Source organism: Melitaea cinxia, chromosome 4, assembly GCF_905220565.1.
Source record: "Melitaea cinxia chromosome 4, ilMelCinx1.1, whole genome shotgun sequence".
NCBI lineage: Eukaryota > Metazoa > Arthropoda > Insecta > Lepidoptera > Nymphalidae > Melitaea > Melitaea cinxia.
Window position 1 is genome coordinate 5,546,314 of NC_059397.1, and position 141,653 is coordinate 5,687,966.

The 141,653-nt window shown below is 33.0% G+C and overlaps 4 protein-coding genes across 4 annotated transcripts; 2 read left to right on the top strand and 2 right to left on the bottom strand.

Annotated features, from left to right (window-relative positions):
- The first annotated feature begins 3,591 nt into the window (after nt 1–3,591).
- LOC123670041 (transcriptional enhancer factor TEF-1) lies at nt 3,592–82,931 on the top strand. Its single transcript, XM_045603549.1, has 11 exons — nt 3,592–3,938; nt 49,273–49,403; nt 56,198–56,327; nt 71,744–71,874; nt 72,230–72,328; nt 72,977–73,017; nt 76,625–76,799; nt 77,633–77,713; nt 78,614–78,780; nt 79,882–80,116; nt 80,799–82,931. The coding sequence occupies exons 1-11, from the start codon at nt 3,905–3,907 to the stop codon at nt 80,910–80,912; spliced, it is 1,338 nt and encodes a 445-aa protein (XP_045459505.1). The 5' UTR covers nt 3,592–3,904; the 3' UTR covers nt 80,913–82,931.
- Nucleotides 82,932–86,790: 3,859 nt separating this feature from the next.
- Nucleotides 86,791–89,593, bottom strand: LOC123670517 (mitochondrial inner membrane protease subunit 1). The gene is made up of 2 exons (XM_045604007.1): nt 89,232–89,593; nt 86,791–87,269 (listed from the first exon to the last, which is right to left on the bottom strand). Exons 1-2 carry the CDS (start codon nt 89,337–89,339, stop codon nt 86,916–86,918), a joined length of 462 nt encoding a protein of 153 aa, XP_045459963.1. The 5' UTR covers nt 89,340–89,593; the 3' UTR covers nt 86,791–86,915.
- Nucleotides 89,594–90,548: 955 nt separating this feature from the next.
- Nucleotides 90,549–127,919, top strand: LOC123670042 (zinc transporter 1). Its single transcript, XM_045603550.1, has 10 exons — nt 90,549–91,026; nt 92,504–92,688; nt 97,228–97,450; nt 101,140–101,391; nt 106,233–106,408; nt 108,629–108,741; nt 114,390–114,513; nt 116,079–116,174; nt 126,287–126,432; nt 126,966–127,919. Exons 2-10 carry the CDS (start codon nt 92,512–92,514, stop codon nt 127,009–127,011), a joined length of 1,353 nt encoding a protein of 450 aa, XP_045459506.1. The 5' UTR covers nt 90,549–91,026; nt 92,504–92,511; the 3' UTR covers nt 127,012–127,919.
- A 3,737-nt stretch (nt 127,920–131,656) lies between these two features.
- LOC123670043 (glutamate receptor ionotropic, delta-2) lies at nt 131,657–141,008 on the bottom strand. The gene is made up of 9 exons (XM_045603551.1): nt 140,838–141,008; nt 140,622–140,719; nt 139,095–139,280; nt 138,763–138,926; nt 138,478–138,647; nt 134,621–134,814; nt 133,383–133,675; nt 132,640–132,823; nt 131,657–132,445 (listed from the first exon to the last, which is right to left on the bottom strand). The coding sequence occupies exons 1-9, from the start codon at nt 140,914–140,916 to the stop codon at nt 132,158–132,160; spliced, it is 1,656 nt and encodes a 551-aa protein (XP_045459507.1). The 5' UTR covers nt 140,917–141,008; the 3' UTR covers nt 131,657–132,157.
- Between the last annotated feature and the right edge of the window lie 645 nt (nt 141,009–141,653).

Sequence of the window (141,653 nt, forward strand, 5' to 3'; positions counted from 1 at the left end):
TTGGCTTATTACAGAGATAAGTTACACGTTTACGAATTTCTATATACCTATGTAAAACCTTATTTCCTAACCCATCTACGTCAATATAGTCTAATCCTTATATGTATAAACATAACTTTACCTTAGGAAAAAGTAAGGGAAAACTTGATTTTGGTATAGTTTCCCTGTGGTATTTGAACAAAGTGAAAAAAGTTAACGTTCATTTAGTTACGTGCCGCTACACTACCATGCAGGTATAATAAATTATAGCTTAGAAAAGTTTGTTATTAAAATAATACTATAATTGAGTATCTTCTATTTTTTAAGAATGTTTTCTCTTGTTTTAGCAATTTAGCAATCGTAGATTATATGAGCCATATTTTTATTGTTATTTCCATCTGATTTAGGACATTATTCTGTCTACAAAAATTGTACACAAAAATGTTATAAGCCTTTCTTCAAATACTGAAAAATCAGCACAATGTGGACCTATATTTTTATTTTATGCGAAAGTTATACTTTGATTTGTTTACACACTCTCTCACAGACACACACTTTAGCCTATCGCTGGACATAGGCCTCCACATGTTCGCGCCAAAAATGGCGTGAACCGTAGCGCTGGCTTTGTCACACCGAAGACGTTGCTGCCCGTCTGCGGCCTGTGTATTTCAAAGCCAGCAGTTGGATGGTTATCTGGCCATTAGTCGACTTTTTAAGTTCCAAGGTAGTGGAACTATGGTATCCCTCAGTCGCCTCTTACGAAACCCACGGGAAGAGAGGGGTGGCAATATTCTGTACTGCCGTAATCACACAGCCTAATTGCCTTAGCCCTTATGGTAGCCTTGATTTGTTTAAGTAGACGCAAAAAGACGCGAACTTTTGGTAGTTATTTTTTAAAACCACAAGATCCCAATTATAAAAACCCAACCTTCTCTTAATTTTTCTCCGTTATAGTTTAATACGATTGGACCTAATACTTAAACGTTTAAGAAGTTATTCTTAACTCAAACATATCCTGCAAGTTTAAATAGTTTTTATTATTATTATTATTATTACTATCTATCGGTTGTCACACGAATTATTAAACGTTAATGGGTGTACTATTGAAGTTTGTTGAAGAAATAAATTGCTGTACATTTTAAATTGCTCTATTTTATTTATCTGCGATTAAAACTCCATGTGTATGTATTTTGTTCCTTAAAAACCATAGATCTATGTTAAAAACCGTTAAGGTTTTTAAAATTAATAAATCTGAAATAAAATTCTAAGCTGAAATCTCTAATCTAATAATTAATCATTAGTGTTATTCCTTCAAAAACCACTAAAACTATTGAGTACCTTATTACCTATATCTGTAACTAATAATTTGCAGTGTTAAAATAAATTAAAAAATTATAATAATAACTTTTATTTGTTTACTCCTTTTAACATAACATTTACAATATTTCAAGTATTTATAATTCAAACAGAAACAAATACAGGTTAACGTCGACCGCCATCCCTAATCCCTATTAATAATATTATAAATGGGAATGTTAGTTTGTTTGTTACGATTCCACGCGAAAGCATCATGAAACTTTGTACACATATTCTTGGAGGTATTAGAAGTAACATAAGATACTTTTTATAAAAAATAATAATGCGAGCGAAACCGCGGCTAAAAGCTTTTTGCGTTTTCCACTCTCAGATATAAAAGATAGCTTACATTAATAACAATATATACAAAACAGATGCAAAACTGAGATAATAATATATTAACTACATAAATGATTTTGTCTTCCTTTTTATTGACGAAATAAATGGAATAAAATAATTATTATGTACATGTGCCGGTGTGTTCGTATTCGTTCATGTTTGTGTGTTTGTGTCTGGGTCTGTACGCCAGTCGCCACTACATGTAATGTGTTTAGTGGAAAGACATTATTATGTAGTGGCGAATAGTTTTGTTTATTATGAATTACATTTTCAGTCTCGGGAAAATCAAGTGTGAGAAGCCAGCCGCGAATTACTTTTTTACGTTGTATTATTTTAAGGGGATGAATAGTATTCGCTTTATTTGCAGTTATAGTTTTTTTTTTTTTTTTATGTTAGTACGGCTCACCTGATTGTAAGCGATTACCGTAGCTTATAGACGTCTGCAACGCCAGAAGCATCGCAAGCGGTTGCCGACCCTATCCCCAACTCCCCCCGGGAGCTCTGGTCACCTTACTCACCAACAGGAACACAACACTGGTTGAAAACAGTATTAATTAGCTTTGGTCTTCTGTAAGGTCACGGTACTACCCCAGTCAGGCTACTCCATATTTTGAGCAAGAAATTTCCTGCTGTGCCCTACCTCAGTAGTGGTGGGCACTTCCTACTATCATACTAATATTATAAGCGCGAAAGTTTGTATGTATGGATGTATGGATGTTTGTTCCTCTTTTACGCAAAAACTACCGAATGAATTTTAATGAAAGTTTACAATAATATAGCTTATACATTAGAATAACACACGCAATAATTTTTAAAGATAGTGTGTGAATTGTCCAAAATATAACGATAACAGCCATGTAAGACAGAAAAAAATGTGCCCTCTGCGAACTATTCTGACGTACGCTGCAAAAACTGTAGAGTTTACACGTAGGTATATGTAAAAGAGAAATTTTTATCTTAATTAGTCCTTCAAAAAGTCCATGACAGCATATGAGTAAGCCATTATCGCAAAAACAGCGAACCATAAATATATATAAAATTGCTGTTTTGCAAAAGATGTATGTATTATATTTTGGAATTGCTCATACTCTACTTCTATTTGCACTTTTGAGAGGGATTATATCATATCAAACCTTTGTTCTTAAGAAGTAGTGAGTGCGTGATAAAATTCTGCCTTACAATCTTACAGTGAGAACTGAAATCTGAATATTCGCGATATAGGAGTGCTGTGGAATCTTTGTGATCTTAATATAACAATAGTAAGTCTATAAAACTGATTGGTGTAATAAACTTTTTGTTTAGGTTATGCATGACATCTAGTGGCGGATTCTAGCTTCATAAAATGTTGACTAGATGGCGTTAAGTACTTCATCAGCTTAAAATAGAGAACGTTCGTTTTTCGTCGTAAATACTCGTAATAAAGATGGCGGCGAACGGGAGCTACGACGCAGGTATACTTTTTGTCTGTGTGCGTGTATACGTACACAAAATTTCACGTTTGACCACTCTAGTCGAGCACACTACAAAGAAAACCGGGTGTGCGCGGGGCAAGGGGAGTAACATCCATGAAGTTGTGTCAGCATATGCGCAAACGAGGTGCGCATTCGTCGCGTGCGTTGTCGGGATTCTTTGTGCCATTCTTCGCATACCAATAAGAGTATATTCTTTAAATTCACTCTTAAATTGACATTTAATCAAAATTCGTCCCTACACTACATCTTCGAAGTTTGAAATAGGTGAGTAAAAATTGTTTTATAGTGTCTTTCATACAACTAATTGAAGATTTTGGTGATTTTTATTCGGGAATGTCAACAATGCGATCGCAATCCTGCAATACTTTACATAGTTGTCGCGTTTGCTTCGCTTCGACTTCCGGTTGTTCGGGTGTTGGCATTTTGTGATGTAAACATTATCTAGTTTTAAGTTTCGGACGTTTATGAAAGCTAGTAGGCATGAAGTGTGCTCAAGGTGTTTTTGTGTTGTTAAATTTTGCTCGAGTGTGCTTACTGAGATGGCGCAATTTTCGAAAGACGCGGTATGGTATCGTGCGCCCGTGATACACTTCAGTCGCGTTGGTGGCTGTATGCGATTTGACGTATTCCGCGCGCGGGGATGACACTTGTCAGCTTAATTTATGAAATGTCAAACGTTTTACGTGTAATGCGCGAGTGAACGGTAAACAAATTAAAGAGTGAAATTGATATTGATGCAGTGATTTTTAACGAGTGAAATGGACTGTTATTACTCGAAATTTTATCCAAGGCGTGAGTATTTATCACTATTTAGCGATGATAAACAAACAAATTCCTTAAATATTTTTGTGAATTCCTAAGTCATGCCGCGTATTCTAGTTAAACTTGGTGAATTAAAATAAAATAGTGCTGTTAAAACACTTGAGGAGTCAATCAAATTAAAAAGTAAAATGAATTAAAAACGACATGTACAGTCTTTTTTTATAATTATTATAATTTAAAGAAATTACTTAATAACTTTATATTGTTCACAATTTATTTAAAAATTATATCAGTTTATTTAAACTAAATTTTTTTACACAATCGTTTGGTACAGTTTCAAAAGTACAATAATATTTATTTTACGTTTAATATTTAAAAATTAAAACAAAAGCTTACAGAAAAGTATTCGTATTTACATTAATTCTAAATAATAAATGATTTTTTTTTTGTTATGAAGAAAAAATAAATCAATAAAAATAGACTAATAAAGTGAAATTATAAAAAAATATATCTTTCCTACATTTTCGAGTCTTATATTTGATAAATTTTATTTAGCGTCCAATCAAATTTATAAATTGATTACCGGTTTTTACTTAAAAATTATTTACATCTAATTGCATTTTAACATAATACTTCAGTGGCTGATCTATCTTCTATATATTATATACGTGAATCAAAAACTTTGTACCCCCCTTTTTACGAAAATTGCGTGGAAAGAGGAGTACGTAATTTCGCACACTCATGGGTAGGTAGTTTCTATAGAGAAGGAGCAGAATGCTAATATTTTTATTTTAAATAATGCATAAAAAAATACACTAAATCAATAAATAAAAAAATTACACACTACCATGTATTTGACACATCCACCCCAATCAAATTGAGAATAGATTAGATATAGAATATTGTCTTTACTGAATGACAAACTTAATGGCTAATAACTAATATTGTATAAAATAATTATGAAAATCATTCGTGAACGACTTTTGTGAATTTTCAATACCTAATATTTTAAAAACTATTATTATCACTAAAACTATTTGCATCATAACATACTTTATATTGTACATTACAAACACACAAAAATGTTACTAATAGCAACTGGCTGGCTATTGATCTTATGTTAATTTTTTAGTTAACAAAAAGGGCGCGAAACCTATGTAACGTAAAGTTTATATACGCAATTTTAGTGTGTTCGTATTGTGTGTTGTAGTTTTGACGTTAGTAATTAGAGTTATTGCTGATGTAGTTTAAAGGATAATAGTCTCCACGGCTATGGTCTATAAAAAGACTACAAAAAAAGTAAGCGTAAAGACCACTAGCTTGTGGTTCTTCACTAGCCGTCGGTCTCTCGAACGGTTGCCGAGTCGGTGCCAAGAGTTATTTCGGTGAGCCCGCTTGTTGTTTTTATTGCGCGTCGCGACGGAGCGACAAGCAATAAGACGTGTAAACTGCTGACTCTCCGGGCCCTCACGCGGCGTCGCACCTAATGGCCGATCTAGCACGATTTATCACATCATCGAAGCGGGTATATTGAATTTAGCACGAATTTATTATTATGATATTTCACCCTTAATACAATTTAAAAATAATCGTATTATAAATATGGGAAGATATGAAAAAATGTTTATATATGCGTAAGCAAAAAAAAAGTTGTTAAATTGTATAAATTAATCGTAATAAATTACAGACACAACGGTGCTTCATTAAGTGCTATTTCTACTAATCAAGGAATTGGAAAGGCAAATAAGTAGGCTGAATGTAAACGGTTTAATTATTTCTCCTATAAAAACAATTATTTTATTACACTACTTACAGATACTATAAAAAGTACAGTATTTTCTATCCCAAGTCGTTTTTATTTTGTTTACAAAACAGTCTTAAAACATTATTAAAAGGTTTATATTGTACTCGTTAAATATAGGAAAGTGTCCTTATGTAGTAACTAAGCGACCACTGTATGAGGTTACGCTACCTGCTCTTATTGACCTGAGACTCACCCTAATCCCCGAACAAACTCCCCGACAACGAATCAAAGCTATTACATGTCACGCATTACGATGTGCCTAATAATAGCTTATTGAGTATACTCCAGCTCGTAACTTTTCAACGAGCTTTGTGAGCATGAACTTGAAAATACTGTATAGTGCATTGAAGATACGGTAGATATGCGTAAAAGATATTTTACTGTATAATTGTTAACTTAGTAGTTAATTATTATTATAATTATATTATATGCATAAATAAATTAATAAACAATAAAAATGTAAGTAAACATAAACAAATCGTTGATCACGAGAGTACGTGCTGAAAACTTTTGCTTTGCTAACTGGAGATATGATTGCGACGAGTATCCAGTAGCCTCGCTCTATTCTCGGACTCCTATTTGTAGATTACTATCGCAAACCCTCATCACTGTCGCTGTAAAATAACCCGTAATATAATGGAGGTAGCGTGTAAATTTTATAAACGCCCAATCGCTGTTTCCGACCAATTCAACCGCAAGAGGGATTTGAGCCAAAGGATCCACTCCTTACCTCTTATTTATCTTAATTTTGTTCTCTAAAGAAATAACAAATGAGGATTACGATGTCACGAAATCGGTGTCATACAAAATTATTTGCGACATGTACGAGGCGTGCTTGCGTTTGTATTATAAATGTTTTACGTGCCTACTTAAGTAAAATAAACTGCTGTTGGACGAAAAAAATATCTGGTTATTATGTTAGAGCTAAAATTACACCAGTGTATGGACTCGATTCATCATCATATAGTCATCGCAGTCCACTGCTGGATGTAGGCCTCCCAAGTTCGCGCGAAACATCCCGGTTCTCCGCGATCCCCATCTAGCCTCCTCCGGCAATCTCAAGTAAATCGTATATTGTACTACGTATATCGTATCGATTTAAGAGTATTTATTGTACATATAGTTTTTCCAATAAGGCACGACAAATTAACTTTTCAATAGCGCTCAAACTAAAATTACACGAAAATAAACGAAAAATACAGTCGAATTGAGAACCTCCTCCTTTTTTGGAAGTCGGTTAGTAAAAAGGTTAAAGTAGATTAAATCAGCTTTAGCGTGAACGCATTTCACTTCAATAAATGTATCGTATAAAGGTAAAATTGGAAGAGTTTTGTAATAATTTTCACGATTGAAGTGCAGGTAGCATTCGGTATGAAGCTTACTCTGAGTTCACTTGTTAAACTATCGTTGTAGTTGGAATTGTTCCCGCAGCGCTCCCTCTGTACCGTTCTTGGCGATTTAATTAAACTTGTTATTTGTGCGTTTTATTTCACAATTGGGTCCGAGTTCGCTTTGATTGTCCGACGGCTCGTGAGAGAACCTAACCTTTTGTCTTCGACGTTGCTAGTTTTAAACTAAGTCTTTATAAACAAAGGTTGTCCCGTTTTATTAACTGGGCATTTTTATTATGTAAAATTGTTTATTCCACTTCAGTTGTTTTATTACTTTTGATAATATAAATTAACTATATTTTATTACTGCGTTGTTTTAGAAGTAATTACATGGTTATGTGGAATTTCTTCCGCTAGCCTTTAAAATATTAATATGAACATAAAGTATGTCATAACAATGCAGTTTTATAAATGTTATTGCTAACATAAAAATAATACTTCAATTATTGGTATAGAAAAAAAACGAGCCATTTTAATTGCACTCTTATTTATTTAAACCTGGTAAGATTTGTATAAAATTAATAAAAAGGCTATTCAGTAAAATTCACCATAAGTGATAATTTGAGCCCAGTTTTTTATTTATTTGTTTTTTTTTTCTTTTTTTGATAAAAATCCAGTGGTCTACCCAGTCAAAAGTACTAAGGTAACACATTAAAAAAAAACAGTCGAATTGATAACCTCCTTTTTGGAAGTGTTGATTACCACAAACTAAAATAATCTTCTCGAATCGTTATCAACACTATAAAAATAAATGCAGAAGTTATTATTACTGTCTTATTTGATTGTAATGTTCCTGGTTTAAACTTATTACCACTAACCTACTTGTTTATAAATTTTGGGTTTGGTCAGTTCCATTTCGAAAGTATTTGCGCTGCAATAAGAAAACAATAAAACCTGTCTAAACGTTTAATAGGTCAACAAATGGGTCGTATTTAGTTTTATTAATCACCGATCGTTAAGACAACACTTGCCCATTAACATCTTTGATTTGTGTCATTACATTGTTTTAATAAATTTCTACAACTGATACTTTGATATCAGTATATTATTATTATAATAGATTGCCTGTTAAATATTTTCAATACTAATGAAATGTAGATAGAGAAATATTATTTTATTATTAGTTTGATTCATACCTTCGCGTCTGTAAGCATTAGACATTGTATAATAACGTAGACAAAAATTTATCGCAAAAAAAAAAACACATAGAGATGGCTCAATTTTTATAGTACCCTAATGCTTGCGATATAGAAACTATGTCGTATTTGATTATTGAAAATCACGTTCAGGTTCGATTACTGATACTTCATTTAAAACTTTGGCAATTGATTATAGTAAAAGCTGCTGAACTAGCTCAGGGCGAACTTTTACTCTCGTTTGACTTTGTTGCAATAAATTCATCTTTATTACCTTTGATTTTTTTTTAATAAAAAATCTTTAGTAGTAAAATATGTATGTAGAATAATTTTTAAAACTAGTTTCTTTCTAGAATTAGAAATAGTTTTTTCCTAGAATTTCACCTACAAAAACTTTAAAAGTAAACTTGTTTGTAATTTTTTTTTTTATTTATTTACCTTTAATTTAATTATTAATTGGAAACTATGTTTGAAAATTACATTATATAAAATTTTAAAATTATTTTTGGTGGTTAAAATGGTTTAAAAAAAATATTAAAATTTTGAAATGACCACTATTCAAAATTAGCTCCTGTTCTATTATTCTTATTATATTGAGTCGTTTAATATAACTTTGAAAGTATGTTACTTAGAAACATTGCACATGTCCATGAGTTTGCAATAGCGCTATTAATTATGTTTACTGTCAATACCATAGGAGGCGAATACCGAGCTTTATAGGTATTTAATTATAATGACTACATTGGTGTCTCTATCTTGATGCTAAATTTCAGTATCCTGCGGTGAATAACAAAGGACAGCCTGCTATTATATTGATTTCCATCTTCTGTTAATTTTAACCCCTGAACCGAAACTTGTTTTAAAGGATTTATTAAAGAATAATCCTCATAACCATATTTCTTACTCGTAATAATTTTTGTGAACCCTTTAATAATTTCTGAGCAATGCAATATACAAGTGAACACAAGAGATAGGCTTTAAATAAAACCACGTTCATTATATGTCATTTCCAAGCTACAAAAAATTAATCAAATTGAAGTAGTTTAGATGGACACTGGATTTGTAAACTTTTATGCGGATGTAGTATGACTGTAATATTAGGTGGGTATGTACCCCTGCGGTGGTCTGCCATTTTAATTAATTGAACACAATAATAATAAATATTATTTTGATAATTATATTAAATTTAACGAATAAATGACACGCACAAAATATGACACGTGTTATTTTTCAATGAATATAATGTGTGTTTGCTCTTCAGCAGTAAACCGATGGCAAATGATTAAACGCAAGTATTTTTCTCAAAAGAGTAATTATTATAATATTTTTAATACTATTTAAAATTTAAAAATTATTAAATTTATAAAAGGATGAAAGATTATGATGGATTCTATTATACTTCCGTATAAAAATTACCATAAATTTGTAACGCGATGAGTAAGTGTACGTTTTAATTCGTTTATTTTGTCTCATTTTGTTACAACCAAGTTCATAATTGTATTTAATAATGGCTTCTCTATCGCATTTCCTCTACAAACTCAAAGATCAATATTTTTATACACCTTTTTAGGATTCCTTAACTAAATGTACATTTTTAACTATTTATCAATATTTTCGTCTCCAATCAAAAATATTTAATAAATTAAATATCCATTAATTTATGTGTCGCCCGCCGAGTACTGCCCGTTGTAGTTTATTTTTATTCAATCACCTTGATATATTATTTTAATTACTTTAGTTTTCAAATTATACTCATAACATTATAATATAGGTCCTTTGGATGTTCAACCAAAGCTTTTACGAATTTTAGACGGTTCTTAGTCTTTAAAGATTAATAGTGCAACGCTATTGGTCGGCACTTCGAGACGGCGCGGCTGTCATACGATAAATTAAACGCAACTCAATGGGAGAGTTACCTATATTAAAATCTATTATCCCGCTCTAATGGTAGATGTAATCCTTAGAAAGACAAGGATACAGCTAATAGCGTCATCACTGGACCGCTTTTTTGTTCTAGCACGACGAAAATAACGGTTTGCCGTAACTAACTCACTTTGAGATGACTATTTTATTACCTTAAATCGTGAATCCTGCCTAGTCTATAGCGCAATGTATAACATAACTAAACACTATTTTTACAATTATATATCTTAAATGATTACTTTAAATGGATATAACGACGTAGAATCGTTTAACTAACATTTAAAGAAGAATTTCTTGGTTATTTAGGTTAAGTATAATATGTAGCAATAAGTATGCGAGTGAAGCGATCTGACGAGATTACTCGGCCGGCCCTGGCGTACCTATCTGCAATCGGTAAATGGTTACTTTAAGTCTCGATATGCGAAGTATTCCCCATGGAATGTCACCGTCAATGCACCGTACTTATATGTGCTCGGGCGGACTGAATTTTTTCTTATCGCCGATGCATTTTCTGCAAGTTTTCAACGTGATCGACAGGGACGCGCGGCTTTACAGCGATCTCTAGTCACCTCGCCCGCCCGTTTTAAGTTTATACGAAACACACAGTTATTTCTTACTTATAATATCCCACAATCTGTCTTGTATACTAAATATAAAAGTAGTACGAGTATTTACATTCCTTTCAAAACACGATTGTGTGTAAAATACATCCAAGTCTAATTTTGAACTGATTTGAATATACTATAATTTGAATATGTATAATCACACAAGATTAACCGCCTTTTTTCATCATCCTCTAATTTTCTTCGGGTGTGGATATTAAGCCGGCAGTAATAACCCGCCCGACTCCCGCCATCCATCACGGGCGGTGCAATCATTCCGCTGTCAGTTCTATTCCGGGACGCTACATTTTCGCTAATGATTCCCTGATGCCGTCGGTTCATACGACATTTACAAAAGCCGATTGTGCCGTCGCCTCGCACGTGCAACATCGATAGGTCCTGTCAGTCGTCTAAAAACTATCTAAAGTTTCAGAAGACGTTTAAAGTGTATTCGAGCGTCGCTAGATTAACTTATAGCGGAGCAAGTTGAACGTATGCGACTGCGGCGCATCCTCGCTGTTTATGAGCTCTATATACAAACAAAAAGTATAAAAGTGTACATGCCGGATCGCGTTCCACGTGGGACAGTTTATAATGTATTTGCTCGCAGTTTTCTGGCGACGATTTTCCCACAAGGGCGGTGTCTCAAACGAGCCGCGCCCGCCCTTTATGTGGTTTTTTGTAGCGACACAAAATACCCCAGTGGAAAACATTCAGTGATAACTGGTAACAATCGCTGCCGCCCGGATGCCCCTGCCATTCCAAGCATAACTCGCATTGTACCTCGGCTGTTGCTTTTTCATCTAGCACCGCATCACTTTCTGAAAAACCGGACTCGTGACTGGGCAGCTAATGAACTTTGATTAATATTTTATACGTTAGGAAAAAATTCAAGTTATTTTTTAGAGATTCAAATCGACGTGAGATGATAATCGTTAACAAAAATTTAAACTAAGTATTGACTAGTTAAGTCTATGTAGTTTATATCAACATACCTATATAAACATAGTAAATGTTACTAATTTTGTAAAATTTATAACAAGTTGAAAGCTCTAGGCTTGCGATAGTTAACGCGGACAAGAAATTGAGCAACCGAATACTTTAATAAACTTGTTTTCGTACACGTAATTTTGATCCTGTAATGGTTGAACTTAGATATCAAAATTCAGAATGTCTGCCGTGGCACTATTATGTAGATTTATAGAGGCAGAAAAAATTAAAAGTATATTGTTATTTCAGTTCCTTACCTATTAGAAATACCTGGTGGTTTCAACGTAACAAATCACTTGGTGAAACATGCCAATAAATTTTATAATTTTATGGTAATAATGTCGTTTATATATTGAGTGTGATTTCTTAGCAACAAAAAGTTTTATTACTTTACCTCCACTTAAGTAACGAATTTCATAGAAACGGAACATTTTCATGCCCCGCTCCAGTACAAGTAGCGTTTTTATTAATGTCCCATTGTTTCATAATCGCCGCTCTAGATTTGATACAGCGATAAGTTACCGCTAAAAGCATAATGTTAAGCAAAGCGAGAATTGCTGCTGTTTTCGGCTGAAAACCAAAAAGGTGCTCCACTAGATCTAAACTCGGATTACGTATATCTCTCACTCCGATCGGTATTTAAGTGATATTATTTCCAGTATTCAAAGAGGACAAATGTCGATTTTTTTAACTCGTAAATATGGTTGAACGACGTTTAGTAAATATTTTACTGCTCACTAAAACCTTAATTAAAATTTCTCATACATACCTCCAAAAAATCAAGAGTATCGCGATCGGTATGGAATTTTCTAAGTTAAATATTTTCTATAAAATATGTGCTAAGTAGGTCCCAATAATTTAGGCTTTATTACAGGTATTAAATGGAAGCGTGCTAAATAATATATCGACTTTACGTGCAAGTGAGAGGTCGTTATTACATGGTTATTACGCCATCGTAAACTGAAATTAATATCCTTGATCTGGTGTAGGTCGTTGAATCACATAACGCTGTTTATGTGATGATATAGATTAAGTTCACGTTAGACAGTAATGCAATCCCTGTATGTCGTACCTATTACATACCAGTTATACTGTATTAACATTCGATAACTGTACAAAATGAATTAACTCAGCATTAATTATCTATAATGTTAGGATGTTCTTAGACGATAGGTTTTCTGCCACTACCGTCAGCTTCGTTGCGTAAAATCTACTTAAAAACAATATGATTTGTGTGCTATACAAATATGAAAATTCATCGTGCTTTTGTTTAAATTTAAAGAACAAATACACCTAAATGGTGACAATTGTTTTTAACTTTAAATATTTTCGGCCATTCATAACATTACGACGTCTGACGTACAAATCTCATGAGATGTATTACCGTTCTAGTTAACTGACAATAAATCGTATGTTCAACGTCTCGGTGACTTGAGTTGTGTATATAATTAACAATAATAGAATTATACACGATTTCCAAACTAAGCGGCGCGACGCAGATCGTTTGTCACGAAGTAAATTGCTATTTATTAGGATTATCGCTAGAACAAACTATTTTACCTCGTTAAAATATATTGAGAATACTCGCATTAACTTACGCAATCATTGTGAACGTCTATGTTTAGAGCGGTATTAACTTTGCATTTAAAGAATAAATGAGATAGCGGAAAATTCCCTCGCCGGAGAGACCTCTCACCCGTGCATTGTTCTGAACGCAAACAGTGCAGCTCATAAATAAGCCATAGCTATTTAGCTAACAATTGGGCATCGATGGGCATTTGGTCAGATTCCGAGCAGGCAGCCGTGGAAGCCACGTGTGCTCGCCTCCGCATGCCTCGGCTTGAATATGCAACCCTTGCTTGAATTTGCCCCTATGCCGAATATTCCCAGTACATCGAACATTGTGAGCGAATAATTCAATGCCGAAATGAAATGTTTCGCTCGTCATTGTTTTGTCGTCGACGACACTTCAATAGATATTTTGATGACTTTTTTTTTTAACTTTTTTTTTAATCAATAATTCATAGGTATTTTGTTACGGTTGATTTCATATAATTTCAGGAAAAACTATTTAGGACAGATAAAATAAAGTTGTATCTAGGAAAGACATAATTAATATCGTATTAAAGAATCAGATAATTTCGCAATATTAAAAGTAAGGAATAAGTATGTATATCAAGGTTGCACGTTTTCATTTTAATTTCGTGTTTATTTATTTTAGTATGGCTTTTTTATTTTATGTTTTGTTCGTTATAGGTAAGTGACAAATGGAAAGTTTACTCCGGTGATTGTTGCACTCATGATGCATCCAGCTGGGTACTACGCGAATCTCGGTAAGCTAATATAATGCTAATCAAATGAAAGTAATAAAACAAGTTCTGAAATAGATTTAAAGAAAAAGTGTTTAGGTAAAAAGAAATCACTTAAGTTTATCCTGATGGTCTGTATTGTGTGATTGTTATCGCGATTAGTCGCTTATCGCTTCGATTCGATTGTGGTTATCTAGCGCGGATTATGGTACAAGAACGAACCATCATATATGAATAGATTTATCGAGTGTGTTTCGTTATATTTTAAATTAAAGTGGTTAGGTTATTATAACTTAAGTGGTAGATTATTATAATTTAATTTATTATGATTATACGTTGACGCGTTGCAAAACATTCTATAATTTTTGTAAACTGCGCATTATTTTAAACGATAAGGCAAAATAACAATATTATTTTTCTAGTTTCAACAATAACAGAATTGCTATATCAAGTCTTCCAATTTGATTTGATATTTCATATTTAACTACATTTTATAATCTTAGTAAATAAATAAAAAAACATAACTTATTTTGTATGTTTATTGCATTTTGAATATAATACTCTGCTATAGAACCAACGAACGTGGTTTCCATGTAATTTTTGGCGCAATATTCATATATTTATATATATTAGTCAATGATGGTATTTTTTATAGATGCATAACTATGAACCATAATAATGTCCTAACAATGATCCACAAATGTTAGTGAAGTTATGAATATTTAGAAGTGAAAGAAAAAAATATTTGACTTGAAACATATTTAATTAAACTACAGTAACTCAGTTGCCACCGCATTTGTCAATTAGGAGTTCCGAAAAACGGTAATTAGTGGCTCAATGCTGTTACTCATCTATTACGGCCGTTATCTGTCTTAATTATAATTCCTGTCCAAATCTTATCGCTGCGTATCTTTTCTGCGAAATTGGCGATAACAAATACTTACGTCACGGCCTTTTTCTAACAAAATTAAAGATTTTGGATTTAGTTTCCATTACATTGATAAAAAATAAATAAAAAATAAGTCATATGTGGGCTGTTACTGTACAGAATCTTTATTAGTACAAAATTAATATTTAATAAGGCTTTATGTTGTTATGATATTTATTGTTTTAATGAAATAGACTAACAACTTTCTGAAATCCTTAAAATAATATCCAATATTAATCGTTTAAATGATCGACGAGACGACGAATAGCAACAATTAATTAAAATGGCTGTCAACTAAGTGTAGACTGATACTTTCTCTTCCACTATTCATGGCACGAGGGTCGCAAAACCTCGCTTCTCTTGATTATGAACAATCAGGTATATAAAATTCAAGGTCACACAGATGGAAACATTTATGGTCGGCATATCTAATGCGATTCAATAAATGAAGAGACCGATTGGTCTCTTTCGTGTCTTCTTCATTCGTGGCATTGGCTAATCCATGATATTTTTTATTAATTAATAAATACAAATGAACTCATCAGAGGGAGAACGGAAAAGAACACGACTACTTACCAGATAGGGTAAGGAAGTTTAACGCGTTGCGAATCTAAAAAGTGGCTTTAAGTGGAATTTTCTTTGATGATTATTATGTAAGCTTTACTAGTTTAATTTATCGCCTTGCTTTTATAAATTAACAAACCAAATGTTAGTGTATGAATATTAAATTAATATCAAACAATTTAAAAACAAGCAAAACAAACTACTTTTAAGTTTATTTATATTGATTATAATTTTTAACATCGTGTGCTGATAAAGAAATGGGACTCAAGTTCAAGATTATAATCTGATAAGACAAACGTCCACGTTACGTAAAAAACATTAAGATAATAAAGTTACGAATTTATACAAACATCGACGTATACTTAATCATAACGTATTAACTATAAATAAACTCTAAAATATTTTTTAAACATAACACGCTACTTGCTTGTACAGATGAAAATAGTATGTATCTTTTTTTTAAATAGACCTGTATGGATATATTTTACCTGTACACTTTTTTACTTCAAAAAATAAGAAAGTATCGTATATGTATCAGAGTTCTGAGTATCAATAAATGTTCTTAAATTAGAGGACCAAGCTTGTTAATCGTAATAATCTCTCGTCACCTATCACGCTAACTATTTAAGTATGATAAAATGAAATTATTTTTCTGACAATATAAAGTTTGTACTTCCAAGAAATGAATAAAAATAAACTCACACATAATATGTTAAGTCATGTACACGTAGCTGTCTGTAATTCTGTATACATAAATAATTATATTGTATTATTAGATTACAACAGTAAGTCTTAAATAACATATTAGTTAAGTTGTACTTAATGCGATGTTTTATTATTCTAGAAAAACAACAATAAAATTTTGACGCTTCGGTATCATAGTTCGTTAATTATTTTTTAAGACTAATTATACATGACAATAAAATACCTAATGTAAATTAGCTGATTAGTTTTAATTAGTGTATATTAGGGTGGTTTTTTGCTTCTTACATTCATAGAACTTGAAATATTAGACAAGACATGTAAAAATCTTAATAATTAATTATACAATTATATACGAAGCCCGGTAGTAAAATAAATTCTTTACGAAATGCTCTTTTATAATTTCGTTGAGGTTCCCCAGTAAAGTGTTTATTATTCTGTTATTTCTGTATATCCTTATAAGTTTATATATCTATATCCTTATAAGTTTATATATCTATATCCTTATAAGTATAACTGAGGTAGGGCACAGCAGGAATTTCATGCTCAAAATATGGAGCAGCCCGACTGGGGAAGTACCTCGACCTTACAGAAGACCACGGCTAAATAATACTGTTTTCAAGCAGTATTGTGTTCCTGTTGGTGAGTAAGGTGACCAGAGCTCCTGGGGGGATTGGGTATAGGGTCGGCAACGCGCTTGCGATGCTTCTAGTGTTACAGGCGTCTATAAGCTACGGTAATCTCTTACCATCAGGTGAGCCGTACGCTTGTTTGCCGAACTAGTGATATAAAAAAAAAAGTTTGTTCCGAAAAATCTATCTTACCTAATTCATAAACGATAATTAAAAAGCAAACATTTGAAATACGAAAAAACTAAGTACGTCACTTATTGACTTATGCAAACAATTTAAAAAAATTTAAACTTTATTTAGATCGTCCGGATTAATATTTTATCGGCCCGCCATTATTAAGGCCGATAATGTAGATTGTTTATTGACGTCTGTTTCAAAGTTACTTTTGATTTGATGCCGTGAGAAAGACGAGGTATATTATGATCGATGTTAGCGTCAGCTTTGGTCGTTAAATTAAACTGATATTTATTTTTAGATAGCTATTAAATAATAATGTTCCGAATGTAGTTTGTTTACTGTATTTTAACATTGTATGTGGTATTGGTTGATATAAAGTTTTTAACCTTTTATTTATTGTTAATTAGCTGCCCGGACATACTTCGTTCTGTCAAAAGTTAATATTCAAAATTGTTTTTTTCTTTTTTTTAGTATTAAGACCTTCCGTAGGCCTTGAGGAATATAAAAAAAAAGTTAGCCGAATTGGTCGAGCCATTCTCGAGTTATGCGCTTAGCAACATTAATTTATATATATTATTATACACACTACACTGTAATAGGCTAGATTTAATTCATTCCATCACACTCTTTTATATATTTTCATGATTGCCAGTCAGAATTTAAAATATAATATAAGCAGACGTATTCCTGCTTAACGAGTCTATACATCAATATTAACTGTTTACACAAAAAATGTAATGAATCTGTGTGCTATTTCATTTGAGATACACTCTAACGATAGAACAGGTACATAATTTCTTGATTACTTCAAATTACCATAAAAGTCAGATTTATAAAACCGCATTATATATATTTCACACTATAGGTGGGTAGGTACCTCTCGCAAAAAAAGGCTTTCATAACTTCCTCGATAGATTTGATTGTATTACTCCCATACAAAAAGGACTTAAGATCCTTAAAAAATAAATAGAAATCATTCATTTTGTAAGTAATCCGCAAACCTGCAATGGAGTAGCGTGGTGGATTAAGCTCTGATCCTTCACATGGGATAAGAGGCCTATTCCCAACAGTGGGATATGCCTGAAGCATCGCTTCTACATGAACGAAGAAGCCTACTCCCAGCAGTGTAATATTAAATGCCAAATCGAATCATGATCATAAGTTTGGGTTGTAAACTTATTGAAACGCAGATTACTGTAAGTGGAAAGGCAATTTTCACGAAAGCAAAAAAAAACATCTTGTAAAAGCGCGCTCGAGTATTGTTCATCTCACATTGACCTCGGCTTCTCTTACGAACGTTAATAATTAAGAGTCGGGAAGTACAACGGATGCAGTGAGTGCAGCATGCGAGCCACGACTTCGGACGCCTCTATCGGCCCAACGTGACATAACACCACTCGCCCCGCCCACGCGCTCTCGCTCTCCCGCCTCCGGTGCGAGGGAGACGACAACATTCCCGCCGCCGAAGCCTCCACACCGTACTAATTCTAAGAAAAGCCAACTGTTATTATCTGACGCGGATTGTTCTCGACCTCTTGTCGTTTCGCGTCGGTCTCATGAATGAATCGCGGCGTCTGCAGGTGCGCACCCTCCAGTCCTAAATTTCGACGATTACCCACTTCTAAATTCGGGGTAATTTTCAGCACGCTACAGCATAATTTTCGGTGGCCGATTGCCTCGCTTCTGGCTAATTTCCATCGGACAGGAAGTTAATGTTAGGATCGTTGAGCCAATTTGATTAGCATATACGCGTTAGCATGCACTCCCGTGACGGTCTGCATCGTTCACGTGTCCGTCACGACCTATTAAGCATCAATCACAATTTTGTTGGCACTCACACTTGCGATAATTTGAGCGTGCTTATAAAAAGATGCATTACGTTTTGCCAATGATTGAATAATCAATTACAATTTATACCTAAATAAAAATAATGTTGCGAATTTAATAGGTTTCCGACTGTAAATAATGTATACGATTCAACTATAATAAATAAAATATAACGGTATAGGTACCTACTGCCTGAAAATTCTAAAACGGTTAGTATGTGTTCAATATGATACATATAAATTTTATGCATTAGCATTTCGGTAGAAATAGACTTCACTCACATTTTTCGATTGTATTATTTAAAAAAAAAATAATAAAATTTATTTTATAAAAAGGAAAAATACGCATCATAACCAAACGTATCTAATTCAATAAAAGAGATCAAACATAAATTAGCATCATTTGTTTTTGGAAGAGTGACAGCGAATTCATATTGCAGGAAGCTTAGCGTCTTGGCACGGTACACGGCGACTATTTACGAGTGTACGTTAAATTTGTGTATCACTTTAAACACGATATTTAATTTAATGTTCTTCGATGATTCACTGTTTAGGTTTGAATCAAACAAAGTTGTCAGCTCTAGAATATTCTTCGAGTTATTTTATTGGCATTTGAATTGCAACTTTAACCTTTGCATCGGAGTTTGAAACGACTCCTTGGCCGTGACATAAAATTATAATAATTTGAATTTTTTTGTGCTATTTAATAAGGGGCTTAATATTACCGATAACTATAACAAATAATTAAATAACAGGAGTAATTAGGAGCAAAACAGTCAAACACCGATTAATAATAAACATGTAAACAATATAATATGGATTATAAAGTCGTATATTAATTTATTGACTTTAAAGAAACCTTCTTCCGTTAAAACGACTGTTATCGTGTGATAAGAAATTAATAACAATTTAAAACGCGATCGATAAGAGGAGAAAGCAATATGGTCTTGCTCTCGTTGTATTGCGTTCCCTCGGTCTATGGCGTTAAGGTTGATGGAGTCGGCCGACAGAAGTTGTTAAACCGGTTGTCGAAGCACTGTCGTAACAGTAGCTTTAACGATAGTTGCGTTACAATAAAATTATTCCTCGTTCTGTCTTTATTTCTATCACGGCACGTCTTTCGTGGTTAATTAGGTTTATTTAAGGGACACAAAGGAATACATAATGTTTTGTACAGAATATTTTTTACATGCAATTTGTGTTAGAGTAGACAAAAAAAGTGTTGTGACTGAAATAAAATATGACTGCTAGCTAGCTGGTGCCATCGAATGAAATGAAGATGAAAATAGCAGATTTCCTGCTGTTGAATCCTATATAGGGTTAAAAAAAATCTGCTAGCACACTTTAGTAGCTAGTGTTTAGTTAGTCACCATGTAAGGTTGAAATTTAGAAAAATCTTTAAAAACTATTTTAATTATAAAAATATTATAAGCTAAATAAATAAAATATATCATATATGTTTATTTTAAATTAAAATGACGAACCTTCGTGCAAATTTTTATTTCCTATTTGACCCCTTGAGGGGATGCAGGTGATTAAGAAAATCCTTTCTTAAATGTGACAGCTTAAAATCAATATCCGCTCAAAATTTCAAACTTCTAATTACCTATATAAATTAGTCGGGATTATCCTTTGAAAAATTGTATACTTTATATAACGATAAATGTCTATTTAACATATAACGGTATAACTGCAATACTGCACCCTTCATGTGCCAGGTCGATTTCTCACGTAGGGGCAGGTTTCACCGGTGATAAAGTATACTTGCACGTAAGTTACTGATAGGCATTATCAACAGGAGATAAAACAGGCAGTTAGGTACGTTTTTACCTGCAGTTTTAAACCGTAGCATTTGGAAGTACAGAAAAAGTTGTTTGATAGTGGAAAAAATGTGTCATACATTTTTATCTATCGGATATCGGCGGTCAGATAGCATTATAAGCAACAGTTGAAACAACCCTTAGTAGGTTTTTAGAAGTATTTTATCACGAACTTCAATTACGTTTATTTAATTTAGTAAACTCATTATTAAAACATTTGATTGTATAATGTAAATGATATATTTCCACGTCACACTAACTGTTGGTACTAATGGCGTTTGAAACCGATGTCCGCGTTATTATAAGATTAAATAATGACCAAGAGATTCGAGACGGCGAGCGAAATCAACCGGGCATGACGAATAATCAATACAACACGACGATATTCAGATTTACATCCGTTGTTGCCAACTAAGCGTAACATTTTTTCTTCCAATTATGAGCAATCGTTTTTTATATGGAAAAAATTGATAAATTCAGCAATAAAGTTTAGTGATACTGGATGGACGGTCATTTTCTTTATTGGCTGCTCTTTCAAATTCTTATAATATTATTATTATAGGAATATAATATTCAGAGGAATATGCCAGGAATATTATGTCATTCACTTCATAATTTGATTCACACGTGAATAAGTACAAAATTGTCCACCGCTGCGTAATAAAAGTGGTCAACGACCGTCTATAAAGGTACACTAGCAAAATTTAAACAGCAATTTAAATTGCCACTTCAAAATTTTGTATCAAATGGACTCGAGCGTTTTCTCTACGAACAACGAGCTACAAAAACACGTAATGATTCACCGAGACGCGATGATTTCCATCGAGTCGGAAAATTCCTGTAATCTTTGTAGACTTTCTTCGGCGGTTACTACTCGCTTTGCTAATCTGAACACGCGACACTCGTTTCTGTTTGTACGCCTACTTACATTTAATTAATAGCGCTCACTAAATTATCGTCCACTGGACAGTTAATTGACGTTTCACATAATGGACGTCATATTTACAAGTAACAATCTGTTGTGCACCAACAACACATCAAAACAAGTGCATCGTTTCTTAGCACACAAACGTAACAAAACATTCCTAACTCAGTCAGTTATCAGGGACAAGATAAGAGACTAAAGTAGTAGTGACATCACCGCTCCACAGACCGTAGATAAAGAAAGTGCTCAGTAGGTAACCCTTTAACAGATAAGATGTCATTTAGCTAATTTTAGAAGATTCTACTTTAAGACTCGAGTGAAAATACAGAGCCGAGATGTGACTAATTACGTTAATAAGCGTTAAAGGAAACGCTGAAGCAGCTTTAATCGTGGACCGGTAAAATAAATCACCTTTTATTAAAGCTTACGTGAAAAAGACAAAAAACGATTTCTAATTGTTTCTCCCGTTTCTCTTAACGACGGCGGAACAGCTTCACTCAAGCAAAGTTGACTGAGACAGGAGCATATCGTATTGAAACTCGAAATCTTAAACCGGTTTTCTTATATCCCATGTCCTGCTCTAGTATACGACTCTGAGCATACCCCATCTCTCTCAGTGAGTCACCGTTTTTACGTACAGCGCAGGCGACCGGCCGCTCTACGCACTTCATGGTCACTCGTTCAACTTCGTCACGCTTTGACTGCCATGACTCGACATTATGTGACATTATATTAATGTTCAAATTAATAGGTAAGTAAATATTGTTTTTTATAAACAATTCTACAAAACCTGTTTGACGGCGTTAACTGTTATCATCTCTTGATTTCATAGTCATAAGGTTTTGCACGCAATATTTCATTTCCAAAAGCGATATGACTTATAAGTACTGAATATACGTATATCACACAGCAACACAAAAAACTATAATATCACCAACATTTTCTTTGTTTTAAATAAAAGTTCATATGAAATCAGGGATAATTATATTAAATCAAGTTTGTAAAGTTGATTTTATTGCTGTTTTTCAAAACTTATCAAGTGAAAGGACGTTTGACTTGTCGTTAATTTACCGCTTTTTAAGTGTTTATGAGCCGTTTGGCATGTTCTCGAATAAACAAATACGTTTTGCGCTCTCGACGAAAACCAATGATATTTAAAAACGCGAACGGGTTTAGAGCACGTGAAGCGCTCAGCTTTTTTGTAAACATCTCTACAAAAATCGATTTTGGTAAATAAAATTACCCATATCGTTTTGCATTATCATTAAAATAGGTAACAATTTATTTACGATATGATTTTCATTTAGTCTGTAATCCATGACCCGAACCGACTGCAGAACTCGGAGGTGTAGAAAGAGAAAGGGAACTTATTCAAAAGTAGGTAATGTTTTTGCTGTTCTCGTTCTGTTGAGGCAACGGGCGGCGCGGGCGCAGGCATGATTCATCGGCGCGTGGGTAGAGTTTATTATGTTCGCTCCTCTATTCGCGCTATTACTTTTTCTTTACCTTCATATCTAGGAAAGCTTATGTTGTCTCCATTTATTACAATTAATTATGATATACTTATCGAATGATTCATCTTATTACTTACAAATTAATTTCGTATCACTGCTCAACAAAACGTACTTTGTCTTTCAATAAACATTGTAATTTAAGTAAACCTAGTATATTCATCTATATAGAACGGAAAACTGGCTGACTACTTTTTACTGTCGATACTTTGTCTCTTGAATACGTATCGTTATCCGGTAACTCCTGTTGACTGTACGTTTTGTTTACAAAGCTGCATTCGTAAATCGTACTAGTTATTGAATCAAACACCCGTATGGTTTCATCTCGTTTTTAAACTTTCCTTTGTTATCTATTCCTAGTTAATTTTATGACTCATTTTGTAATGTATCTATTCATTTCTAAAGCTAGTTTTTGTCGACTGCCGCCACCATTGTTGTTTAACAAAAGGTTAAATTGTCATCTACTACTACCTAAAATGTTACTTATTGTAATTCTACAATAAAAAAATGGATAAATATTTACACAGGATTGTGAAATGAAATTAATTGTACAATAATATATACGTGTATAAGTTGAAGTATAATTTTATGTGTTTTCGTTTATTGTTTAATGTGTATAACGTAATATTGTTTTATTATTGAAATGGATTTCCTACAAAAGTTCTTGCCAAATAGATTACAATATATGGTAAATTTAGCTACGTGATAATGATCTTAAATTTTATATAGGTTATTGAAAGAGAGAGATTGCGACAAGATTGAAATGTTAATACATTCGTTACGTTAATATATGGAAATATATTTTCTATTTATAATGTTATTTTATTATCCATTGTAAATATGGAAAGAATATAAATCGTAACAACGTTTTAACTACGCAGTTAGAAGGCTAATTCAATGTTGATATTTAACTTCGACCTTTTAAGATCAATCCTTAGTATCTATGACACTTATCCTGATGTCGCAAACGCTGGGTCGGTTGAATTGTGCCACAGACCCGGCGCCGGCGCACGAACGAGCTTTCTCACCATGGCATTGTAATGTAATGTATATACGTTCTCTTCTGACGAGACCTTTATGCTAATGTTTATACGGCACATTGGCGCCCTATATATCCTTACTCACGGAGAGTAGTTTGTGTTTTATTTTAATCGGGTTTCATTCATTTAAATTTCACTTGTTGTGTAACATTTACAAGTAAAATAATGCTAGATATTTTAAGACATACATATTAAAACCAGTTAGGATGGAAATAGTCTAAGTAAAAGTTGACGGCTAAAGCACGTTTTTTGAGGTAATTTAACTGTATCGAGTATAGGCTATTTAGATAATAAATTTGATTATATTAAAGTGCAGTTTCTAAGAAATGTATTTATATCGTAGATACGCTTTAACGCGTGTATCAAGTCTTTGATTAATATTCAATTTAAAGTATCAATTAGGAGTTGATTAATCGATAATAAAAAACGGCAGATTAGCGTTTTCAACTCGAAACATTTTCAGAAAATTTGTATTTCATTTCTGAAATAGTTTGGCTTCAACTAAGTGTACAACAATTGTCGTTAAAGTTGAGGTTTAACATTTAAAAAATCTTCAGTGTTTATACAAACGTATTTATAGATCGCTTTCAGTCTGCGTTCAATACCTTTTATTGTTATATGAAATAAAATTTAAAATACATTGTAAAATTAGTTTAAAATTTTTTAAAGATAACTTTTTCAATATTTGTGTTTTGAATTTTAATTAATTACTGAAAGAGCCAAGAAAGTCACGCAATATTTTTCTATTTAGGAACAAGACTACCGTTACCTATTGCAGAATATAACATACTAGTTACATATATAAATGCATACAAATTTTCTAAGACGAAGCTAAAAGAATTTATCCGTAAAAAAATACTTCTAAGAATTATGCGGTCTCGAATTCTTTCCAGCTTGTTTGGATTTTTAAACTCTTTGCTTTTTTATCCTAAAGACTAATTAAAACCGAGTCAAGGTTTTACAATTAACTACTTACATATATAGTGTTTAAAATACAATAAAATTTATAAAAATTATTTTATAATTGACTATAAATAAAATTGAACTGTTAACAAATGACAAAAAAGAATATTGTTATGGGTAATAAATTTTCTATGTTATAAATAAATACGTGCTGATTATTTTTATTTTTATGTTACTGTTTTTATAAATTAAAGTATTTTTCCACAAAAAAAACACTACCTATGTTTACATTTGCTTATTAATTTATTTATGAACATGTCTTTAAATGTTTGCAAAAACGCTAATTTACGAATTTCCGTAATTAAATTCTTGCTTTACATACATTTTGCTTTCTTCTATCTTTCATATAACTTTGTTGTTATTAAGCGTATAAGCGAGTACCAGAAGTATATTTATGATTAAACAGATATCACTCGATCTGATCTCCGTTCAAATTTAAAAGTCATGAATGTGTTACAAGCCTAATGAAAGCGAAAATAAACACAACACTATTACGCCATCGAATATACCAGCGAAGAACATTTTTCGTAGTTGTATTGGTATAAGACCGATTTTTAATATTTTATGGAGGCGTTTCGTTTTGAAAAATAAATTCTTAATTTAAAATATAATACAATATCGTGCAAATAAACGAAGCTACATTTTTATAACAGAGGTTTATTAGATTAATAACTGATATTACATAGACTATATATTTAGTCCTATTGCATAATTAATTTTCTTTGTAAATTTGACTTTAAAGTTTGGAATACAATGTAATAAAATAGTTTAAAATACAAAAAATATATAGGTATATATGAAATTGAATAAACATATCATTGACGCCGCCTTGGCGCAACGGTCACAGCTATGGATTGTGCCTGTTGCGCTGGCGGTTGCGGGTTCGATCCCCGCACATGACAAACATTTGTATTGGCCATACGGGTGTTTGCCGTGGTCTGGGTATTTGTGCAGTCTTTGTGGGTCTCCCCACCGTGCCTCGGAGAGCACGTTAAGCCGTCGGTCCCGGTTGTTATCATGTACACCTGATAGCGATCGTTACTCATAGTAGGGAATATATCCGCCAACCCGCATTGGAGCAGCGTGGTGGATTAAGCTCTGATCCTTCTCCTACATGGAGAAAGAGGCCTATGCCCAGTAATGGGATATTACAGGCTGAAGCGTTATCATTTTATACAATTTCTGATGCGTGGTTTTATGTCACGAAAACACATTTTTAAATTTATTCCGAGTAAATGTTTATCCCAAGTGGCCGACGTAAATCAAAATAGACCGGTCTGTAAAGCTGACTTACCGTTCTCACTTTGATTGCACTCAGTTTATGTGCCGTTACTGCACTGGCGATCTCGACACGTGTTTGTTTTACTCAGTATCATTTATTTAAATATTGAACTTCGAATAGAAAGAGATAAGATATCTTAAAAAACATGTGGATTCATGTTATGATTTATAGAAACTTTTTCATTTAAGCTCTATAAAGATAATTTATTTTTTTAACTTTAATATATATAGATAGGTCCTCGATTATATCTCTTAAACTTTTTTTGGATATGTGAAAAAAATCAAACAAGTTTGGAATTTTTTCCTTTCGCTCTAGGATTTTGAAACATAATATTTAATTTTTTAATGGGACAAACTACGTTGAGGGGTTAAGTTTATTGTATAGGCGTACCTAAACCCCTAGAATAACAAGTCTAATAAAAGTAATAGATATTAAAATATGAAAAAAAGCGAGAGATCACTCGAGTAATAAAATAAATTGGAATTGAAAAATCTTAATCATAACAAGTTTTTGTTCATGTTTAACGGCATAATTGTGGTTTTAAACATTAAAAAACGTATCTCGTTTTTATAAAATGATTATTATCTACTGTACTCGCGAATGTAAAATGTTTATAATTATGATCATAATTAATTGATACAATTTGCAAAATTATCGAGTACGACAGTTAAAGGAAATATTGAATTAATATTGTTAATACTTATCTTTTTTAAGCTACATTTTAATACCAATATATTTGCGTGTAGTTTTTTTTAAACACATGGTTGTTCTAAGATAGGCAAGTTAATGCATGTGTCTTTGGGTAACAAACGGCTCATGTAGTTACATATATATTTTCTGGTAATAAATCTTACAGTAAGACTCGAGACCGGAATCAAATCCATAAACCTTTGGAGCAGAAATTAGTCAATGCATACCTATATCGATCTCATGATAAAAATGTATCATTTGTCACATTAAATAAACGTGTTTCGTAGAAATGCGTATTATTAGTAAATTGCAAGGATTAAAGCAAATGTAAAAATATAATAATAAGAAATATTGTGTACTTGGTTAGTCATTGAAAATTAAAATATTCTTTAAGTTGTGTGATGTGACTAAATTAACGGTAACTACAATGGTATTGTATTTATAGCGATGTCGGTGGACGATGTTAGTCACATTGCGTAATGGCGCAAACTCATTACTTCTTTTAATAATTCATAATAATTACCATTACTTTATAGCGCTATAATTGATACTTATTATTTACATTTTATGTTTTGGCGATTGTAAAAAAGAATACTTAGGATTGAAACAGTTTATGATATAAAAGAAATAATTAAAAATGATTATGTTGAGGAAAGTTTTTTATTTGTTTAAAATAAATATAATATAATAATTAATGAAACGTATTTGTAGGTATATCTACTAGACGAGTACCGACTACTTCGTCGAGTCCGATAACCATGTATTTTTACTATAAACCTAGACTTCTAATAATATTCGTATTTTATAATAAAAGATTATTCAAGTATTACGTAACCAGAAATTTAGTAATTTTTAACCCCCTCCTCCCCCTACCCCTTGCCCCCTATGCTTACATAAACATTAGTTATATATATTTTAGTTTATTCACAAATAATAAATAAATATTGCTGCCGTAACTACAATCTAGAACCAGCCCCCTCCCCCCGGCCCCATGTCATTAAAAAATAAGTAAAACAAAGAAATATATAATAATACTTGAATGACTCCAAATAAAAATAAATAAAAAGATAGGTAGTGTAAATTATAAGGTCTCATAAATATTTCTACTTAAAATTCGTACTTAACTAATTTTACAAACTGAAATCCTACTGTTATCATAACAATAACGCTATGATACCTCTATACAATAGTAATAATTTCATGTAAAGAGTATTAAAATAGTCATAACAGAATCTATAAGTCGGTGACAATGGTATCATTTGAACCTGTTGTCGATGGTGTGGCTGTAGTGTCGCGGCAAATCAGTTTGGTGTAGGGGAGGCGAGAGGGGGCGAGAGGGGAGGGACACACATGCATTATTCAAGGCTCATTTCTATTCAACGGCGACAGGCCGCCGATAAAAACTTCTTGTTTGACAACTCGGACGCCTGCACCCCTTTGTACTTACGTCATGTACTCTAAGCCTAACACGTTGTAGTGTCTTAGCGAATTCATAACAGATGAACAAGTGTCACAAACTTATATATTGGTTTGAAACGTTTTAAAATTTAATATTCGTTGAATCTGTACAGGGATTTTCGAGACTGAACATTAAAAATAAAATGTCACAAGTCAATATAGTTACTTTATTTGGACGTAGTGAACAAGTGTTTCCAAGCCAATGAGTTCTGTGATGAAACATTCGCAGAAGTATCTTGAATTACCAAGTAACTACATCCGGTAACAATCATAAAGCGAGGCGACAAACGCGCATATGCATTAATTGTATTTGACAACTAATGGCATTATATGTATGAAGTTATTTCTTTAATAATATGATATATTGTGGATTTTTGTTAGTTCAGGCGAAAAAGAAAGGAAGTTATATAAAGTTACACGATTTCGTTGCTCGACACATATACATATATATTACTAACCAATGCAAAAGTTAATTTAAAGTAGCTACTGAATGCTTTAGTTATATATTAATACTAATCCAGTAATTTCATTCAGTTAAATAAAAAACATATTTACCCTAAAATAATTATTTCTGAATTTTATTACTATAACATTTTTTTTAAATGTACTAAATTAATTACCTGTATTATGGATACTATTATTAGTACTACTCGAGTCAATTTATAGACTGCAGTTTTATTTTTAAGCTTATTCATTATTTCCAAAGTTTACAAGTTCTCACAAGTCACAAAGATCCTTTGGTGTAGAGCTTAATATACCCTTTAGGTGTAACTTATTTAGAATGTATTTGACTAGTCTGCTATCTGGTTTAATTTAATATCGTTTTAAATATTTAGCGTAATATTAACAAACAAAAAAATTTACGACAAATTCTTTACTTTGCGACAAACTCAAGCTTGAGTTCTATAGAAATGGACCTTACATCTGTTGTGGTGCGCCTAAAGTAAAGTTGAGGTTAAAGATCAAGTAATCATTTTAACGATCCTTAGGCCGACAAAAAACCAATCACCGCGTGATCGATTTGGCCTACTTCTCGCAACAAGGTGTCTTCAAATGACTCAATTTAGCCACTTGTTATTTACGTTATCAGCTCAGTTATCTATTCAAATGTATGATAGTACTGATGCGAATTTATATATAAGATATTACTGGTGTAGGAATATAAGTATAGTCTATTATAACCAAAAGTATGAAAAACAATATCTGTACTATGCCGAAAGCTAAGCTGAGCGATCTTGCTATGCTATAACTTGAAATGTTATTTTAAATACCTAGGTTATCGGTTTTTTTCGTCGACGTTTCGTTGGCGCAACGGTCACAGCACTTGTTAGTGGTTGTTGCGTTGGCGGTTGCAAGTTCCATCCCCGCACATGACAAACATTTATATTGGCCATACAGATGTTTGCCGTGATCTCGGTGTTTGTGCAGTCCTTGTGGGTCTCCCCAACGTGCCTCGGAGAGCAAGTATGTACACCTGATAGCGATCGATACTTATAGTAGGGAATATATCCGCCAAAACGTATTGGAGCAGCGTGGTGGATTAAGCTCTGATCCTTCTACATGGAGTCTACAGATGTTTATAAAAACTTTGCATCACGCTCTAAAACGAACTCTTGAGTAGATATTAATAATATTATACTTAAAATTTGTTTTTATTTAATCAGCCCTAATACCTTACCTTTAGCCCTAGTACCTTATACTCAGTAAAAATTTAAAGTTATCTTTCTTACAGTTGTAGCAGGCTGATTGATATATAAGCTACTGATTTGAAAAGAAATTTATAAATTATAATAATTAATTTACATAAGACCTTCTGGTTTCCAAAAAAAAATTATATAACCTAAAAATGAAAAAAATAAACTAATTCTTGAACGAAGTAAGAAAATATAATTAATAACACGCACTTTAAAACTGAAAAGGTATTCTTAAAATGTCAACAAATCCCTCGACCAAGTTGCGTAGAAGCTGCGGTTTCGTTTATATAGAATATAAATGAAGCGAGTATCGCAAAACGAACAGAGGCACACGTAGGCTATCACGGCTCGTTTGAAAATCCTCAATTATTATTAGCCCGAATGACAAGTTGTCGGGCGACATTGGCGGAAGTGAGGCTGGCTGGCACACTGCCCGTGACCGAAACACTCGTACTGTTACACGATGATCTGCTCTCGTACGAACGATCTACCGAAAACACTGACTGCTTTGATTATGCCAAATAATATTTATTTTGTGTTATATAAGACTCTAATACATAATACAAATACAAATAAGTACATACAAATTGATATAGGTTTCGATACAGCTTTTTTGAGTGGGTTCTTTTTTATTACAAATAATAAAATTAACAGATGTAAAAACTAAAATACTAAAATTAATACAACGGATTAATTTTAATTTAAAAGAATAAATTTTATTAAAGTATAAAATTTAATTTTATTTCGATCGTAAATTATTCAACCATTTTGATAGAGTAGTAGTAGTGGTAGTTTACAATTACAACAAATCTGTTCTATTACTAATATAATTATTATTGTAATGTTAGTATTACTTCATCATCCAACATACTTAGTAATGCTATTGTAGTTATCGAAATAAAAACGACATAATTACAAAGATCTTCAAAATTATTGGATGAAGCATCACCTGTTATTATATTATTGGTAATAAAAATGCTTTAATTTTTTGCTATAGATGGTGGTGTATAAATAAACAGTTAAATGCGGCAATTATGCTCGCCATACTATTTGTTATTCTTTTTTTATGTTGAAACATGATGCCTACTATTTTAAAAGTTGAAACGGCCAGCTCCAATTTCACTGTAATCTAGATGTAAATTAGAAGCTTTTAATAATTGCATTTGCTCGCAAACGAAAAAAAAAAAACCGTCATCAATTACATCGACAAGTGCTACGACGTAGGTAAAAGAAAAAAATGACAAGTAAATAGGTATGAAAGATTACTCAAAAAGTAGTCATCAGATCTCGATCAAATTTTAATGGGACCACAAGACGAGCACCAGTTCAAAATCAGTTCAACCAGTAAAAATTGTCAATTAAATACGTATTATTATAACTCGAAAAGTAAATGTCAAAAAAAAAAGATCTACATTAAAAAAAAAGATCTACATTAAATTTAAATGGGACCACAGACAAGAAACACTTTAATTTAAAAAAAGAATCATCGAAATCATTACCCAGTAAAAAGTTCTGAGGTAACATAACATGAAATAATAGTCGGATTGAGAACCTCCTCCTTTTTTAAGTCGGTTAAAAAAGAAACCTATTTTGCAAAGAAACTTATTCAACATAATATATAGTTACACTGGGTAGATTTTATTGAAGGATGATCGTTAAAATGTTTTTGGTTATAAAAAATGTGTCGATGTTTACAATTTCCATATTTAAAATGGAGAATACGATTTGAAAAATGGTAAAATTACTATTAATATTCTCTATTAATATTTGGTAACTTGCAGCTTTGTGCAATAGAAACAGTTTCCAATAAATTAAAGCAGATTTAAAAAAAAAAATTATTTATCAACTTACAACAAATCTTAGTTACATTGTAGTTTAACCTTGAAACTTCTAGGTGTAAGTAATCCTCTATGTAAAAATTTTCAAAATGTTACAGGCAAGACAGCTAGATATCATAGCTTCAACAAGTACGCTACCTGTGTACATAATGTTTACGTCAATGTTACCACAAGCTCTGACGCCATCCTACCTCTTCACACGTGACTCGCTTTTATGTGTCTATTTAAATAAGGCTTTTATTCGCTTGCTTAATACTAGTTAATCACAGAAAAATTCAATTTAACTTTTATTACTATCAATTCTAAATTTAAATTAAACAAATAAATTTAGTATGTTTTTGTATGTTAAATTTAAATGAAACAATAAAAAGTCTTGAACATCTATTCCTCGTATATTAGAGTGTTTGCCTATTATTTACCTACATAAGTTCTTATAAGCGTAATTTTAAACTTAGTAATTGTTTTATTTACATAAAGGAGTAATTTAGCACGAACGTGTATTATATAAGGTCAGAATAACGTATAAACAGTTGACGAAGAAACAATAAAGATCGTAATACCTACATTAAAATTAATATAGAGATACTTCAGTAAGAGTCGTATAGAGAATGCTAAGACTTCATTGAATACGTAGTAAAATTATATAAAAAAAAAATTATAAATAAGATAGAAACAATTATAAATTATAAGAAGGTATATAAAAATAGACGCCGCGTTGGCGCAATGGTCACATCACTGGTTTGTGGATGTTGCGCTGGTGGTTGCGGGTTCGATCCCCGCACATGACAAAAATTTGTATTGGTCATACAGATGTTAGCCGTAGTGTGGGTGTTTGTGCAGTTCTTGCGGGTCTGTCTCCCCACCGTGCCTCGGAGAGCACGTTAAGCCGTCGGCCCCGGTTTTATACCTAATAGCGATCGTTACTCATAGTAGAGAATATATCCGCCAACCCGCATTGGAGCAGCGTGGTGGATTAAGCTCTGATTTTTCACCTATTACACGGGGAAAGAGGCACAGCAGTGGGATATTAAAGGCTGAACCGTATATAAAAATAGAACAAAATTGTTTTATTATACCTATATGAAAATCAGAAACTACTCATAGATAAAATGTAGAGCTGTAGGTAATCTGTAGATGTGCATGACATCATGTAAAATTACTGGACGAATTTGAGTATTAAACGATGTAGATAAAATAATAAAATGTTCTCATTAAAAATGAGCGTAAACATTCTAGTGAACACGGCCGTGACAGTCGGACATGGCTTCTTAATATTGCCTTCGGATTCTGTATCTACTTCGTTATTTAATTTTGGTAAATATCATCAATAAGTTCAATAACAATATACACATATAACTATTGATCAAATCAACTGGCTCCTCGCATCTAAATATGAAAAATAGCATAATAATAATAAATAGAGAAAGACGTGTCGCGTTTAAAAAACTTCACCAAATCGAAATTTGCAACTTCAAACTGATCCCAGCTGTGATAATGGATTACATAGTTATGCAATCATGGCAATTCTTCATGAATACCACAATTGCCCGCATAGTAACGCTGCTTGCTTGTGTTGCAAGTATCGCGACAACCGCTCATTTTCTAATTACGCTTTGCCTGTTGCATTAAAATTGCGTAAGTCTGGTTTGATTTATAAAAGCAATTCAAAAAATTAAGGTAACAAACTTAAGTAATACTTATTATTGTGTATTTTTATTTTATTTTGATCGTAAATAATATTTGTAGCAAATTATATCAAATTACGCTTATGTATACGAGAAATCAAATTTAGCCTTTTATTCTTAGCTGATAAAAACACCGGAGCAATTATTAAAGCTTAAATTAATGAATTTACTTTTTATTATCATTTACTATTGCATCTTCACTTGTTTAATGCGTTTAAATTGATTTTATTTTTAAACAGTGAGCATTAAACACCCAATAAGGATGTACAATAAAGCTAGTAATTAAAAAACTTATAAACATAAAAAGATCATTACCTCAATAGGTGGTAGATGCGTCAGGCCGCGCGTCGATCGTATATGGCTATTCAACATAACGTACTAGTATGTCTCGTAATATCCTTGTTTTTTCTTTATATAAACGTTTATATGCTTTTGCAAGCGAGGAATTCTGTTAATCGACGGTAGAAACATTTTGCGCGCGCTTACGCTGTCGCCGCGGTAAATGGGAGCAATTTAAACAAGCAGCCTCCTTGACTAAGCTCATTGTGAACTACCACTGTTCGAAATAAGTCTGATCTAGCAGATTACCCTTGTCATTTGTGTTACGTTAAATGGAAGATCTTTAACTTTCATTGATTTTTATTAGAGGAAAATTTCTAATACTGAAGGCGTAAACGGAAAAAAGATGTTGAATAATATTGACCATTATAAAATAATATGTTTAAACACAAATGATCCAAATGATTAACTTGATAAAAGAATTAGTAAACAAGTGTGTCTATACTACCTAACCTAGGATTATTTTCAAATCTGTTTTTGTCTTATACCTAGCTATATCTAGCGATGATACAATATTCTTGCTCCTACTTTATCTCATGTTACGCAGTAAGAGGCCCAATGAGCAGGTGGTGCTGGGACGCGCCTCCCACGCATTGACCCAAAACCCAAGTACATCAGCAACATGTTAAACGTCATAAATAAGGGTCAGGAATCTGCAACCGTGAATGTTAAACAATGATAATGAAATTATTAATATTGTAAATTGTATTAGGTAATGTGTTCGGTACTAATTCTCGTGTACGATCTTCGTCTCGATGTATCCGTCGTGGTCGTGGTATCCGTCGCACTGCCCAACGCGTCGCCACAATATATGCAAATTACGGACTCAAACTTATTACTCTCGCCTCCACTCCTTTCCAAATGCATACTAAATAGCGCCGTGCCGCCCTTTGTTTCCACTTTTTCACTTAACCGCGATGCTTTTCAATGGAAATGCTTTTCGTTTAGTATTTAAAACACCTAAGGATTTATTTTTGGCGTTGTCTTTTTTTACGTCCCTCGCTTTCATGAGTATCGGTTACGAGAGCGTATCACGTATAAATGCTCTCAACACTATCTAATTTTTTTTTTGTACACGGACGTTCTTAAACGGGAGCGTCCTAAATAACTGTGCACTGATACTAATTAACTTTGAACATAAGTCACATTTTAATGAGATACCTGCGATTCAAGAGTTCGCTTTCATACATAGTATTCCCATGGCGTTCTCGGAACAAGACACAGAATGTAACTAGAGACGCAGCTCCCGTTCTTCCGCATACGTTCTCGCATTGCGATCCAATTATATGTGATACCAACGAGAAATAATATTACACTTATAACTACATAATTACTGTGAGAATCTAAATCGCACTTATTCTTTTGCCATTGTCGGCAACGCGCGCCAAAAGCTAATGCTAATCCCTTATTATGGTACTTAATTACATGTAACAAGAATCGACATTGCAGTATACTCGTGCAGCGAAACGACGTAATGCCTCATAAATCTTATGTTTGAGGTAATATTTATTTTTACGCATAAAATACACAATTATGAAAATTGTTTTACGACTGCGATAAGATATGAGCAGGTAAAACAACATTGAATATATCTTTTATTGTATGAATAACTGTTTGCTTGCAAACGAAAATAACAATCGACTTCAATTACATCGACAAGTAATACAACGTAGGTAAGCGAAAAAATTGACTAGTAAATGTGCGTTATTAAAGATTACTCAAAAAGTAACTACTTTTTATCAGATCTCAATTAAACTTAAATGAGACCGCATGACCCACCTTTCGATTAAAAACAAAATCATCGAAACCGGTCCACCCAGTCAAAAGTTCTGATGTAACATAAATAAAAAAATACAATCGGATTTAGAACCTGGAGTTGGTTCTAAATTCGATTGTGTTTTGGAAATCGGTTAAAAAAAATGTGACATAGGTTCTTATTAATAGTAATAAAAGTCAGAAAAAGCTACCGCAACTGTAAATTGTTATGTTATAAGCACAAAGACTTCCAAACAGTAAATAATAATTTTACTAATCGTTTCCGTAGACAAACGAAGATAAGACAACATTAGTTGAATCTAGTAATATACTATATACGTACGTTAATCAATAATTTATTATCATTCCAATTTAATATACTTAATATAATTGTGTTTGCTAGCAAACGAAAAAAACCGACTTCAATTACATCGACAAGTAATACAACGTAAGTAGACGAAAAAAATTAACAAACGCACTAGTCGTCACTACGATTTTCGAGGGTTCCCCTCGATTTCTCTGGGATTCCACCATCAAATCCTGATTTCCTTATCATGGGATACCACCCTTGGGATATATCCTTTTCACCTAAAAAGAATTATCAAAATAGGTTCATAAACGACGAAGTGAGTAACCTTCTTTTTTGAAGTCGGTTAAAAGTAACTAAAATTATAATTAAAACGTATGGAATAACCACACAACTGAACTAAAACTTACGAAACGAAACTCTCTTCCTATCTTCACCAACATCTTCCTCTCAACTTCCGCTCGCCTCGCCCGGTCACACTTTTCGTAATGCTTTCGTCACGCATTCACCAGCTTACTTCCCAAGTCAAGCGTGCGTAAAGAAGTTCTACTTCAAAAATTATGGTTGATTTGTAATATCGGTAGGTACACCTACTCGTAATAAACGAATTTTGTAACGCCGTAAACTGGTTGAAAAACATGTAATTCTCATTAGCATTTCGTATAGATAAAATTAAAAGAGCATTGCACTCTGATTTATCTGTGTTGACAAAAACTGTCTTTTTTATTTACGTGTGTGTATATAGTACTTAATTTTATTTCATTTCTGCTATGGATTTTTGTATTAGACGTTTGAATGTATTTATTATAATAATTTTACGACCACCTTAATTTTAAAATGTAAATAACTGAATAATGTTAATTTTTTTAATATTTAACAAATCACTAAATATCCTTGATATCTAGTCGATTTACATCTAACGTTAAGTAAAATAAAAATTGATCTATTGCTAGCGAGGACGTTATAAATAGTGTGTGGTTGCACCGTTGGTCATTGAACTCTCTGCAGCTGGCCCTCGCGACCGTTACTACTAATTGCGATAGCTTCATCACTTTGTAACTCTTTATTACGTATTTTCTCGGCTTAATGTATAACGAAAATTAATATACTTTTCTTAAAAAAAATTGCAATTTACCTGTTCTTTATACGTAAAATTCTTGGATTCTTAAAATATATAACATATATGTACATAGCTATGTGTATGTTTAAACGAAACCAAGCCAAGATTATAATTATTTGTATAATCAATATAAAAGATGTTTCGCATAAAAATTACGAACTAAATGTCTAACTTTCTAATCGTACTATTAATAATCTCTTTAACTAATAGTTCTTAGTATTCTCTCTTGTAAGGTTTAATTACACACGTCAAAGAGCATGCCCCCAATCTCTGCTCCAAAGCTCCTTATATAGCGCATGCACGTAAACTCTAAACGTTATCCGTTGTTCGGCAGCCCAATGAAACTACAACGTTATACACTCGAACAGCTCTATATGGCTTAACCGATTTCAAAGCACTCAAGACGTTCGCAACAAACTTGTTGCGCGCCGAGAGCGTACCTAGCATAGTCATAAACTAAGTTAAACCCTCTGTCGGCAACATTGCCGGCTTCAGTGCAGTGAAATTAATTCGATTATCAGCGCACCTTGATCCCACTAAAGCTCACAGATTCCCTCCATTACATTCATGGTCTCTGTAGTTATAATGAAACGATGTCTTGCACGAAGACGCGCAAGACAAGCTTTGCCAAAATTTAATCGAGGGTAAAATGACTTTATGAAACCAATTATTCTAATCGAAGCAAAGAATGGACTGTTTATATAGTAAAGTTTTCAATTGTAGGTTTTAACGTACGAGAGTAAAAATTATAATAAAAATTGCGAATCCACAGTCTTGATTGAGCAGTATTTTGCATGAATAACATTCACTGTAATAGACTTGTTATTTCTTACGACTCCTAATTCCCATCTATCGGAAACCACGAAAACATATAAACCAATACAAATCTAATACTTTTAGAGATTTAATAAATTTTAATGTTCTGTCTGCATACATATGTATTCCTTTACATTTATTTAGTATAAACTGTGAAAAATTCGGCACCATTGTCGTCATAGTATGATCAGGATCATTAACGTATTCATAATAGGAATATAAATAATTTATTTCTTCGAACTTTTATAGCATGTCGCTGTTACTCTGTATTCAAAGGGCAGTCTCTGATGGCTTAACGCTCACGCACTGGACTGGAAGTTGGTCATGAATTCATTGTTTTTGACGTAGTCGTGTGATATTGAACCACAGTAGGAAAGAGTTCAGGTCACGTAACCAAGTCTGAACGGTTGGAGAATATTAAAGTTCAAATATTCAATGGGTCGAGTTTTTGGAATTCTTTCATATATATTTATAGAATATTAAATTGAATCGCTTTTATTCGTAAATATTATGCGTGTTACGATCTTCTTTGACATTGATTTAATCTGTTAGAAGATCAAGACAGGAAGTACTTCTTATAGCATAATTTTGAGATAATATAAATAATTTAAGTGTTATGATAGATTTCATAGAATCGTAATCAACTTAGTAGATAATTTGCAAAATACAGATGCACTCATAGTCGAATAAGACCTACATAATCAATGTAGTGTGTCTGCTCACCTATCGTATCGGTTACGTCAGATCTTTATATGGTAAGAAAAATTATTTTATATCTTAATGGTTGTTTACTTAAACCTACATTGTTACTGACTTCATTCAGTATATTGTCGAAAGTTTTTAATTAACACCTCTGTTGTATTTCTATGTGTTGATCTATTTTATATGTTCGTACAAAAGGTAACAACTATTGTCCGTGAGCGCTTGCACCTATCTTCGGCTGTTATCTTTAGTTACGATGCCAGCGTCGCGCACCGACGCCTCCAGTTTACGCCATAAAATCTGCATGTCGGTTTTGCAAACATTGTTTAATATATGTATTTATACCTATACAGATATATATATTTAAACTGACCTTGGTTACTCAAATCAAATTTGGCCAAATTTTATTTATTATTCAAAACATTAGACTTCTAGAAAATTCATGTCTGATTGAATTTGCTACAATTAATAATTTATTTATTCCTAATTTTAGGTACATAATTTTTGTTTATAGACTGTTAATTTTATTATATCTTGAAACTAGTGTGTGTTATTGTAATTTGTAACACTGCTATTTTATTCTTTCTTACAGTGATGCGGTACTTGTTACCCGAGCAACATGTGTACTCAATACTTATGCTTTTATTGGGCAAGACGGCCAATAAAAAATTAAACTTCATATAATGATGTAGAGAGATGTATTATATTTAATTAGCAATAACCACATATGCACTTTACTTTAAATAATACGGTAAGTAACACACTTGTTGTCTGTACACCATACGCCAAAACGACTCAAAACGCTTATTATTGACAAACGTTAGTAGTAATATTAATTTCCAATAAAATTACTTTCGGTACTTATCACTTAGCACATGTTATGTATTACAGAATATAACTTTATATTCAGACGAGCGGCCGCCGGGCGTCGGCATACGACATTATTTACATATAAGCCGTTGTTCCTGCGCTCATTCATGGCCCGGCCCGCTCAGACCGCGCTGATTTATCGCCTTAATTTCATAAGTATCTTTTGTTACCACACCGTCTATATTAGATATTGCTACCAGTTTAATATCGTTTTTACAGCTCGATAACGAAATAAATTAAGAAGATCATTTTTTATATTATAATTTGAAGTACTATATCACTGTTACTGTAATATGTTGAAGATAATGTGTGAGGCCGATTTTAAAAAATATTTTAACTAGAGTACCGTTTTCGGTGAGAAAAAGTATTTGGTTACGGCATACAAGGCAACTACTCTTATTAGCAGATCTAACTAATAAAAAAGTACAGGATAAACAGTGATGTTTAGCTTTACATGTTTTGCACATTCGTTTAAGTATTGTTAAATACTACGAACGCTTAAAATCCGCTAACGAAACGCACACAGCCATTCGTCTCGTTTTGTTTACATCTTTCATGCATTGTTTTTAATCGTCGGTGTTGATTAAGTATAAGTTTTTATTTACGGCACACGATATCGGTCACATGCATGTTCTGCAAATTATCCGTCGTACTACAAACGTACGAGTATCAACATACAGACAGGTGCAAGTTGTATTCAAAACTTGTATTGTCATGTGTGGTCGTAAAAATTGTAATATTTATATTTATTTGTCATTAAAATGTGTATAATTAATTTATATTTATTCTGTCGAATTAATTTGACAACAAAAATGCAGGATGTAGGTAATGTTTTTTGTACTTAATTATATAAATTATTAAAAAACTATGAAGGCACAAATAAAACATTTTTATATTAAACTAGCTGACCCCACAAACATTGTTTTGCCATATATGTTATTAACCCCCTTAATCCCCCTCCGTTATAACTTAGGGGTATGAAAAATAGATGTTGGGCGATTCTCAGACCCACCCGATTTGCACACAAAATTTCATAAAAATCGGTCCAGCTATTTCGGAGGAGGATTATAACTAACATAGTGACACGAGAATCTTATATATTATAAGACTAGCGACCCGCACCGGCTTCGCACGGTTGCAAAAACTATTAGTGTTCCTCTACTATATTATGCATGTATGCTCTGGAATCACTCTGTTTACTAAAGAAAACCGTATCAAAATTCGTTTCGTAGTTTTAAAGATCTAAGCATACAGACAGCGGGAAGCGACTTTGTTTTATAGTATGCAATGATAAGATCTATCATGATGCAACGAAATAGACAAATATTGATTTGAAAAACCGGTCGAATTTATCTATCTCATTTTTTCGTAAATTATAATTACATGTTTGATTATTTGTTTGTCGCTGGACGCAACATTTATAGCCAGTACAATAGCCGATAGCGATTCCTTCTCGAAGACGATTCTCAGATTTTATCTAGATCTGTTAGAGAGTTATAGCCAGAGAAAGTAGCTCCTGAACGACTAACAACAAATTGATACTTTAAAAGCAATAGTAAATATAAGCGTTAGCGTCGATAAAACTTTTTAGGTAAAAAAAAAGTTTAAATTCTAACGAGTATAAAGTTTGTTACTGGTTATAGGCCATTTGGCGACATGTCAATGATTTTTTCATTTTAGTTTCGATTGAGCCCCGAAAATCAAGTAAATGTAAAACTTATCGACGAATGACAAAGATATTTTTATACAGTAAAGGAAAAGATTATTCAAACTTTTCTTTAGCTATGCTTATTTTGTAAGATGAGCCGTGATAGTTGCCGAGAACACTGCAATCCGAGTATTCATTCGCAGATGGCAAATCGTCTGATGATTCATTAAAATATATGTATTGGTATTATTTCTTTAATATAGTCTTCAAATAAATTTACATAGAGTTGTAATTTATGTAACACGTTCGAATAGATATGACTTTATTCTTGGCAATCTGTTCAGTTGGCAGTGGTCTACGTGTGACTCAGATGTGTGCTCCCATGATTATCTCTATCGTTTTGCTTCGTATTTGAAGGGGAAAAAATATAGTCAACCGTCACCAAATTAAAACCAAATGGTCGACTACATTTTCGAAATGGCTCATTAGGCGCGCTTATCCATTATCTAGATCTAGAAAATACTTCCAGCGCGACGATGAACGGTCGCTATACATTTTATTTTATTAACTTTGATAATTGACGAACATTGATTTGATGATTGAATAATGATTATTTTCGCGTACAGCACAAATCTATAATGATTGCGTATATGTAAATCGAGCGTTTTGCTTTAGAAACGGTGTTGTGGATTATCGGCGTTGATCGCTGACGTAGCTATTCCAGTAGCGAGGCGGCGGAGGCACGTTAGTGCATTCTGCGGTGGAGTCGCTGAGCGAGTACGTGCGTTCTGCATGCGCCACGTGGCCTCAGCGCCTCGCCACTAGCTCCGCACGGCCGCACGTCTTCGTCTTACGCCGTTAGTAAACATTTACTCCCGCAGATAAACATCTTTGTGAATCCGGCCGCACGCGCGTCTTCCAATAAACACAACACGTTCTCCGTCAATATCGATTTTCGTATCCACTCATGTCATGTTAGCACGGGGTATTAAAATCGAGTTACCTCGCGTTATCAAATAAACTGAGGTGGTTAGAACTTTTGAATTATGAATAAAGGCGTGGGCCTTGATGCCCCTAACTATTGATATTGTTAAGACATTACGATTGATTCAAATGAAATATAATAAAAAAATAAATTTGGAAATCTGTTGATCAATTTCAGTGGTATCGAGACATACATAACGTTTATAACGAGTAAAACTTTCCATAATTACACAATATCGTGTATAAACCAAAAATCGGTATGTCGCTCATTAAAAAGTGGAGTTATTGAGAACGCTAACCGGCCCTTTGTTATATGAAAATGTACGCAAACCGCACGGAGCGGGTGATTCGAGCGGTGTACGGTCAACCGAAAATTAATTAACATACTTTGGCGCACAACCCTCGCAGGCGGCACAGCGGCGCACAGGTGGCCGCCCACGCCCTCCCCCGGCACAACCGATACGGAAATTATTTCTCTATTTTCTCTCTCAGTGTATTTCACTTGTTCACTTCGCTAATTTGCTGATGGACACGCATCCGCGGATGCGGCAAACTTGCGCAAATAAAGATGTATTTGTTGAACGTTGCTTACATTGTAGTACGATTTTCATACAACCAGTGTTTCATTTAAATTAATATCGCCTTAATTGTTTAATGTTTCAATTTGTAATATATGTATTGTTATATACTCAAAATCTCTCTGTGCTGTATGGCTACGGCACTAAAGAATTTAGCCACCCCCTCTCTTCCCGTGGGTGTCGTAAGAGGCGACTAAGGGATAACAAGGTTCCGCAACCATCTTGGAACTTAAGAAGCCGACCGATGGCGGGATAACCATCCAACTGCTGGCTTTAAAATACACAGGCCGAAGACGGGCAGCAGCGTCTTCGGTGCGACAAGGCCAATACTGCGGTCACCAACCCGCCTGCCCAGCGTGGTGACTATGGGTAAAACACATGAGTTCAAGTTATTTTTGGCGTAAACTTGTGGAGGCCTATGTCCAGCAGTGGACTGTATAGGCCGTAATAATAATACTCAAATTTAGTCATAATATACGTAATCATATGGAGGTTAAACTTTCGATCACCTTATAATGATAATTATAATATTATTTAACAAAGTAAAAAAATATTTATTACAAAATAATTTTTCTTTATCAAAAATTGTTAATTGCTTACTTTTATTACGTTAGCCTTCGCAATGGGCTGTTTACCAATTACGGTTTTCCATTTTTAAATCTGAAGATTTTGGACAGATAAATTGATTGCTACAGGTGTCAATGTTTCAGATATTTATATAAGTTTCCAAAAATAAACTACGTTTTCGAAACGGTAATGGTCACTGTATATTAAATTTTATATTGAAATACAAAAATCAGATTTAAAAAATTGTATGTCCTTTTAAAAATGTGTAATAAAATTTATAAAACGAAACTTAACAAATAGATTTTGACCTTAAAATTTTACCTTGTGATTTTTGATTTACTAAATATTTTATATTAAACAATTTGTATGACAAACAGTGAAGGTACTGCAATAACGAAATAGGGAGCTGTGAAAAAAGCTTTCTTCTATTACCTCGGCAGGTACACGCGATACGGTCTAAACGCCACTAAATTACTGGAATTATTCCACTGTTGGTATTAAATGCATTCCTGTTTCAAGAATCGCGTGCTACTTCTATAGCCTTGTTTTATTAAGGGACAAAATGAATTTGTATATAAAAAAAATATATTTAAGCACCCTTTTAATAATACTCTTTTATCAATTGATCTACGAACTCGGTTCAATAATATTATTGGTATCCAATAAATGTGACCGCTACAAAATAAAATACGCAATTAATAGTAAACTGACGTTTAAAGTGAAGAAAACTGAATCAGTTTTAAAATAAATAACAATTAGTAATAATGGTTTTAAACATTAATTGATTGATTGATTGGTTTAATGGCTTTCAGTTGTGCCAGAGAAGCACGGTTGATTCCTTAAACATTAATATTATTCATAACTAGGGTTGACATAAGTATTGTTTTAAGTATTGTTTGGTATTCTATTTTTCTATTCCTGTTCTTTGTCAAAGAAAAGAAAGAGAACTTTCACAGTTCTAAAGTTTGTTAAGCGTATCAAACAGATCATTTATATGTACTCGTATATGAGTTCATTCGCCGATTTAACATCTTGTCGGTTATTACTACTATTGTGACTGCCACTGGTAATAGAAGTTTACCCCTAACTATTAATATTTGTAGCTAAAGTCTTAACAATTATAACTTGAAATGTCCCATGTTTTGGCGTCCCTATACGTTATAGACAATAACTGTAAACATTAACCCACAAAGGGTTCTGAGGACGTTATTACGTGTTTTGTTCTAATATGACTCCTTTACTTTATTGTCTTATGAGTAATGCGTAATCGCAGTACGTGTAAACTATCAATCAATGTTGTTCATTACGTATAACTACCATTTACGTCGTCTCTACCATTATCCGTTCATTGTTTACATTTCCACTGAAGTTTTTTTCTATTATCTCTATTAGAATTATTAACACGGTTTTTATTCTGCCGTTATTTATTCCTAAAATGGTATATAATTTTTTTACATAATATTTTTTTTGCAAATGATTTATCATGCATTTATCCCGCTATTTTTGCCGGATTTCAATACATTTATTATTTATAGAATAATAACTTTATTTTTAAACGACGTATTACGATGAAATGTACTTAATCAATACCTAAAGACCCCGAAACTTTTTTTTAAATATATCTCACGTACAGACAATGGCTAGTTATAATTTTATTGAATGTGTAAATGATGAAAAAATATTGTGTTGTAAAATAAAAAAAACAAATATTAATTGTCTGTACGGTAAAATGATAAGTAAATTAATGATCAAATTTAATAATTCCTTGTAAACATTAATTCAACAATCATTTATATTCTTTCTTATAGACGTTTTGTGTATTTAATATTATGTTCATTAAATTCATATAAAGATACGAGATTGTATTGTAATAAACAAGTATTTTCGAAATAACCATTGCATTTTAAAAATATGCTAGCTTTGTGTAATAATACACGAACAGATAAGTACGATAGAACCCCATGAATGAAACAAGAGGGTCCGATTATTATAGGACCTTTTATAACCGACTATGAAAAAAGTAGGAGGTTACTCAATCCGACCGTATATATATATTTTAATGTATGTTCGGGCATATATTTTATGTATATCGTCGTTTATGAACCGATTTTGATAATTCTTTTTTTGTTAGAAAGGAGATATCCTAAGTATGATACCATGAGAAGGAAACCAGGATCTGATGATGGAATCCCAAAGAAATCGAGGGAAACCTTCGAAAATTCGCATAACTTTTTACTGGGTGTACCGATTTTGATAATTTTTAATTTAATCGAAAGCCAATGTTTATTATGTGGTCACATATAAATTTTATTGAGATCTGATAACTACTGTTTGAGTAATCTTTGATAATGCGTTGTTACTTGATTATTTTTTCATCTATACCTACATTGTATTACTTGTCGATCTAATTGAAGTCGGTTTTATTTCGTTTGCCAACAAACACAATTATTATCAATAAAACATTATCATATAACCATTCACTATAGTTTTATTATTCTCGCTGAATTATTTTTAACCTAATTAAAATTTTATATAATATTAAAGTATTGTTGAAAAAAAAACAAATAATATGCATACGAAACGTACCCCTAAATGTTAGTTAACACGTTCAGATCAGAATGATAGACATCGAAATAATTCAAATTCATTTCGTGAACCGAACTTCGCGTTGATCAGCGCGACCCTCACATGCCGGAGCGGGCCCTTATTGTGGACACTTGTCATATCACAAAGGGGGCCAGGGCTCGGGAGCGATGCTTTATTATTTTAATTATTGCACGTTCACAGCCCTTTGTCAGTCCAGACCGCCAATGTCGCCTTGAATTAATCTGAATTGTCCTAATTGAAGATCCTCGCTTTAATATGTGAACGTAAATTAATAATTGCTCGGTTTATGCGAATAGTAATTAACTCGAAGTGTTTAACATGGGTAAGATACATATTTAGAATGCTACTTTTCAGTATTATATTTTAAATAATTGTGTTTGCTCGCAAACGAAAAAAAAAACCGACTTCAATTACATCGACGAGTAATACAACGTAGATCGACGCAAAAATAGTCAAGTAACTACGCGTTATCAAAGATTACTCAAAAAGTAGTTATCAGATCTCAATAATATTTATACGTGACCACATGACAAACATCAGCTATCGATTAAATTAAAAATTATCAAAATCGGTACACCCAGTAAAAAGTTATTGCGGATTTTCAAGAAGTTCCCTCGATTTCTCTGGGATTCCATCATCAGATCCTGGTTTCCTTATCATGGTACTAAATTTGGGATATCTTCTTTCCAACAAAAAAAGAATTATCAAAATCGGTGTATCCAATAGAAAGTTATGCGGTATAATACAACGTAGGTCGACGAAAAAAGCGTCAAGTAAAAACGCATTATTAGATATAACTCGAAAAGTAGTTCTTAGATCTCAAATAAATTTAAATGGGACTAATTTGCACACACCACCTTTCGATTAAAATAAAATTTGTCGAAATCGGTCCACACGATCAAAAGTTCTGATGTAACATACATAAAAAAAAAAAAAAAAAAAAAAAATACAGTCGAATTGAGAACCTCCTCCTTTTTTGGAAGTCGGTTAAAAAGTCTGATAAAATTGTTGACATTTAAGTATAAAAGGGGTAAAATCGAATAATTTTTATTTTTAGTATTATTTTTTTTAATTCCAAGTGTAAACTCATATTACACGAACAAAAATTATAGTAAGTATATAAAGTTATTTATTGCTTTTATTATGTAGAGGTAATCATAAAAGATTCAAGAGATATTTTTCTAAAAGCAAAAGTAATTTCAATATTAAAACGAATCAAACAAAACCGTACATATCTCAATTCAGTGCGCGATAAAATTTGCGAGAAGCTGAAAATTCAGTTGAAACAGATTAACAAATATTTGTTGAGAAGGTCTGTAAGACGTTAAAGTATACGAGTATTTATCGAGTCGACGCCGAGCCGTGCCGGGACGGGGACACGCTGGAAGGCGGGCGGCGCATACTTTTACTCTCTCTACTCGAGCCGATCTTCATAACAAAATTCTCCGTTTTGATATTATATTTATATTGTTAACGTTCGTACCTGCATATTTCTAACGGTAAATATGAAAATTTCGAGAATGTCTACGAACTCCGCCTTCGCGTCCCGAACAAAAGCTATTATGAAAATTTCGAATCTGTACGAGTTTTTTATTATATATAAATCTTATATTTTTTATTGTAAATCGTCCTATAATGTCGTTTAAATTAATATTATGAAAATAAAACTAATTTCATTAATAAAAACTGTATAAAACGTAAATGTTTATGTTTACAAAAGAGATTATAACTAGGAAGAAATTAAATAAACAATGAAACCATAAAAAACATTTACAAAACTCGGTACAACAATTTTACGAACGGAATTGTGCTCGAATTATATTTAGTTTTATTTTGAACGTTTGTCGACGTTTAATTAGCGTAATCTCCTATTGTCTGTTTTTAACTGAATTCAAAAAAGAGGAGGTTTCTGAATTCGACCAATGTATATATACTCATTTGAATATGTGTGCTCGCGGATATCTTCGTCGTTTTTGAACCGATTTTGCTGAAACGAAGATCTGATGATGGCATCCTAGGGAAATCGAAGGGAATCTTCGAAAATCGTAATCGTTTAAAATGTACTACAATTATCTTATAAAATTGTGTTGTAAACGTACGTTAACGCCAATAAATACAATCCATCGTAAAAGGTCGAGTAATACCATAATTACGGAGTGATGTTTCATAGGTAAAACTACCGCTCATTGCTTATACTAAGAACTTTATAAATAGCGTATTGCATATAACCGCAGCTATATTCTATTACATGAAACACAGCAGTAAATCTTGTTTTTGCTTACACTAATGTATTAGTGCAAAGCCACTATACTCGTACGATTGGAAGTTTACAAGGCGCGCATCCGAATAAGTAAGCAAACATTGAACGACGTCAGATGCGGAGCAAGTATGACTTTTCATATACAAACAAAATTATGAATTTGTAAATATCAATAAAAATTACACATACCTTAATTGAATTTAAGTTTACTTTGCTGGACCGACGATCTATGTAAGATTGCCGGTGTTGGCTGGAAGAGTATTGCGGAAAACCGGGATGTCTGGCGTTAACTTGGGTAGGCCTATGTCCAGCAGCGGTCTGCAATAGGCTGACTACTTCGCAATTATTAGTTATCAATATTTTTGCAATTTCCAGATTCCAATTTTGTTTTTCTTCATATATGTGTGATAAATATATTTGAAGAATACGTAAAATGTGCAGGCATGCAGCTTATAAATTAAATTATTTTTTTAATTAAATTTATTTAGAAGAAATATAAAGCTATTCTTTTTAACCGCTATTAGTGTTTATCCACTTTTAAAGAAAAAAGTGTATATAATTGTAGTTTGATAACGATTCATTTTTATTGCGTAACGATTAGGTATCTGTTATTCTTACAGCTACGTCATTGAAGTTAGATTTGTTGTATTTTATAAAGGAAAAGTTAATATAAATAATAATAATAAATAAATATCTACACAATATATACACGGTCGTCTATTCCTGAAGTAAGCAACATAATGCTTTTGTTATAGGTAACAGCCGACTAGTATAGCTATATTTTTTTTTCGATAAAGTTATAAATAATACATATATAAATATTACACCCAGAGGCGAGGTGGGAATCGAACCTACAACCTCCGGAACAGGAAGCACTGTGCCAACGGGCTAGTCATATATTTTTTATTTATATTGTTTCAGCGAGCGGCGCGCTCGCAGCCGGCACCATTGCGTCTCCGTGGAGCACGGCGGCCGGCGCGCCCGACACCAATGGCTCGGGCGGCGCCGACGCCAAGCACCTCGATGTTGGCGAAGCTAGCGACGATGAAAAGGTACACCCAAATCATATACAATAATATTACATCATGAAATTATAGCTAACTGTCGTGGATTGTCTACTAATTATTAATATCTAGCGCAAATCTGGAACAGCGGGACTGGCGAAGTACCCCGACCTTACAGAAGATTACAGCTAAATAATACTGCTTTCAAGCAGTGTTGTGTTCATGTGGTGAGTAAGGTGACCAGTTTCTGGGAAGATTAGGGATAGGGTTGGCAACACGCTTGCGATGCTTGTGGTGTCGCAGGTGCCTGTAAGCTACGGTAATAGCATACTATCAGATGAGCTGCACGCTTTTTTGCCGTTCTAGTTATATAAAAAAATACCAAATAAATCTAGCTGATAATTACAATGAGAAAAGAAAACTAAGCCTGGCCATAAGATTTGAGGCTGGTCAGCCTTCTATATTATATTTTAGTGGTACTTATTCATACAATTCGTGTACCTATTCAGTATGTAGCGTTACACTTACTATTTCATTCAACTAGCGGTCAATTTTCGAATTGCTGCTACGAATGCAGTTTGTTGTCAATAGACACAAATTGAACTTGCGTTCAATTCGCAGAGATCCGAATCAGCTAGATGACAATCCATTTGCCTAATAGGCTTAAAGAATAAATTCGAATACAAAACACAAACAAGGACGATTCGATAAGAGAGTAATTTTGTTTATAACAAAAAAAAAAATATAATCGTCATAAAATAACATTGTATTATAACGAAAAGTTTTTCCTCATTACACGCTAGTAATATTGTTGTAACAAGGCCCACGAAACCGCTCGCATGCAAATATTGGCTCCGTACAGAGTCAAACGCTGGTAAGTGAATCACGATATTTCGCCTGAACGCTCGCTCCTGCCCGCCGGCGTCAAGCGGCGTTATTTTTATTTTCTCTTGAGAATAGAACCGGCTCCTATTAATTACAATGACGCACCTCTTCGCTTTCGTGTTCGAACTTATTTGTGTATGTTCATGTTACAGAGCGAATATTAAATCAGGAAGCGCCTTTACATTACTTTAATTTTTTCGCAAAAATTTGCGTTAGTTAGCATTTTATAAAATTTATTTAAAAGACTTTTAAAGATAGTCGTCTTGTTTAAAAAAATAAACTTTTCTTACACGCCTAATTAGTTCTCATAATTTAATGCTCCACTTTACTGTAATTATTTCTTTAATTTCACTTCGCACTACTTAGAACATGCTATTAAAAATGAATTGCAACTATCAGCCATTTAAAACGAATTAACAATTTACAATACGAATAAAAAGCGATATTACAAACAAGTACAAACAAGTAAACAACACGTTTTGGTTGGTTTTTATTAAAAAACTCGTATTTGTCCAGCTGACCGTAGCCTTAGCGATATGTTTGTTCACAGACAGATGCTAATAGCATCTGGTCAATGTGATATACCGATACAATATAATAATAATAATCTCCTCGTAATATTTTGCAATAGTGCACTTCAGTGGTTGAAACATTTTCATAATGCGTATGCTAATTTGTCTGCACTTAACTGAGATAGCAGGAAATTCTGCTCAAAATCAAGAGCAGCCCAACTAGGGTAGCACCTCGACCTTACAGAAAATCACAGCTACATAATACTGCTTTCAAGCAGTGTTGTGTTCCTGTGGTAAGGTGACCGGAGTTCCTGGGGAATTTTATTATAATTTTATTTTTATATCAAACGATTGAAATAAGCATCATTTTATTTATGAATTTGAATTAAGTCGGTAAGTATCTTTGATATTACGGATCAAAACTGAAAAGAAACCTGAATCATCGTATAATATAATTAATTATATTATAATAATAATTTTTAAAGTGGAAACATCTGTATAAAAGCTAATGTGGACTTATGAATCACTAACAATGTTTTATTTTTATAGTACGTATATTTAGATGTCTATTATTATATTATATTTATATAATAATTCGTTTTGTACTTCTAACTAAACCTTCATCTTTGCTAAACCACTGTCTGATCTTTTCTAGCTCATATATTGTAACGGAACACTTTGTCAACACTAAATTTGTTTCTGCTAAGAGGTCAGTAAAAATAGAATTTAAACGCGAACTATATTTCCGATCCAATTTTTTTTATAAGTTTTAACATCACTGACTGAGTATAAAAATCACAAAATGCTGATAGATTCGGGTATCGTTTCAAGCGCCATCTTCAAAAAAACACGATTTTGGCCGATCTCGGAAACTATGCACTTTAGTACAAAAGTCATTGAGACCATTATCGTGGGGAATAAAATTTCGCATCGTTTGTTTCCTAAATACTTTTTTGTAAATCTTAACGTTTACTATTTATGGTCCATTTAATGAACCGGGTTTCCTATCTCGGCCGATAACTCTTAAAACTATCTATACTATCTCTAGTACCTCCTAGCATTTTGAAACTTTATGCTCAGTAAGTGATCCTAAACCTTATAAAAAAAAGATCGGAAACTTGGTGTGAGGTTGACCAAAAATAAAACGGTTATTTTTACTGGCCTATATCAATTAGTGACTTTAAAACTAAATTAATAATTTAAAAATATATATAAAAAAATTGTATGTGAAGTAAAACTTCTGAAAAGTTGTTGGTAGGAGGGTAGGCCGTTGCGATTTGTTCTATTGACGATGGCCACGGGCTCATTATACTATTTCATTTTCTCCTATACATTTATGTTTTTCTTTCTTTATCGTAATGCATTTTTAGTTTCATCGAGTTTCAAATCACAACCATTCTAAAGAAGTTCGACTTCAAAATAAAGATTTAAATGACCATTTAATACAAGTAGTTGTTAATAAAGTAAAGTTAATGAATTTGTTTTAAAGTCGTCATTTATATTTCTTCGAATTTAAAATTTATAAATGTCAAAAACGTTAAATTGTTTTCGAGTTTCGACGGTAATAATATTTGTATCAAAGTTAATTACAGTTTATCGCGTCCGAAATTTCTTAAAGTTAACGATACCATATAAGAAGAAACGGGGCGCCGATTTCGGTATAAAGGGCTTTTAACGCAATACCTCGTTCGAAATTAAACGGTAGTTTTTAACATAATTTTGCTACAGTTACTTTTCTTTTTTAAACTTTTACTCGATCACACCGTGACCCTATTTATCAATAAACGAAGGCCTCACAATTAAACCGGTCTAATTGTAATAATGATTTGATAACAACAATTATTAAGTTTATTTTGTCATTGTGATAATCATCATATGTTATTTTGTGTGTATTAAATAACGGTCTAAAGTAAGTAGTACCTAACAAAGATTTATGCGCGATGTGTAACGGAGTTTTTCACATGTTTATATGATCACATAGGTACATTTAATAATATTCAAAACTTGCTATCATATGTTTTGAAAATACGTACATTAGCTAACCCAATATAACTTACAGTCAAATCTCAGTGTAGTTGCATAGTAAGTTTTAAATTAAATGTTGATCTTATTTTAAATAAAATAAAGGAGTTAAATATTAGTACTGCGGTCACCAACCCGCCTGCCCAGCGTGGTGACTATGGGCAAAACACATGAGTTCATGCCATTTTTAGCGTGAACTTGTGGAGGCCTATGTCCAGCAGTGGACTGTATAGGCTGTAATTATAAAGGAGGACCCCCTCCCCCAGGCGCTATGGTCACCTTTCTCACCACAGGAATACAACACTGCTTGAAGAAGTATTATTTAGCTGTGATCTTCTATATTATTGGGGTATTTTCCCAGTCTACTATATAACTATTACATATTTTTTACCCACTGGACAAGTACGAATTGCACCGCATAGAAAGAGTGAAAAAAATATAAGATTAAAAAAGAAGAGTTCGAAAATTTCGCGATACTAAATTAACAAAATATTTAAATATTAGTTGTGTCTAGTAAATACTCTCGATTGTACAACGTCATACGATGCACACGGGAGGAAATAGCTAAGATATACTAAACCTCTAAATCGCTCCTGAGAGCATTAAGCTAAACAATGAGAATCCGGTCTGAATCTATTCAGTCTCAGGGTGAATCCAGGTTACACAGAGGATCAACTTAGTGTAGTTTTTTTTTCTTTGAACTTCCGGTGACAGATGTTTGTATTTAAATGAGCTTTAAAATATAATTTGCATAGGTATACATATGTAGGTATCATGCTAGCGTCTGTCTGCTTTTTCCTTTCTTATTTTGTTTAAAAGAGATGAAGTAAAAAAATGAAAACGTTAAAAGTTTTTATACGATTATAATAAGACTCTAAAAGCAATATTATATTCGTATATAGTTTAAAAAGTTTAGATTACTTCTTTCATAAATTTCGAGCAACTCAACAACAATATATTTAATGTTGAATCAATGAAATCTACGAAACACAACAGACTCACATACAGTTACTTCGCCATTTATGCATGTGGTGTATGTAGTAATAAATAGTCATGATACTCTTAAGTTTGTTGTCAACGAAGTAATCTTAATATTGTAAAAGAATAACTAACCTCACAAGTATAATAAAATTAGCATTTACTGAACGAATAGAGAACAAACACCAACCATAGCCCGTTCTTTTGTACGCTGAGCGACTTTTAACTTCTTTAAGATAGGATTAGAAACGAGACTATCCGCGAGAACACGAAAGTAACCGACATAGCTCAAAGAATTTGCCAATTGAAGTGGCAGTGGGCTGGTCACTTGTCGCAGGACTGATGGCCGTTGGAGCAGACATATCCTGTAGTGAAGACCAAGTGTTGGCAAACGCAGTGTGGAACGTTTCGGGCCCACTGGGCCAACGATTTACGTAAGATTGCCGTTGATGAATGGATCAGGATAACGGAAAACCGGGATGTCTGGTGCGAACTTGGAGAGGCCTATGACCAGCAGTGAACTGCAACAGGCTGAACTGAAAAACTGAATAACGAATAAAGAACTATTTTTATGTTGTAGTACAAACACGTGTATGAGCTTTTGTATTACAATAAATTAGTGTAATTATAATAATTAATATATTTAGTCGTTTATTAAATTTTATATTTCATGTATTTTTCTATTTCGATTATTTGTATTTATTTTTTAGCTTAGTTATTTTTAGATCAGTTAGATCTAAAAATTCCTGCAAATTTTTATCACTACGAATCTTTAATTTATTCTGCGTATTAAATATAAATTAAAGCAAAAGCTGCGGTAAATAAAATAAGTACTTTTATATTATTTTAATAATTAATTAGTCTCTTTTATACCAATTTCCTTTACATTTTGTTACAAAAAGCTATCGGATATCCGTTATGATAGAAAGGTTCATTGAACGTTTTTTTTTGTGCTTTTATGTAATTAATAAAAACTAGTTATTATAGCCAAATATTAGCATAAAGTAACTAAGAAGACCTTATCAATATTTCAACAATAATTCACGATAAACAATAACAGAACTAACGTTATCAATTAATATGTATTCAATTAAAACGAATAATTCATTAAACGTGTACAGGTGCCAATCGCCATTTAATTTGTATAAGAATACTAGTTCTGGTATTGTGCAAATATGTTAAGGATCGAAGTTCAAGGTCTGAAGTGGTTAGCACCACGATCGGACAGAGAACCCAAAGACCACTGTTATTTAGATGTACGAAAACCGATGTAAATTTTGCTATTTCCATTACATAAACCACATTATTAATATTTGAAGGACATAATAAATCACCTCTATAGAAGGGGATAAATTGCGCCCGCAATATTTAATGACGCGAAATTTACGCTCGTATAGGACGTTGATATATTCTAATTTAAACATTAAATTAATAATCTACTTTATGAGAATCGTTTTAATGTGTGAAAATATATTATTACGTAATGATAATAAATAATAAGTTCAAATTTATTACAGCGTATTCTTTAACATTAAAAAATAATTAAATTTCAAAGAAGGATTCTGTTATTATTCTAGGTAAAAATAATACGTCGCAGTAACTCACGAAAATCTTTTTACACTTGTAATATGATTTATTTTTAATAAAACATTACAATTTAGTTATTATTAAATTATAATTATGTTGTTGTCATATTTGGGTTATTTCCTAGTACATCCGAGAACGTCAACTCTCAATTAAACAGTGACATTAATAGTTATTAGGCCCGATTTCGTGGGGATTGTCAAATGCTTTTACGTGATTGATACTAGGTAAATGATAAACATTTTAATTGATACTCATTGATTGTCACAATTGGTGATGCCAATTGACCGCCTTCACTTAATTTTTTCACTATTTACACACACACTTTATCACTATTTGATCCGTTAAAATTAAACATAACAAGTTGAGACTAAATTGTCACCACGACTATTGGGAGGTTGTTAGTTCGATTCCCGCAACAATTCTGATTACAACATATTTTACATTCGTATCATTTGGGTCCTACCTAAAAGACAAATATTCAGGGCCGGTTTCACTGGATATGCATAAAGTTTAAACTGCAAGTAAGTCACGAATAGACTTTAGAATAGGTCATTAGGACCTCTTTCTCCTCAATGAATACACGACAACTTTTTATTAATATATTTAGATTCATATTTACGAATATAAATATCTTATAAATGCAGTAGAAGTTGATTGTAAATGAATTTTTAAAAATTTTGAAACAGGGCCTAAGTTTGCTACGTTAGGAACAGTCAACTATTTAGATATTGATAAATATAGATTGGTCGTCACATGATATATGTCTTCCTCGTTAAGAAAAACTTGAAAAGTAACATTTAACGATCTTAAATTTATATTATCGATGAAAAATTCGTTTACAACGAAGTGAATTTGCAGGATATGTCAGCGGCGGATGCGGAGGGAGTTTGGTCCCCCGACATCGAACAGAGCTTCCAGGAGGCTCTGGCGATATACCCTCCGTGCGGCCGGCGGAAGATCATCCTCTCCGATGAGGGCAAGATGTACGGTGAGTCTGGACATGCTAGATTACGTTACAGGCTGATCTGAGCTCAGTCAGCTAAAATAAAAGATTATTAACTTATTTCTATATCAAAGGAGGTTTATTAGAATATACCTTTTATGTAATATATTGTGTAAAATGATTATTGTAAATAACATTAGTATAAAGAAATAGATCAAGATCAAATTTTATACAATCGTAAGAACTGTAATTAAAATAATAATAAAGGTACATTTTACTGCTATTTTGTAATCGAAGCATAATTAACAACAAGTAAGTGTACTTAAATAACTTTCCAATATACACTCGTACATGTCAATTTAATTGAATTATGAAGCACTATCAAGGCCATTGCTAAAATGAACAATGGTGTAGCACGAGACAAAAGGTACGGTAGGTATGTGAGCCGACAAAGCGGTTTGCGCAATAGGATTCCACGGAAAGACGTGAACCGACAATTATTATCTCTCTCGATCGGTGTGTCGTCGATTCGAGGAAGCAAGAGTCGCGGCTTTGTTCAATCTCGTCTGCAATCTTCGAAATTCGTGAACTAGTTTCGAACACATGACCCGTTTTCTATATACGTTTATTTATAAAATTGTTCTGTCAACGAAAATATCCATAATCCTAGAAAACAATAACATAAAGTAACAAAACTATGGTAGTTCTAGTAGAACAAGGCTAATAAACTTATTGAATGTAATTGGCGCGGCAATAAAAATCTCGATAGCAAAAACTTATTGACCTAATTTAAGCGGAGACGCGCTGATGATTGTAATGTAAGCTCAGTTTCTGTAAACTGAAGGGCGTCGAGGAATTTTTTCACGCTACACTTTTAACTGAGGAAGCTCGTTAACGCTACGTGACGATTACCAAAAGAAACCTTTTCCCTGAGTCAAATTAACTGACGGAGTAAATCTCTCGTATTTCGACTCGAATACATTGTGAGGCACTTTCAAAAATAAATGGATACAGGTTATAATCGTCGTGATCGTTCATGACTTCAGCATTAGGAATATTGCCAAGTATCTGAGTGTTTTGAGTGTAATTTGGATAGTACATGTCTTTTTTCCAACAACATCGTTAATATTTTTCTTTGAATAATCTTAATTTTAAAGTGCAACAGTGAGAGATTGCGTCAACGCTTATACGCTAGTACGTTGGGAATTTTTTGAATTTTAATATAAAATATGGCCAGTTTTTTTTTTTTTTTATTACTTACGATACATAATTTGTATTTTTATGACGTGTGTCTGTTCAGATTTAACTTTTGTAATCATTGAATAATTCATTATAAATTTTCGCAATTATTGTACTTGACTGATTCTTTCATTTTAATAGTATTTTACTTTTTTAATACACTTTTTGTTATGGAAATAAATTGTAATTTATATGCATATTTATAATGTGTATTTACTTTACAAAATGTTTTCTGTCGGCCTACGTCGTATTATACCGCATAACTTTTCACTGAGTATACCGTTTTCGATGATTCTTCTTATAATAGAAGTTGATGCTTGTCTTGTGGTCCCATTTCAATTTGATCGAGATCTGAAAACTATTTTTTGAGTAATCTTTGAGAATGCGTATTTATTTGACTATTTTTTTCATTTACTTACGTTGTATTCTTGTCGACGTACCTAATTGAAAAATTTAATAGTTTCAGAAAAGTCATAAGATTTAACTAAGCAACCACATTCTGACGCACTTGTTTCTTCTTTCTTTTAATCGATTAGCATATAATAACATAATTTGACATTGACGCCGCGTTGGCTCAATGGTCGCAGCACTAGTATGTGGTTGTTGCGCTGGCGGTTGCGTGCTCGATCCCCGCACATGACAAACATTTGTATTGGTCATACAGATGCTTGCCGTGGTCTGGGTGTTTGTGCAGTCCTTATGGGTACCCTACTGTACTTCGAAGAGCACTTTCAGCCGTCGGTCACGGTTGTTATCATGTAATTCTGATAGCGATCGTTACTCATAGTTAGTAGGGAATATATCCGCCAACATGCATTGGAGCAGCGTGGTGGATTCCGCTCTGATCCTTCTCCTACATGGAGGAAGAGGCCTATGCCCAGCAGTGGGATATTACAGGCTGAGACGTAGTGAAGCAAACATTAACTACAACATTGATTATAATAGAATATTTGAATTCAGTTTCCTAAAACGTAACTACTCATCTCTGTTATACTATCAAATGCAGTTTGATTAATATTTATTTACTATCTTAACAGTAAAGCCTTATGAAGTGAACTTTAATTTACTATCCAATTTTGTTTATATTAAATTTTTATTACCTCAGCGTTACTATAAGGTGTAAAATAAAACAATAAATACAATTCGTTCGTCTAACAAGAAAAGAACGACAAATTTATTATTAGTAAAGGCGAAATAGAAAATAAACAAAAAAAAAAATGAGAACCGGTCAGTGTGGTACGAACAGCTTCACGAGCGATGATCGTTCAACTAACATTATTTAAAATTTATATTCACACTTTTATACTAAACAAACTGTCATCAAGTCGATCGTAACACATTGATCAGTGTTGTCACTAAATATAAGTGTCTTCGAACAATCGATGTGCTCTATTCGTAATAACGAATTAATAACCGCGTTGGCGCAAAGGTCACAGCACTGGTTTGTGGCTGTTGTTATGGCGGTCGCGGGTTCGATCCCCGCTCACTACAACATTTGTATTGGCCATATAGATGTTTTTCGTGGTCTGGGCGTTTGTGCTTGTGTATTGTGCGTGTTTCCGGACCCCCGACACAGGAGGAAATCCTACTGGGAACCGTTGAGTGTGAAGTGTTTGTTTATTTTTTTTTTTAATTAGGGGTCACTTAAGTATTACGTGAGCCGAATTTTATTAATTTTAACCCCTTCTTCCCCTTGTCAGCGAAAGTCACCGAAACCCTACCCTTCTCCCCCCTGTACTTACGTAAACATTGGTAAGAAGAACATAAATAATAAATAAATACTGCTAACGCAACCACCGTCTAGGCCCCCACATGTCCCCATGCCATCAAAATAACCAAAATAAAAAGCCCCCTTTTTTTACATAATACTTTAACGACTTCTTACAGACAAAAATCTATTTACCTTTTTGATTATTATTTGTTAGCAAAATATTAAACTGACTTAGAACACCTAAAATTCGATGAATCGATACTGAATTTAATTCAAGAATAATATAAGAAATACATAAACTTTCGCAATAATTGTAGGTACTTATTCGCAAACACCTTCTTTTTCTCCTTTAGGGTTTATAGCTTTTAATAGTGCCAAATGAGCACAGATGATTTCGCCTCGCATACACTTCTAGCATAGAGTGCCAGGTTATTATTATATGCGTTACAAAACAATAACTAAAACTACAAGCAGTAGTGTCGCCATTGTATTACGTTTTCAAAACTATGAAAATTTTAGGTGCGTAAATCTACGTTTCTTAAACCAATTGAAAAGTAGAGTTGATGCCTTGATTTCATTCGGCCAATCTATGTATGTATACGTTATGGCCACAAGTCTACAGAAAACCCATATTAAGCAACTCCACAAATAGCATTAAATTTGCATGGCAATAAAACGTTGCCCTCAACTTCGCTGGGCCCAGTTTCCTGAAATATTTCATATCAAACATTATGGTCATACACGATAACTTTATTTTTAAGGCATATTTAAAATAGCCAATAATTATGAATGCTCTTATTATTTTTTTATAGCCTTATTTACATTAATAAACATAAACCCTTACTGTCAGTAAGGGTTTATGTTATACATACACGAGTAAGGGCTTATGTTAACAAAATGAACGTTGAATTCAACTAGAAGGAAGAACTCAGGTCGAACAAAATAACGTTTATTATTGAAGCGACTGAAAACATAGCAGTAAGTTTCTGGAGAATCGCTATTGTCACGTATGCTACTGGCACAATTGACGTGGAACAATTAAAGGCAGCCACTGCCATTATCCGCCGGACGCACATTAAGTTCGCGTCAAGCTCCAACATTATACCGCCCGGCTTTAATTAAAGGACTGCCCGAGCTCCCGGGTCGGACCGGGTGGATGGAATTGCTAAACAAATCTACCGCAAGCGATGTGTCCACCTTAAGTGATTTAATAGACGGAAAGAAATGTGCCGGTTTAATCTTATCGCCTCTGCGGAAATAATCCTTTTAACGGCGTTACGTAATGCACGGTGAATTTTACTGTTCAATATTGTTCTGATTTTTTTTTGTTTAAACAGTCAGTAAGGAAATTTACTTTAAATAAAACTGTGTCACTTTCGTATTACTAGTTTGAAACAATTAACATTAAAGATTATATAAATAAATTAATATTTTGAAATAATTATAATTATATAGTTTTTTTTTAATTTCCGTAAATAGTTAGATTTATTTTAGCGCTATCATTAGAACTAGTGATCACCAAGTGGTCGAAATGTGACTATATTTAATTCAAATTATAAGTTTGAACATTATTATGGTTCTGTTGTCAAAGACTATACTTCTATAATAAACGAAAGAGTACCTATATATGCGTGTGTGTGTCAAATACATAGTGTATCATGTTTTTTTATTTTTTATTTTTTATGCATAATTTAAAAATTCATTCTATTGCATTGCATGCATTCTGTACTGCTTTTCTATATGAACTATAAGTGTGCGAAATTTCATACTCTTTCCGCCCAATTTTCGTCAAAAGGGGTACAATAATAATAATAATAATAATTCTTTATTATATTTTATTGACCAAAAATACTGTACAATTTTATAATCCGCCAAACTGCGTGACAGTTTATCGGTAAAGCTTCATGTATAATATATATGTAGAAGATGTTTTAATATATTGAATAGTGTTTGCAAAATATAATAGAAAACTCAGAAGAGAATCACATTATGGATAATGATATTTGTCAAGCAATTTATTATAGTCGGGGGCAGTTGTAAAAGAACACGGTACATAATTGCGGACGCGCTCGTCCGGACAATATATGGGCGCATTACTCGCGGACGTGTCGGCCCGGCTTAATCTAGCCCTGAGTGCGTCACCGCCTGTCGTCCGTCACACCCTCGCCCTCCAATCTTTGAGAACTCCTTACTTTGCTCCCGATAAGTTACAGTACGTGGTTTTATTGTTCATGTCATGACAAGTCGGAAGTCGTATTACCATATGTTTATATTTTCATATCAACAAGCATTGTTTCCACTATCGTTAAATTTAAACATTGTAGTATCATAAATCCGACATGATTTTTTTATACATGATAAAGAAATTTAAGATTTTCTCGTGTGCAAATTAAATTTAACGCTTAGTTGTGTATTCTAAAATTACGCTAGTAACTAATAATGCACATTTTCCCCATAACAAGTTGCTTACTAGACTACAAACAACAGTCGAAGTTACAATCAAAGTTGCTCAACGTCTAAAGACATTACACACGTCAGTCAGATCGGTATATTAATAAATTAGTTATAAAGCCGTTAGACGGTGCATTATTGCAGCGCTGAGAGGACTTTACCTTGTCATAGAGGCAAGTGAGCAGTAATTCAGCGTAGCTCGAACGATGCGGTGAGTTGTTGGAAACAGTTTGCCTACAAAGCCAGCTCCAGCGGCACCGCTGCAGGCGCGTTCGTGAGTTAAGACATTCAAAACCGCTCAATATCCTGGGAGTATGAAAGTTTCGTCGGCGCACGGCTTCACGTGGTCCGGGGGGCGGCAGGCGAGGGGTTCGCCGGGAGGGCTAAACTATGCGAAGAATGCGCAATTAGTGAGCGAGCGAGCGTGTAAGGGGCCCGGCCGCGCCGCTAGGCGGCGAACGCAGTAAGAAAATATAAAGAAGGCCCGCCCCTTCTCCCGCGCCCCTCGTTTAGCGCCCCGCCCGAAGGCATAACTCCCGATTGTCTCCCGAGAAATCCTCCTTAGACCGTCGAAACTCAACCCTTCTGCGAGGATTCGCCTTGCATATCTTCTGTTTGGGTCAGCGTGAAATTCTGACCCGACGCTTCTATCACCGCTCGTAATGTTTCTTTTATTGAAAACGACCCTCTTTTCAATATTTTGACATTTTACTATTCGTATAGTATAACGATTAAGTTGGATACTTTTTTTTTAAACGAAGTGACGCCTGCTTGACTTATTAGTATAATTATAACTATATAGTACGTATTATACCCACAATAGAATTAATACTGTATATTTTTATTAAATCTCATTAAAAAAAAAAAATAGAACTTTAGTTCCTTATGCTCAAACTTTAAAACAAGATACAACATATATTTGCTGCATCGATTCACAGGTGATAAGCATATTATGCATGTATTATAGATATAAACCTTCCTCTACAATCACTCTATTTACTAAAGAAAACCGCATCAAAATCCGTTGCGTAGTTTTAATAATAATAATAATAACATTTATTTCCGGACTAGCCCATATAGTGTTAGTAACAATGTTTCTTATAACCTAGTGTTACACACGGAACAAATTTAAAATAATAACATTTTTTATGTTTACATTCATATCACGTGGAGCTTTATACAATGTCGCAGCAATGTCTCCCATCGATCTACAAACACTTTCAGAATACTATTGTGTATACTATTGTGTAGTGTGTGTTTTAAGGATCTAAACATACAGACAGCGGGAAGCGAATTTGTTTTATAGTATGTAATGATAATCACTAAAGTCGAATTTGACTGAAGTTTATAGGTATAAAAGTAGCTAGCAATGTTGATTCGAAAAGGTTTAAGTTAACTTATATACAACTAGCTGTGTGTAGGTAGCTGTAGTTGTATGTATTTTTCAACGCCAAATCATAATAAGATAAAAATTAAATAATTTATCTAAGAATTAAAAAAAAAAAATTTTTGGGTGGACTATCCTTAACATTTAGGGGGATGAAAAATAGATGTTGTTCGATTCTTAGACCTACCCAATATGCACACTAAATTTCATGAGAATCGGTCAAGCCGTTTCGGAGGAATTTAACTACAAACACCGCGACACGAGAATTTTATATATTAGATAATTGGGTAATTATTAAAAAATAAGCAGGTTTCATATGTAAAATAATATGTCGCCCAGTGGTCGAAATTCGACCACAATTATAAATTTAAATTAAAAAAGCTAAAAATAATGAAAATAAAGATCCTTTTTTAAACTTTTCAATTCGACTACAGACTTTAACAATCACCAAAAGAGTATAATATGCGTATGTGTCAAATACATGGTATGTGTGTAATGTTATTTTTTTATTGATTTAATATATTTCTATGCATAATTTAAAAAATATATTGGCATTATGCACTCCTTCTCTATATAAACTATAAGTGTGCGTAATTTCGTAATCCTCGGTCCTCGTAATTTTCGTAAATAGGGGTACAATAATTTTGCTTCACGTATTAATATATAAATTACGCTATGTATTAAAAATTCAGCGCATATGAAAAGGTTCAATTCGGTCATATTTTTAATGTATGTACACCGATTACAAATAAATATAACTATTTAATAAATATAAACGACTCACACACAACGGTCCCCACAAAGATTTTCTCTTGTGTCAGTTTGCCATGTGCTAGTATCGAACCCGCGACCGCCAGCGCAACAGTATTCAAGCCAGGGCCTAGACCGCTACGCCAACGCGTCGTCAGTCCACCGATTACACCGAGACTTCTGATCCCATTTACGCGATTATGTTTTTGTTCGATGCGGAATCATTGCCATTTGGCCCTATAAAATTTTTATTTAGTTTGTTAACCCAATCGTTTTCATTTTATGGTCATTTTTATTCACTTGGACGATGTAATTTTCACGGTAATTTGTACAATTTTTTTAGGGGAAAACAACGAAACCTACTATAGTCTACCTGATTTAATCTAGAAAATTCCTACCCTAGTTTACAAAATAACCTATTGTAGACCCTAAAATCAATCAAAAAATCTTATTAACAATTTTTATTATAAATTACACAAATAAAAAATACTATACATGAATAAAAATTTTACTCTCTCATAATTTGTATATATTTTTTTCTAGTTTGCTTACAAGTTATTTTGTATCCATTGTATAATTTGAAATAATATAAAAACGCACCTAATAAAAAATTCTTGTTTTTCCTTATTATTTATTTATACATAAAAGTATCCATTACTTGTGGTTAATTACTCCTTAACGGTTTTTTGTATCGGCTCAGGTTTATACAAGAAAATGTTTTTATTTAAAATACTCATATAATTACTGGAATTGAACAAAAGAATAACAAAACTTACATCAATAAATACAATCTAAAAATAAACCTTTCATCAAATTTTCATTTAAATAATCGTGAAAATATGGTATTTATCCAACACAACTAAAGAAAGGAATAGTAAGACCTATCTACAAAAAAGGATCTCATAACGACTATGACATTTATAGACCAATTACCATATTGCCAGTGGTCGATAAAATATTTGAAAAATACATATGCAATCAGATACAAAATTACTACGCATCGAATGATGTCTTGTCCGGGGCTCAGTTTGGATTCCAAAAATATAAATCAACTATTTTATTATTATCAAAATTTACCGACGAAATTAATAATTATCTGGACAGTAAACAACACGTAATTCTTTTATTTATTGACTACAGTAAAGCGTTTGATACACTCGACCATAAATTATTACTTCATAGATGGTCTGAAGATTACTTCAAGCACAGAAAATACCGAGTGAAAATTGAAAATAAACATAGTGATAAAATATCTTTCACTACGGGTGGGTACAGCTCAGGGATCTCTCCTTGGTCCTCTGCACTATCTGGCTTTTGTAAATGATATGGGAAATGTCATTAAGTATAGTTCGATGTATCAATACGCTGACGACACATGTCTAGTAATAGCCAATAAAAACCTAGCAAAGGCAGAGAAAATGTTACAAATTGACTTTACCAACCAAAGTTGTACATATCCGCTCGACGCATTCTACCAAAAACGAAAGACCAATAAAAATACTGGCACACAGCCACGACTGCCTTCACAAACCAGACTTTAGGATAAACTGTAATTGTACTTCTTTAGAACAGGTCAATTAATATAAATATCTAGGCTTAATTGTGGACGAAAGATTTCATCGGAGTAAACACGTTGAATATGTATGTGACAGGCAACGGGCTGTGTTAGCAAAATTTGCCATTCTAAAATACAAAATTCCGTATCCCATCCTTATGAATCTCTTTAATGCACTTGTTGAGTCTCTTATTTCATATGGAATAACGAGTTATGGAACAACATTTAAAACTTACTTGGATAAAATACAAAATCTACAATTAAAAATATTAAAAATTATAATACCCAAAAAAGTGAAAAATCAATTATACAATGAAAACAACCTAAATGGAATGTTTAAATATTGTAAAATATTACCTGTGTATACGAAATTTCAGATGCTATTATTAATGGAATAATTTCACAAAAAGGAATTACAAATTAAAATTAACCATAAAATCACAACAAGAACAATTACACAAAACAAACTCGCTACACATAAAGTTCGTAACTATTACGATAAACGCACAAATAGATATTTGATACCCACTTTAATTAACCAAATACCCAGAACTGTACTTCTCGATATCACAAAAAAGATAATTACAAATATAAACTTAAAAAATATTTCTGTGAACAACTGCAAAAAAAATGAGAAATATTAAAAACTCAAATAAAATAAATGGATATGTCTATGTATGTATAATATGTATTTTATTGCTATCTGTTTTTTAATAATTAATAAATAGAAGTAAAATATATATGAATATAGTAACTAATTTACTATAACAACCTGTATACTGCTAGCTATTTCTGAGCAAATAAAAACAAATTAACTATCTCGCTTACACCCTATGTTATTTGTAATCGTTTTTGTGACCATACCGTCGATGACATTGTTTAATTAACATATTGTTTAATTAATAAAGGAGATGCTATTTTTAATAAGTAGGGTAGACGCGAAACTTTATTTAGCAAAAATTATCTAAGCGTAGTATAAATATGTTTTTGTAACCACTGTAGTTTGTAAATGTTATAGCAATATATTATAAGTCTTATGTAAAATGTGTGAGACTGTTACTTGCGGACAAGCTTAAGGGCTTTTGCAAGTAAATATAATGTAATGTATGCTTTTCTTAATGTTACAAATAAATAAATAAAAAAAAATTATTATTTTATTTAGTAAGAAGCTTTTAATGTTCTTACGACTTTCTAATTTCGACTAATAGATAATAGAAATAAAAATTTTAGATGTAATTATTTTTAACTTATTTTTCACACTAATAAGTTATTTTATATATGCATTAAAAATCCTCACTTGTTTCGAGAACTGTAAGAAATACTACGTCAACATATTTTAGGCATTTTCTGCTTTAAGGAAAAACCACTTATAATTGTTTCTACAACTACCATGAGCTTTCAAACCTGTGAATTTGTATTAAAATTGCCTCAGCAATTTAGCAATTATTGTCGTTTTTCTTTGAGAAGCTCCTCTGTATGCCTACGACAAATCGAGTTAGTGCAGTATTTCGTGTTTCAACTTAATTCTTCATATTAACATAAAACCTACCATAAAATACAAGTAAAAAACTAAAAACTGTATACCTTGACTTATGAGATTCGAAAGCGGAAAAAAAACTTTTATCAGGTGAATATCAAATTATTTAAAAAATACATTTACCGTTACATAAATAATGCATTATAATTCATGTATCAATTACATTTATAAAAGTACTTACAAAATAAAAATTTCGTAAATTATCGTGTTTTTACAAAATCCAATTAATGTTAATATTACATTATATGTGCCATTAGTAATGTAATATTAATATAGTTTATAATATTAAACACATGACTAACTTATGCGGAACTTGGGTTACATAAACATTTTTATGTAGTCCAAACAAAATATCCTATCCTATATATAAATTTATGGCAGGATTATTTTGCAATTTTCACAAAAACATTTTTTAAATAATATTTAGATAAATATGTAATATAACAGTATAAAAGTCTTATATAATTTATAATTATATGAACGGTTATCGATTAAAGTATGATCCAGCATTGACGATGTATTTTCGCTAAAGCTCGAACTGAAAACAATTGGAAGGTCATAGCCGTTACGTTAATGTGTTTCTGATGGATCTCCGATACCTACCCGCTTGTTTAAATTATCTGTCTTAAAAAATAAATATATATGTATATTGCGTTCGGGATTCCACGCCATTATAAATAGGTTCCATTTATACAGCGATTGGATGCGAGGTCTTCCTAGGAATAAGGTTTAACGAATTGTCTTTATTTAAAGACAATATGTATTACAAAGAGTATTATTCCTCGTAAAAATAATTTATACATGTTCGAAACGAATAACGTCGTAAAATTTGTTTGGTCAATATTTTTATTTATTTAATTGCAGTGACAATTTTGACTTGCAGTTGCCATTAACGTACACAACGGTGACAAAAGTTTAGGCGATCAAAGCAGTTAATCTTAGAAAATTTAACAGTTTTAATATTTTTCCAATATTCATTCAATTTTTTTTTAATTTTGTTCGTACGCCATCGGAAAGTCGTAATAATACCATCAACGCTTCCCTAATACAAGGTGATGAATTATAGGAATGAAAACGTATGCAGTCATTATTAAAATTCCTTAATTTTTAAAGAAAATAAACATCTATCAAACATGCCTACTATGAAAATCATATCTATAATAGATAGATATTAATAAATATCTCCTTTAGCGGATTTTCATAGATATAGTATTTGCACATCTTTCGAAATGTGTTCATATGTCGCTTATTTTCAACAATTATCATTTAAAAAAAATCCGTAATCGAATATTTTTAAATAATAATATACATATAAAAAATATTTACATCCCTTTTTTGTTTTATCTATATATTAATACGTGAAGCAATAACTTTGCACCCCTTTTTATGAAAATTGCGCAGACGGAGGAGTATGTAATTTCGTACACTTATAGTTTATATAGATAAGGATTATAAATTTATATTAAATTAAAAAAAAAACACTACACACACTGCCATAAATTTGTCACACACATGCATATTATACTCTTTTGTTGATTGTCAAAGTCTGTAGTCAAATTGAATTTTAGAAAAAGGTTCTTTATTGTCATTACTTTTTTTTTAGGTACACCAAGAACGGATTGTGCTATAGAATCGCACAAAAGAGGTCTAAGGGCTCTCACAAGTTTGTGTGAAAGTCCTTAATTTTTTATTCTACAAGCTTGAAATTTTACAGAGAGGTAGTTATAGTTAATATTCAGTAAGAGTCCACCAAGAACGAATTTTGCAACAGAGCCACATTTAGGATCTCTAAGTGCAATCGATTTTTTTTACAAAATCCTTCATTTGTTGTACTACAAAACTAGGCAGGGAGATAATATTTAGTAGATGTGAACCGTGAACTGATTTTGCAACAGGGACGCATCAAGGAGATGTAAGAGCTCTCAAAAATTTTTGTTTTAGAATTTATATTCCAGAGTAAAATAAGAGATTAAATGTTCATGTACTACAGATAGACTGCTCTTGGCACGAATGTTCTATGAAGCTTAATGAAAATCGATCTCTGCGAGTAGCCTGGTAGTTTTAGCGTGCGAAAATTGAATCATAAATGTGGTATACAAAGAGGTCCTAAATTAATGCAAATATAAAAATAAGTACAACTCTTACCCCTTTTTGTAAATTTAATCAATTTCTACGTGAGTGAAGCTGAGGGCAACCGCTACTAATTGTAATATACTATACTCTACTACTATCAGATCCTATAACTTTAAAATTGTCAGACAAACAGCAGCAAGTCTTAGAATCTTAGCAACCCCCACTATATTTGTAAACTGAAAGCGCCAACTATGAACACATATTTTTAGATATTATATATTTTTTTTCTAAATTATAAAAATATATACAAAATATATTGTTATATGTGCTTATTATACTGACAATTACAAGGTTTTTTTGGTAAAAAGTAAGACTGATAAGAAGAAAAGGGAACTATCAAAACCGGTAAAATATTATTCCGGAATAACAGGATAAATCACAATTAAAACGTATATGAGGTACATGATTGATTTCATTTATGGGGATAGAATAAATATAATACAAATGTTTAACTTGATTTTACCTATGGGAATTTTATTATATATATGGGAATTTTTAGCTTCTTTAATTGTATTTCGATAAAAACTATTTTTATCTATCTAAAGTGAAGCGCAAATTAAAGAAACTAATCAATATTCATATATGGCGGTAGTGGTTGGCTACACGCACAATTTCATCCGCGTAGTGCACGAGAGCGTGGCGCGTCGCTGGCACCGGACCAAATTAGCCAACTAACTAACTAATAAATAATCATCTCTTGTTTTTCTATTCGTCACCGAATAGAATCGTTTCTACTTGATCCTTGTCGCGACACTATTTATAGAGCGATGCACACGACGTTTCGGGTGAAAGCACTCTTAATGCGGGATTCGCGGCGCGGATGTCACAGCGTAGACTGGGATGTTCCGTGTGACGGCTAACATACGACGTGTTTATTTTTCACGACAATTACTTTAAAAGCCGTTACTGTAATAACCCCCACTAATTTTAACCTAATACCCGCCGTGAAAACTTTATGAAACTGTGGCATAATTTCAGAGCGATTTCAAGAATGTTTTCACTTAGCAGACTTCAAAAGTTTGTTTGCCGACTTACTACAACTGCCTTTCACTTTAATTTTCAACAAAGTTACGAAGAACTTGAGGTGTATTCAAGTCAGTAATGTTATAAAATTTTCTCGATTACTTATTTGAAAGGGTTCTACTGTACTGGGGTGTTAAAATTTTATTTAAAAAATTAAATTTTGTTTCATTGAAAATTCTTCATCACCTATAAAAAAATCTACACGAAAATAGATAGGTATACGCATACACGCCTCAACGAGCAGGCAAGGGGTTAATTAAATTCGCACCAGTCGTCTCTCGTCGTCATCGCATTCCCCGAATTCAATGAGATTTCAATTTACTTTGGTCTGGCCCAGTCTTGTTCTACACCCGCCTCGAATTAATACACCATTGTTCAATTTAAACTCTTTTATCAGTCAATAGAAAATTTATTATGGGACGTTTCAATTTAAAAATTTAAGCTTAAATAATTTTAACATGAACGATTCGATATAACCGATCGATCTGTTAATAAAATGTATTTCATTATCGATGCCGATCCACCCCGCATTCCAGACCGACTGTAGTTTCAATAATTGAAAATAGCTATTCAAAATATTTTGAAAATTGTTTCATCACGAGATCGGCATCGAGGCCGTGCCGGCATTGCATTGTGTAGCACGTTTTGATTTGACTATTTGAAATATCGCACGGGCTATGACAATTGGCACTCATCCTGAATATCTTTTATATATGAATGATATTTTATTATTCGGATGATTTTTATTTTTAACCGACTTCAAAATGGGAGGAGTGGATGAAAAAAGTGTGTTTGCGGAGAACTTCGTCGCTTATGAACCGATTTTAAAAATTCTTTTTTTGTTGGAAAGGAGATATCCCAAGGGTGTTGCCATGATAAGAAAACCAGGATCTGATAATGGCATCCCAGAGAAATCGAGGGGAACCATCAAAAATCGAGACGACGCTTTGGCGCAGCGGTCACAGTACTTACTGTTGCGCTGACGGTCGCGGGCTCGATCCCCGCTGACGACAGATATTTGTATTAGCCAGACAGATGTTTGTTGTGGTCTGGGCGTTTGTGCTTGTATATTGTGTGTGTTTCCGGACCCCCGAAACAGGAGAAAATCCTACCGGTGGCCATTGAGTGTGAAGCGTTTATTTATATATAAAATTGTAGTGACGACTAGTGCGTTTGTTAACTTTTTTATTTGTCAATGTAATTGAAGTCGCTTTTTTTTTCGTTTTCCTAGCAAACACAATTGTGTCATTTTTAGATTAATTTATTATACGATATTAATTTTTAGATTGGTACCATTAATGTTTGACTTCGCTTAAATATCATTACAGCCTATACAGTCCACTGCTCGACATAGGCCTCCACAAGTTTACGTCAAAAATAACGTGAACTCATGTGTTTTGCCCATAGTCACCACGCTGGGCAGGCGGGTTGATGACCGCAGTACTGGCTTTGTCGCACCAAAGACGCTGCTGCCCGTCTTCGGCCTGTGTATTCCAAAGCCAGCAGTTGGATGGCTATTCCGCCATCGGTCGGCTTCTTAAGTTCCAAGATGGTTGTGGAACCTTGTTATCCCTTAGTCGCCTCTTACGACACCCACGGGAAGAGAGGGGGTGGCTAAATTCTTTAGTGCCGTAGCCACACAGCACGCTTAAATATGGAATGTTTTTATTTTCAGGACGAAATGAACTTATAGCAAGATATATAAAACTAAGGACAGGAAAGACGCGCACAAGAAAACAGGTCTCATCACATATACAGGTGCTAGCTAGGCGGAAACTCCGTGAAATTCAGGCCAAACTCAAAGTGGTAAGTACATTTCTATTCAACTTTCTCTCCCAAATGTTTGTAATTTTAATTAAAACAAGATCTGACCTTTCGGAATCTAAAATTCAACATATACCAAACTAAACGAATTCACTCATTGTGCTGCTACGAGTATTTTTATGTGCACATCACGTTTCATTAGAATGTACTTTTAAAATCACACATGTATTTCTAGAAATACGCTTTTGAATTTATTAATTAAAATACACACAGTGATTAATGCTTACGGTAATTAAACAAATTGAGTATAGAATATAATAGTGTTAAAACAAGTTGTCTATTATTTAGTAATCCATTGATCGAAACGTACCGATTTAAGAGGTGATAAACAATCTAGGACGGTGGTGTGATGAAAGAGAAGGCGATGCAGTCTATGAGCACGCTGTCTAGCGCACAGATAGTGGCGGGATTGCCGCACCCGGCGTACCATCACACGGTACATTTTGCAAGGCATGCCTTTGTGTTACTTCACACAAAAAACGCCTTTATTGTGTTGCTTCTATCAAGGCATGGCCGCATGCACGCTATGGAGATACATCAATATAACAATTGGCTTTCAATTTAACTCTTCACGACTGTTTATTTTCGCCACCTAGTCTTTTACTGAACGAATTTCATAATTCCTCTACAGATAAAGCCACGGCTTTACAGGGTACAAAATTGTTTTTTATTTACAAACATGACATTGTGATATGATTACAAATGATTGTGATTATTTCACTTAGAACAGCTAATTCAAATTAATCACTAAAACGAGATCGTTAATAATGAATTGTATTTGCGGTTTAACCACGGAGTAGTATAAGTGTAACTGATCAACGTAATTTTTGTATAAAAATTAACGTAATTTAATCATCTTAACTCACACTCATAAACATCTTAACATACTCGTACAATTACAATAATAAATGTAGGGTACTTGATAAAAATATTTGAACATTCGGTATATATGGATCCTTCGAAGAAAGATGTGTGTATTGACAATTAGCTGAATCTAACAAGTTGAGCTGAATATTTCATATACTTTTAGTGCTTAATTACAATCATTTGTCAATATTAAAATGTGTTATTATTTTTATTACAGCAATTTTGGCAGCCAGGATTACAAGCGGGCACGTCACAAGAGTGAGTATTATTTTTATAACAAACTTTTGTTTTTTATTTCATATTATTGTTTGTACGCTTCAGTCTGTAATATCCCACTACTGGGCATAGGCCTCTTTTCCCCATGTAGGAGAAGGATCAGAGCCTAATCCACCACACTGCTCCAATGTGGGCAAGACGAAAATAGTTTAGAGATTAATAAAACTGACAACTTTAGATTAAAGCCTAAAAAGTTAGATATTACTGTTTGACGTTATTTTATTTTAAAACTTTATACGCTTCAGCTTGTAATATTCCACTGCTGGTCTTTTTCTCCATGTAATAGAAGAATCAGAGCTTAATCCACTACACTGCTCCAATGAGGGTTGGCGGATAAAACTTTATTACACAATATAATACATTGTGCAAAAGGCGGACTTAAAGCCATACAACTTTATTTACCAGTCAACCTTAAGAAGTAAAAAATGAAACAAACAGTAGTAATAATAAACACCAATAAATTAAGAAAATAAAAAAAGATCTGTTTTAAACATAGTACAGAGCAGTAGCAGAGGAACAATTTTTTAAAGTAGTTTGATCTATTTCGACCTACACAGTTACTTTTGTGCAAAATTTACTATTTACTTAAAATATTACTTTTTAAGAAATGATTACCTTAATCATTTTATCTTTCATAAACAGATTGCAAAAAAAAAATGTTTATGCTGATAGTAGTCTGTAAACGTCCTTTTAAGTCACTGATCAGTAAACAATATCAGTAGTGACACATTAATAGATAATTTGGTAAATAAACTGGAGATAAAAATGTTAAAGAACCTTAAACCCTGGAGTAAAGTTTTTATTTAATGATAAAAACGGGCAATTTGTATGTTTGAATCTCAATTTATTAATAAATATGTTTGCATTAGAAGACCTGTTTAACGGTATAATTTTAGGCTGCATAAATCTCACGCATAGAAGCGAAGCTCTAAACATAAAGCCGAATAAATTTATCTTTCAGAAATATAAGACTAAAACAATAGTGTTTTGAAATAAATGAAGTCGTGTTGTTGAAATGTTGTCTTCAGAATTACTGATCCCCTAACCCTGTAACTACTATGGTAATAGCTGGTCAACGTTTTATCATAAAATATAGAACTTGTCTCCTTAAAAGAAAAGGATTGGAACTTATTCCGTCATTGGAACTTATTCTGCAAATTAGCTACGAATAGACTAACAGTAGGTAAAGTTAGTAACTAGTAGAAAAAGTTATTAGGATCTGTTTTTCCTCAATTAATATATTACACCTTTTATATTCATATTTTTGATTAGAAATATCGAATAAATATAGTGGAGCTCGATGGTAAAAAAGAATAATATATCAAAAACTTTTATCTATTAAGTAATGTAATCCGTCAAGGAGCGTTATCCACAACCGGTGAGATAGGCCCTAAGCGTAGAAAATATACTCAACATGTAGGTTTTCCTGCGATATTCTTATCGCTTTTTAAACTCAAAAGAATTCATAGAACAAATGAATTAGCATTTGAAAACAGCCTTTGCTCAGCAGTTGAATGTTAAATTCGTGTGTACCTATTACATACTACTATCACAGCTATCAATTACCATTTGGCTCCCTGTGTGTTTTTTACCGTCTGTACAACGGTGAGTGTTTTAAAGAACTGTTTGATATGATGTCTCCGTCACGTTTTTACCATCGCACCCTTCGCCGAAGGACTAAGTGTCATCAACACCATTTGGATTGCATGGTTTGCAACCAATGTGTGAGATTCGCGCGCATTCTTTCTGCCTACATGCAAACTGTGGAATGACCTTCCTCCTGGGCGCTATAATCTGGGGGGTTAATTTTCAAGCGTAAAGTGTATAAATATCTTTTACCTAAAGGCCGGCAACGCACCCGCAACTCCTCGTATGTTGCAGATGTCCATGGGTGACGGTAGCCGTTTAACATCTGATGGTTTCGTCTGCTTTGCCCTCATTGTTATAAAAAAAAATAGGGATACGAACATATAAAATTACCGACCGACAGTCGACAGCAAACAATAATTACCTCTAGTCAAAGTATTTGACAGTCGTCAGCATAGAATAAGTAATCAGAAATAACATAAAACATTATTATACAAGAAAGCAAAGACAAACTAAAGACATAATTTAACAGATTGAATTAAATAAATCGTGTAATGTCAATATAAGATGTAGCAATGTCAATCAGTCAAATTAATATTTCTACTGGTCGCCCCGTGGTCGACCATAATTAATTTAAATTATAAGTTTGAACATTAAACAAAAGAGTATATATACGTGTGTGTCAAATACACCGTAGTGTATGTAATTATTTAAATGTTTTTATTGATTTAATTTATTTGTATACATAAATAAATAAAAAAACATTAGCATTCTGCACTCCTTCTTTATATCCCACTAATATTATAAACGCGAAAGTTTTTATGTATGGATGTATTCACGCAACAACTACTGAAATGGATTTTAATGAAAGTTTACAATAATATAGCTTATACATTAGAATAACATAGGCTTTTTAAAGATAATATGTGAATTGTCCAAAATATAACGATAATTGTCAAGTAAGTCCGAAAAAAATCTGCCATCTGCGAGCTATTCTGGAGAACGCTGAAAAAACTGTAGAGCTTACACGTATATAATGTATAAGAGAAATGTTTATCTTAATTAGTCCTACACAGAAGTCCGTGCCAGCATATACCTATCTTTTATGAGTAAGCCATTATTGCAAAAACAGTGAACATACAATAAAAATTAATAATATATTTCTAGTGCACATTTGGTAGTAACAAATTAATATTTATGTCGCAGAACCAATTTTGATGAATTTTGGTATAAAGATAGATATTGAGAAAATAATAAGCTACTCGAAGTACATACTAATCCTGCGCAGACGAAGTCGCGGATACCAGCTAGTAAACTATATATAAAATATAATAAGTGTGCGAAATTTAATATTCCTCCGTCGGCGAAATTTTCGTTAAAAGGGGTACAAAGCTTATGCTTCACGTATACTCGTATATTAATATAGAAGACCAGCTAGCTGGTCTGGCGAACTTCGTAACGCCTTATTTTTTGCGAATATAATAATTATTTATAATAATAAACATTTCACAAAAAGAAATGTACAACGGTCTTATCGCTAAACAGCGATCTCTTCCAGACAGCCAGCTTGGAGGAGATAATGTGAAAAAAGCGGAAAGGGTGTACAGACTTGAAAATCAAATATACACACATACATGCATACATATATAAATTTATATCGAAATAAAATATATCCTCAAGTTGGATCAAACTTCACACGGTGTGCATATTTGATTAAAATCGGTTAAGTAGTTTAGGAGTCCATCGTGAACAAACAACGTGACGCGTAATTTATATATATTAAGATATTAAATTACAATACGTCATGATTCCATCCACTAACTCACAGTGGATCAGCGTAGTGAATTTAAGTCCCTTCTCCAAAGTGAAGAAAGAGGCCTATGCCCACTAGTGGGATGTTACAGGTTAAACCGCGTGATCGTGTCACATGATTAACACGAGAATCATGGATTCCAAAATCGTCAAAGTTTGGCTGATGACTTAAAAGCAATTTTTGTTCCAGTGTGAAACCCTTCCCCAGCGCAGGATACAAAGGTGTCCCAGGGGTTGGAGGAGTGGTCCCGGGAGGTACGGACGTGGCCCCCCCGCCGCCCTGGGAGGGCAGAGCCATCGCCACTCACAAGCTTAGACTTGTGGAGTTCTCAGCATTCGTGGAACACCCGAGAGACCCTGACACGGTAACTATTTTTTTTACATGTATTATATTTATTCAGGGCATAACAGAAATATTTTTGTATGTTTCTGTGTCTTTTTCTCTGTGTCTATGTACAAACTACAAACACCAGGCAAAGAAATAAAATAAATTACAAAACTAGTTAAAATTACAAAAAGTATTAAAAATTGCCTAATTGGATAAAGTAATTTCTTCTATGCAATCTTTGTATAGAAACTGATAGATTTTAGTAAGTGTACTGAAACAAAACAAATGTGTTTAAATAAATATAAAACATTCATAAATTTTACATTACGGCACAACACGGTACAACATTACGACAGTAAAGAATATAACGAGCCTCTCTTCCCGTGGGTGTCGTCAGAAGCGACTTAGGCATAACACAGTTCCACTACCGCCATGGAACTTAAAAAGCCGATCGAAGGCGGGATAACCATCCAACTGCTGGCTTTGAAATACACAGGCCGAAGACGGGCAGCAGCGTCTTCGGTGCGACAAAGCCAGCCCTGCGGTCACCAACCCGCCTGAACAACGTGGTGAAAATGGGCAAAACACACGAGTTCACGTCATTTTTGGGACGAACTTGTGGAGGCCTATGTCCACCATGTGGACTGCCATAGGCTGAAGTGATGATAATATTAAAAAATTACACTTTATGAAATGATGAAAGTTAGTTGACATTTTTCAGAACTTTGATACCTGGTATTATAGAGCCACTATGAGTTTAACTTTATATTTGGCCATAGCATATTTTGATCTAAAATGTCCATTAAATGTACTAATACTGTACATAATGTAAAAGATTTCTTATATGAAATATTTCGTTGTTTGTTCCAGTACCCGCCCAGTACGGCGCCGGCGCAACATTTGTTCGTACACATAGGTGGCACTGTTACATACGCAGATCCTTTATTAGAGGTAATTACTATTATTATGTATTTTAATGTGATATATAAATAGTTTAACAAAAAAATTAAATAAACATTACAAAAATATATTATCTCCCTCCTTATGCCAAATGATACATGTAGTTATAACCTTTTTTGTGATGTGATCATGGGTATTACACAAAACAATAACGAGCTTTTTGGTCCAATTCACGTTTTTGTATCTACTATAGCTTCAGAACAATTTTTCACAAAATTATATAATTCTGATTAAAAAGTTCGTGAAAATCGGTATTTGTTAAGTTCAACGCTATTTTTCATACTTTGCGATTGAAGTGCTTTTGTATTGAATTTCATATTTACTTCTTAGTTCTTACACATACATTTTTCGTGAATACTGATGTATCTAGAGTTATATTCTTTTGAACCTAAAATTTTGGTAAACTGGTAAAATTCGAGTAAATTATGTACTACAGGCTCGAGTTAAGGATTCGAATCCGAGACGATTCAATCGACGAATACGACTCTGATGTTAGAACAAAGCGAGCAGCCTCTGTTACAACCTCGAGCTGAATGTAGAAAAATAAAAGATCGTACAAAAATTAAGTTACAAACGTATACTAAACGTATTACCTGGTAAACTTTTGCAATGCTATTAAGTGTTGGCAAACCCAAAGGTCTTAACGCGAAATTGTTAGTTAGAGTAGTACGGAAATTTTATTATATTTTGACCAATAAAACACCTGAACAAAAACTGAAGGAATATATGATCGCTTGAGCTCCTCCCCTCGTTCCGCGGTCTGTAGTTAATGAAGATTCAAGAACTTAATAAAAGAATTCCTTAGACCTTACCTATGAGGCGTTCTTTTTTAGCTCATAATCAAAATTACGCTGCGAAAGGTGATAAAATATTAAACATTTTTTTTTTCAGTCAGTAGATGTACAGCAGATAAACGACAAATTCCCAGAGAAAAAGGGTGGTTTGAAGGAGTTGTACGAAAAGGGACCTAGAAACGCGTTCTTCTTAGTTAAGTTTTGGGCAGACCTGAACACAAATAACTTGGACGATCCCGGAGCCTTTTATGGAGTCACGAGTGTGTAAGTGCTTTAACATTGTAAATATTAATAAAATGCACAGCTAGAAACGTGTTTAAAGTCTACGTTTTAAGTATGAATGAGAATGCTAATATTTTTTTAAAATTATGTATAAAAATATATTAAATCAATAAAAAAATATTACACACACTACCATGTATTTGACATACACGCGCATATTCTACTCTTTTTAATCGACGTCAGAAAAGGAGGAGATTACTCAATTCGACCGTATATATATATTTTATTTTCGGGCAAAACTGCGTCGTTTATGAATCAATTTTGATAATTCTTTTTTTGTTGGAAAGGAAATATCCCTAGTTTGGTACCATGATAAGGAAACCAGGATCTGATAATGGAATCCCAGATAAATTGAGGGAAACTCTCGAAAATCCGCATAACTTTTTACTGGGTGTACCGATTTTGATGATTTTTAATTTAATCGAAAGCCGATGTTTATCATGTGGTCAAATTTAAATTTCATCGAGATCTGATTACAACTTTTGGAGTGATCTTTGATAATGCATATTTACTTGACTATTTTTTCGTCTACCTACGTTGTATTACTTGTCGATAATATTGAAGTCGGTTTTTCTTCGTTTGCCTGCAAACACAATTATTCATCGACTTAGGTTGTATGATACCACATAACTTTTCACTGGGTAGGTATACTGATTTTGATGTTTCATGTTTTAATCTGAACCTGTCACGTTGTCACGTGGTCACATTTAAATTTGATCGAAATCTGATAACTACTTTTTGAGTCATCTTTGAGAACGCGTATGTACTTGTCTAGTTTTCGTGTACCTACGTTGTATTAATTGTCGATGTAATTGAAGTCGGTTATTCGTTTGCGAGCAAACATAATTATAAATTATCTTACACTTCCTTGGTATTTTTTTTTTCTAATACAAAAAAGCGACGATTTGATTCGAATCTTATTTGATACCCCATTTCGATCGTCCTCCAAAATACCAGAGATCCACAAAGCTGACAAGACCCCAAAACTAAAGTTATGAAACTTTGTAAGATAACAACTGCAATTCTACCGACGACTTTCCCTAATTTTTTTTTTTAATTCTAAATATAATTTCTTTTTTCCAGATACGAGAGCAATGAAAACATGACAATAACCTGCAGCACGAAGGTGTGTTCCTTCGGTAAGCAAGTGGTCGAGAAAGTGGAGACGGAGTACGCTCGTTTCGAGGGCGGTCGCTTTGTATACCGCATACAGAGGTCGCCGATGTGCGAGTACATGGTCAACTTCATACACAAGTTGAAACACTTACCCGAGAAGTACATGATGAACAGTGTCCTCGAGAACTTCACCATCCTACAGGTGATTACGTTTTTTTAATAACCGTGGCCACATGATGGTAAGCGCTTACCGTAGCCTATAGACACTTGCACACCAGAAGCATTACAAGCGCATTGCCGACTCTACCCACGATTCTCCCTAAGAGCTCTGGCCACCTTACTCATCATAGGAATACAGTACTACCTCAATAAGGTAAGGTAAGGTAACAAGGTCAACCTAATCTGAATTTATTCTTTATTTCTAGTTCAACCCACAATGTGTCTTATTACTATGGCTCATATTTTTTCCCTCCGTCTTGTCAATGTCTTTTGAAACGAATAAGCACTTGAAATTTTCAGAGTCCATGTCAATAAGTATTCAGTTTATAACTATTATCCACTACTCGTATAATATAAATAATAGAAATAAGGTACAGTCAAACCACTAAGAATACGACAGGAAAGGTATTGTCTTTTTCTTTAACAGTATGGTGTAACGAAACAAAATAACCCCCAAAAAAATTGCCAAAACAAGCGTACGATCCACCTGATGTTAAACGGCCATAGCCTATAGACGCCTATAAGACCAGAAGCATCGCAAGAGCGTTGCCAAAGCTACCCCCACCCTCGCTATTTTGACCACAGGAAGACAACTCTACCTAAAAGTAGTATTTTATTGCAACCGAGCGAAGCAAAAATTTAAACAAAACCTCTCTTGCCCCCAGGTGGTATCAAACAGAGACACTCAAGAAACGCTCCTATGCGCCGCCTTTGTGTTCGAAGTGTCAAACAGCGAACACGGCGCGCAACACCACATCTATCGCCTCGTTAAAGACTGAGCCCCATCGCTTGAATCGAGTCGATTGCTAAATCGAGAGACTCAAGTGAGTTTCTCAGTTCAGTGACTCGCGTTGTCTGCTAAATCGAGCGACTCGAGTAAGTTTCTTATTTCAGATGTCGAGTCGGTTCGCAAAATTCGACGGTAAATCGGTTAATCAAGAAGCTATCGACTTGAGTTGTTTTTGGCGCAAATTACATTTTAAGAGATGGTATAAACAAATCTTAAAACCGTTATTCGTTTATTTGTTTGTATAAATGTGAAATTAATACGACTCGAGTCACATGGAAATTTGTTCGAATGACTCGAGTAGAAAATTCGTTTTTGAATCGCATCTATATATGTTGTACAAGTAAGAAATTAAGATGACAAAAGTAAACCCGATTTACAGAATTTATTGAGCATTGACTTTATTTGAACATTGCTTTAACAAGTACCTAAGTGAACTAACTAAAATGTGTCGTTCATTTTATTTTATTTTCTGTTCATTTTTAACAAAAAGTATTATTGTTCTATATTTTGTACCTTATTCATAATTTTAATTTATCCACAATCATTCACTTTTTTTTAAATACGGGCATAAAATTATGCTATTATAAGCAATGCAAAGATTCTGTACATTAGGTTGTGAGTCCAACATAACTGTCTTTAATCGAAATCAATAAAAATAATGTTTATTATTAAGTGTTTGATATACAAGTGTCTATATCACCAGACACGGTTATTATGTTAAATAAAATCGTTATACATATTATAGTGATGCGAATCATAGCAAAAATGTGATCTGAAAATTACGCTACAAGTATTTTTGTAAATGAAAATTTATGTATAGCTCAATTTTTAATATCTATAGAGTTCTAATACTTTATACCCGTATTCTAGGGCAGATTATCGTTTTATATTTGACTCTATATTTATATATTTTTTAACATTTTCAGTTGTAAAATGTTTTTTCGTCCAATACTTTCACGTATCGTTCAGTACCTATAACATAAATGCGTGTAAAAATAACGTTTTAAGAGAAAAAATATAGAATACACACAGTGCCTCTATAATTATGTTACATTAACATAAATGAGCATATTTGATCCTTTCATTGTGAAAAACGAATTCGCTTAAGGATAGAATACATCTTCGTGACCACGAAAACATATTATTTTTATAATAAAAAAAATCAATAAAAATCAGTTCAGGAAGATAATTCCTGGCCTATTATCAATGTTTTTTAGGTAACAAAACTGGCAAAAATTTGACAGTTCTACTGTCACTATCATATAAAATACTATAAAAAATTGTTTTCAGACAGTTTTACAAACATAACAAAATAAATCCTTGGATTGCTATCGAGTAATAATCTTTCACACAGGAATTGATAATTATTTTTACGACTCACACACAAATGAGAGTTTTATTATGTCTGTATGACCACATTAAAAAGCGAAATCTGCAAAAGACTTAAAAGAAAATTATTTTAATTATTTTATTTTATTTCACTGTGACCCGAAGGTGTGTTCAATCCTTAAAATTAGGGTACTATTAATGAAGGGATCAAATCTTAGTGTAGGATACAGTGAATACTTCGTTTTAAGATATAGAGTTGTTAAGAGTCTAAGTAAACATTTTAATTTTTCGACTACTTGATGTACTGACGTTTTGTCTCAAGGGCTATTCGAAGACGTCGCTTGTACCTATATAAATATTACATATAAAATCTATTGTACATACGTTGTAATAGCAGCTCTTATTTAGTTTTTATTTTAGTTTACCCAAGCACATTAATATTATATTTTTTGGCACAAACGAGCGACGTTTTCGTTTTTGTATTATAATATTTAGCCACAGAAAACTTTGCCACATCCGAGAACTGTACATAAGTGTTCAAAATGTTTATTGTAATATTATATAATATCGACGAGGAATCGATCTCACGAACTGTACAGCTATGTGTAGCGTTTAAGATACGCCCTTGATTTATTGGAATTTTTGAATTTACGATCTCGACTAAAGTTATGTAAGATTTTTTTTATTTGATACCTATATATACCCTTTGTGAAATATTTAATACGTATTGCTATATATTTTCAGGGCATTCTTTATTTACATTTTAATATTGGCAGCTCGTTCTTGCTTGAAATTATTTTTTTATTCTATAATACGATATACTCGTTTATTACTTTACACTGAATATTATTCTCATATAAATGATTTATAAAATCAATTTATTTGTATCGTCACATAAATATATTGTCGTATTTTAAATTTAATACAATTTTCATCACAATTTAAATGAAAATATTTGAGTTTTGAAAATTAAATAAAATATGTTTTTGATAAGGAAATATAATAATATAATCCATATATTTTTTTTAAGACATCTGAACAATTTTGATAACTAATTAGTAACCCAAAACCTCTAATATTTTTCACTTTTAAGCTATATTTATGTCACTAATGCACCTTATCAACAAATAGGTATTAATTGCATTTTACTAAAAAAATAAGACAATACCTAATTACATTGATAAATTGATTATATAAATCGATAAGATGGCTTTACAAGAACATTATTTGTTTGTAATATGTCATTTTAATTTACGTGAAAGGCTTATAAATTATATTGATAGTAGTAGGTATAAATATTATAAAATTTCTGACAATAACTAGATGAAAATATAACATCGGTTTTTTTTAATAATTTCAATTAATAATACTGACTAAGGTGAAGTACATTGAATTAAAAAAATACTCGCCAAAAATTATTTATTTACATGTTAATAATAACAACCGTCCTGGTGTAGTGGTGCATGTAGGCGCCTAAAACATCGACGGTGATTATGATATAAACATCTTGTGGGTCTCCCCAGCGTGCCTCGGTGAGCGCGTTAAACCGTCGATCCTGGTTGTTATAAATACATGATAGCGATCGTTACTCAATAGTGGGGAACATATCCCGCAATCCGCAGCGGAGCAGCGTGGTGGATTAAGCTCCAATCCTTCTCCTACATGGAGAAAAAAGCCTATGCCCAGCAGTCGGATGTTACAGGCTGAATCGTATTTGTTTTTTTTTTTTTTAAATTCAGTCTCAAGTAAAGCCATCTTAACCACATCAAAAGCTCTTTTATTATTTAAAGTACAAAGGCGACTTTCCGTCTCTTAAACGGCCTGTCGTATACACATTAGATTACGTGGCAATGGTTTGATCTCTCTTTTAGTCAAATATTTTTAGGGTCCTCCCGTTTACGCACTCGAGCGCTCCTAACTTTAACATCGTTCTGAATCTTCATAGATGAAACTGAACACGTCAGAAACGGCACAAGTTTGTATCTAAAACTATGTAAAAATACTCGAGGTCCATTCGGTTGAATTGTTTGACGTTCGACGTTGATCGTGAACGTCCGATCACTCGGACGACAAATTGCATTGTCTGTGAAGGGCTTAATGTGCATTGTATAGCGTTTAGTTTCAAGACATGCGGTAGGAAAATATTATCTTAGTTAATTATAAGAGATTTTTGTATTTATTTCATAGATTTATATTAGATAATTTGTAAAGTGATTAACTGTAAGCGTTTTATTTTTTTAATATGGCGATGGTCGTTCAAAAACGTAGGTAAAGTTGTCGAACACTTAGTACTTAAGATCAACTTAATTTTTGTTGCTTTTATATGGCTTATTCTTTGTCTTCAGAGTCAATCTCGGAGAGAATGTCAGTGTTTGACGGACAAGCGAAAGAGATCTGTCTTGTTGTGATTAAATAACGTAATATTAATGTACTCAAATGAGATTAACTCGGCCTTTTGCTATTAAGTTAACTTGGAGTTCTGATTGCTATGTCCAGTAGATAATGTCCCTAGATGTTATGGTGTAAATAGAATTTTATTTTTAGCGCATTTCTTTCAGTTGTAGTTTCTAAGCGATTTTTGCTTCTAAAGTCTTTCATATCGACAATCTGCCATATCAATATGAAAATAAAAATATCGTCGGTAGCGTTGAAGAAAATCATTTGCGTTCAATCTTTTTTTGTTATTTTTTCTCATTATTATCGTATTCTCCGTTCATATTCAACTTCATTTGTTATCAGCAAATGATTGCCTGCAAAGCTAGCCGGCACGTGTACAGTATTTTAAAAGTAAATTATGTTAAAGATTTGTATGAAAATTTAATTATATTGTCTTCTTAAAACTACGTGTTTATTATTTTATATCCTCTAATCTATACACACACGAATGATTTGACTATTTTAAATAAAAATATACTAATGATTACCAAGAACGATCAAAAATTAATAACTTACATAAGATAGATACTTACCAATTTTATTCTGTATTTTTTTTTTATATTAAACTCACCTTGATAAGACTTTTTTCAAAAATATTCGCCGACCCGTTGTATGAACAATCAAAACGGGCTAATATAAATTCCTAAAAAGCAATCTATTTTGACCCTATTTTAAAAACTACTCTATAACAAACGAGTTTACTGTCACAAATTATCGTAAAAGATGAATTCTGGAAAAGCGGACTAACATACTTTTTAAAATGGCCTCCTAATTTGTTTAGGTAAATTTAAGACTTCTTAGCCTAATTGGTCCGGGACCGAGTGACAGGTTGACCAATTTCCTGCCAATCGAAACTTCCTAAAATGCATTAGGATTTGTATTATGAATATTCGCGACCGTCAGCTACGACTCCATTGGTGGGGTGGCATGGAGAAAAAAGTTTTGTTAGTCATTTCCTCCCACTTTAAAATTTGTCGGATTATAATTTACCTAATTTATCTTTTCATAAAACATATTTTCACTTGACTCGATTATTTTATAGAAAGGCTGGCCTAAAAAAAGTCAGCGGAAATATATTCTGGATATTTCCCTTGATTATTTTATGGAATTATGAAACAGCTGGCTTAAAAAAAATCAGTTGAAAATTTTCATTTCTTTATTTCCCTTAATTCATGGGGCAGCAAATAAAAATGACCCGATGCTACTTTCAACCCAAAATTAGCCCTGACTTCCTCCAATTATTATTACGAAAAGCCAGCTACAATGGAGGCCATTTACAGTCCCTTACGAATTTATATGATGGTATATGTAATTTTTCTTACTGGTCAGTAGTAGTCTAATCGCAGTTAGGTATTTGTGTTTTGTAGGACCAAGGACACATACTATCCATGTGTAAATGAAAAAAAAAAGATAAATAATTCAATAAAACACAATATGCGATAGATATAATCCTAAATTTTCATAGGTTGGTGACTTAGTGCTAAAGTGCCGTTAGTGTTGTTGGTGTTTGTTTTCCAGGAAAAATCAATCTTGCTCAATTTTTCGCTCCAATATCATAGGTACGTAATTAAAATATTTAAGTAACAATGTGGTTAAAGTTCAAGTTAATATTGAGAACAAAAAAGGAATACATTTAAATAATAATTCTTATTTGTAAACTTCAAAACGTAACTCTCTCTGTCTTCACTAACTTATATCTCCCTCTCAACTTCCGTTCGCCTCGCCGATCTCACTTTTTGTAACGCTCTCGTCACGCATTAACCAACTTACTCCCCAAGCGTGCGTAAAGAAATTTTACTTCAGTAACAAAAATAATAAAAGTACAATGGGCGAGCATATCGCGTAGAGCGGGGGTTCCCAAACTTATTTTGTCTACTGCCCACTTTGAGAATAAATTATTTTATAGTGCCCCCATTTTTTGTAACAAGTTTAATATTTATTAATAATAAATTATACCTAGTTCAAAGTATAATTTATTACTAAATTTGTTTTTGTAATTGCAATTTATTTAAATATATGAGATATTATTACTAAATGTTTTACATAACTCTTAAAATAAAAAGAAATGACTGAAACCATTATTGGCTAAATAAAATTATATATGAATGAACAATTTTTATTTACAAAATAATATAACATAATTTGTAATCATTCAATCAATTTAACTGAACGACCAAGTCATTATAACAACTAGATGCACTAATAAAGCATCTACACTTATTTATAATTAATCAGTCAAAAAACTTATCCTATTTAATGGCCACACTCTACAAACAACTCTTCCGCGAATCAGTCCCTGTGGGACAGGGCCATACATTCTTGAATCTTTAGAGTTATCTGAATTGTCCCCTTCTAACCAAACATGCCCTCTTGGTACCACTTGACTTCCTCTAGGAAGAAAGCCCTTAACTCTATCACCTGGCAGCCCAGTTATTCTCTTACAAATGTTCTGTGTAGGGTATATAGGACACTTCGCTGTGACTATATCTCCACGACGCAGCCTCTGCAGTCTTGGTGTTATGTGTTCAGTAAAGAGAATGTTGTTTGTTTCTAGAGTAGGCTCCATTGACGGACCAGTGCACTGAAATAAAACATAACATATTTATATTAAATTAGCCGACCCTGCAAACATTGTTTACCCATAATGTATCCTCCTAATAGCTTAAGGGTATGAAATATAGATGTTGGCCGATTCTCACACCTACCCGATATGCACACAAAATTTCATAAAAATCAGTCCAGACGTTTCGGAGGAGTATTATAACTAGCATTGTGACACGAGAATTTTATATATAAGATTAATGTATATGTTAAAAATGTCATTATACCAGTTTGGTCATACACTACCGTCCAAAAGTTTGGAAGCAACAAGATAAAATCAAATAAAATAAAAGTAAGCCATCTTAAATTTTTTTTATTGATACAGAATTAAAAAAATAGACAAAACACACTTCTACAACAATGAAATTAAATAAGTAATATAAAAATTAAATTAAATTTTAGCTTCATCGAAGTGTCCACCCCTCTCTTTAATTACCTTCTCGCATATTCTAGGCATCCTACTAATTAATTTCATAAAATACTGTTCATCTAACTTCTTCCATTCGCTCTGTAATAGTTGCCACAAATGTTCTGAGCTCGTAGGAGATTGATTTTTCACCCTTCTATCTAGTTCATCCCAAACAAGTTCAATGGGAGAAAGGTCAGGTGATTGAGACGGCCACTGCATGATTTTCACATCTTTTTTCTTCCTTAAAAAGTTCTGGCACAGTTTGGACGAATGTTTCGGGTCGTTATCTTGCTGAAAAACGAACCCAGGACCAATAAGATTCAGTCCACCGGGTATGGCGAAATCCTTAAGAATTTTCAAATAGCGTTCCTTGTTTAGTTTTTCGGTTATCCTCACAAGACTTCCGGGTTTATTGTTGCCGAAACACCCCCAAACCATGACATTACCACCACCATGTTTGATAGTAGGCACTGTACAAGCTTCTGAAGCTCTCTCTCCTTTAGATCGGCGCACAAAAACACGTCTATTGGACCCGAAAATCTGAAACTTCGATTCGTCACTCCAAAGAACTTTTTTCCATTGGTTTATTGTCCAGTTTTTATGTTCCTTTGCCCATTCTAGTCTGTTTTTCTTATGCCGAATTGTTAGTTTTGGTTTTTTAACTGCAACACAACCTCTTAGCCCCGCAGACAGTAGTCGTCTTTTAACTGTTGTTATTGACACGGGTGTTCCTCGCGTTTCATTCAGAGATGCGGTAATTTGTGGTGCAGTTAAGCGACGATTCCGTTTAGAAAGAACTCTGATGAAGTTATCCTCTTGACTTGTAGTGGATTTGGGCCTACCAGACCTTTTTCTATCTTCATTTTTGCCAGTTCCTTTTTTTCTAGCGAGGGTGTAGTGGACACCTTTACAAGAAATTCCGAGTTTTTTTGCGATTTGGCGTTCACTGTAGCCTTCCTCACGCAGAGTACAAATAGCGCTTCGCTGTTCAAGTGTGATTTGCTTGCGTTTTGCCATTTTCAATAAAAAAAAAAGACGGTCAAGGAAGTAGTCGAAATCTTTTGAATACAGACGATGTTAATATCACAACCTTCGCGTTCTAATGCTCAAGTGTGACTAAATAAGGTCCAAAAAAGATATAAACTACAAAATATTTTCAATAAAACCGCATCAATGCATGAAAGAAAGTCCCCGGCGGATGAAGTAATAAAACACGTGTTTCGTCAAAATCCAGGAATTTGTTAAAACTCAAGGAATATGCACTAGTAGTCCTTTTGTTTTGTGTTAAAAAATCACAAAAGGTCATAAAACTTTATTTTATTGCTATTATTTACCGCAGGGAGTCGGCAATCTTTTGTTTTGTTTGAAATCAGGTGTGCTTCCAAACTTTTGGACGGTAGTGTAGCTATTACTATTCAAACCCCCTAAATTAAATAACTATATAGTGCTTTTAATATTACATAACTTTTTAAATAATAGTAATAAGAACCTCCTAATACTACTTTTTGGTATTTAATAGTTAAGTCAACTTACCAACACAAAATCACCAACATATTCTATTAAGCAATGCGTGATACACGCCGTTTGTACAACATAACCCATTAACGCAGAAGATTTTCTAATAATAGCTTTATAACTCATATTTAAATATTTAAGTTCTAAACATAAATCTTCACTAATTGGTTTTAAGTATGTTTAAGACGCTGATAAAGCGCATTTATCACATTCTTTCAACAGTATTGAAAAATGATTCAAAGAAATAATATAATTTTAATTGTATATTACATTATATTTGCTACAAATCAGTACGGTTTTGAAATATTTTAACTTTTACAAAACAGTACTATTCAAGTTTCAGCTGATTTTTGACATTTATTCAGAAACAAAATAAGAATGCAGACAACAAAAATTTTAAAAATTGTATTATGTGCATTCGATTCAATACAATATATCGATTAGCGTTCCGACTCAAATTTATTATTTTTAATATCAGTATAATTAGAGAATATTGCCTTTATTTCCTGTCTTATTAGTATAATATTTTATTTTAGGCTATTTTGATTTTATATTATTTTTATTTTTATTTTATTCATTTTTTTATACGTTTTACCGATTTACAAATATAGGCCGCGTTCCATTAAGCGTCCACAACGCCCGCAAAGTCTATTCTATCGTTCAACCTAATAATGCCTTTGGTCGCTCGATCGCTCGGCGTCATAGATGACGTCACTGTTCACGACGACATCGCCCACAAAATATAGGTGGGTCAAAGTTGGCTTTCATCAAAACGTGACGGGAATTTAAAAAAAAACAATTGTCAATGTCAAATTGTGAATGTTATATCTCATTCGATTCCGCAAAAACGCAACAACTAATTCCCGAAAATCTACGTTGAATCAAGTTTTACAGCAATCCTCGCAAAATATTCACTCATAACCCAACAAAATAACAGCTGCATATTTTCACCATACTGCCATATTGCGAGCACACAGCTGACACCTGACAACGCCCAACTATGCGCTCCACTTACAAAATTTGCCTAAAAGTTAAACGTCTGCGGCATTTAGGAGTGGAACGGTAATTTCAGCGGTCGTGATCAATGGCGTTGTGAGCCGTAGGTGGAACGCGCCCTTTGTTTCACTTTACAATTATTTTTCAATTTTTTTTTATAATTTCGTTTAAAAAGTGTAAAATGTTATACAAAATATGCATAATCTACTATATTTGATGTGTTAATTCATGTCGTGTGATATCCAAATTAAAATTAAACCATTTTTAATTTGTCAATGAATAGCTGAGTGTTATTTTTTAATCTTCATTCGGTTCATATTCAATGCATGCACTATTTGAGTTTGACAGTTATATTCAGACGGACCATCGTTTAGCTACCTACCCAATACTGATTGATCTCACGAGAGTGGAATTTTTAAATTCTTATTAAAACAAAGAAGCGAATTTATATTCGTCCTTGCCGACAAGAACAACTATTTATTTCGCTTTTAGTGACAAATCTTGTGTGTATTTTTTCATTATAACGTTTCCTAGTCTTTGCGTGAAATCTGGCTGTTTTACAAGAAATTTCATATAAGCGCACAAAAAGAAGGAAATTGTTTTCAAACCACGTATGGATTTTTGATGTTTACCATTTTAACTATTAAATGGTGTCTCGGCTTAGCTTAGATGTTGCGTTGAACCGATTTTAAACTAAGGTACACATATTTTTGCTAAATGAGTACGCATATTTTGTAACTCTATTGACACCCGAAAATCAAATGGGTCCGATTTTTTGATACATATCGTCTAGTTTGGGCAACCTATTCAAAATAAGGTAAGTGAACTACGAGTCATGTATATTAAATTATACAATAGGTATATGACCAAAATTTTAAAGTGAAGACATCTCTAGGCTAGCCTTACTCTCATTTTTTGATATATTTTATTCTGTTCCAGTTTTTTATAATTTATGATTATTTATAATTACTTGTATTTGATTTCTATAACACTATTTTTACCATAGCACTCTACCTATTGCTCATTCTAATAGTGGAAACCTTTCTGCAGGGTAGATCTACGTTTACCATATTACTTCTGTGAAAATGTATTAGTCATTTCATAAGGCCTTGTAAATGATATATTTTTCTTGTTTCTTTTAAAAGTATTGAAATAGAGAAGTGTTTTAGTTCTTACTAACATATATTTATTTTCAATAATATTCACCTACATTATGCTAAAATGATTTCATAAATATTTATTCTTAATTTATTAAATTTTATGAAGCTATCTCTTGTAATGATTTTATTGGTGTTTTAAAACGGATATCTCTATCAAATTATGCATTGTTTATTATAGACAATGCATGAAAGTTACATTTAAAATGTCATATTATTATACATTAACAAAAGTAGTGTAGCTGTTGAAAATAATAGTATAAAATTGCTTCTATAATTTGACTAATAGTTAATCATACAAATATTTATCTTAAATATATATCTATAACTTATTTATGAATAATAAATACATAAATGCCTCACACTCAACAGCCTCCACTAGGATTTACTCCTATGTCAGGAGTTGGGAAACACACAACACACAAGCACTAGCAACAAAATTATGGCAAACATCTGTATGGCCAATACAAATGTATGCCACATCGGGCGCAACCTGCAACCGCTAGTACAACAGCAACCACAAAGCATCGCTGTGACCCTTGTGCTAACACATTATCTATATGTCTATATTTTGTAGAAAATATTATCTAGATATTGAGTATCTTAGATTCTTATGTCTCGGCTCTAATACTGATTAATTAATAGATAAATTGTATGAAGGTTGTTACACCTCTGCTCTGTAATGCTTATTACTATTAGCATGAAAGTATATTATTTCTCAAATATTATTTAAATGTAATTTTATTTCAAACTACTACAAATATATAATATAAATTTCGATTAAAAAAGAAATTGTATGACAATTTCTTAACACAGGAAATTATCACTTATGTAAATAAATAACATAAAATTTGTTTTCAAGTAAACTAAATATTAAATTATAAGTGATTTCATTAGATTGTTTAGAATACTCTTGGTTTTATTCAAAAGAGAATATCAATAATTAAATTAATAAAAAATAATTAAAGGTTATCTGGAAGAAATCGCTCTTCAGCGATAAGATCGCCTTTGTACATCTTTTTGTTGTAATTACTACTGTTTGTTTATATTTTGGTGTACAATAAAGTATATATTATTATTATTATTATGTTTTATAAATTTTTAGGTGAAAAATTAATTATGAATTTTTATTTTTAGTTAAAATTATGGGAAAATTCTCGGGCAAGAAGTGCCGTCTCCTGTCCATGTTATGGCTGACTGGGACTTTCTTTGTAGTGGAGTTAATAGTTGGCTATGTGACAAACTCCATGGCCCTTGTCGCCGACTCCTTTCATATGCTGAGTGATGTAGCCGCACTTGTGATTGCTTTCTTATCTGTTAAGGTATGTAAATAAAATAATATTATTATCCTTTTATTATGATTAATTAAGTATGCTTAGCTAAGCTTTCATTGTAATATTTGTATGATATTGATAATATAAAACCTGTATATCACTGATGTATATAGCTTCTGTTATTGATAAATAGTACATCGGTTACAAAACGCTTTCAAAATCACCCGGTATACACAGAAGCAAAACAAGTGGGTTAAAGGTGGCTTTTACCTAAAAACAGTTTAAGTGGAGCAGCGTGGTGGATTAAGCTCCGATCCTTCTACATGGATAAAAAAGCCTAGCGCAGCAGTGAATCGTAAAGCCTTATTACTTTAAAAATTACAATTTGAGTATCAAAAAATGTCCTGACCCTTTTAATTAGGTTGGGAGAGGGCAGATTTTATAAATAACATTATCTATGTTCATGTTATGAAATTTTAATTTATCAGTAAAAGATAAACAAGTTGCAACAGTGCTTAATTAGTTATTATCCAAACAGTTATTAAAAATTATATTTCTACATTATATTAAGATAAAATTAATATCAATTACTACTACTAATTTTATTGTTATTGTTGTGATTAATTAGCTATCAAAGATAATTTTCAATTATTTATTTATTTTGTTAACAAAAATCTCCAATATTATTTCTGTCTACTATAAAAACATGTTTGCCTTTGGGGTCATCCATTAATCACGTGAGGCTCGAAGAGAGGGGGTGGTTCGGAAAAAAGTCACGACATATCAGATGGAAGGCTATAATGTGATATCTACATGTACCTATATATAATTTTCGTTAACGCGCGATTTCTGAACAAAAAAAATACAACCAACAAACACCTGTAACCTTGATGTTTCACTGGACATTTGTATCACGATGCTTAATTTTCCAAAATTTAATAGGTTGTACCCGTATTTACAAATAATATTCCAATTAATATATAATATTACAATTAATATACAGATAATGATTTTTAAAACTGCATTGTTAAGCCATGTTTAAATCCTTTTAAAAAATGCTTAATTTTTTTTAACAAAAGACGTTCATAAACACTAACCATTTGACTAGTATCGGTTTTTGATTAAAAAATGAATCATCGAAATCGATTCACCCATTAAAATATTATGAGGTATAATATGGTACAAATAAAAATAGTCAAGTAAATAAACATTATTAGAGATAATTCAAAAAGTAACTTGTCAGATCTCGATTAAATTTAAACGACAACATGTAACATGACAAGCATCTCCTTTCGATTAAAAGAAATTGTCATCGAAATCGGTCCACTTAGTAAAAAATTCTGAAGTAATACTTATAAAAAAATACAGTGGAATTTTTGAAGTCAGTTAAAAATATTAATTGCTTATCATCGAGTCACTATAATTATAAAAACAGCGTGACGTCATTTCACTATAACGTCATTGAAAATAGTTTGTTGTAATAAATGTGACTCAAGATTACTAACTACATCATCATTCACATATGTGAATGATGATGTAGTTGGGGAAGCATAATATACTCCGAGGGCATTCCCTAAATATTTCAAAGTTCCAATACTCATATTTTATATTATTTATTTAATGTGTACACCATTCTAAGATTTATTTGATACTTTGTAATCGTTAACGTATACTTGATCAATAATGTGGGCCTCCCCACCGTGCTTCGGAGAGCCGTATACGAAGAGTAAAGCCGTCGGTCCCGGTTGTTGTCATTTATACTTGATAGCGATCATTACTCATAGTAGGGAATATATCCGCCAACTCGCATTGGAGCAGTGTGGTAGATTAAGCTCTGATCCTTCTCCTACCTGTGGAAGAGGCCTATTGCCCAGCAGTGGGATATTACAGGCTGAAGCGTAGTGTAAGCGTTATATACTTAATCTAATATATAAAATTCTCGTGTAGTTAAACTCCTTCGAAACAGCTTAACCGATTTTCATGAAATTTTGTGTGCATATCGGGTAGGTCTGAGAATCGGCCAACATCTATTTTCATTCCCCTAAGTTATAGGTGTGGGGCGGGGGGGGTTTGAGAAGGTTAATAAAATATATGTCAAAACAACGTTTGCGGGGTCAGCTAGTCTATATGTATAATTTAATTATAACCAAATTAAATATAAATTATAGTAATTAAATTATAGTCAAATTTTAGCGAAATCGTTTATTTATAACTATATTTTTCGAGCCGCGGGGTGCAGCTTGTGTAATATATGTATAAATATATTTCTAAAACATTTGTATGTATGTATAAAATTTTTTGTATTTTTATATATGTACAGACCCACAAGGACAGACACCCAGACTGGAGATAAATTTTTGTAGAAATACAAATAAAGCCTAATCGAAAGCAAGTCCAGCGACCAATTTCGTAGTTCTAGCGATCAAAACTAGAATCATAAATGTAGTATACAAAGAGGTCCTAAATTATTGTATTATAATAGTAGGTACTACTTTACCCCTTTTTGTAAATGTAATCTATTTCTACGCGAGCGAAGCCGCGGCCAACCGTTAGTGTATGTATATAGAAACGAGCTGTTAGTGCGTCGTTAAGATCACCGTACATAGATAACATTTCAAACAGTAATCAATCGTTTCTAGTCGTTACCAGTTTTTCTACAACGTAAAACATTATAGACGAAAGTTTTATCAACAATCGATTAGCTCTCCTCTATTATTGAAGCAGCTTTATCCGGAATAATCATTAACTACCTAATACTGACCCGGTGAACTTCGTGCGGCTTTTTTTTGTGGACTTATCAATTATTACTGTTTTTTTTTAATTTTCTTTTGCACAATCCATATCCTGACTACGCTTCAGCCTGTGATATCCCAGTGCTGGGCATAGGCCTCTTTTCCCATGTAGGAGAAGGATCAGAGCTTAATACACCACGCTGCTCCAATGCGGGTTGGCGAATATATTCCCTACTATGAGTAACGATCGCTATCAGGTGTACATGATAACAACCGGGACCGACGGTTTAACGTGCTCTCTGAGGCGTGGTGGGGAGAACCACAAGGACTACAAAAACACCCAGACCACTGCAAACATTTGTATGGCCAATACAAATGTTTTTCATGTGCGAGGATGGAACCCGCAACCACCAGCCCAACCACCACAAACCCAGTGCTGTGACCGTTGCGCCAACGCGTCGTCTTATTATGTATACATATATTACTAGCTGATCTGTTAAACTTCACACCGCCTTATTTTTTTCTCTTAAATATAATAATTACATATATCAAAATAAAATATAGCATATCTTTCAAGTTGGATAAATAAATAAATGAATATCTTATAACATGCACACACAGTCGTCCGTTCCTATGGTAAGCAACTTAATGCTTGTGTTATAGGTAATAGCCGGCCGATGTAGCTAAATACTTTTTTAAATTGATATCGATATTTATTTATTATTAAATGCTACACCCAGACTTAGGCGGGAATCGAACTCGCAACCCGCGGAGCAGAAAGCAGGGCCACTACAAACTGCACCAACGAAATAGCTGGATCAAACTGTGCTAATTTGAGCTTAGGAGTCCATTGCGGACAAACAACGTGACGCGTAATTTATATATGTATATTAAGATATGTGTGGCTACGGCACTAAAGAATTTAGCCACCCCCTCTCTTCCCGTGGGTGTCGTAAGAGGCGACTAAGGGATAACAAGGTTCCACAACCACCTTGGAATTTAAGAAGCCGACCGATGGCGGGATAACCATCCAACTGCTGGCTTTGAAATACACAGGCCGAAGACGGGCAGCAGCGTCTTCGGTGCGACAAAGCCAGTACTGCGGTCACCAACCCGCCTGCCCAGCGTGGTGGCTATGGGCAAAACACATGAGTTTCACGCTGTTTTTGGCGTCAACTTGTGGAGGCCTATGTCCAGCAGTGGACTGTATAGGCTGTAATGATGATGATGATATTAAGATAAATAATACCAAATCATATTCAAGACAAACTATAACGCTGACTGATAATGTAAATGTGATATGAATGAAATATCATTTACCCAAGTAATTACTCGATATATTCTTCAATATATTCCACTTATTGATGTATTCTCACGAAACCACAGGATACATCAGATCTCGTGCGACCCAAGGGCATTATTAATTCATTTCGTATTCGCAGAGCTTACACTTGTTGTTAGTATTGTACGGCGATGGTATGAATCACCGACAATATTCGTAAATTATAGGGTGAGAGCATAACTCTCTTAAATTTGTTCGAGAACTTGAATTTAGATTAAAAAAAATATATAGTCAACTGTAATGTGGCAAAAAACCAATTTCGAAAATAATTAATTGACACTCGAACTTGTAAAAAATTTCATGCCTATTTTTTTTTTATCTTTAATTGCGATCAAATGAAAGTGTAGTTAAACCAAGGAAAAAGGAGTTATAAGTGCGAAATCGTTAACTTTTCCTCAAGAGCCCTATTAACACCAGTTGTTTTGATTTAAAAGTCTATACATGTTGTGATATTAGTTAGTATGCTAAATTTATATAAAAATGTGTATATTAAAGTATTAATATTTTTCGTAGATGTCACCAAAGAAATGGTCAAAGAATACATTCGGCTGGGCGCGCGCGGAAGTGCTAGGAGCGTTAGTTAACGCGGTGTTCCTTGTCGCGTTGTGTTTCAGCATAACAGTGGAGGCCGTGCAGAGGTTCATCAAGATCGAGACGATCCACAACGCGAAGCTACTTGTGGCGGTGGGGACGCTCGGGTTAATACTGAACATCGTTGGACTGTTCTTATTCCACGGTAAGATTATTTTTATTTGTTATTATTTACTTTTGTGTTACCCATACATTATTAGGGAATTCTAAACATTTTTAATATCATATCAAAAATCGACCGTTCCAGCGGGGATCGAACTGCATCTCCGACCAATCCGTTCCAATCTAAATGTGTATAAGTATTTAAATCTCACGACAAGCTTTTATGTCATTCTAGCAGTTGTCCGCGGCTTCGCTTCCGTAGAAAATGATAATATTTACATAGAGAAGCTAAAGTAGTGTATATTCATTATACTACAACAATTCACGCCCTCTTTGTACCATATTCATGACTTACCTTCCGTGCGTTAGAACTACGGACGAACTAACGGAGTGTATGACAAATACAAACTTTCAACCCCTATTTGACATCCTTAGAGGTATAATTTTTCAAAATCCTTTCTTATTGGACGTATATTACAATATATAGTATATATAGTAATTTTTAGTATTTGTAGCACGATAAATGAAGACCTTCATACAAACTTGTTCGAGTCAGAACACCTGAATTCAGTCCTGTTACAAAATATAGTTGTTATGTAACGTACATGTATATATAGATGTTATTTAACATACATGTTAATATAGATATATAAAAAATTCTCGTGTCACAATGTTAGTTATAATCTTCTTCCGAAACGGCTGGACCGATTTTTATAAAATTTTGTGTGCATATCGGGTACGTCTGAGAATCGGTCAACATCTATTTTTCACACACCTAAGGGGGCTAATAACATATATGTGACCAAAACAACGTTTGCAGGGTCAGCTAGTATATGTATAAATATACATTTGTAATAAGTGGGAATGGAACCCGCGATCGCAAAATAGCTCTCTATTCTCAACTTTAATCTAAGCCGTGGTCAATTTTAGTTTTTGTGTAGGTGTATACTCTTCACATCGCAAACTTTACGTTGAGACAAAAAATCTTTGATAAAATTTGTATTGCCATAAATGCCTTGTATGTATGTGCATAAAATAATTATACAAATAAAATTTCTATTATCAAAAGTCATTTATATTCAACTTCATAGAATTTATATTATTTAATATTATTAACCTTTTCATGAAAATTATCGAGATCTCTGCAACTTACGTACGTAACACTTTTAGAGAAATAAGTAACTATTTTATATCACTCACTCACTTATCGCCTATCGCAGTCCACTGCTGGACATAGGCCTCCCCAAGTTCGCGCCAGACATCCCGGTCTTCCGCAATCCTTATCCAGCCGACACCGGCAATCTTACGTATATCGTCGGTCCAACGGGCCGGAGGACGTCCCACACTGCGTTTGCCAAGACGCGGTCTCCACTCTAGGACCCGTCTACTCCAACGGCCATCGGTCCTGCGACACAAATGACCAGCCCACTGCCACTTCAACTTGCTAATTCTGTAGGCTACGTCGGTTACTTTCGTTCTCTCGCGGATAGTCTCATTACTAATCCTATCTTTAAGAGAAACCTCAAGCATAGCCCGTTCCATTGCACGTTGAGCGACCCTAAACTTGTGGACCAGTCCCTTCGTCAGTGTCCACGTCTCGGCTGCGTATGTTAACACAGGCAGGACGCATTGTTCGAAGACTTTTGTATAGAAAACTTCTTTTTTTTTTTGACCATTTTATATAGAAAACTTCAATGAATCACATATAAATTGCTTGAAGTTGACTGCTTATATGTGCATATAAAAACACGTGTATTTCATTTACTCGTTTACATATTGTCTAACTTTGAGACTACAAGTGAAGTATATAACGTATTTATCTTTATTGCACAGTCGATTTTCATTATTTCGCTCATTAAACGCAAAGGTGACTGTATCTTGAAACTTATCTTAACGACCAAGACAAATTTGTACGTGCCATTTAATTTATTATTTACTTGCTAAAGTTATCATCTACCTACCTACTTTACTTACCTACCTAAATATCGGATTCGTTTATTAGGTTTGGAGGTAATGTAAATATAAAAGGGCAAGTTAAAATATGCAAAAATTTGTATCTAGATAATAAACTATAATTAAAGATTGCTGAAGGTATAAAAAAAACTATGTTTAAAAAACTGACTTCCTAAACCAAATGGAAAAACCAAATAGAAATAATTGTTTAGGCATAGGATTGGTTTTTAGGTTTTTCGATATGGTCTTATGTTATTATAATGCATTAATAATTGTGTTTGCTCGCAAACGAAAAAAAACCGACTTCAGTTACATCGACGAGTAATACAACGTAGATCGACGAAAAAATACTCAAGTAACTGCGCGTTATCAAAGATTACTCAAAAAGTAGTTATCAGATCTCAATGAAATTTACATGTGACCACATGACAAACATCAGCTTTCGATTAAATTAAAAATTATTAAAATCGGTATACCCAGTAAAAAGTTATTGCGGATTTTCAAGAAGTTCCCTCGATTTCTCTGGGATCCCATTATCAGATCCTGGTTTCTTTATCATAGTACACAAGGATATCTTCTTTCCAACAAAAAAAGAATTATCAAAATCGGTACACCCAGTAAAAAGTTATTGCGAATTTTCAAGAATTTCCATCAATTTCTCTAGGATTCCATCATCAGATCCTGGTTTCCTTATCATGATACCAAACTAGGGATATCTCTTTTCCAACAAAAAAAGAATTATCAAAATCGGTACATCCAGTAGAAAGTTATACGGTATAATACAACGTAGGTCGACGAAAAAAGCGTCAAGTAAAAACGCATTATTAGATATAGCTCGAAAAGTAGTTGTTAGATCTCAAATAAATTTAAATGGGACCAATTGGCACACACCACCTTTCGATTAAAAGAAAATTTGTCGAAATCGCTCCACCCAGTCAAAAGTTCTGATGTAACCCACATAAAAAAAAAAATACAGTCGAATTGAAAACCTCCTCCTTTTTTGGAAGTCGGTTAAAAATATCTTCCATACATATTTTTCGTGGTAACAGCAACAAGCAGTGAATAAAAAATAAAATAAAAACTCAGTTCACTAAGGGTCAGGCTTCCATACATCTTCTCCGAAATTAAAAACACGTCTTTTTTTTCCAAATCTGCATCGCAATGGAAGATGATACAACGCGTAATATGAGACATTGTGTCTTTTTTTAAATTATTATTCTGTTTTTTTTTTTGTTTCTTTAAAATTTAAATTGTTAATATTGATTTTTAATTGCTTACATGACGGGAGAAAGCCGTTTGTCCGCCATGGACTCCTTAACTGATTTTAATCAAATGTTTGATACACGTAATTATTACATATAAGGAAAAAAAGGCGGTATAAGGTTCGCCAGGTCAGCTATTTATTATATAAATCTTTCTAATGGTTTAAAGTAATTGGTTTAGCCCTTACTTACAATTAATTTATCAATTTGGTACATAAAAACAATCTTCTCATCGTAATACTTTATATACTAGATTATTTTTAAAAGAGTAGCTGAGGAGTTTCTGGCCTATTCTTCTCTTCAGAACCAACATTCCGAATCGGTCGTAGCTTCACTTTTAACTAAAATTATTTAATAACGACAAATATAATTTTAATGTGTAAAATATCGACTCAAGAGTGCTTTTTAAGGCCTATTTGAGTAAAGTCATTTATTTAAGATTTTTTTTTAGAATAGTATTAGTAATTTAATTTATTATTTTGATTTTTAAATTATATCAACGTCTCATTCATCCTAGAACACGGCAGCAGTCATGGCCACACGCACGGTGGTGTTCCACCACCTGCCAATGTCAGGCACTTAACCGAACTGGTGAACAGTAACGCGGACATGGCATTGGGTCATGCGGCCACTGATACTGAGGAAACCGATGAGATGGTACCACCCAAAGTGGATAAGCTACCGAGCAAGCAAGCGCCCAAAGCGCCTTCTGATCCTGGACATCTGAACATGAAGGGCGTTTTTCTTCATGTTCTATCTGATGCTTTGGGTAAGTTATGTAATTTTTTTTTGAGTTGAAGTTTAGTTATAAGCTATACCTTTTACTACTAGTACTACTACTTACCTATTACTATACCTTTTACTATACTACTTTCCTGAGCAGTATCGAAAACTCGAGAACATTTCTGTAAATTATGTCTATTTCGTGTGTAATGTCAGAAACATAGATGCCAAAATGCTTCTGTTTATTACCATAAACTATAATCCCTTTAGCCTGCTGGTGCATTTCTGATACCTCTGGCGCTGCAGGTTGGGTTTAAAGAATTTTTATTTTCTCATTGAAAACACACAGTCACTTACATGACAAACTATCAACATATTATGTGGGTAATAATACAAAAATTGGTTATTACACATTACTTACTATTTACTTAACATTAGATGATAAATACTATAATATCTATATTATTTATTTAAATATATAACTGAAAGCCCCAGCCCGACTGCCTCACCTAGACCTTACAGAAGATCACAGCAAAATAATACTGCTTTGTGTAGTAGTAGTTGTTTGTAGTATAGTATTGTGTTCCTGTTGGTGAGTAAGGTGACCAGAGCTCCTGGGGGGATTGGGGATTGGGTCGGCAACGCGCTTGCGATGCTTCTGGTGTTGCAGGCGTCTATAAGCTGCGGTAATCGCTTACCATTAGGTGAGCCGTACGCTTGTTTACCGACCTAGTGACATAAAAAAAAAGTAAAGGCATTGATGCAATTATATATTAAGGCTAAGGTATGTAATTTAAGGTACTCAGAACGAATCAAAGTAAGTAAAAATCTTAAGAACTGTGTATAAATAAATAAATAAACGCTTCGAGCTCAACGACCCCCGGTAGGATTTTCTCCTGTGTCGGGGGTCCGGAAACACACACAATACACAAGCACAAACGCCCAGACCACAACAAACATCTGTCTGGCCAATACAAATGTCTGTCATGAGCGGGGATTGAACCCGCAGCGGCAAGCGCAATAGCCAGTGCTGTGACCGCTGCGCCGACGCGTCGCCATATCGCATAATTATGTTTGTTTACAACGATAAAGGAGTGCCGCACAATATTGGCGTGATGATAATAAAAAATTAATTTATTGAATGTTTGTCGTTTGTATTATCACTTACGATAAACAGTCTAAACTCATCGTTAAGAATTTCGCTAGGACCTTGAATGTTGAATATCTAAAGGTTTGTATTGTTGTAAAAAATTAAATGTTCAGAATACGTATTATGGTTCCGTATATAAAAATATTTTTTATTCCGAAGTATGAAGCACGAACGATCTGCGTGTACTGTACTGATCTTTTTAGGATTTTTAAATATTTGTTGGCTCCAAGTATTAAATTCATAATTTTTTTTTTATTGTCAATATCTGTGCGTGTTAGGATCTGATTAAAGGAACTCTAAATTTATGTTAACAGACAAGGAAGTAGTAAGATATATTAGAATCGCTCCAATAACTGCTTTACAAATACAATTTATACTATTGCAAAAAGAGGTGAATGGATTCTTAGAAATTAACAAAAAAAAAATATTATCGAAATTATTAAAAACTAGATATGCCCTGCAGTTTTATCCGAAGTAGATCTGCTTAAGAATGATTTGGTAACGATTTCAAATATATAATATGTATGTAATAATTTACTAATGACACGATTCATAAGGTAGACGATGTATCAAGATAGAAACGTACCTAGATCATTTTAAATCACAATTGCAAAAACCGCATTAAATTTCCAGCAGCAGATTTTTTGACATGCTGAAAGAATCAGATAGACTGACAAAAATTGTAAAAAATAAAATTATCTGGCATAAAGACCTTATGATACGTTCTTTCTTACAGACATTTTTGCCAGTTCCAATTTTATTATACGCATAGAAAATAGTGAAAAAGTAAAATACCTAAATGTTAATAATGGTAAAGCTTATTCATTCAATATTCAATTGTGGCGAAGTTTAAGAATCAGGAAAGCATAAAAATGTCAATTTGTTTTTTTCGTGCGTTTCGTTAGACACCGTGAAATTATGTAATTAAACTTTAAATGAGGAAATGGCAGCGTAATTGGTGACAAATGAAACTCAATATCACGAGTTGTAGATGCACGTTGAAAATTTTAAAAGAAACGTAAGCAAATATACGTACGTGTATCTCGTTCTTTTACAAGCTTTAGAAGTCTTGAGAATCTAGAGTAAGGAAAATACGGCTTCATTCGGACAAAGTTTTAGTTGTTTATATTTGAAGAAAGACAGGGGGAAATATTTTGCCTTCTGCAACTTGCAACTGCAACAAATTTTGAGCAGGCTAACTGAGAAGTATCAATGTCACAGAAGATGACAGGTTATACTGCTGTCGAGAAGTGTTATTTCTAGTAGTAAGGTAGCTAGAGCTCTTGTGGATGTGTTCATAGTTACAGTTGGCAATCTTTTTTTTCATACTAGTTGTATAAAAAATCGTATTTTAATCCTGTCCTGTCCCGTCTTTGTCCTCGTGAATGTGTAATGTATAACTTTAAAAACGTGTACGTGCCTCTGCGTTTACGCTTAGATTTATCATTGTTAAATTAATATTCAATCGTACTTTATATATGTAAAAGGGCGATTGCCGTATGGTTAATTAATTTGCTTTGATGCTAGCAAGTCGTTTCAAATTTATTGAAAATGAAACACCTTTTAAAAATAATACTTTTGAATGTACAAAATTACAATTTTGTCTGTCATGGAATGTCTGTGAATGTATAAGATGGTGCAGCGCGGTGATATAAATAAAAATAAATTGAGAAATTTTCTCGATGATATTTATTGGTTATTCATGACACTTCTTAATTATTTATGACATTTGGTTATCTTTGATAGTTGTTTCATATTTATGGAACTTTTTGATTGTTTATGATATTTATTGATTATTATTATTTATGAAATTTATGCTTTACGTTTTTTTTAATAGCCGCCTCTACTTTTGGATAATGTAGCATTCTGATAATGCACGAATTATCCTAAGGAGTATTCTGCGAATTAATTAAAAAGTAATTAATATGCATTTGCGAATCGGTTCCTACGTCGGTTCGATAACCGAGGGACGCGGAATTTGACATTATACCGAACGTAAATAACAGACACAATCGACCTTGTACTACTTTCGGCTAAATCTTATCACGCGTTCACCGGTCACATTGATTTTAAGTTATCACCTCTAACTGCTACCACCAGAGCATCGCTTTACTATCGAGTAATCTACTCGTAGTTTATTATTTAATTATATCTGATATTGCTAAACTTACAAGGTTAAAATAACTAACGGTTTTGTGTATCGTGTTTGTAAATATTAATTTATCGTAATTTTAACCGAGTGATAAAATCAATGTTTTAACGTTGTGTTGATGTTATGATATCAAATTCAGAAATTTCAATATGTGTTTGTCTACGTATGACTAAATTTTATATATAAAAAAAATTCTCATGTCACAATGTTAGTTAAAATACTCCTCCGAAACGGGTGGACAGTTTTTTTTATAAAATTTTGCGTACATATCGGTTAGGTCTGAGAATCGGCCAACATCTATTTTTCATACCCCTAAGTTATAAGGGGGTTAATAACGTATATGGCAAAATTACGTTTGCGGGGTCAGCTAGTAGCACAGATAAAATATTTAGGGCTGTTATTTCTATTCACTACCTGTGAATCTAAAAGCTTAACTTCATTAATTGAGGAATCACTTTTTGTCCTCTTGCTAGCCCTATCATCAACTTACGTGCCTAATAAACTCCATCATTAACCGGTACAGCAGGCCATTGAACTTGTCGTCGGATATAGAATACCGCGAATAGTTAATTAAAATTGACATAATTGATAGATGTTATAACTTTATGTAACACCATGCTTAACTTCGCGAATATTTTTTTTTCCTGGAACAAGGGATTATTTTACTAAAACATAACCCACCGAGAATTTTTTGTCGAGGATTTGTTTCGTATCCAAACGAAATACGAACTAATCGAAGTTTAAGAGTAGTAATTTGCAGTAAAATTAGTGAAAATCGATTAAATCGTTACTAGTAATTTAACCGCTAATAACTAACATACAGGTGCTTTTTGAAAACGTAAATTCAATAGGTAATAAAGTACTTGTAATTTGCAGTAAATCACGGAAATAATGGTCTATTTGTTGAAAGTTATATGAAATTATTTGTCAAGGAATAACCTTCGTGGATTGTTAGACGTAGAACCTTGTCACAGTTGTAAACATTATAGAAACATGCTTAAACTAGTTGAGTGATTTGTTTGAAATAATTAAATAAGGAATATTTTTTGTCTAATTTGAGTTATGATATGATACGCTTAAGCTTATACACTGTCTATAGTTCTATGTTAATGATATAAAACTGGTTTTTTTTTTAATATGGTCGATAATTTACACCCTGCGATGATGAATCAGCCGGGTAATTCCAAGACGTAGGTATTAATCGTATTATGTTGAAAAAATATATTCTTATACTCAATAGGATGAAATCCTGCGTCGAACACACAGAATAAGCATAAGTCCACCAAAATATGACAAACATTACTATGAATTAACATGGAAGCGTTTATTGGGAGCATAGATGTAACCCAAAATTTACAATATTATTAAAAAATTTAAATATACGACTTGGTCGGCAAACAAGCTTACGGCCCACTTGATGGTAAGCGGTTACCGTAGCTTATAGACGCCTGCAACACTAGAAGCCTCAGCGGAAGCCGTCTGGAAGCTCTGGCCACCTCTCACCACAATAACACAACACTACTTGGACCAGTATTATTTAGCTATGATGTTCAAATACAGTTAGTCAAATACAATATCATTCTAGGTTCGCTGATAGTGGTGAGTTCGGCGCTAGTCGTGTGGTTAACAAACTGGGAGTACAAATACTACATCGACCCGGCGCTCAGTATCGTTCTAGTCATTTTGATCCTCGCGTCTGTGTGGCCGCTACTAAGGGAGTCGGCGCTCATACTCCTCCAGACCGTACCTACGCACATACAGGTGAGGTGTTATACTTCATTGATTAATTTTAGGCTTCCGTACGTTAGCTTCGCCAGGCCTAACATAAATTTAGGTAATTTTTTTATATAACTAGGTCAGCAAACAAGCGTACGGCTAATCTGATGTTAGTGATTTCCGTAGCTTATAGACACCCGCAATACCAGAAGCATCGCATCTCTCTGATGTAAATTTGGTATTATATTTTGAACAGAACATTTCTTGCTGTGCCCTACCTCAGTTACTTACAAATTATAGCCTAATGTACAAAAAATAATTTAGTATATTTACGATCCAAGACCTTAATCAATTAAATCATTTTAACATCAAATATATTGTTTCACAGCAAGTAAACCAATCGATCATCAAATCTAACATTATAAAGAGTTGATAACTATGAGATGTGTACGTAATTTGTAACTCGTAAAGATAGCAAGTAATTTTTTACTCTATATTTTTGCTGTAGTTTATACAAAACAATTTTATTTTGAATATAATTATAATATAAACTGTTTTTAACCTGTTATAACTGTTAACTGTTTAATATAATATGTTACGTGGCCTCTTAATTGAAATACTACGTAATGTATTAATAATAATTTTTAAAAGAGTAACCTCATACTAACCGGTTAGTTTCCCGCCACTCTGTAGCACTATTTACTCGTACATTCTAAATCGATGCTTCAAATTAACTTTATTTACATTTAAAAAAAAAATAATGATACTGTATAATTTATTTATTTATTTAAGCATACTAACAATATACATATTTTTACATTGTTATAATAAGCACATTAGGTATACTGTATGGTCCTTAATACATATATCAATAACTAGCATGCATAACATTCAATTTTTTTTCAGCCTGCATAACACAAAATAAAACTATTAATTACTTAAAAAAAAGGATTACAAACGAGAATATAAAAAATATATGTAAAATATATGTATAATGATTCAAAATTGTTGTGAAGGTCGAATAAGTAGAGTAAATTTTTCCTTTTGATTTGATATAAATTTTACGTACATAGAACGTTTAACGACTTAATTAATTTTTCAATAAGTATATTTATTCGTCCTTTATTATTGTACTTATGTCGTATTATTATTGTACATATGTATAGTTATATTAGTAGTCTTGAGTCAAGTATTCATATTATACATAATATATGTGTATTATTATAAAATCCCAATTTAAAGCTTTCTTACCATATTGTCATCAGAAAATAATGACTTTTTCACTAGTGGGTTTGTAAGGTATGTGACTACATGACAATGTAAATAATTCAAGGAACTTCTAAACAAGTTTTTACTGGGAATATATCTGTTTGGATATCACATATTTGCGAAATGATAATAACCTAAACTGTTTGAAGTTCTAAACTTCGGTCTGTTCACGATACGGCACACTTATCGACAGTATCGTCATTGAAATATTAGACACTGTAATACCCGTGTGAATAATTCGCACTAAATAAGTAAAAAATTACCCGACCGTCAATCATGTTGACGTTGTTTCAAAATTAAAGCCGTCATATGTAATTTTATTATTTAATTAAATTACAAAAACAAAAGCAATAACAAATTTTTTAGTTGTGGATGCCGGTAGTGCAAGCAATTATCTATAAAATGATATATAACTTATGTGGAGTAATTGTGAGGTTTTTTCCAAAAAGGGAGCTAAACATCTTAACCGCACCGTTTCAAAACAGCTGTATAAAGAAACAAACCCCTGATACTCGATGGAGTTATGAAAGACCCGTTATCTACACCGCTATAATATAAATATAATAAAACTTGTTTTTAGTCGTAAAATCTGGGATATATGTTTATTACCGATACTTTACAATAGCTACTTCATAGATCACACAAATGATCTTACTTATTACATTACAAACATAGTCAATATATCACCGCGTACTTTTATTTTACATATAATATACACACACGGTCGTCTGTTCCCATGTTAAGCAACTTAATGCTTGTGTTACAGATAACAGCCGACTATTTATAGCTAAATATATATTTTTTGATAAATATACATAGAAATAATAGTATATAAATACACATATTGCACCCAGACACAGGCAGGAATCGAACCCGCAAAACGGCCGAATAGAAAGCAGGGCATTTTAAGTTACTAGGATCACAACAAACAAGCAATAAATTGTTTAGATATAATACACGATAGTTTATGATCTATAGGTTATTATGATTCAACAGGTAGACGCGATACAAAGGCGTCTGCTGGAGAAAGTGGACGGTGTCCTCGCAGTGCACGAATTCCACGTGTGGCAGCTTGCTGGAGATAGAATCATCGCCAGCGCCCACATTAGGTGAGGAAACTATCATTTAGGAGTTCTTCATAATTATCTTATGGATATCTATAATATAAAAATGAGTCGCTGAATGTGTTGCTAAGCGCAAAACTCGAGAACGGTTGGACCGATTTCGCTAATTCTTTTTTAAAAATGTTCCTTGAAGTACGAGGATGGTTCTTACGGAGAGAAAAATTCTAAAAAAAAAATTAAATTTCCTGAAAAAGTCTAAAAACAACACTTTTCTATACTCCCATACAAAAGATTTGTGATAATACTTAAAAGTCAATTTGAACTTTAATACCATACGATAAAGTTTGTGTTAGGCGATACGAAGTTCGCCGGGTCAGCTAGTTTATAATAATAATAATAAATACATCACACTCAACGGCCCCCAAGCATTTTCTCCTGTGTCGGGAGTCCGAAAGCACAACACACGCACATTCGTCCAGATCACGAGAAACATCTGTATATGGCTAATACAAATGTTTGTCATGAGCGGGATCGAACGCGCTACCGCAAGTGCAACTGCCAGTGCTGTGACAGCTTTTAAGTTCTTTATTAACCGACTTCCAAAAAAGGAGGAAGTTCACAATTCGATTGTATTTTTTATGTATGTTAGTTAGTACATAACTCCTCAGAACTTTTTCCTGGGTAGACTGATTTCGATAATTTTTTTAAATCAAAAGCTGGTGTGTGTCACGTGGTCCCATTTAAATTTAATTGCGATCTAACTTTTCGAGTTATCTCTGTATTATTAGATAATCTAAAAATCTGTATTTACTTGACTAGTTTTTCGTCGACCTACTTTGTTATACCGCATAACTTTTCACTGGGTTTACCGATTTTGATGCTTCAGCCTGTAATATCCCACAGCTGGGCATAAGCCTCTTTCCCCATGTAGGATGATCAGAGTTTAATCCAATACTCTGCTCCAATCCGGGTTGGCGAATATATTACCTACTACGTACGAGTGACGATCGCTATCAGGTGTTCACGATAACAACCGGGACCGACGGCTTAACGTGCTACGATTTTGATGTTTCTTGTTTTAATCGAAATCGGCTACTTGTCGGGTAGTCCATATAAATTGGATCAAGATCTAATGACTACTTTTTGAGTAATCTTTGATAACGCGTATTTAAGTATATTTTCGTCTACCTACGTTACTTATCGATGTAATTGAAATCGTTTTTTTTAACCGACTTCCAAAAAAGGAGGAGGTTCTCGATTCGACTGTATTTTTTTATGTATGTTATATCAGAACTTTTGACCGTGTGGACCGATTTCGACAATTTTTTTTTAATCGAAAGGTGGTGTGTGCCAATTGGTCCCATTTAAATTTATTTGAGATCTAACAACTACTTTTCGAGCTATATCTAATAATGCGTTTTTACTTGACGCTTTTTTCGTCGACCTACGTTGTATTACACCACATAACTTTCTACTGGATGTACCGATTTTGATAATTCTTTTTTTTGTTGGAAAGGAGATATCCCAAGTTTATTACCATGATAAGGAAACCAGGATCTGATGATGGGATCCTAGAGAAATCGGGGAAAACTCTTGAAAATCCGCAATAACTTTTTACTGGGTGTACCGATTTTGATAATTTTTAATTTAATCGAAAGCTGATGTTTATCATGTGTTCACATATAAATTTTATCGAGATCTGATAACTACTTTTTGAGTAATCTTTGATAACGCGTAGTTACTTGACTATTTTTTCGTCGATCTACGTTGTATTACTCGTCGATGTAATGTGTGCAGTCGGTTTTTTTTTCGTTTGCGAGCAAACCCAATTATTTTTGTTCGTTTGTGAGCCAAAACAATTATTACGAGTAATTCTGACAAACTTTCTGGCGTACTGTTTAAGAAAATGTATCGGAGTAGTCGCAAGTCTTAGTATTGCTACTAGGGAGGAGAAATTTAAACTATTCTGACAAATATATGTCTAGGCTTCGATATAAGCTTGATGATAATGAATAATTATATTTAGAAATACAGATAACATCACCACACCGTGCACGTACAAAAATGATATTTGTAATGAAAATTAAATGCTTAAAAAGTAGCAAATTTTGATAATGAGAGGATTTTATTGTCTTCTGATAACACGACAGTCCTTGTTCGTAATTTTATCGATACAGCGAAATGTCTCTTGCAACGTTACCCGCAGTAGTTTCGACACGTTCTCGTTTACTTGAAATGTAATAAGTAGGATTATTTAAATCCGATTAGACAGTGTGTCATATGAATGACCGATAGCTATGTTTTGAATTTACTACTATATTAATTGTTTTATAGAAATAGCAGAGTTTCTGATAGCTATTGTTTTGTACGTTAGTCTATTCGTATTAAGAAAATGATAACTCATCGCTGTCACTCAGTAAGCCAAGCCCCTGGACCAATTAAATTACAACGCTTGTCTGAAATTTTTCCTTCTCAGCCTTACATGCGAATGTATTTTTATTTTATCGATAGCCCATATTACAGTCAAATTTCTTTTAAAACAAGCCTCATTCTCAAAAACAACAAGAGTGAAAGTTTATTATTTTTATGTATGGTTCTTTATTTGTGCGAATCCTCACACATACATCTAACCTATTTTTAAATAATGAAGTTATTTACTACTCCTCGTATAAAATCAATAAATCTAAGGTTGAAATCAACACATTTGTTTAGAAAACAGATTTTTTTCAAAAAATTGAAATATACTAATATAATCCCTAATATTTAGTTTTTATTTTAGGTTAACACATTCGCTTTAAAGTTTCATAAAAAGCTTTAAAATTTCGTTAAAACTCATTCATTAAAAGATACCTTATAATTAAAATTGCTCTTTCGAACGCAGCACTGCAGGCGACTGAATACAATTCATAATATAAACATGAACATTTATCCGATGTGTTTTCAACATTTTGAAACTATTTCTTTATACTTTTGGCGTAATTCCAAGAGCCTTTGTCCCGAAATGAGTGTCAGTGAACCAAGCGCCGACGTATTTATATGTCTGGTTTTGAACACGATAAATATATATATTTTTATTTATACTGTACTTATCTAGATCTAAATTTGCATGTAATAAATTAATGTAATTATAGATAAAGATAAATATTTGGTTTAGTTTGTACGAAACGGAGAAGCACGATTGACGCTTTCATAAAGGGTTCCGTAACCTCTTAATATCAAACGTAAAACGCCAATCCTTTCTTTTTAGAATTCTTTTATATTAGGTTTATTATTATTATTATTTTTATAACGATCGCAGAAATGTTTACGTATGTACAATTCAAAATATAAAGATCATTGACAACAATACGATTAGATAGAGCCTTAGAACTACTCCATTAGACATACTTTAGATATAAAAATTTTAAAAACATAATTAATTATATAAAATTATTGATATTACTCTTTTACAAATCAATAGGGTATTCTAAAAAGTCTTGTCCGGAATAGATTTACTATCTTTATAAAATAACGATAAAACTATTCGTGATACATTTACATATTTAACGGGATCAAGCTATATATAAAAGTTTTATCAAAATGCCTCTTCATAGTAACGACGTGCCTATTTTTGTTTAATGTCATTTCCATAATGTTTACCTCGCAAAACTTTGGCTATATTGTGAAAAAAAAAGAGAAGATAGAGAAAGTATTATTCGAATATTACAGCAATAATGTTATTGATGTGATTGGAGAATGAACAAATAGAACAGGTGAATGAGTGCGTATTTGGGTTCAAAGTTTACAAGAGGTGGAAAGTGTGAGATATTGAAAGAAGAGTGAATACAGGAAATGGGGTGAATGGAGCTTTTTTAACCGACTTCAAAAAAGGAGGAGGTCTGTCTGCTGCGTCGTTTATGAACCGATTTTGATAATTCTTTTTTTTTTTGTTGGAAAGGAGATATCCCTAGTTTGGTACCATGATAACGAAACCAGGATTTGATGATGGGATCTCAGAGAAATAAGGGAAACTCTCGAAAATCGGCATAACCTTTTACTGGGTGTACCGATTTTGATGATTTTTAATTTAATCGAAAGCCGATGTTTATCATGTGGTCACATTTAAATTTCATCGAGATCTGATTACAACTTTTGGAGTAATCTTTGATAATGCGTATTTACTCGACAATTTTTTGTCTACCTACGTTGTATTACTTGTCGATATAATTAAAGTCGGTTTTTCTTCGTTTGCCCGCAAACACAATTATTTCCTTTATGAGCAGTCGGAAGGTGTCTAAAAAGGCTCGTTTGGCTGTGCACGAGGGGGTATTGGTCCCAACACTTATGTACGGAAGTGAAAGTTGGGTATGGCAGAAGAAACATATGAGCAGAATAAATGCAGTTGAGATGAGAGCGTTAAGAAGTATGATAGGAATTAAACTCAGTGATAGAATAAAAAATAGTGAGATAAGGAAACGTTGTGGTCTGAAAGAAGATGTAGTGACAAAAATTGCCAAAGGTATGCTCAGATGGTTTGGCCATGTTGAGAGAATGAGTGAAGAATGATTGACGAGAAAAGTGTTTAAGGCGAGTCTGAATGGAAGGGTTGAAAGGGGTAGACGTTGGACAAAGCCTCCGGGACCCGGCATAATGGTGGGGTGGCCTCGCTCACAACAAGGCCACCTCCAGACGTATGGGGTCGTGTCGTCCGGCCGGCCGAAGTCCCCCAACTATCGGCCGTAGACCTAGGCGAACCTAAACCGAAAAGCATGTATGAAGGGAATAATGAAAGCGGAAGAACCGAAAGAAGTATGTAAGGATCGTAGCAAGTGGAAAGAAGTGGTCTCTGCCTACCCCTACGGGAAAGAATAATAATTAGTTTTCTGGCGTTGACTTTTTTATACAACTAAGTCAGCAAACAAGCGTACGGTTCACCTGATGGGTTTTTTTAAATAATACATATTGATTTCGATGGTGTCTTTTTTATTTCCAGGTCTTAAGATTCTCATTCCAATTAGAGTAACCGTATAACTGTAAAAAATATCTTATAATTTTTAAGATTTAATCACGATTTCAGAAAAAAATATATGTTTAGTAATTTTGTTAAAAGGAGTGAATAAATAAATTATTATTAATTTTATTATTATTTATCATTAATTGAATTAAATGAAACACGATACACTTTTTACGCAATTTTTATACTGGTAATGGTATTGATGTTATAAATGGAAAATCTTATCGAGTAAATTTGTTTATTTCGTTTTCATCTTGATAACTTTGGAAGTGAATGTGCATTGTGTTGAAAGTTAATGGAGTTATATATTTACGTACGATTGTTTTAATAACAGTGAATCATTCCTTTGTTTTAAACGTCGGCGCATGTTTTGAATGTAATAGATCACTGTGTGATATGACAAACCGGTTGTAAGTTAAGAATGAGATTATTTTATGTTTTTATACATACTTTAAGGAACATAATTCAACTAATTAGAAAAACATGTATTTTTTATATTTCATTTTGTTGCTATTATGACTAATGCGAAGGGATGAATGTATATATTTTTTGTTATTTAATCACACCTGAATTGCTGAACGGATTGTGAGGAAACTTGGTATGAAGTTATTATTGGTACGAATCAAAAGGATAAACCCGCAAGACAGAAACTCAATGTAAATTTATCAAATGTCTTGATTAATGTATTTCATTGTTATAGGTGTAGAAATTTATCAGAGTATATGAAGATTGCGGAAAAAGTAAAGGAATTCTTCCACAACGAAGGAATTCACTCCACGACCATACAACCGGAGTTCGTGGAGCTGCCCCTCGATGGAAACGAGGTATGTATATTATTTACTTAGTGCATGCGATAATTAGCAAATAAAATAATCATTTGTTTCATTGATAGTGAAAAATAAATAAATGTGCAATTAATTGATTTAACTACTGATTTTAATAGTTATTTACATCACAACCCAATTGTTTAATTAGTAATTATAATTATTCTACTCATTTACATGATATTGCACAATTGGTTTAAGCATTACGAATAACTGTTTTTAAAGAATAGTTTTACAGTATTATTCTATAGATAATCCCTCTTTTTACATGAAACAACTGAATCGTATTATGATAGGTAATATAGCCTATCTAATATAAAATCTGCCACGACATTGTCAAATTTTTATTACGTTTTAAATCCTATCTAATAAAATTGTGAATAATAGTAATAATGTGCTCAAAGGCATAGACAAAGTTATATACAACCGTAGAGGTTACGCATGCGTAATTAATGTTGCTTGTAAGTATTGACACATATTTCTAGTAATCTCTATATACTAACCATTTTGATATAAAGGCGGCGCTATCATTACAGCCTATACAGTCCACTGTTGGACATAGGCCTCCACAAGTTTACGCCAAAAATAACGTGAACTCATGTGTTTTGCCCATAGTCACCACGCTAGGCAGGCGGGTTGGTGACCGCAGTACTGGCTTTGTCGCACCGAAGACGCTGCTGCCCGTCTTCGGCCTGTGTATTTCAAAGCCAGCAGTTGGATGGTTATCCCGCCATCGGTCGGCTTCTTAAGTTCCAAGGTGGTTGTGGAACCTTGTTATCCCTTAGTCGCTTCTTACGACACCCACGGGAAGAGAGGGGGTGGCGTTAAGGCGGCGCTAACTTCGTCATAACTTGAATGAAAAGGATATGTTGGTAGTCTTAATCTTTGTTCATACAACATATAATTGAGGTTGCTCGCAAACGAAAAAAAACTGACTTCAATTACATCGTCAAGTAGGTACTACAACGAGATAACTCAAAAAGTACTTGTCAGATCTCAATCAAATTTAAGCGCGATAGAAGCATGTGACGTGTATCAGCTAAAAAAGTGTGGTATATAACGACTATATGACACGCACTACCTTACGATTAAAAAAATAACCTTAGACCCACCCACACCCAGTCAAAAGTTCTGAGGTAAAAAAAAAAATTCGAATTGAGAACCTACTTTTTTAAAGTCGGTTAAAATAGGATTATAAATAGGAAGAGGCCTATGCCTAGCAGTGGGATATTACAGGCTAAAGCGCGTTTCACGAGTAACTGAAGTAGGGCACCGCAGGAATTTCTTGCTCAAAATATGGAGCAGCCCGACTGGGGAAGTACCTCGACCTTACAGAAGATCACAGCTAAATAATACTGCTTTCAAGCAGTATTGTGTTACTGTTGGTGAGTAAGGTTAAGCAACGCGCTTGGGATGCTTCTGGTGTTGCAGGCGTCTATAAGCTACGGTAATCGCTTACCATCAGGTGAGCCGTACGCTTGTTTGCCGAAATAGTGATATAAAAAAAAACGGTTGCTCTAATTATAAGCAGCACTGCACTCATAGACACAAATCGTTGTCGATAGATAGTCAGCGGAGCGTCGGCGGAGGCCCCGTGCGCGCTGCACTGCCCGCCCAACGACCTCTGCCACAACGCCACTTGCTGCGGCCCCAACCAACAGGTAACTCACTCTCACTCTCACTCCTACGCTTTTATTTACTCTCACTTTCTCTCCTTCTCTTTCCCAATCTCTTACTCAGCTAGTTTTTTTTTAAATATCTTTATTAGGGACTTTTATACATATGCACATGACAGTCCTATACTAAACTTATCTATTATAAAACAAACAATTTTAACATTTTTAAATAAACTAAATTATATTACTAAATTATTACTAGATCTTAACTTAATACTACTAATTACAAACTCTAGTATAAATTTGGCATATTGGTACTCAGCTAGTTCCTAATGGCAGCTCTACACCTAAAATTGTTTAAGTGATTGAATTCCATTGTCCGTAATTATATTAAATGGCGATAAAGTCCGATAAAGGATACTATTTTTCCAAATAAAATCAAAATTAATAAGTTTGATGATCTTGTGGAAACCCGATTGTACGTAAAAATAGCTATTTTGAAAATAAAAAATAATGTTACCAATAAATAAAATATATTCAACTGGCATTGATATGAACTAATTTTTCATTACAAATAACGTCATGTTGAAATAAACTCATATTTTATGATTTGAAGTAGGATCGTCACGACTTAATAGTTAATCTAACGGCTTGACTAAAAAGTTATGAATTTAAAAACTGCTCTTTAAGCTATTCTTGTTTATCTTAAAAATAACTAAATCAATAATTAATTCTGAATTTTATCAATTTTTTTTGAACATCAAAACACAAAGAACTCAGCACTCACTTTAGCCTATCGCAGTCCACTGCTGGACATAGGTCTCTCATAGGACAAGTTCGCGCCAAAAATGGCGTGAACTCATGTGTGTTACCAATAGTCACCACGCTGGGTAGGCGGGTTGGTGACCGCAGGGCTGGCTTTGTCGCACCGAAGACGCTGCTGCCCGTCTTCGGCCTGTATATTTCAAAGGTGGTGAAACTGTGTTATCCCGTAGTCGTCTCTTACGACATCACGGGAAGAGACAGGGTGGCTATATTCTTTACTGCTGTAACCACACAGCACACAAAGAACAATTCCTATTTATTTTTTCGATGAAGATGAAAACGAAAAGCGATATGATACAAATTATCATGAACATATTTTTCTCTTCCCACACAATGATATAAAAAATACCATTTTCGCTCAAATTTACATACAAATACATTAACGATGCTAAAATTTTTAAAAACGTACTAATGCTTTCTAAAAGAACTTTCTTATACCTTATATGATTAAAAAGCTCTAAAATTGTAACAGTTAACACAAATCTAGCTTGGTTTGGCTAAATTGATCTCCTAAGAACTTTAGAAATTCAAAGTTCCTTTTGTAAAAAATAAATCATGTTTTTTCTGACGTATCAAAATATTTGCCATGTTTTGCCAATGCTCAATGCAAGGGTTAATTTAGCACTTTTTTCTACACTAGGTGAATGATTTTGTTGATGATAAATGATGAGAACGATTCAAACAATCTACTACTACTACCACCTTACTTTCTTCTACTACTACCTTTTTTTTTATTGCATTCCCTATCTTAACCTTAACGAGTGGGAAATGTCCATTACTGCTAATCATAATTAAAGATAATGCAAAAATTGTCTTAAAGTAATCACGGTTTTATATATAACATTTTCTTATATACGTTTATTTTTAACGGTTTCTTTACGTTTGTGTCTTTTGGTATACAACCTGAATAATTATATTTTATCATTGCTCCAGTGCTACTTACCTATATTCATCAAGTATTATACAGTCGGTAACTAATCAGTTCTACGTATTCCTATCGCCTTCTTATCTTATAAAGGTTGAATAAGAATTGGAAACTATAAATACATACATTTTTTTCAATTTATGAGATACGTTCACAATTTACTTACATCAAGAAATGGAGGTCACGGCTAAGTTACAAAATTAAGAGGAAAGGGTACCGGGTCTTTCTCCATACAAACGTAGTCGACTGTTTTCTCCCTGGATAATGACACTAGATCAAATATTTTTGTGACATAGAACTCTTTGCTGCCATGACCATGCCCCTATGTTTTGATTTTTTTCATATTCTTATTATCATAGGAATTAGGAGACTTCAAAAACTCGAAATATTGCATAATTTTTTGTACATTTTCAGACACTCATTAAAAAAAATATATGCATATTTTCAAAAAAATAAAAACATAGGGGCATAGCCGAAGTCTTCTTTTATTTTCTAAAAAAAAAATTTTAAAAAAATTGCCATGTTTTGAGGAGAAAACAGTCGACTACGAAACACTGTTTTGGTCAAAAATTATATACCTAAAACGGTCTGAGCTGCAGTTGTCCCTTTCTTGCTTTTTGGGGGATAGGTCTGGGGGAGGAAAGGGTCAAAGCAATACGTATATACGCCAGCGAAGTGATGCCTCATAGTCGACAATTATATCGATACACTAGTGATGTTATTTTTAGTCGATATTTTCTAAAATTCGTATTAACAAAATTAAATAATTTCTCTTTTCATAACTACAATAAAACCGTATTTGTATATGCTGTTTTTATTGTAACACTGTGCAAACCTGGGCTAACGAAGGGTTTCGCTAACAAATAACAATGATAATTATGGTAAATAACTGTGTTGTTTGTTTTTGGTATCAAATGAAAGGCTCAATACAAGGATTTCAAAAAAGTGTATTATGATTATTATTACCGTAATACTAATAAAAAATACAATAAGAAAGTTTAAAAAATTAGGACTGCTCTTTCCCATGCCTATGCCAAGCAAGCTGCGAGCCGCGCTTCTTCCTCGCCTCCTAGGCGAAAAACAACTTCGGGGTTTACTCTTTCCAATATATTTTTTTATCAATTTCGGAATACTCTGTAAAAAGCTATGCATGGTCAAACATAAATAAATATAGGCACGTAGCGACTTTAGAACCTCCTCTGTTTTTTTTTCATCGGTAAAAAATTGCTTAGCTGTTATCTTGACATTACTGAGGAGCAGATTATTAAATTTGGTCGAATCTATGTACCTATGCGATTCGTATTTGGACTTCGCAAATAGAATCATATTTCTGAATTGCGTAAAAAACTCAAGTGGCCCCACTAGCGTAACATTCCTTGGAACCCCGGAAACCTTGGGGCCCTGTATCAAAATTAGTGGGGGGGGCAGGCAAATGATGGGTAAAGATTTCTCACAAAAAATGCTTGCATTGAATTAAAATAAATATTTGTTGATTATAAGTTATAACTTCCTCCTAAAATAGACAATAGTGAGTGTAGTCTGCTGTAGCTGTTCCTGTTCCATCGAAATCCTCAGGTAATTTTTTATCAGTTTTAGTTTTGAAAAACATCAAGTTAATACCTCCGGAAAATTGGATGCAAGGCTATTGAATTTTATCAGTAATAATTCCATGAGTTCTTTAATGGAATGGATGTTTTGAATTTCGGATTTTAAGCTAATTTAAAGAGCTTGTAGTTCCAAGCTGGAGAGTTATTAGCCTTGACCTGCAGCAATAGATGCGGGGAATCGTTCGCTTCAGCCTGTGAGGCCAATACTATTAGTGAATTCCTATGAATCTTCCGCATCTATATGGGGGATTCACAGGCGCATAACCTGAAGAAGAAATTCAACGCTGCCTCCAGATCTTACAGGTAGTAAATCGCTAGGGCAAAGTTCAAACACAGCAGAATTGGCGAGAGACTATTGGGCTTTCCAAATGGAACCCATGCCTTTTGTTTCTTACAAAAGCTGTCGAAGGTAACTTTTTTTAGTCTACACTTCCATCATTGCGCGAACCTGAAGGCTCTCTGGCATATTATGCGAAAAAGTAAGCGAAATTCTTTGCACTCTTTTTGCGTCGAATTCAACTCTTGACGATGAGGGAAAAGCATCACCGAGCATTCCACGGTGCGAACACGCGATGCGTAATGTGCACTATGAGCAGTGTCGTTTGTCGTGTTCTGCATTCTTTCGATGTCAAGAAGTCTAGTGGTGCTAATTGTATCCACCAGTGGTTTGCAACCAATGTGCGAGCTTCGTGCGCAATGTTTCCGCGTACATTCAAAGTGTGGAATGACCTTGCTAAAATTTGGGGGTTTTAAAGCGTCTAGTGTCTACATCTTTTCTCTAAAGGCCATGGACGACGGTAGCCGTTATAAACCAGATGGCTTCGTCTGCTTGTGGGCCCCATTCTTATATAAAAAAGATTAATTCATTGTTCATAATGATTAACTGAATCCCGAAATAAACGATACAGAATGTTATCAACAATTGGGCGCACGCTTGACTCGGATAAAAGGGGACTGCTTTTCAGACTTCAGTCATTTCTGAAGTTAAAACTCTATAGGTATGTATGACAGTTTTTTTATTCTTTTTTCCAGGAAGCACAAGATTAAGTGACATTGTGGATAACATTTTACTAATTTTTGCTTACACACCTTAGGGGCCCTGTAAATGGGGGGCCCCATATCATTGATACGGCTGATACGGCAGTAGTTACGCCCTGAGTGGCACCCAATTCCCTACTTCGGGAATACGTATATTCTCAACTTACTTTACTCTATTCTTTTTAATCCTGTTGTACCTGCTTATCTAAAACGACGATTTAAATTTCTTAGTGATTCCAATGAACGCAGTTTTCGTTCTGAGGAAAGCTTACTTCTTGAATTTCCCTCTCACTCCTCTTTCGTTTATACTAAATCTTTCACTGTTCAAGCTTGTCGACTTAGGAATTCTATAGACGTGTAAATTCGGTTTCTATTTTTAACCGACTTCCAAAAAAGGAGGAAGCTCTCAATTTAACTGTATTTTTTATGTATGTTACTTCAGAACTTTTGACTGAGTGGACCGATTTCTACAATTTTTTTTTTAATCGAAAGGTGGTGTGTGTCATTTGGTCTCACTTGAGTTTATTTGAGATCTAGCAACAACTTTTCGAGTAACATAAATATTACATTTTTACTTGACTATTTTCGTCGACCTACGTTGTATTATACCGCATAACTTTTTACTAGGTGTACCGATTTTGATAATTTTTAATTTAATCGAAAGCTGATAATTATCGTGTAGTCATATTTAAATTTCATCGAGATACATTCATGATAACAAATTTTTGAGTAATCTTTAATAACGCGTATTTACTTGACTATATTTTCGTCTAACTTTGTTGTATTACATCATGTCGATGTAATTGAAGTCGGCTTTTTTTCCTTTGCGTACAAGTCGAACTCGGTCCACCCACTCAAAAGTTCTGAAGTTACATATATACAAAAAAAAAGAAAAATACAGTCGAATTAAGAACCTCCTCCTTTTTTGGAAGTCGGTTAAAAATCAATCTGATACGTATTATTATTTTCTGTTGGTGTTCAATAAAGTGTATTGTTATGTTATGTCATGTTAATCAACCACTTTTTAAAAAAATTTAATCGATTACGTAATTTGCCTAGCTAAAAAAACATAAATAAAATAATAATTGAAAAAGTCGCCTTCATGATTTTTGTAAGAGTACAGTACATAATGTTTGAAATTGGTGTGATTTATTTAGCTATCTTTGTGTAATTATTGAATTTTTATCTTGTTCCAGCTTTTTCAATTGACTTTCTAATAGTTGTTCTTCACGCAGGCGGCTTTTCTTGTTTTTTTTTTAATTATAATATTATTTTTAACCATTGTTATATCGCCGCAATTATATGTTAATTAATTTATATAACCTATACCTATGTATTAATAACTGCGACAAACATGACATTACAAATTATATAGGTACTACGGCAAACATTTTATACTGTGTATGTACTACATTACATATATATACTATACTTACACTATGTACTACATGTATACACTATAATTATGTATGTATTTCATTACCCATTCTTACACACACCTCAACCATGTAATTACATACCTAATTCATAAATAAAGTACCTAAGTATTTCGATAATTACCCACAAAAATATAGACATGTATCAAGTCACAAAGAGTATCCAAGTCAAAATAATAAAACATAATAATAAGTAGTTTACGAAATTCAATAATAGTAAGCCGAGTTACAGCAATAGCAGAACAAATTCAATAAAACAAGCCAAATTCAGAAAAATAGCACTATGCGCTATATGTACTCGTAGTCAATATATATAGCTGAATAGCCGGCGCACGCACACTAACAACACGACAGTCACACATAGAAAAAACGGGGCGGAGATGGCGCGGGGCGCGGTAGCGGCATGCAGCGCGACAGAAACATTTTATTCAAATACCTATTTTTGAAAAGTCTCTTCGGTACCCTTTCCTCTTAAACATAGGTCAAGAAATGTAGTCTCGCGTGACCAATTCCTAACTTACTGTCAGTATTACCCCTCTACAAGTCACAATCGGATTCCTTATATTTAGAAATAATGAAGCTCTCTTAATACAAACAACTTCCGTGCAGTGGATTCTAAAATTATTAGAACCTTACTAAAATCTTGGACATATTTTTTGGGATTGCAATCATTCTTTTACTGTCACTTCCATACGAAATTTTACACTTTTTTAACACTTACATGTCCTTTATTGAAATTAGGGTCAGATTTTTATCTATTAATGTCACTTAAATTTTCCAAATCAGAATTTTCTTTTATTAAAAAGTAACTGTAAATAAGCATTAAATTAAATTTATTATACGAGCACTAAGAAACTACGGCACTAAAGAATTTAGCTACCCCCTCTCTTCCCGTGGGTGTCGTAAGAGGCGACTAAGGGATAACAAGGTTCCACAACCACCTTGGAACTTAAGAAGCCGACCGATGGCGGGATAACCATCCAACTGCTGGCTTTGAAATACACAGGCCGAGGACGGGCAGCGGCGTCTTCGGTGCGACAAAGCCAGTACTGCGGTCACCAACCCGCCTGCCCAGCGTGGTGACTATGGGCAAAACACATGAGTTCACGTTATTTGTGGCGTAAACTTGTGGAGGCCTATGTCCAGCAGTGGACTGCATAGGCTGTAATGATGTAATGATATCCATAGAACGGATAGCAACAGTACTTATGACAAATATATTTAATTTTTCGTATTTAGAATTTTCTTTCAGAACTATTCTAGTGACCTTCCCAAAAATGTAAACAAAACTAACTAACGATTAAAGTATTGTATTCCATTTCGAAGAAAGGTTGACTTTAATGAGTCTTTCAATACTCATTTGCATTAACCTGCGTATGATAAAGCGTTGTAAAATGTTTCTGAATACTTTTTGGTTTTTGTGCGAAACTGCGATAAAAATCTTGATCATGCGCTTGCTTTTGTTCGCGTGCAAATTACGTCTTTAAAATATACCGATTATTTTGAAACATTTACTGCACGTAGATTTAACTCGTCTACCAACCATTACTTGCCTCGATGTAATTGCATGCTATTTTGACATTCATAATTTTTTGTTTTTAATTTAATAACTAATACTGACACAATGAATAATATGTCAAAAAGATATATTTATCATGTTTGTTGTTGGTTATTTTGAGTTTCTGATTGTCGGCACTACTGCAAATACTGTGATCACGAGTGCACTCAGTAACCATAGCGCATAGTGTTATTGAACAAAAAAAATTTTAACCTACTATAATATTAACGCCACAATAAACACGAAAATTGCGAGGACGGAGAAATTTCGCACACTTATATAGAGAAAGAGTGCAGAATGCTAATATTTTTTTAACATAATGCATAAACATTAAATCAATAAAAAAAAAAACATAACGCACGCGCACACGCACACATATATACTATTTTGGTTATTATTATAGAAGTAGTCTTTGACAACATAACCTCAATAATGTTCAAACTAATAATTTAAATTAATTGCGGTCGAATTTCGACCACTTTGCGACCACAATTTATAACAAAAACCCATTGACATGTTTAAAAAAAAGTAACAATTAAATTCTTACCGACTTGTCTTGGCAGAATCTACATTCCAAATCGGTGCTAGCTTTACATTAGTAAAATAATTTAATAACTAATGATGTTATAAAATAATGATGTACAAGTCATTTTGAATTATATTTAAACAAAGTTAATTTTTTCAATATATTTTTTTAACACTTATTATTACAATTTTATACATATTTATAATTCGCAACTTTAAATACAGCTTGATAATTAATTGTTGTATAAGTCATATCCAAGTGGGAAAATGGCAAGAATAATTCTATATCATTTATTTAATAATAATTGATACGTTGTTTCAAAATAAAAAGAAATGAGTTTCACTGTAACCATATTTTGGTTATGAAAATCTGAATGGTTTATTTTTTTTTATGCAGGAGTGAACGTAGTGGAAATCCCCAAAAACTCTTCTTTATTATTTCAGTTTTTCGCTTTAGACACAATAAGGGTACGCTAATATTTTTCAAGGAGATCGTCTAATGTTCGGGACAAACTGCCGTCCTCCGACATCGACTTTTGAAGAGTTTATGTGAGACTATTACCTCGATCAGTGAAGATTATTGATATTTTTATGTGAATATAGATGTGATATTTTGTTAATTTGTACAAATATTGTTCAATTTTATTGTAAAAAAAATCAATGTTAGTTTTTTACCTTAATGGCCAAAGTGTACTTTTTGTATGATAAAATATACTAAAAACAGTAAAATATGTATGCTTTTGATTTTTCTACTATACGACACAAAAAAAAAAAAATTTGAAGTTTACCTACTAATATCTAATATATAAAATTCTCGTGTCGCGGTGTTTGTAGTTAAACTCCTCCGAAACGGCTTGACCGATTCTCATGAAATTTTGTGTGCATATTGGGTAGGTCTAAGAATCGAACAACATCTATTTTTATACCCCTAAGTTATGGGGGGGGGGGGATAAACGTGGTTGAAAACATATATAGCAAAACAATGTTTGCGGGGTCAGCTAGTATAATTATAAAAACGAATCAAGAGCTCACAGGAAATTTAAAAAATATATATCACATGGATAACCAAATAATATTAAATTGAATCTTTAAAGATTTAAAATAATTTAAAAGAATTAAAACAAATCACTGTAATACGAATTACATAGTAAGAATTGAGTAGCATGAAGTATGATACAATACCTCCTCGTCACTGATAACGTATCGATTTTTAGATATTCGTTGTTAACTAACAATTGTATAATTTTGTACCAACTAATGTTATAAATTATAATTTCAATATACCTATTACACATTACTAATTATTATACATATATTTATGTTTTTGTACATAACGTTTTTACCATAATTTACCATGACATAAACGATTTTTACAAGTATAATTATTTTGACAGGTAAATTTTTTAAGTGTATATTATCTGTGGATGAATACATTATCTGTGGTATGATTCATTTAAATTCAAATGAGAAGGAATTTTAAAATGTATTATTTTAAAATTGCTTTGTCGGCAAGAAATTACAAAGAATACTTCGACAAATAAATACAATATTTATTATTAGAATGCTACTTAATGCTTGTATTGACCGTTGTAATTTTTTATGAGTAATTTTCTGAAATTGACTTGACCTTTCGTTCTATGAAAATTATAGTTACATAGTCTGCAGTATACCTATCAACGTTATTAAATTGTTAAGTATTTTACTATGAATCAAAACGAATGATGACTTAAACAATTTTATTTTCGTAATAAATAAAGTATTTGTTTTCCGATGTGTACATACTATGTGTATGCGTGCCCGAATCCGAAAGGACTACGATTTTTGAAAAATACTCTAAGTTTTTGGATGTTATTTAACAAGGTGACTTATTATTATTCTGACATTAATAAGAAAATAGTTACCATATCACTAGAGCCCGCTTCCTATATTTAAAAAAAAAAAAAAAAAACGAATCGTTTTGCTAATTTAATTCGTTGGTAAGTCGTTTTTGGATAAGGGAAACCGACCTAAATTAGATTTAGTTAACACTAGTTTTGAGCGTATCATTCACAGTAATGTAAAATTTCCATTTAATTCTAAAACATTTATGTGTAAATGTATTTGTGTGTATGTGTGTGTGTGTGTGTCCAAAATACTTAAATACGTATTTCATGCATTTCATTATTATTATTCATACATATTCATCTTGTGACTAATCCATTGCCGAGTTACAATGTAAACATATATACGTTTGTTATTTTCAGAAACAAAGCACACCATCTCCAACGGTCACGCCGTATTTGTGCAGACAAAGGAACATGGGTTCCAGGACGGATTCGATGAATTCAAACCTCGGAGCTAACGGGCAAAGTGGAGCTACCACGAGGAATCTAGACGCCTTAGAATGCGGGTGAGATTACGTGTCAAAGATATTTTGTCAAATAGTGCTTAATACTGTAACAAAATATACCGTATTCTGTTATTTAATGTAATAGGTATAATTTAAGCAATAAATATATAAAAAAATGTTATTTATAAATGATAAGAAGAAATAATATTTCAAAATTATAATCGCGCGTAGTATCAAAAGTGTATATAGAAACAATCTAACTATCTACTAATTTAAATATTTATATCATCATAAATTCGTATGGGTTTGCACATAAACAAATTGGTTTATTTATAAACAGCTTCAGGTTCAGCTTTTTGGATTTTCAAACAATCTTTTTAAAACACTATTTCAAAATAGCTTTTAAAATTATTGAAATAAATTTTAAAACTTTACCTAAGCTGGAAAGTTCATTTAAGCCCGTCCCTGTATTCAATAAACGATTCGTTTTGCTCACGAATCGTTCAATTTCAAAAAGGTTTTGTTGTATTGTTAAAAAATAGGGTATAGTTGAACAAAAAATATTTTTATACAAAGATTTTTTTTGTTTCCAGTTCTCTTTTGCCATCGCCAATGGCAGACGGACGCTTGGCGGTGTGACAGGGGGCCGCATAATTACCCCTACACATTTTATCTGTGAAATTAAAACACACACACACACAAATAAAATCACTCACACATAGGTAACTTAATAAAGTAAATCGAATGAATGGAGAATAAATAAATGTAATCACGAATGAAATAAATTTAATTAATTTTTATCAAAAAATATAATTACGTTTAGATCTAGTAAGCGAGAAAATATTTTATTTATTGGTTTTATATGGATCGGTTATTTAGAACGTTCGTTGTTATGTTGGTTTTTAATTAAAATCGGTTTTCATGACGATAAGACCGTATCTACCTTTAAAAAATTAAAGTTTCGCACTCCGATAATATATTAGATAAATAATCGTGAACTACAATGTAAAATACGATAAAGTAATTTAAGAATATTAGAATCGCTTGAATTAAAATAAATTTTGAAGAAAAAAGAAAAGATGTGTTCGTAGCCGTAAGCGTTTTACATCTAATGTATCTGTTGAAGCCCTGTTCCTAACAAAAAGTATTCGTTTAAATAACCGTTATGGTTTTAAATTAAACGGTTCTTAACCAAAACGAATAGTTTTTCGAATTTGGAAGGTTTTTAGGAAATGTACCAAATGTTGTTGGTAATATAGAAATCATTTAAGTAATAGTGATGTAAACACATAATATAATTTAAAGTCTACAAGACAAGTATGTCAGGGTTAATAGATTTTAAGCGATATTATAAAAGATTAGACTTAGTTTTTACATTAAGTAAATAGAATAGTTTATTTTTTCTTTTATTGTTTTTTTTTTTTTTTTGTACACAGCCTAATCTTTTATATTATCACGCCTAGTAATTACAAACACGAGTCTTTTGTATAATTTCAATTTTCGCAATATTAATTGTATTATAATAAAAAAAAAATAGTACAAAATTACAATATTAATGCTTTTTTAAATATGCAACATTATTTATATATTGTATGTATATTTAATTTATGAAGTTATACTATACAATTAGTTTTTAAAAATCACAAATTTTGTATAATACATACACGACATATAATATATACACGACTAAACCCTCTCCTATATGAAGATTCTATACCCAGCAGTAGGATGTTACTGGCTGAATAACTCAATCGAAAATAAGACTATTTCGTCTTACTTGTACTAAAATATCTTCGTCCAAAGTAAATTTGTTATATTAAAAAAAAAATACAAAAATACTTTTGTCTGCGCATCTAAATACATAAACATGACACGGTTTCCTTTCAAAGCGTGCTTCTTGACATGTTGATAGTTTGATAAGATAAATATATCTAGTTATATAAGATCGACTTACGAGTGCGACTACTTCAAACATAGTGTAATAGTTGAATATTTGCAGTATTAGGTCAAACAATAAAGTTTATATGACAAAATAATCGCCAAGTTTCAAGACGTAAAATTTAAACAATAACCGTAAAAATCATGTTGTGCAGACTACAGATCATATGTTATCTATGTTTGCAAAATTTTCAAAATAAGGTTTTAAAAATGTGATCTGATACAACCGACCTTCATGACAGAACAATAATAAAAAAATATTTAATAACTTAAATAAATAATAAAAACTAAATCCTGACTATTCCATTGGAAGTAATCCAAGAAATTAATAAATAAGCCTATTTTTATCCACCATTTTAGTAAAATTATTATTATCATTTCGGTAAAGTAGTTAATTTTTATGAACCGTATTTAATAATTAAATCAATTAACGTTAACGTTTAATTCTGTAGCGAAGGTGTAAACAATTTAATTTTATAGTAAATTAAGCTTCTGTATATCAATAAATATAATATAGAATCGTTAACTTATTTAAAATAATGTAAAAAACGCGTAACCGGTAGTTACGACGATCACACCAAATATAAGTGTGCATTTAGATAAAAATAATATATCTTTGTTCAGAAACAGTTCAACGTGATATAAATATAGCGTTACATTTTTCTTACTTAAACACTGTGATGTGGGGAACTAGGTTTAAGTAGTAGTGATGAGCTAGACTTATAACGTTCGATTTGTGGATTGTTTCGCATCAAAGAATCCTAAAATAAAATTCACTTTAAATTTTTTTATTTCTTAATTCACCAATGAAGCGTGTATGAATGACATGTTATTTATGAGCATACAAAATGTTCATTAATTTAATTTGAAAATTTCAAAACATTAGCTCACTCGTTCAAAAAAAACTATAAACTTAAATTTAACGTAACCGCACGGTCATGTCACATTTGTTTTTGGGTTTTTTACATGTTCTCTTTTATTATTTTATATTCTAAATCCTATTAATTAGCGCTATACTAACAAATAGTTCAATTGAGTTAATCTATAAATTATCAGTAAATCTATAACATATAGCATAAGCTTAATCTAAAAATGAAGCTTTTAAATTTTTTAATATCGTTGTTGAAGAAGAAAAAAAAAACAATTATTAGGTCTACATTTAATTATATTTACCTGAAATAGCTCTGAGGCTCCAATATCATAGAGTTAAATATTATAGTTTTCATTATCACATTTAAATCAGTAACAATTAAATTTAAAGTGGCTTGCTTATGTTAAATTGATAAATAATTTTATTGTATACGCTAGAATGTGCTTATAAAAATAGTTTAATTTTTTTACTGTCGTACAAAATCTGCTCAAGATGGAGTAATGGTAATTTTTCATATTCTTTTATTTAAGTTTTTTATTTTATATTTTTTTAATGTTTTCCTAAAAAATTATAAGCATAATAGGCGTGACGAAAGATTTTGAAAATCTCTTCCGTAATGTGGTACACATTTACTATTTACGAAAAAAAACTTTATTTCGGTAATAAACTTAAATTTAAGGAAGTTTAAAACTATGTTTCTAATATGTTTTCAAAGAGTGCCCCAAAACGGCTGTAGGTATCAATGCGTCGGCTCTGACGTCACGCTTAGGTAAATATATCGGGCGCGTTCCACCTAAGGCCCACAACGCCATCGACCACGACCGCTGAAAAAGAAAACCGCTCAGGTGAAACGATAGAATGGGCGCCACGGGTGTTGCGGACGCTTAGTGGAACGCGGCCGTGAATGAGAGTATTGACAGCTGACAGCGGTGTTTAACTAAGCTTGACGTCGGCGTCGTGTGCTGTAAATTGTATTTCAATCAAAATGGCCGATCGCAGTATTGTAATGTTTTATTTTATTTAAAAATCATGATAATCTTATTATTTTAAATAAAACTAAACCAGTATTTTGGATTTTTTAATATGAGTGTTCCCCTAAAATCATGAAATTGACGATTTTCTAATACTGTCATCATGCCTATTGTACTGAAATTTTGCTTACACATATTTTGTATGAAAATCGCAGAATATATATAGAGCATACATAGAAAAATGGATTTTATATATGATATTGTAATTACTGCGTAACTATATATCACTGCTCAATATATTAGGTCGGGGATAATGTTTCTTCGTTCAAAAATGGCGTGAACTCATGTGTTTTGCCCAAAATCACCACGCTGGGCTGGTGGGTTGGTAACCACAGGGCTGGCTTTGTAGCACCGAAGAGGCTGCTCCCCGTCTTCGGCCTGTGTATTTCAAAGCCAGCAGGTGAATGGTTATCCAGCGATCGGTCGGTTTTTTAAGTTCTAAGTCGTAGAGGAACTATGTTATCCCTTAATAGCCTCTTACGACACTCACGGGAAGAGAGTGGCTATATTCTTATTACCGTAACCACACAGCAATCTCAGATCTATCTAATATCTTAACTATTCAAATATCGATCTGGCTCCACTTTTTCCCAAAATGTCATCACGTCTATCCGTAACTGGGTAACCAAAGCAGAATGCATCTAACATCAAAATTTCCCGACTCAAAACTCTTAAACCAGTTTTGTGCTACTCTAACTGACACTGCATTAGGTTCATAAAGGTCACAAATTTTTTTCGTGTCTTTAGGCACATTTTTCCTATTTTTAAAGTAAAACTTTAAAATGTACCGAATTTCTTCGTTGGATTCACCCATTTTGGCGTACAGAAAAACAAATGAAAAGTGGCGGGAAACTGTTTTAATACTTTTAAAATTAATTTTTAATATGTCACCTTTTTTGGATATCAAAACCAGCCAGTTATAAACAATACACCCAAAAAGATTTTATTGCAAATTTTAACTAAAAAATACAAAAACTTTTTCCCCGACTTGTTATAATTTGTACATTTATTTTTGTCTATGTACAAAATATAAATTATTGTTCATTCAGGCACAGCCTTTAAGTAATATTAAAGTCATTTTTACCTGTTTAATCTGCATCTTATGTAAAAAATGACGACTACGTAAAATGTATGTAACATTTTAAGAAGTAATTGGTTATCTCACTTAATAGTTCAAGAAGTTGGCAAGCTTTTGAAAACGTAAAAAAATTCTGACATGTAATTTTTTACATTTAGATAAAATTATTTAAACATCCAATGGCTTAATATTATTTTCTGGTACTGTTACATGTATTATTTTAGAATAAATTATTATAAATAGGTAAATTTCATATATTATTATTTACAATAAGAAATTAAGTTTAAATTAAAAGATGTTGATCTTGGCTTGAATGTAGTGCAATGTGGAAATGTCACAGTTAATAAAAATATATAATAAAACAAGTTTTTGTTTTTCAGAACACATTTTATTTTGTGCTTATCTGCTCCGATGTAAGATTCATAAAACTGTGCTAACTTCTATACAATAAACAGTTGAGTAAAAATAAAAGAGTACATGTGCTTCAAAACTACTTAACATTCCGAAATATTTTATACTTAATTATACTAGAGAGGTTTATCCATGATATATTTTTTTACTTATTCCTCGATAACCAGGCTATCCTATACAAGAGGAATATTTCAAATCGGTCAAACAGATTCTGAGATACCCTCTTGAGTGCGCTAACTCAAGGGCGTAGTAAACAGTTATTATGAATATTAAGAGATAGGGCGACAACGCTTTCTTGTATCTGCCTAAAATCTTCTTAATTTTATTCCACGCAGTGTGAATTCAAGATCCAAAAAAGAAACGTCTAAGTAGATTTTTTTTCGACTGTTGATTTAAGTTATTTCAGAGATCGTCGTAGCATGTATAAGTCGCTTAATATAGTATCATATATATAACTTATTGATACAGAAACGCAGAAGGCGTCCTAACAGGAATTAAACGGATATCCCCATTAGTTGTGTGTGCAACGTAATATTCACGCCCGTTAATAATCCTTCTTTCAGAATTACTATTGAATTTATATTTTGAGTTTCCAAAGAGCGAGTCATATGGCGGAGGATTGGTATCATAATAGTTCCTTAATCGGAGAGCTTTAATTCTTTGTTTCTTTGGCTTCCTTGGCGAAATACCAACATCTCTATCTTGAAAATTTGTGCTCATTGAAAACCGGCGCTTGAAACATATCTAAAATAAAAATGTAATAAAAGTTTGCTAATGAATGTAGAACATGTTTTCGTTTCATATTAAAAATAAATAGTATGATATATAATAAATAATTCTTTAACTTAACCTTTGCTTATATAGAGAAAGAGGCATATCTATGTCCAGTAGTGGGGTATTACAGACTGAATCAATTAATAAAATCATTAGCCACTGACCTCACCAACAAACACTGCAATGGCGGCAGCTAATCCAGTCATCATAATAACATAGGTCATCATGAGGTCACTGTTGCGCAGTTGGCGGTCCTTTGATTGTAGGTCGAGAGGACATATTCTTGCACTTGGCAAGTCTTTAAGCTGCAGAAATTTTACTATTCCAGACTGGGTCAGATAAAATAGTCTGCAATCAAGTTATGGGCAATTTAAGTTATGAACAAGTATAATTTGTATAATTATTTTTTAGTTTTGTTTTTATATAATTTGAAATTAAAAAAAAAACATCCAAGCTATACGGACATACGTATACGTATAGGTAACGTAGGTACAACATTTAACGCTGCATATTTTATAAAATCGACCTAAAAATGGGTTTGATTATTTATTTATTGATCGACAGCTCGGGATGAGTATTTGTATTTATGGTCGTTATCTGCGTGTCGCTGTGTCGGCCCTTGTTGTTTTCCTACCACGCCTCAGAGCACGTAAAGCTGTCGGTGCCTTTTGTTACCATAGACATCTGATAGCGATCTTTGCTCATAGAAAAAATATATTCGCAGTAGAGCAGTGTGGTCGATGAAGTTCCAAACTTTCTCCATGTAGGAGGAAGTTTGGAATCTAATAAGAGGCCTAATGCTTAGCCGTGGGATATTATTGGCTAAATCATCAATCAATCCATCAAAATGAAATGAATTAAATAACTGTATTGTAAAAATACTAAAGTAAATGCTACATTTACTTACACCCTATCAAATAATACTCGTAGAGTACTATTCTGCGGGTAAGCGAAAGCTCTTTGTTCTTTCATAAAAGGATAAGTAGCAACGACATAGGGACATTTATCGGACTCCGCGACTCCCTCCTTCGTTTTCTTCAAATAGTCTTCGTACATAAGGGTGTATATCGCCGCTTGTTCCTTGACTAGTACCGCTCCGCCATTGACCATGGGTAGATAGTCTTCATCTTTGTTTACAAATTTGAACTGAGCTCGACCGTTCGCTACCATTTTGCTTAAATAGTAAAGATTCTCTTCTGGCTACAGACAAGGTAAAAATAGAAAACATACATGACGTTTATGAAAGGATAGTATCAACAAAGAGAGTGTGTACATTTAATAATTTTATATAAAACTAGCTGTACCTACCCTGCGCGCGTTAATACGCTTTTTAATTTTATTTTTTGGTCGTACCAACTCGGAAACCTTTGTCGTTGTTGTCATGCACAACACATTGCTGAAGATTATGACATAATCAAATGCATAGTTTACGATTCTATAAAGGTCATACAGACAAACATTCATATATATATATATATATATATATATATATATATATATATATATATATATAGATTAGATGTGTTATTTTTTAATATTATATCAAATTATTAAACCAAATCTGATTAGTTCTACCGTCCCCATACTAGGGTCTGTTTAAATAGTTACTATTACAATGGTATGCTTTCCAATAATACCATTGTAATAGTTTGATAATTATAATAAGTCGATCAATGTTCGCAGTTGAGGCTTTATTTTCGTAAACATCTGAAAACATTCCTGACCTTTCATCTCGTTCTCATCCCTCCTGATCTCATCATCATTAGGCCTTGATAAGTTGTATTAACTGTTTATCTACACAGACCGCTTTAATAAAAACAATAGTCGGAACCAGCAAATGCCGGTTATCGAAGTTACAGTTACCTACTCATCAATTTATATCCTCATAACAATATTGTTATTATAATAAAAATAAGAAAATGAAAGAGAATACTCGTACTTTTGTGCAGTTTTTTAGCTTAGTATAGTTTATAGTACTCATTATACACACCTATTTATATCTATATCCATAAAATTACGTAATATATGTATATGTATTGTTGGTAGCTATTTCGTCAAAGAACAACAAAATAATTGATTTTTAATCGATGCTCGAATAAGTCAAACAAATGCAAGTACCTAAACGAAAAAAAAAAAATACCTTACATTTTCGATAATGTTATACACGGGTCCTCCTTCAGGTGCCACCCAGCGATAATTCTTCTTATATAAATCTTCAGGTTTTTCAATATCCAGTGTAAATTTAGACAAGGTGAGAAAGGCTGTGAGATTAGCCGTATAAAATGCGGACAGAAGTATTACAAACAACCACCAAGTCGCAAAAAGTACTCGTGTTGTGTCTATAACAAGACATAATTTATTTTGTCATTTTTTACTTTCTAGATATATCAAATCCTTAAATATGCTGATATGTCATATAATTGTATTTTGTAATTCCATACCCCGTTATTCTTGGCAATAATGATTTGAAATCTACGAGTAAACTAATTCTGTACTTTTACAAAATTTTTATTTGTTAAGTACCTATATCAAATAATATTTCGATTTAGCGCGTCGTATAATTTCTAACAATAAATAATCTATAATTTTTTTTAACATGTTCCTTATTTTTTTGTTTATCAATTTGTTTCACAGGCTTATTATTTTATAAGTATTTTATAATTTGCCATGTATAAATTGTAAATTGTAATGACATATACGAAGTAAGATTTTAAGTCAAACAGCATGTGTTCCAATATTTCATGATTCCTATTTCCACTTACCTACTCGTTATAATGTCCAAAAAGTACTGATGATAGTAAATTACAATTTTCGGGTTACGTAAACTGTATGTCATAGTTACTAACTAGCCCGTTGGCGCAATTTGTAGTGACCCTGCTTTCTGCTCCGAGGGTTGTGGGTTCGATTCCCACCCCGAGTCTGGGTGTAATATAAATATTTATTTATATATTTATATATGTATTATTTATAAGTATGTTTATCGAAAAAAAATGTAGCTATACCAGTCGGCTGTTACCTATAACACAAGCATTAAGAGTTGGTTATTTTAGGAACAGACCACCGTCTGTGTATAGTGTAGATATTTATTTATTTATATAATAAAGAATTTGTAAACCGTAAACTTAATTGCGTCTGTGCCGGATATCTATACAAATAAATAAAATAAGAGTGTCTGCTTGTAATATTAAAATAACCGCTTTTTACTAAATCCATATGTATGTATTACACGTAGGGTTGCCAACCGTACTCTAAAATAGAGTATTGTACTCTTTATCATGTTGGCGTACTCTATAATCTATAACGCTAATAGAGTATACTGAAATACTCTTTTTTGCTTCATTGAAATTGATTAAAAATGAGCTCTTGATCTATATAAATTTAGAGTTTGGAGTCATACAATTCTTTTAAAAACCATGAAAAATTGTTATGTGCTGCAAAAAGTACGAAAAAATACCTTTTTAAAAATATAAAATAAATTATACTCTTTTTTGGAACTCCGTACTCTTTATTTACCTACTTTGCAATCAGATATACTCTATTTCTTCTAATAAAAGTTGGCAACCCTAAAACACGGTACATATACCAAAATCACATTTTTTATAATTTTTGTCACAGGCACAGCTAGTATTATATAAAAGCGCGACAATAAGTACATAGATATACATTTATGTTCAAGGTTATATATTATTATATTCATATTTGTAGGTACCGTATGTAAAAAATAATATTTTAGAAGGCATGACAATGAAAACTATAAAATAATTTAAAAAAAAATGACGTATTTTTGTAGATAAAATCGTTTTCATGTTAATCACTATTATGATTGGTCTTTGGTAATCCGTGTCCATATAAAAGGGGTGTGACGAGAGAGTGATAAACGACTTCCACCATTAGTGACGATAACATCGGACATTCTGTTCGAATTGGTTGTGATTTAGGACCGCAACACATTTGAAGCATTAATGGATATAGTAAAAAATAATTATTTGCTTCTTAAGCATTCGTGGCAGAAATAATTATAGGGAATAATGAAATTAAAAGAAAAATTGTATTGACGTATAACATTATTTACACTAACAGTTATATCTATATCTATCTTCTATCTATATCTATATTCTATATCTATAATCTATAATATATATAATTGTGTTTGCTCACAAACGAAAAAAAACCGACTTCAATTTCATCGACGAGTAATACAACGTAGATCGACGAAAAAATAGTCAAGTAACTACGCGTTATCAAAGATAACTAAAAAAGTAGTTATCAGATCTTGTTAAAATTTATATGTGACCACATGATAAACATCAGCTTTCGATTAAATTAAAATTTATCAAAACCGGTACACCCAGTAAAAAGTTATTGCAGATTTTCGAGAGTTACCCTCGATTTCTCTGGGATCCCATCATCAGATCCTGGTTTCCTTATCACGGTACCAAACTAGGGATATCCTCTTTCCAACAAAAAAAGAATTATCAAAATCGGTACATCCAGTAGAAAGTTATGCGGTATAATACAACGTAGGTCGACGAAAAAAGCGTCAAGTAAAAACGCATTATAAGATATAACTCGAAAAGTAGTTGTTAGATCTCAAATAAATTTAAATGGGACCAATTGACACACACCACCTTTCGATGAAAAAAAAATTGTCGAAATCGGTCCACCCGGTCAAAAGTTCTGATGTAACATACATTAAAAAAAAATACAGCCGAATTGAGAAGCTCCTCCTTTTTTGGAAGTCGGTTATAAAAAGCGAAAGGTCACTCACCATGAAATCTCCGAAACTATAACACCTACGAACTTGAAATTTAGCAGGTAGGCTTCTTATAGGACGTAGACATCCGCTGAGAACGGATTTTACGAAACTCGACCCCTAAGGGGGTAAAACGGGGGTTGGAAGTTTGTATGAAAGTCCTATGTTTTAGAAGTAAGAGACTTGAAATTTAAAATGTATGCTCTATATATGATGAAAAGGTGTCCAAATAATGTATATTTAGAAATCAACTCCCTTTTGGGGTTAAAACGGGGGATGGTAGTTTGACTCATTCATCACGAAATCTCCGAAACTATAATAGCCACAAACTTGAAATTTGGCAGGTAGGCTCCTTATAGGACGTAAACATCCGTTAAGAACGGTTTTACGGAAATCGACCCCTAAAGGGGTAAAACGGGAAATTGGAAGTTTATATGAAAGTCCTATGTTTTTGAAGTCAGAGACTTGAAATTTAAAATGTGTGCTCTAAAGAAAGTGAGGAGGTGTTCAAATAATGTATCTTTAGAAATCAACACCCTTTTAGGGGTTAAAGCGTGGGATGTTAGGTTGACTCACTCATCACGAAATCTCCGAAACTATAATAGCCACAATCTTGAAATTTGGCAGGTAGGCTCCTTATAAGACGTAAACATTCGTTAAGAACGGATTTTACGAAACTCGACCCCTAATCGTATGCTCTATAGATGGTGAGGAGGTGTCCAAATAATGTATCGTAATCTACATATATAAAAGAGAAAGGTCACTGACTCACTCATCACGAGAACTCAAAAACCGCTGGGACCATCCAGTGTTTTTTTTTTTTACTCCCTCCAGGATGGACAAAGATGAAATTTGGTAGGTAGGTAGATTATAGTAAGTAGACGTCCGCTAAGAACGGATTTTGCGATATTCCACCGCTAAGAGGGTTTAATTGAGGATTATAGTTTGTAAGAAACATAAATAGCAGCTATAAGTTCGCCTGATAGGTTATTTATACTGCAGCCTGAAAATAAAGCTAAAAATGTGGTGTATAGAGAGATTTTATAAAAATAACTATTCAGCTAGGCCTATTGCAGTCTACTGCTGGACATAGGCCTCTCTAAGTTCGCGCGTTCGTTCGTTCTTAATAGTTTACTATTTAAAAATTCTACAAGGTATTTCCTCGTTATTTCTTATTTTAAATTTGACTTTTTTGTCGAATATGAATTATAGGAAACCTTTTTATTGACGTTTTACTTGTTTGACTTACTTGCATCAGGAGCAAGAGTTGTGCCTTGTTTAATAAAGGCCCCGTAGACAAACCACACACTTGGACTGAGAGCAATATATTTTTCATTATCTTGTATTAATTTTGCACGTAACCATGTCAAAAAAGTTATGCACGGTCCATAGCATATTACCGCCGCGAGTATTAAATACCTGAAAATTTTATATTTCTAAAAACATCATAGTGTTATGAGTTAATATACGTTACGTTTTATAAGTACTTGTATTTATTTCAGTCAGGTAAGTAAGATTTAAATTGTTCTTTTACCAAACGTAAGTCGCAAAAGGTGCTAAGAGTCCAGATCCAGCTGCCGATTCCTTGGGCCGCTTTAACATCATCAGCCATACACCTTCATCAAGCTCAAGCGAAAATTTAACCATATTTTTGTATTTCAAAAATGTTGGTATGAAAGCCGCTGCCATATCTACTTTCTGATAAATAATATAAAAATAGTGTCAAGTTAATATTTAATACTTTCTCACAGGCGTGGATTAATTGTTTACATATTAAAATATTTTTAATATAGTATAAATATATAGATCACTATATTACACATCTAATAATAAGATATATAAGTAGGATAATATATATATACATACGCTGCTATTAACTAGTCCTATTAGAGATAACTCAGATTTTCGATCAAATACAATGTTCCTTTCAGGCAAAACTATTTCAAATGTGAAATTAAATCTTTGTTGTAATATGGTCATAAGAACAAAAGCAACACCATGACCAACTAATGTACCATTTTCTTCTCTTTCGGTCCAACTCATTGGATAATCCTAACGAAAATAAAACTTGATTAAAAAAATTAAATACTTCGATTACTCTATAATAAATTTCATTAAAAATATTCAATTCAGCCTATGCAATACACTGCTGGACATAGGCCTCCCCAAGTTCGCGCCAAACATTCCGGTTTTCCGAAATCCTCATCCAGCCACCACCGACAATCTTACGTAGATCGTCGGTCAAGCGGGTCGGAGGGCGCCCTGAACTGCGTTTGCCATCACGCGGCTTCCACTCCAGGACACGTCTGTTCCGGCGGCCATCGGTCCTGCAAAAAGGTGACCAGCCCACTGCCACTCAACTTGCTAATTCCGTGGGCTATATCAGTTACTTTCGTTTTCTCGCGGATAATTTAATTTCTGACCATCCCTTTGAGATAGACCCCAAGCATAGCTCGTTCCTTTGGTTAAACGAATTTAAACTTGTGGACTAGTCACTTCGTCAATGTCCACGTCTCGACGCCGTATGTTAAAACAGGTAGGACGCTTTGCTCGAAAACTTTTGTCGTCAAGCATTGCGGAATCTTCGAAATGAAGACACGGCCAACGACCTGCCAAACGCCACCCAGCCCAACCGAGTCCTCCTATCAGCTTTCTTCTCGAACTGGTTTTGGCCTAGTTGAATGGTGTAGCCTAGGTAGACATAATCCTCAAGAACTTCGAGAAGGATACCGTCAACCGATACCGGTCTGGGTATAACTTGGTTGTTAAACATAATTTTCGTTTTGTCTAAATTAACACCGTAACCGACTTGTCGGGAGGACTTGTTTAGGTCGCCCAGCATTTAGCCTAGCTCATCCAACGTCTCCGCAAAGATAAGGATATCGTCAGCGAAACGAAGGTGAGAGATGTATTCGTCGTTGATGTAGATAGATGCCTCGTTTCCTCCAATCCATATAGTATTGGTTGGCAGCCTCCCGTATCCGATTCCTAGCACCCTCTGCCGCACCGCTACCGCGACCGCTGCCGTAGCTGGGAATAGTGGGACTGCCGGGAACTGTGGGCCGAAATTCTTGACGCGAACTCATAGTTTTTGCCCATAGTCACTACGCTGGGCAGTCGGGTAGTTGACCACAAGGTTGGCTTTGTCACACCGAAGATGCTGTTGCCCGTCTTCGGCCTGTGTATTTGGAAACCAGCAGTTGGATGGTTATACCGCCATCGGTCGGCTTAAAAAGTTCCAAGGTGGTAGTGGAACTGTGTTATCCCTTAGTCGCCGCTTACGACACCCACGGGAAGAGAGGAGGTGTCTATATTCTTTACTGCCGTAACCACACAGCAAAAATATACGTATTAATATTAAAGCTAAGCCTTAATTAATTATGTAACACTTACATTATAAGTAGCAACTTTAATATGTTTCCCATTCAATTCATTTTTTAATCGTTGTAATTCAGTTTCTTTGGCTGAAATTTGCGCAGTTGCACCTGCATCTAAAAATAAATGTATGTAATGTTCATTCAATATATATATATATATATATATATATATATATATATATATATATATATATATATTATCATTTAATATATATTAAAAGGCTTAGGTTACTAGTGAAAACTTGGTTGAAAGCATTGTCGCAAAAACTGGCATTGCATATTGTTGCAAGAATTAGTTCTGTTCCAGTCATGGCATGATAATACTTATCATCGTATGGTCGGAATTGAAATACCGCGTCGCGGTGAAACCGGTATGCGCCTTAGACAATATCACGATATAATATGTAATGCACGTAAGAATTATATTGATAAGCCTAGATTGATAATTATAGTTTAAAGTCACAATGAAAATTTTAAGTCTGTTTGTTTGTTAATGTGTTTTTTCTGTCTTATAGTCAGCAATAAATCATTAAACTATCATATAAATTAAGAATCATGAGGGAATAGCAGTGACCGTAAAAGACAATGATACTGCAAGCGGTAGCTTAATATCAGTTTATATCATACGTCTACCTATGTATGAATTTATTTATAATCAATCTATTTAATTAATTGCAAATAGTTTAAACGTTTGCCCGTAAAAACGTACCACACAGAGCGATTTATAGCTTAAGTTATACGCTATGATATTAAATAGAATATCTATACTATGATATTTAGTACATCAATAATAAACCTTTATTAGGGGTAAGGGTGGTGTATGTTATGTAAATTGTTGTCACTGGCGAGTAACTAATGCTTTTGTATGCCATAAAGTAAATATTTTCCTACACAGCCTCATTATCTCGACGATAAAAAAAATACATTTCGTTTTCGATGTTTTTTTTGTTTAGTAATTATTACATTTTTGTATTGTTCTTGTATTTAATTTTATGACCTAGTCGATAGATAGGCCTACACTGGCCTTTAATTGCTTGCTTGCAATGTC

Bases quoted from the DNA above. Each gene is read 5' to 3' on its own strand.
- LOC123670041 (XM_045603549.1), top strand. From the start codon at position 3,905: ATGGACTGTTATTACTCGAAATTTTATCCAAGGC. The intron at 56,328-71,743 runs GTGAGTCTGGAC...TTTTATTTTCAG, and splicing joins CGATGAGGGCAAGATGTACG to GACGAAATGAACTTATAGCA. The intron at 73,018-76,624 runs GTGAGTATTATT...TTTTTGTTCCAG, and splicing joins CAAGCGGGCACGTCACAAGA to TGTGAAACCCTTCCCCAGCG.
- LOC123670517 (XM_045604007.1), bottom strand. From the start codon at position 89,339: ATGAGTTATAAAGCTATTATTAGAAAATCTTCTGCGTTAATGGGTTAT. The intron at 87,270-89,231 runs GTAAGTTGACTT...GTTTTATTTCAG, and splicing joins ATGTTGGTGATTTTGTGTTG to TGCACTGGTCCGTCAATGGA.
- LOC123670042 (XM_045603550.1), top strand. From the start codon at position 92,512: ATGGGAAAATTCTCGGGCAAGAAGTGCCGTCTCCTGTCCATGTTATGG. The intron at 97,451-101,139 runs GTAAGATTATTT...CATTCATCCTAG, and splicing joins TGGACTGTTCTTATTCCACG to AACACGGCAGCAGTCATGGC. The intron at 126,433-126,965 runs GTGAGATTACGT...TTTTGTTTCCAG, and splicing joins CTAGACGCCTTAGAATGCGG to TTCTCTTTTGCCATCGCCAA.
- LOC123670043 (XM_045603551.1), bottom strand. From the start codon at position 140,916: ATGACTGGAACAGAACTAATTCTTGCAACAATATGCAATGCCAGTTTT. The intron at 139,281-140,621 runs GTAAGTGTTACA...TATTTTCGTTAG, and splicing joins TTAAAGTTGCTACTTATAAT to GATTATCCAATGAGTTGGAC. The intron at 134,815-138,477 runs GTAAGTCAAACA...GTCTTGTTATAG, and splicing joins AACTCTTGCTCCTGATGCAA to ACACAACACGAGTACTTTTT.